This window comes from Gavia stellata, chromosome 5 (genome assembly GCF_030936135.1).
Source record: "Gavia stellata isolate bGavSte3 chromosome 5, bGavSte3.hap2, whole genome shotgun sequence".
Taxonomy (NCBI): Eukaryota; Metazoa; Chordata; class Aves; order Gaviiformes; family Gaviidae; genus Gavia; species Gavia stellata.
The window spans coordinates 32,987,036-33,131,214 of NC_082598.1; the positions used below are offsets into that span (position 1 = coordinate 32,987,036).

General features: G+C 35.7%; 1 protein-coding gene across 1 annotated transcript; it reads left to right on the top strand.

Annotated features, from left to right (window-relative positions):
• Positions 1-5,947: 5,947 nt before the first annotated feature.
• On the top strand, positions 5,948-81,034 carry TUSC3 (tumor suppressor candidate 3). Its single transcript, XM_059817932.1, has 8 exons — positions 5,948-6,117; positions 16,370-16,487; positions 18,769-18,909; positions 19,480-19,620; positions 29,321-29,410; positions 66,575-66,638; positions 78,505-78,579; positions 80,940-81,034. Exons 1-8 carry the CDS (start codon positions 5,978-5,980, stop codon positions 81,032-81,034), a joined length of 864 nt encoding a protein of 287 aa, XP_059673915.1. The 5' UTR covers positions 5,948-5,977.
• The last annotated feature ends 63,145 nt before the right edge of the window (positions 81,035-144,179 follow it).

Here is a 144,179-nt window from a genome sequence, read left to right on the forward strand (position 1 = left end):
ACTGTGAAATTTGAGCTACTAAACTGATTTTGAATTTTTTGTTAGGAAAGGGGAATGGCTTGGTAATAACCAATGCCTCAGCCTTACTAGTAGTCAACAGTAGATTGAGTCCCTGCCTAGTTTTTTTGAGGAGTTTTCCTAGTACTGGTATCACATTTTATAGATCTTGACCCTACTTTTCTAGAGCTGAGGTCTTCCATGTTCACATGTCTGGTAGTATTCAGGAGGCACCCTGTTAGATCAGAAAGAACTAAAACCTCTTCTGAAACCTGAAAGAAGCAAATTGGTAGACCCAGTGTGTTTCAAATGAAAGGAGGCTAGTTTGGACACTGAAGCATTGAGTAGTATTGTTTGGACTTTGGTCTTTGCTTTTTTTAATAGCCCTTTATGCCTTAAGTTACTTGTGTGATGTTGTGACTGGAGGCAAAGTAAATGAAAGGAGGTCTAAAGAAGAAACTTAATTCAAAATACATTTTCAGTAATGTAAACCCATTGGAAATATGTTTATATGATAAAGACAATCTGATAAAATTTTTGTGAGAACCAAGGAGAAACTTCCCTTTATCATACTCCAGCTATTTTGCTATGATGTATATTTCCCAGATCAACAAATCTGAATCAATAAGTATTTAAATCTTAGTTATTTCTTTTGTTTTAAAAATGAGACATGTGTCTTGAAAATGTCAGTGGCATCCATTGGACAGACAGAGCAAGCAGCATTTAGGAAAATCTGGGTGTTTATTTGTTTTGGTTTTGGGTTTTTTTTCATTTGGGTTTTTTTTTTGTGTTTGTGTGTGCCAGAGCTATATGGTTTTATTTGGGCCAAAAGCAATTTAGAAAATCTGGCCAAAGAACATTAACAGTCAAGTGAGGCAAAATGTGTATATACAAGGTGGTTGTTACTGTTGTTTATGCTTTGTCTTGTAGGCACTGTGTCTTGGGAGAGTGAATAAATAAAGCTGTGTTTTGAGTAGCTAATCTGCGAGTCACAGAGTACGAAAGGGAAGGCTTGTAGATGCCAAGCTCTATTAGGTTAAGAAGCAGAGAGGAGATATGGGGGATCACTGGGAAGCAATCCCAAACAGGGAATTGCTTCAGGTGCAGATGCCAGAAGCTGGGCCTGCCAGCATCTTCTGTTTCATAACTTGTCACAGTTTGCCTATGTTTTTGACAGGTGGCATAGTTTCATCACATCACTAGAAACTGAGATCTATAATAGATGAACTTTAACTTTGTTCTTTTGCTTTGTTCTTGATTCAATGATATGGACAACTGCAAATGGAAAAATCTTTTGCTAGCCATAGGGACAAAACCAGAATTATTTGGAATTGGTGTCCCAAGCAGCTTATTTCAGTGGGGACTTCTCATCTGCTTAACAGAATTGAGACCAAAATACTGATGACTCTGCCCATACTCCATCAACAAAAATAATTTTCGTAGGTGATCTCTTCATGGAGCAATCCCTGTCCTAAATAAAGAACTGCTTTCCTTGTTGCATCAGAAAATTCCTGGATTCTGGATTTTCTGTTACGTTTTTAAGGATTATTTAGTTTAGAAAAAATGCTATTGTGCCATATATTTTCACTTGTTACAAAATGGTCTGGGAACAGGAAGTAATATTATAGTTCTGTTCGTTTTACAGATATTAGCATTCATGTTGTTCCTACACATAGATCATACATGTTCATTTATTCTGCTTGGGGCATCAGCTAATGAGAATAAAGAAATGATACATGGCTGCCTATTCACCCATTGATTTAAATGTTCTCTATGCTTTTACCAGTAGACTGTTACCTGTTGACCCTTTTGTAGTTATTTGCACCAACAAAACTGCAATTTTCTTCCTAAAAGAAGAATTTCCCTTCTCAGATTTATGCTTGTGGGGTTTTTTTTTTTCAGTGTTTCAACTCCTTGAATTACCAGCATAAAGCTAGTAAATGCTCAGAAGGTTTCTGTAAATAAATGGGTTTAAACAAATGTAGGGTCTTTACCTGTATAGACTGTGGAAAGAAGCAAAAAATTAGAAGTCAGTTAGAGCAAGAATGAGATAGTAATTCTCATTTTCTGGACATAAGTAACAATTGTTAATGTCTCTCGGTCATCACAAGATGTGTTTTGTCTAGTAGGTCTGATTTAGTCATGCTCTCCTGTTTCCAGATTTTGTCTGGCAGAAATGTTTTCCTGGGGGTGGAAAGAGGCGAGTTAATACAATTTCTGCAAGTGTCTAGAATCCTAAGGGGGGCTCCCTTTGGTGACAGTTTTATGTATGGTTTATATAGTGGGATGGTAATTGGTAAAAGAAAAATACTGGAGGACATGTTCAGTTTCACTACCTTCATGGCAAAAATAATTTGGGATAGATCATCGTCTTTTCTCGCAATGCTTTTCTGGGTATTAATAGATTATTATTTTTATTATTATTCCATTAGGGTAATAGGAAAAATTCTGCTATGTATCTAAATGTTTTCTGTCAATTCTTCTTCACTTTTCAACACTGTTCTTTTACACAGGAGAATATTTTTGGCTGGAGGTAGAGCTCGTACTCACACCTTTATTCAACGATCTGTTTTTCTTTTTTATACACTTTTATCTCACAAACTTCTAATTTTCTTATATAAATATCAAAGTTACATTCTGAATTATGAAATCCATAAGGCCAGTCTGCTAGCTTGAGTATTTGTTTAAAATACACTCCCCCCCCGCCCTTAAAGGACTGGTTAGTTTTCTGAGTGTAGTGTCTGAAAAGTGGGTGCCTTTTTGATCCAAAGCTAAAGTAGACAGTTGTAATGTTGAAATGTTCCGTATTTTCTGAACGCCGGTACTCAACTTTAAAGTAAAATGCATCGCTAAAACAGAACCTCATTTAACACTAGATTTATTTCTTGGATTTAATTACTAAACAAGATGTGGAAAAGGTTGATAACTTACTCAGCACCATATATTGAACGAATGTTTTATAAATGACAAAACAATATCAGATCTTCATCTATCTGTAAAGTGTCACAAACCACAAAGCCATAAAATACAAGACATTCCACAGACTTCATTGTGAATTGTAGAGCTGGCAGTCCCAAGGTCTCTTCTATCAATTACTCTCCATAAGAAGACTTTCTGGAATAAAGTGGACTAAAAAGTGGTAGAATATCTAAGTGCAGTCCGTTACCTAAGAGAAATCTGGCCTAAAGCAGAATGTTTCATGATATACGTGATAATCTGCAATCTATTCAATGATAACTTTCTATTTGAAAAAAGTAGATTGTTTTCAGTATCCAGTGAAGCAAGTAATAAAATTGTATGTACCTACTAACTTTATACTCCTGAAGTACTAGCTTGATTACCTACTGTAGTAAACATATTAGGTTAGTTTAGTTACTAGCTTTTTACCTTAGTGCATTTAGAAGAAGCAAAACAAAAGATACAAGTAGTTGAGAACATTATGATGAACTTCACAGTATTGCACAAGAGCTATGTGAAGGTGATGTTATACGTGGCTGAATCTGAAGGAAACAAGGCAATTGTTTATTGGTAACAAGCTTCCAAGTAAAACTTTGTATGGGACTTCTCTGAGTAAGACTTTTCTGATATCTCTGACTATTTTGTAGAAACAAATTATATAGCAGTAATAGAGCTGTTTTTTTTTTTCTCCCTTGTTTTAGTTTCTGTCAAGATCATGCTTTTGCTTTAATACTCTTAATGAAACTTCATGGGTTTCTATTACTTTTCTCTGAATAAGGTCTATTCTGAAAAGCTTTTTGTTTTCTGTACTAAGTAGGATATTGTGCATCCTTCCTGTGTTAATTTAAAAGTTGTGTCTTTTTATTAGTTCTCTTCGGTTTACCTTTTTGCTTCAGTTATTAAAGCTTTTGGAAATACAAATACACATCCTTTTTAGCTCTTTATGTTTTATTGCACATTACCAACTGGAGTGCCTCATGCAAAACTAGTGAATCTCTTGAAATGAACAGAAAGATTTAATCCAGGAACTGCTAATCCAAGGAAACCTTACAAATGAGTAGGCTTCACTTTTATGTAATCTGCTTTATGATTCTGTTTAAAGAAAAGAACTTAAATAATATCTTTTTGAAACAAAAATACCAAACACATAATATGTCTTTTAGCAGAAGAAAAATTGTAGTATTAATTGATTTATTGGTATTCACATGATAAACAGAGTTGTAATCTCTCCTTCACATTTCTGATTACAAATCTCAGCTAAATTCTGAGAATAGGAATGAAAACCTAAAAGATTTTTTTTGTAAAGACTTCATAGGGTCAAATAAATGTGGCTATCTTGAACTGGTTCATGAGTTACGCTGATCAAAGCTTCTTTTGGATTCAAAACTTCTGATGACGAACTGTGCCTTATAAGGAGCTCCAAGGGGCATTTTCTGCTAATTTTTAAGATGGAAGATCTGACAGGCCAAATCTAATTTTCCTTTATCCCTGTAGTTCCCTCTTTCCTTCCCCTCACATATCTATCTCTGCTCTTACTTATAGCCTTGCTGATTTGTCAAAATGTTACTAGGTGAGCTAATTTTTCTATTTCATTCTGTTTTTTTTTTTAAATTCCTTGAAAAGCCGCCTTGTCTCCTTGCTCAGTTGTTCCTGCACAGTATATGAGTTTTATCCTTGTCTTGCCTGTCTTCACATTCTCTTTTCTCAGAGCGTCCCCATTTCAATATGTTTTGTTAAGCTAGTTTATTCTTCCCTTCCACAGTGGACCTTCATCAGTGTGTATACCCTTTCACTAACTCATGCATATTTTATCAGAGGTCTCACACCTTCCAGTTTTCTGAACTTTGTTTCTCTTTTGTTTGGTGTTCCTTCAACACTTTCAGTCTCTGTTTCTGTCTGTCCCCCTCTCTGTCCTTCCTACCTTCTCTTAGCACTCAGCTTCTGTACAAGTCGTAATATTCCAGTTTTCTCCCCTCTTTTTTGTTTTTAGCTCTTATTTGATACAGGCAGCTTCCACAGTGTACTTGAGCAGGGAACTTAAGACTTAAAACAAGATGGATTGTTGCATTGATCTTGATATGCTGTAGGTGTAGCAATTTGCCTAGAGCATAGTCAGTGGAACCTCACTGAAACTAGCTAACATAGGAGACTAAAAAGTCTCTGCTGAGCATGTCTGACATCAGGCTTACTTGAGAAAAAAAAAACTGAATAGATTTTTATAGGAATAGTTAGACGAATGTATTTAACTTGAGGGCCATCTTCTAATATGTCTCATAGCCTGCTTTTAAATCATTCATATGACAGAATGCTTTCATGCAAAATAAAAGCCACACACAAGGAATTTTTTTTTTTCCTTATACACTTATAGTTCAGCTAAAATATTTTGGGGATCTCAGTCTTGAAAGCAACTGAAAACATTGATCTCATAATGAAATGTGCCTAGATGGGTTTATAAGGCAGTGCATTCCTGTCTGTAGCAAAATATAAAACTTACATTAATTTAAATTCATTATGATACATATTCATAAGAAAATTCTGAACGTAGTAACTATTTCTCTCTCTTTGTAGCTACATTTTCCTTTCATCTTAATATTTGAGTGTCTGACAATATCCTGCTGTGATTTGTACTAAATAAATATAACATAATGCTGCATTTTCTAAAGCTTCCAATTTTTTATGACAGTTAAATGATTGCTGTACTGGTATCTTGTATTTAGACAGTCAGCCTTACTCTACTCCTTTGCCTTTGGTAGCAACCTGTTTGATTTCATTTTATGTATCCTTTCTGTTTAAGACTACATTGACTTACTTTTTTAAATACTTAAAATCTACTTGTCTACATAGAAGACTAAATTGCTCTATAAGCTATATAGAGGTGCCCCCAACCTCCTGGTTAAGTCCATGGGAGCTCTGAGGGTGCAAAGGCAGAATACAGGTATGAAGTGCTTGAAATTTAAGCTTAAACATTCTTCATCCTTGTCCTCAATTACAGAATCTTTTGGCTGAGAAGGTGGAACAGCTGATGGAGTGGAGCTCAAGGCGCTCAGTCATCCGCATGAACGGAGACAAATTCCGAAGATTTGTGAAGGCTCCACCTCGTAACTACTCTGTGATAGTGATGTTCACTGCTCTCCAGCCACAGCGGCAGTGCTCTGTTTGCAGGTAATTTATACCTTAGTGATCTTTCTTGTCTTCCTCACCACAGTTTTCAAGTGAACGTTTTAATCAATGGGCAATATGCCAAGAGTAGGGTTGTTCGTTGCATGGGATAGATGCTTACTATTTAACAGGCTCATGTGTTTGTTACAGCATCTTTTCAGCAACCTTTTAATCTATATGTCAAATTTTAGAAGTCTTCCTAGTTTTGGGGTTTATAAAATTACAGTTGAATAAAACATACACAATTGAGGAAGGCTTTCTCTTTAAGAAATCTGCTTTGCTTTATTATCAGTTGACCATGATCTTTCCAAAGACATTTCGTGACAGAAGTGATTCATTACTATTTAATAATATGATACTTCACTGATTTCTTCAGTTAAGAGATGTCCAAGGCTCTGATGCAGATGCGAGTTGCCCTGTGATTTCACAGCTTTGGACAGTTCTTATATGCAAGCACCTTTTTCCACGAGAACATGTTTATTGTGGAATACCGTCTGGCACTGCACTTTGATATGTCCTGGTGACTCTTTTTAGAATACGTATTAGGGTGGCTCTGGTATTCTTCTAAGTTCAAGATCTTTCTCTGCAAATTCCTAGTTCAATAAGTTAATCCAAAAATGACTAATGATAGACATAGAAATAGGGCCAAGGGACTGAAAGGTAGTCATGCACTTAATTACCTTACTAAATCAGAAACTGAGCTAATAAAACCTTCTTCAGCCAAAATATGCGTTAGAAATAATTGTGTTTAGTAATACATGGGATTATTGTGCAGGGAGTTCTAAAGAGTATTTAAATAGGCAGCAAAATACTCTGTAGAACTATGAAATACATAAGCTGTATATGAAGAAATATTATTTCTTGGTTTTAAACAGGTGCACTTTAAACAATGCACAAAGTTGGTAAATGTAGCAGCTTGTGAGATTTCTTAGGTGTTGGAATGTGCCATTTACAATAGAAACTCTAACTTGTGTACCTGTAGCCATATACGGTTTTTATTAGACTTTTTTAGTAGATTAATCTGTTTGTCATTGAAGTCAGTTGGTCAATTTTGAGAGAGAGTATATAAATTGCATCCCATGAGTTCACCCTCCACATCTGAACTGTGAAGGTGAAGAATTAGGTACACAAGCTTTCCAACGTTCTTAAGTCAAAGGAATTTTTTCTTTAAAACTTCCAGCACTTCATTGCTGTGATTTCTTCTTCGTGTTGCCAGAGTTCAACTCTAGGAAATTAAATAGGAGTTGAAAGTTTACCATATTGTTTTAAATCATTCCTTGTTTTCCTACCCAGTAGATAAAGCTACAGGAGATGCACTAAGTTCAGCTTTCTAAGGGTCGATGTATTCATCATTATAATGGCCATAGCAAATCCTTTCCCTATGTTTTGTACAGCTCTTTTGTAGGGCATGTGAAAACAACATAAATATTGCTGTTATTAACGAAGTTAATTTTGCTTACAACTGTATATTGTTTAAGGAAGTTAATTTCACTTACAACTGTATATTGTTTACTGCACTGAAAAAAAGCTTATAAACTTCATCCTGTAATATGCCAGGCTACCCATTTATGTACAGAAGCAACTGAAAATCTGAAAGCATAAAATGAAGGAAAAAATCAACATACTGCTTTCAGTTGTTTTTTTTTAAATAAATGTGAAGTTGCTATCCACTTTTTCATGTGAAAGAAAAGGAATTTAATGAGGTTGATCGTACTGCACATAAAACCATTATCAGGAAAATCGACGTTTTCAAATCAATGGCTAATTAATGGACAGGAACACTGGAAGGATATACAGAACTGAAATGCATGCATTGCTTTATTGTTAGCTATTCACTAGCCACTTTGTTTAAAGGAAAAATAGATTTTAACTTAATCTGTAATGTTCTGTGAGGATGCTTTTGTCCAAGATTTAACTGTTATTCATAAAAATATTTTCAGAACAAGTATATACAAAAAAATCAATGTCATATTTCAATTACAAGAAAGCACCTAGACTGAAATCTTTGGCTTTGAATAACTTTGTCACAAGAATTAGTACTTCCCCCCTCCCCCCCCCCAAAAAAAAAAAAAAAAAAATTGAGCCTGGTTAGTTTATGCACCACAGGATTATCTAAAAAAATAAAAATTGTTTTGTCTTTTCCCTTTGGTGTCTAGATTTGACATTTCAGTTTTTGACATTTTGACATATTGACATTTCTTCTGAATGTCCAGTTTATAAAGAACATGGGAGCAGTATTTTCAAAAGGGAAGAAAAGATGTTTGTGTGCTGCTGTTGCATAGAGTCTACATCAAATGCTAAGCATGAAAAACACAGCATTATACAAAAAAAGATAAATAACAGGATGGGGAGCAATGGTAAGAGAAGAGCAGTGAAAGCTGATCATCATTAGAGCAGGCCATTGCAGATTTGCACATATGAGACCTGAAGGGATCATGTGTGTCCTGTCTTGTTAAAATAAACTATATTCTTTGTGTATCTGATTTTGTGTTTGGTTTCTTTTAGAATGTTTGTTGTTAAAATGAGCCCCTGCTTACAATAAAATCAGTATGACTTTTCTGGCAGGTGTTTTGAATTATTGTGCCACCAAAGATTGGGAGGTAGTTTTTTGCATTCAGAAAGCTAGTGTCACTTTTAGCACTCTTCAAAGCGAATGCAAAGTCAGTTTGGTGACCCAAGTTCTCTACCAGACTAAGGACTATTGTGCCTGTCCATTGCTGAAAAGTGCTATAGTTTGGACATTGTCCTGAAGGTATGCAGGAAGGATTTCTCCTCCTGCCACCCCATCCTTTTTAACACCAGAGAAGTTCCAAATTTTGGATAAAACTTGGTTGGGGTGATCTTAGCCAAGTGTTAAAGTGCTTCGAGGCATGATATTTAAACATTTTTAAAAAAGTCTTACATATCCATATAGCAAGGACCTACATGTGGAGAGCTGACCCAATTTGTCTCAGAAAATCCAAGGCTTTTCTGTGCGCAGCAAGGAGGACCTGGTAACATCGATCATGTAAAGCACTTAACAGTTAATGATTTGTGAAAGTATATGGAAATAATACCAGCTTACTTTTAAAATGCCATATACAAAGAAGTCCCTGGGACTTCAGGCATTTGGATGAAACTTTTGTATGTAAAAAAATATCCTTTCAGTCAAAGGAGCTGATCTTTTTTTTGGTAAAACCAAAGCATACTGTGTGTTTTGTAAGTATTCTCTAGCAAAAGTTACTTAACATAAGATCTTTTTTCCAATGGAATTAGAAGCGCTTCTTTATCATTGCAGGAGATGAATACATAATCGTATGTATCGCCTTGAGAAGGATCAATTAGAAATTTTTTTTGAATGCTTTGTTTGCCAATTTTTGGAAACTTACCTGTTCATCCAATGCTAGGCTTGTTTGTTCCTGATATACATCATATTGTTGTATTTAATGCTTTCCCTTTACTTAATTTTTCTTTATTTGCTTCTAATTTTTGGCATTATCCCTTTTCAAGATACAATTTAAAAAAGTTAGAAATCCTATGTTTGCATTACTGATTAGAATTTATTCTGTGCCCAGAATAAATTACGTTGATTTACAGGTGTTTCTAAAAGACAACTGCCAGTTTGTCGTCTTTGAGACAGAGACTGGTTCTGTATTCATCTTAATGAAATATTTTCACAAACTGTGGACTGGAAAATTTATCCATAGGCTATCTGAATCAATCCAGTCCTAACACATGAAGGCTTCTGTAATCCAGCAGCTCTGTATACATTTTAGTAGTGCCTCTAGTCATGCCTCTGGAGTGTTTTTCAAGAAAATTCTGTCTTTATTCTAAAGCAGAATTTGGAGTACAACATTTCCATCTAGCTTATGGGCAAGTAAGTTTCAGTTTTCTGGTCCAAAAAACTATTGAAAGCCATCTGATGCCTTCACAACTGTGTAAGTAGTAGCATAAATGTCAGTTTTCCTGTTGACACAATTGTCTAGGTTCAATATGATGTGGCTGGTATTGAGAGATGAATTAACCATAACAGATTAGATAACCTATGTGCTCTCGAATGTGAAGTCATTGATGGAGGTGGGATGTGTTTCTAACAGTTGAAGATGTGAGTTTTTTTCCATGCACGTTTGGAAATGTGTTTGATTAAACAGTTTTGGTCCCAGGAAATTAAACTTGGTTAGTCTTAATAGACTTTACGTGTTACTACTATTCTTCATGTATATACTCTGCAACAGCACGTTGGAAGCAGATACTAAAGGGCACTTTGCACTGTGATGAATCAGTCTGGATCTTTTTGGTTTGGATGAACTGTCAGAAATAATCTAACTCTAAACAATGACTCCTCAGGATATATGACCAGCTTCCTTTATTCCTTTGTGCTTAGGTATTCACTCAACGAGATAGTTTCTCTCTGTTACCCACATCAGTCACACTACAAAAAAAAATTACTTATGTATGTAAGAAGGAAAACAAAAGAATGGTCACTCTGACAACATCTTCACAGAGGTGAAGAGACTATTTCTCAGCCTGTACTTTGTATTGCATCCAGGCAAATGGCAACTGCTAGCCTAACGTGAATGCATTTTGGGGTGAAAAATCTCTTTGAGCTTCTCTGCTCTTTGTCTTCTTGCATCTTGCAATCTGTTCCACCATTTTATTATCACTACATTTTCCCAAAGGTATCAGCACCATTTTACGAACCAGACTTCAATGACTGCCCTGCTCCGCTTGATTATTAGTGCTTTGATTTGCAGCTGCACATGGGCTTTAGGTCTAGCCTGCTGAAACCATCACTGTTCTGACTGTTCCTGACAATCTTTCAGTGTTTTCAATAACTCGTTCTTTCTTGTTTGTTGCTGTACCATCTAATCACTCCATAAGCAAATTATATGAGGTCTTTTATTTTACTTTCTAAGCACTGCTTCATCTCACTGGCAAAAGCAACCATCTCTGCTTTGTATACAGGTGCATGTCAGAGGTGTCTTGTTTGTTGCCAAACAGTTCACATTTTTGTTTGGTTCATTTTTCAAATTCACTGCTGGGGTATTTTCATTTAGAAAGGGATATCTGTGTCAGAGAAATTAAACTGGTCACTTGAGGTTTTTTCCCCAACAGGTGAAGCCCATCAACAAAAGATGCATATTTTGTTTTGTTGTTGTTTTCTTTCCTTAGATTAGCGTTTCTTGAAAAGATCAGAGCAGTGTCAGAGGCTAAAGATACTGAGTTTCAGTGGTTAGAGTCTATACCTTGACCTGTGCCACTAGTTTGTTATGTGATAATGGTTCAAACATGTAAATTAGACCTGTACATCTCTGTGAATTTCAAGCTACCTGAAACAAATGGATTTTGTTTTGCATACTTTCTACTATGGTTGTTTATGACTGTGAATTCCCAAACGTTTCTTTTAAAGATGTAACTGAGCCTGTCTGAATGAAGATTAAAGCCTAGAATTAGCATCACAAATGATCAGGATTAAAATGGGGAAATGCAACAGAGGAAGACTACAGAAATTGCAGGTGACCACTTGTGGAGACAAACTTGTAAACTGCACAAACTGAAAATTGTGTTGTTTCAGTGATGGATGATATTTAATAGTGTTTTACTGTGGAGGTAACAAACCTGCTTCCAGATTCTTGGAAAACACAGTTTTGCAGAGACAGTATTTATGAAGGAGAAGCTAGAAATAGCTGGTAATGCAGAGGAGTTTGTGTAGCCAGTAATTTTCTTCACCCCCATGTTGACCAGGCTATTGCATTTTTAAAAGTGTCATAAGTTTCATTATATTGAAAGGAGCACTGATTACTCCCATTAGCTGAAGTTGTGTGTGTGTCTATAAATACATATGTGTGTCATACATACATATATACGTATATATACATAAAATATATGTAGGACGTGAGGGAGATGGGTCAATTTTGCAGGTGTGGCACATTTTTTCTAAAGACTTCTTTTGTTTTGTTTGAGTGACAAGGCTGAATTCTGTCAGAAATTATTAATAGCATCTATTGGAACAAGCTTATAGTTACTGCAGAAAGCCTGCTGCAGAATGAGCTCAAAGTTAATTGCTTAAGATATTCCTTCTGTATTTCTTGCAGTATTATATAAAAGGTAAGTTACAATTCGACATACAGTTTGTGTATTTTTAAGTTTTGAGCTTAATGTCGTATGTGTTTCATAAAGGGCTTTGAATGTAGCTGCGTTCTGCTGTTGACTCACAGTGTGAGGAAGGAAATGACAAAGTATCTGAGAGAAGAGATTCCACATAATTTTATTAACATCCACCCTATCAATGAGACCTCCAAGAGGAGGTTTTTAATCTAGAAAAGAGAGGAATTCTGTTGGCTTCCCTGTTCAAGAAGATATCTCAGAAACTGTTTGCAAGTAGCTGATCAAAGAGTAGGTCAACAGCAAAAAGAATTCTGACAGTCAAGGAGGTGTCATCAGAAAGAAGAGAGACGATCCTCTGCCTTTCAGTTTTTTGCTCGTTGATCAAGAGTGGGTAGTGAGAAAATCATTGACAGGTCTCTTAACTGTACTGAGAGGGAATTGTCTTTTGAACTTTTGTTCAAAGAAGGAACAAGAAATGTGGAAGGAGCTGTTGAAAGTTCTGCAATTGCTTTTCCAGTGCTCTTCAGGATCTTGATAGAAGTATTGATAAGTCCTGTTTAACAGGGCAGTAATTTTACATAAGAGACTCCTTATTCTTCCTGTTGTCACAATTTATTTTTTTTTAACTTTAAAACTTCTACAAAATATGATCTCATAGTTTCTTTTCTTCTGCAGAATATTGGAAATTTCATGGGATGCTGTAAATAGAATAACATGGATTTTAGCTTGCTTTCTCCTATTATAGATATCGAGATTGCATAAACAGCGTAGTTTTCCACCAGTGTCCATACTCTTTTCATTTTGTTGTGTTTGGTGAATTTTCTGGACACATTTGTAGATACTTCAGTGCTTTTTGTCGTGACATTATGAGTCACCCTAAACAAAAATAAAAGCAAATAAGCATTCTGAATTTATTATCTTCTTGATACTGAGAAGTTGTCAAAATATGCACTTAGCCCCTTCTCTTCATTTTGGGAAAACCATTCCAAATAAAAACCAAAAGTTGTTTTGGAAGTAAATTGCAGCATTGATCACAGTTTACTTTAAACAGATGGAGAAGAATGGGCAGGTGACCTGGTAATGCATTCTTTGCCAATTGTACATTTTAAGTGTTTTGTACAGTCCATAGTGTGCCAAAAAATAATGCTTTACTGCTTGCTTTGGCAAATAATTCCACAGTCTCTTTTATTATTTTCCTAATATTCCATTTGTGTTTTCCTTACTATAATGTTGGACTAACAGAATAAAATTAATCTAATTTAATACAGCTCAAGCTATACAAATCTGATTATCTGCGATAGATACCCACATAATTAATCTTTTTAAATAAAACTTTTAATATTTCATGAGCACCTCTTGCATAATTGAAAAAAATTTTGTAGAGCATTTGCTTAGCAGCTTACTTTTCAGTATGTTGAATTTTCTAGGTAAATCTAATAGTAGCATTCCCATTTGGTCTGGCCGCTATTTTCCAGTAGCTGGTTAATATTACTGTTGTTGCTAGTTCCTGTGTTGCTGTTATGATGAAATTCTTAGGTGACTGTAGCAGCAATAACGTTTAAATCTTCTCCATCTATCAAAAAATCCTCTCAAACTAACACCAGCAGTGGTAATGTTTTTATTCTGATGAGTTCATAGCAAATGTAGTTCTGCTCTATGACTTTATCGTATTTCATATAATTATTATAATAATTTTATATAATTAACATTATGTCATAGAAACAAACTGATAGAATTGATGTTAACTAATGATAGAGATAGGTAGATAAGAAATAACAAGAGTTGATTATTGCCTGATGTTAATTGGAGGCTGAATTTTTTTCAGCCAAGTGCTTAGCTTTTTACTATTCTTATATCTGAAAAGGAGTAACCAATGCTAGAAAAAGTTATTAATATGATTGTATCAGCATTGTATCCATTGGAAATTATATAGTGGACTGTAGGATGTTCTTCAGTTCTATATGTAGTAATCCTGTAACTTTGTATACCTGCCCCTCCTTGTTTCACTCTCGCTTCTCCACACACCTCACAAGCTGCTATGAGGATGTATTACAGAATGCTTTGCTGTATCCTCAGTGTGAGGATGAAACTGTGCTTTGAATCTGTTACAGAAAAACTAAGACAACCTTTTGCAAAATGATACTTTCTGAAGTATACTTTCTACCTAATATATTCATTCAAAAGAGTTCAAAGATGAAAAATACATGGAGATCAACAGCAACAAGAGTCTTCTTTCAAATAGTGGGGGTATAACTGGAGTATCTGATATTCCCAGAAATACTGTTTCATCACAAGTGAAAGGTAGACTAAGAAGAATGACGGCATCAAGTTGAAGTGATTTTTATCTTGTCCTTATAATAAAAATGCTCCAGCTTTAATATAGCAGCTTTAACAGAACAGTGCCCTACAGATAGTCCTTAAGATTTTACAGCATTCCTTTGATGTTGGCTGACTGCCCTCTTCAGGATGACAGTAAATATGTTAGTCTGCTTAATGTTAGTATCTGTTTCTAGAAATAACCAATCTAATGCCTAATCACGTTTTTTTTTTTTATAATTGCAAACTTTGCACATTGAGTAAGTGTGTTAAGTAGCAAATTTTACTCAATCAGGTAATAAGGGTGAAAGTTGTTTTGTTGTGCTTCATAAGATTTATTCTTTGGGGGGGTAAGAGATCATAAAATTTCATTTTAACTGCTTTTTTTTATGGTAGATTTTTTTGTGTACAATATATTCCTTGATAGAACACAACTCTGCTGGAGTTGTATGTAATATATTTTATGCCTAAGGCTTATCTCAGTTATGAGGAAATGAGGAGGACCTTATGATATCTGTGGTCCTGTCATCCTCTTCCCCCTTTGTTCTCTCAAGATACTATATGTATTATGTGTGTTTAGTGGAGAGTTTCTCTTGCAACAAACAGATTTTTGCATCTACAGCTTTTAAATAGTGTTCTGCACCATCAAACACATAGAAGTGGTTTTATAGAAACACTGTTTTGAGAAAAGCTCCAGAGTACATTTCTTTATACTACTTCTGCATCTTATCACATGCAAAGATTAGTTGCCAAGTGGTAGAACCTTGGTTTGGACTCTACAGCGGATATGATTTATTAGTATTATGGAAATAATTAGCAAAGGAGCCTGTGTAAAGGCAAAAGTACTGCAAGGTTCCTTTCAGTTTTTTTTTTCTTTTTTTTTATTTTTTTCCTTTTCTTTCTGAATTATTCATTGTTGTGGATTTGTCCTGTGGAAGAACCTGTGGTTTTATGGTTCTGTGATTGTGTGTTTAGAGAATGTCTCTGCTGGTGAGGATCCCAGAATTTTTCTTCTGGAATTACTTTTTTCCTTTCCTCTCAGTATGGACAGGACAAAGTTGTTTTGGTTTTGTTTGGTTTTTTTTTTTTTTTTCTTTTAAAATGAATGAACAAATGAAACCCAGCTAACAAAAAAAACCTCACCTGAATATAGAGCCATGAGTAAAGCCAAGAGGAGGCTTTCTGACAAATTTGAGTAGTAGCAATATGACTTTCTAGTTATGATAGAAAAGATTATTTAAACCTGTATGTTGTCAGAAATTATCTCTTACCACTTTTAAAATGAGTTTTATAGAAATAATCTTGAGTGTATTATGCTACTTATAAGCCTACTGTTCATTGAGTTAGCATCATTTCCTCAGTGCTTAGCAGTTTCTATGGTTCTTTCTATGGCTCTGCTGTTTTAGGAAGATTACTACTGTCACATTTCTGTGTTATTTTTCCACTAGTTTCAGAATTCCTTATGTGCAACTGCCTTCAGCAAATAAATCCTGATATCGTACTCAAGGGCCACGTAAGCATCTCCTTGCACGGATCTGTTAGCAGATTTGAGTGACACTTGCCACTCAGGCCACTCCTGTTTTCTGAGACTTTTAAATATGGAAAACATTACTTTTTGTTAACATCATCTTGGGATGTGTCTGGTATAGTTTGACTTAACACATTTGTAATTTTGGAGAAGGCAAGTTTGAAGCAGAGAATTGCGTAACTAGCTGAAACTTGTTTTATTTGCTAGTATGGGTGTTGAGAATGATACTGCAAGTGTAATTCATCCAACTGCTGCAGCTAGTTATAGAATGTTTTTTGCCAGCGAATGCCACATGGATGTACGTTTATTTCTTTTCCTTAACAGGCAAGCTAATGAAGAGTATCAAGTACTGGCTAATTCATGGCGCTATTCATCTGCTTTTTCAAACAAACTGTTTTTCACAATAGTGGATTATGATGAAGGGGCAGATGTTTTTCAACAGGTAAATGTTGGATACTGTAAAACATTCTTAATTTTTAGAACTACATGTTGATTTGCAAAATGATACAAGACACAGTATTTTCTGCGTGTAGGTGTGTACCTCTGTGTTTTGTATACAAAGTCGTCTTGGTTAAAAACACCAGGCACTACAGTTTCTATGACATTAGCGAAGACAGATTATACTAGTAGCCACTTCTAGTTTTTTCCAAGTGTAGTTTATAATGTTTGTTAGTAGATTGCATTATGTGTGTGCAAATTTATGTAATACAATATCCTTCAACTCCAGTAATATTTGTATTAGTCTGGAAGTTCTTCAGGGAAAAGAGAAAAGATTGGTTTAGATTTTACATATTGGCTATGAAGAGTGAAAAATCAATTGTTGGAGAAAAGTCTAAGGCCCCCTCTTAAATTGAGTAGTCAAGGCAAAACTCATCCCTTAAAAATTAATACTAAATACTGACATGCTTTTCTCTGATATTTATCCACTGACTGAAGCTAAAAATACAGATTAAGAGAAGTGACAAGTTTTGAAATTCTCTGTATTTTTAACCACCTTTTGGTGAAGCGTGTGATTTAAAATTTTCAGGGGAAAAGTTAAATACTTATTTTTAAAATACTTAATTAAAAAAGTTTAATTACTGTGTTTAGTAAATATTTTTGCTTCCAACTGACACTTAGAATGTATTATCTGTCTAAAGAATGGTTATTAATTGCTTAAGATTTTGCTTTAAAAATGTTATTTCAAATAAGCTTTAAAATCATCTTATGTTATCTGACATGGTTACAATAATACAAAATATGTTGTTTGATCTTGCCTTAAGCGAATCAATACATATTAGAATCGTCCAGTTCAATTTATTCCTTGTGTAAAAGGACATAGATGCAGTTTATTTCAGGGGGTATGCATTTAAAGTAATGTAAAAGTTAGACCAAATTAGAAAAAATATTTAAGTTTTTGACTGTCTTTGAGAAATAAAGTGTTAAGAATAAGTGATGCTAATGACCATTTTAAGGCAGATTTGGGGGAAATGTAGTTCTGACCTTGTTCTTACGTGTGCAGACAAGTCATGTAATACTGATTCCATAGCAAAAAAACCCCCAAAAGTAATGGGATTGATTTTTCAGCTTTGACTCTGTTTATAGAGAAATGACAAAGCAGTTGCAGACCAACTGCCCCCAAACTCTATACAATGTCAGAAGGTTTCTGTATCTCAGAATGTTCCTGTATCTTATAAAATATTTTATTAAACTATTTCACAACATTTGTCTTAGCCTTTCTCAGAATATTTTTTATTTCCAAATCAGTTTACTACAGAGGGCTATTTTTTCTTAGGTGGAAAATATTTTCATAGCTGAAAATTTCTGCTGATAAATTCAGTTCTGTACTTGATTAAATATTATGTTTTGGTAATGTGATAAAACTCATTTTGCAGGAATGAAACAAACAAGTTTACTCTGCATTTGTTATTTAAAGATCTCCATATTGCATCATCTTTTAAGTATTTCCCCTGATTTTGCTTATGTTAATTTTCATTTTTTCAAGTGTTTTATTGCACTATTTATGGGATGGACTGAATTTTATATAGTAAAATTATACTCTCCTATACCACCTTGCAAAGTTGAAGTCAAAATTTGAAGTGGCAAATGTAAATGTAAATCTATTTATCACCTTTGAGTTTTTTGATGTAATGTGAATAGTTCCAGTGACATCAACACGTGGATTAAATGATCTGTAATTTCTAGGGCAAGTTATGTAGTCTAAGCTATCTAGGCCTTTCTGGATTCAAAAAAGACTAGTCACTCATGGATAGTCAGTCTTGAAGCCAGTGGAAGGCTAGAAGAATAGTTTAGTCTAGTTAACCTTGGATTGTTGAGAGCTAAGCAAGAGAAACAATGTCAAGCTATTTAAACACTTTTTTACCTCCCCTAGAATTATAACCTATATACTTTAATAGATTGGGTGAGTGTGGGGTGTCTGTTTTACTAATTACAGGAAAGTTCTTACAGTGTGTGAGAACTTTAAAGCATAAGATATTCTTACTCAGAAGAGCTTGTGGGTGAAATACTCTGAATAATTAAACATCCCAAAGAATCTAAGGGAAGGAATATTCTGAGCACTCTTTTTGCAGGACTATACATGAAGATGTATAAAAAAGAGTAACGTATGGAGGCAAATAATATTTTTCATGCTAATTAGACTTGTGTTGTCTTACACATAAAAGGTAAAAACTTTTGAGGATAGAGTTACAAATTTTTTTTCTGCTATTTTTCCTGGTTTTTAGCTGAACATGAACTCTGCTCCGACTTTCATGCATTTTCCTCCAAAAGGTAAACCCAAGAGAGCTGACACATTTGACCTGCAGAGAATTGGATTTGCAGCTGAGCAGCTAGCTAAATGGATAGCTGACAGAACAGATGTTCACGTAAGTCTTTTGACAATTTTAAAAGTTGAAGCCAAATGTATCTTTGTAGTTTGAGACAGGCTGATGACAAATTCTGTCTTTCCTTAATACTTTTTTTTCCCCTCAAGTGTAGGTTCTAGAACATATTAAAAAAAAAAAAATATATAGTCATGGTACTTGTGGTAATGCAATTTGCAGATTATATTCCATTCTTGCTTTGTTAAATTTTATGTAGTCTTATTCTGGATGAAAACAAGAAGTTATAATAATTAGTTGTTAATAAGTAAAACATGCTTTGCAAAACTATATACAAAACAGATCCAAAGGTAGCTGCTTCTAATTCCAACACAACTTGCAAATCTGTTGAAGAAATAATGTTTTGGAGTTGGACAGTTCAAAATCATGCTTTAAACTTTTTTTGTATTATGTGCTTATTAAAGGAAGTACAATTTTTTTCATATTTAAGTATACCTTTAGGGATTAGTCTTTCTGACTGAAACCAGATTTCAGATGCTCCCTGTTTGTTTATATGGAAGGTGACCTGTTTGCATGTATTTATTTGTGATCTGTATTTGCATTTATCTTTTCCAGATTAGAGTGTTCAGGCCTCCTAACTATTCTGGTACAATTGCACTGGCTCTTCTGGTATCTCTTGTTGGTGGCTTGTTATATCTGCGAAGAAATAACCTAGAGTTTATCTACAACAAAACTGGCTGGGCCATGGCAGCTCTGGTATGCAGATTTTCCTTACTAATATACTTTCTATTAGTTTCTTATTTTAGCATATGTGTCTTCATTACTTGCACAGTAAATTAAAAACCATTGCATTAATACATTATTCAGAATGGTTCTATCAGACAAAGATTCATAATCTAGATTTTGGGGCTCATAAGCAGTGAGTATCAGTACGAGTGATTCACTGAAAATTAGCAAATTCTATGATAGTTAGCTGCAGATTTTTGTTTGAACTTGAACAAGAAAATATTTCTAACAAAAAGTGTTACTAGTGTTCACTGCTATTGTTCAGTTTGCCCTTTTTTATAAAAGCAGTAATGTTATGATTGGTTTAGTGTGGATATTATTGTCAGACTGTATCACTTTAGAGTAATGAAAGGTTAAGAAAAGTAACCAAGGCTTTTATGTGCTTGTAAGAAAATGACAAAAGAAATAAGAAACAAAGAAAAAGGTGGAATTCTTTCCAAAACTGGTTTCAGTAGTACTGACCTTAACATTCCACTGTTAACCTAAATGAGAATAGGATGATCTTACAGGGTTAATTCTGAGGAAATTCTAAAACTAGCCAATAGTCTGTTTGAAATACTAGTCAACTAAACCCTCAAGGCCATAAATAGTGAATTAAGATTTAATGTACTTAATAATGTATTGCAGTGTGTTTATTTATATCACAGTTTTCAAATAACTGAGTAGATTGATGAAAAATGTGGACTATGCCACATAGTCAGCAGTCTCAGTTTTAGATAGGAAATAGCATGCAAGGATGGTAGATGGACTGTTAAGGTGTATCAATAAGTACTCATTACTCTGCCATCATTGTGACAGACAGAAGAGGAAAAATCTAAGATGCAGCATCTAAGGCTTAATTTTCAGGGACACGGGGTCAGAAGCATGGTTATCAACACTAGAATAGTGTCTAGGGTCTTCAAGTCCAATCCAACATTTTACAGCTTAATAGAGCTCCTTCCTTCTGTATTAGCAACGTATTAATTGAGAACAGTACTTCTTAAAAATTTGTCCCTGTATTTTGTACAATATAAGCCAAGCTTTTCCTCTTTTTCCGTGTAAACGGTTATTTATTCACTTCACCATTTTAAAGACTTTCTCTCAATTTGCATCAATATGAATTAACCTTTCTTGAAAGCACATGGCTAGGATTGTAGATGGAATTATGAGTTTGCTTGTGCAGCAGCATTCACATTTTATTTCTCATTTAGGCTCCCTTTCCCATGAAAGCTTGGACAAGATGGTCTTTTGAGGTCCCTTGCAACCTGGGCTATTCTATGGTTCTGTGTGTTTTAGCTCTGCTAGAAGTAGGTTACTGATATATCCTATAATTGTTTTTGCCTTTTCAAAGCCACATCATATTGATGGTTTGCTCTTCTCCTCTGATTCAACAATATAAGAAGATAACTTCTTTTCTGACACTTTCAGCTGATGGCAGCTTTTATTACATCAGTTCAAAGATGAAGTTACCTAGAACCTGTTGGGCTTTAATTCATTTTTATATCTAAATAATTAAAAAGATCTTAAAGCAAGCTCTTTGTTCAGAGTTCCTTAATGTTTGGCACTAGTCTTGAATAATGGCTACTGATAATACTGTTTTCTCTCATGTGCTATTGTAGCATTTCCTACTAGTGTACATGGCATACATTCTTTGTTTAAGCAGTTTGTTAATCTACCCTGTACATTGAGGAAGGAGTAAAGAAAATGAGGACGAAATAAAGAACAAGATTTCAAACAAACCACCTATAGGACTAGATTTCAAGTAGAATGATGTTTCATTTTGATCTAGAGAGCCAGGGGCAGAATGTCGTCTTTGTTCCAGGATGTCATTTGGAGTATCCTGAGATCTAGCACAGAGTTTTGACAGTTGTCTTCCAAAGTAAGTTTGTCGTTTTTAGTTCCATATATTTTTCTAGGTTACTGGTATTTTTCAGTGATAATACTTTTTAAAGATACACTACCACTAGAAAACTCAAATTTGGTATGTATCAGTCTAACTTATTTTTGGACTCCTAATTAAATATCTTTAGAGATCACCTGAGTAAAACAGTAATTAGCACACCAAAATAGATGTTTGTGTCAAAAATCAAATAAAGATATGTAATCAGTGATATGTCCTTTGTTTAGCCATGCACTGTATCTCTGGAGACAGCAATTTTATTCCAATTTCATACTCAGGGTTTCAGATGAGAAGTTTAATGTTTGAATGTTCTGGGGAATTGTGGTTTTTGTCTTGCAGAAGTTAAAAATCAGTTTTTCAAATCAAGAATCATTCTATTACAATCTGCATTCAATAAATAGTTGAAGATATAATTAACTTCCTAATTAAATTAAGAAAATTAACACATTAATTCTTTCTTAAAATATTTGCTGGTCTCCTTAGCAGCAGCTGGACATTTTACATCTGAATGTAACTGTAAATTACAATGTAGAAAACTTATAATCACATTCAACTGAATACTTGTGGAGAGGGTCAATGTTCGAATGTGATCAAACATTTAAAGAAATTGTATTAATGCCATTCAGTAATTGTCATCCTGTTGATTGTATTGACAAGCAATAATAGAGTTAAAAGGAATTAAAATGGCATTAATGCCATTTATTGTTGTTGCTAATACTATTTCCTGTAAAATTCTGTTTACTTTAAAAATTAATAGCACTTAGAGGATGTTTTAGAAAAAGGTCTTATATCTGAAAGTATATAGCAGTTAACCATGGCTCTGAGCTGGTGCTTCCCTTTTTGTAATGAATGTTGTCAAAGCCCCATATTGCAAAATGATGTTTTAGCAAAGATCATGAAGTTACCAGGAGTCCTTTTGGTTTTATTCAGATCTACATGGACATACAAGTTAATGGTATAAGTTCTTTTTGGTGGAATCGTCAGGGACTCCAGATCGCAGGCTTTTGCACAGATGACCTTAGTTCTATAAAATGACTAGAATATGTCAAGATCCATAGAAGAAAATGGACAGTTATTAACATACTTATTCTAGGGTATCATGTAGTTATGATTCTCTTACATGGTGCTTTTTTCTGCCAGTAAAATGTAAAGCTTCTTTTTTCATGAAAGCTCATTAAAAGCAAAAATGGAGAAGATGGCGTCTAGTTATGGGGAGCGAGTCATGCCTAATAAAATGCTTTTCTGAAATGTATAAATAAGAAATACTTTATTTTAAAGAATTATATTCTTCATGAATATTTTTTCCTTTTTGAACTTTAAAAAACAGACAGGGAAAGCCTGGCAAGATGCATAAAAACTACAGGAAGCCTATGTTTTTGACAGGAGTATGGGCAATTATTTTGTTCCTTATTCGCAGGTCTCTTTATGGGTGTTGCAGAACTGAGAAAGCACAGGAGATTTTTTCTGAAAGCTGTAGTTTTGGGGTTTGATTGGTTCTGGGGAGGTGTTGTACTGCTAGGTAGCCAGCATTCATTAACCATATGGAAAATAACATTTTTAATTTCAGCTGAAACTCTTTTATAGATATCCTGGAATTCAGTAAATGAAAACTGTATCACTGCAAATAGACAAGTCTCTTGTTTTCTTTTCCTTGTTTTTCAGAGCTTCTTAATTTATTTTGAAGAGCTTTTATGCTCCCAAATGTTGGATACTTTTTTTTTTTAAATGAAAAATGGACAATGCCTCTCTGTCTGATTGAATCATCTGTTCCTAAAAAATTAGAAAAAAATTCTCAGCATAAAGAGCCTCTGCTGTTTTTACTAGCAGGAGAACAGAGGATCCCAGAAATGTTGGCTGAATTTTTGATATCTCCATCGATACCAAAAGGTTGTGTCTCATAGTTAATATTTCCAGCACTGTTTTAGGAGAATATTGAGGAATGCAGTTTTTAGTGATCCATCTAATGGTTTTGATAGACTTTCAGAAGCAAAACCAGAGCTTTCACCTCACACATTGATTCCAATGCCAGCTCACACAAGGCTGTTGAACTGGTTTTGTCCTCAACACTAGGTTGTGCAACAGTAATGCTATTAGCAGTTTCATCCCCTCATTGAAGCACTGCAAACTCTGGTAGTATCTTGTATGCCTTAGGCATTTTTACTTGCAACATTACCCAGAAGACTTTTAGAATGGCAAACCATGATGATTCTGTCACAGTACATAGTATCCCAAAAGGTGTCTTTTGAGTTCACATCCAAAATTCATCCCCTAGATTATTTTAGACTTTAATTCAAATCCTACTATTAACCTGTGGATATTTTTCCCTCTGGCATGCTAGCACAAAGATGAGGAAGGGCTTGAGTCCTTAGATATTTGCAGAGTCCTGTCCTTTTATACTGATAACAAGAAGCAATTCGTATTCCTGTCAAGACTCTTCATTCTTTAAGCAGAGAGAATAAAAGGTGAGATGGTATAAACTGGGCAAATTTCTAACATTTTAGATAAGGAATTTAGACATTTTAGACAACAGTACTGGTGCTGAGAGTTTATTTGTTCAGTTTTCTAGAATGTGGGCTACTAGGGGGCTTTTTAAAGCATTTTCTTTACCAGGCTGCCACTGTAGTTTTCTGCATGTAATTTTCAGTTTTATTTTATGTGTATATTTCAGATTTGCCTGTATACCTGTGGAATCTGGGAAGGTAAAGACTGCTCAGATTTGAAGGCAGCTGCCTAGGAGTTGACTGTATTGGGCAAAATACGTCAAGTCACTTGAATGAGGAGACAAAGCATGTGTTTACTGTTGTCGTTACAGTTAATGGTTATGAGAAATGTGTTCTGTGCTGATACAGTCCACAGTACCTATACCGTACAGTACATTCATCATCAGTTACTGCTTCAAAAGAGCTTGAAGGGTATCATGGCTGCTAGTGGCTTCTTTACCCCCTTCTGGGAATGAGGATGAAAAAGTAATGTATTTTATTCAAAGATAAAGCTAGAAAAAGTCAGGCTCCTCTACATGAGTAGATAGGCATCTCAGAAGAACAGCAATAAATGCAGGTTAATAATTTCCTTTTCTTCCCATAGTTAGAGGTTTTAGAGGTGCACAGTACCCTTTAAAGATACAGAAACCCATTCTCTTTGCTTCTATGTTGTACTCCCTGTCCTTGAATAATATATCTCTTATTGGAGATTGTAATAAGTGATGGATAGCTATTTAAAAATTGAGTACAGATCTTGCAGCCTTCGTTGAGTACAAAAGCAAAGTTAAACTGGATAGAAAGGATTACATTTCTTTAACACAATAATTGTGAAATGGCTAAAACTTACATATACAGAACAGTATAGAAATTAAGTACAGAACTGGCTGCCTGTGTCTCCCTTCTTTTTGAAACCGTACTTGAATTTAACTATATTCATAAATGAATCTAGAATTTCATTACTTTTCTTATGCTACAAAGTATTTGTCATGTTCTGGGGTCTAAACTTGCGGAGAGAAATCTAATGATCTGCTTTGTATAGTGTCTGCTAGTAGGAAGCTTCACTTCAAAATGCATACTAAATGGCTTTTTAAGTCTCTAGTAATCTTGTTTAATAAACTGGCAGAGTGTTAAACAGAACTTACGCCTTTGAGAAAGTGATGTATTATATCCAAATCATTTGACAAAGCTTGCAAGACCAAGAACAGTCAAGAAATTCTGCCCATGTACCTGTAAAGTTGTGTCTTGCTAGCAATTCAGTGTTCTGGTGGGACTCTTGGTACTTATTTACCTTGCACGTGTTCTAAGTTAGAAGTCTTGTGGTACACACACAAGTGCACCACGGGTGAGCTCAAAGCAGTTTCCCTCTTAGCGAAACTAAGGCTGAAGTCATGCACTGTGAAACCATCAAGAAAGTACCACTTGCAATTTGTAAACAAGGTCCTTAAGCAGTTCTCTCTATACACACATACAGTGTACTCACCTAGGACTGGTAATAGAGGTGAACTTCATTGCCACTGAAGACATCCTGTGGACGTTTGGTCCTGGAACCATGATGTGTTATAACAAATCATTGTTCCTTCCCTCTCTGTACTACACCAGTCAATAATGTAGATCTACTCTGTTTGCTTTTATCATTTGGATGCAGAATAAGCTACCTAAATCTGAAAGCTAGTAAAATAGCTAAACCCTGAACTCTCCTGATAATTCAGGTGGCATGTAGCAGTTAAAGTGTTGTTCTTGGAGTCTGACAAGGAGAAAGAAGGGAGCAGGTAGATGGAAGGAGTGTCCTTGGTAAGGGGGTGAAATTTTCTCATGCTACTCTTCTCTGTAGAACTGCTGAAGTACAGACTCTACTCTGGGTAAGTGGAGTTGAAAATCTCTCTAAGTGCTCTGAGAAAAGTGCCTCAGCTTGAATCTTCTGTTCTCCAGTTTTCATCCTTTGTACTTGGACAAGATCCAAGAAAACTGCAGAAAGGGGCCATTTCTCTGCATATGAATTGTTCTATTGAAATAAATACAATATAAACCCGTAAGGAACTATGAAGTCATTAATCACATGTTACAAGTTGCTCATTCATAGGAATAAATTTGGCAAAGTTTTATCCTGGGAAACACCAACTCACAGTAATGGTGAGTGAACTAGGTGTTTTGGAAATTTTGAATCCCAAAGCATAGCATCCTATGGAAACTATGGGGTTTGGAATGGTAAGCATTGTGTATCAGTGTCGTGTATTGTGTATCATAGATTCATGCATCTGTTCTACAAACAACGGTGTGTATTTCAAGGGTATTTTACAAACAGTAGAAGTCTGTAGTTTCCAACGTGTTCTTTTTTTACCCGGATGATGGTACTAGGAGAATATAGAACACAGCAAAACGAGCTTAAATGTCAAGTGCTATCTGTAGCATGCCAAATGCTTGCTTAAGGGATATGATGGAAATGCTCTCTTCTTAGGATACTTAAAATAGATGAAGAGTGGAAGAGGACAAGGGAGAAGCTGGAGAATGTTTTTTGACTCCTGAAAAGGTCATTTTGAAATACACAGTAAAGAAGTGCATGATGGAAGGAGATCATGGCTGGTCCAGGATGTGGTGTACTAAATTAGTTTTGCTGATCACTAACAGTCTGAACTGGAAGAATACGAAAGATGCCTTCAGGATAAACAACCATATTGTTGACTCTTTCCTTTTCAATAATATTAATACTTGGAATTTTTTTCTCCCCACTATTGTTTCTCCTAGATAATTTTTTGTTAGACGTTACCATGTTGTGAGACAGTGTATTTGTACTGGCAAACATTAAAGATCTTCAGTGATTTGAGAGATTTATCCGTTATGAAGTATGTGACCGTTTATAAACTGGGGTGTGTTTTTTTAATCTTTCTATATGGAAGCAGATTTGGGCCTAGAGAATATAAATTAAACACAGTAATTTAAGAATGAGTAAAATGACTTTTCATAGAAAACTCACTTTCAGAGGGCCACAGTTTGTGCACTCTATGCATCCGTTCTCTTTCGATGTCTTACTTTTCAGCTGACTTTTGGCCTTTCAAAATACCACTTTCACCTCACTTTTGTTACCCACATTTTCAGTTTCTACACTTTTGTACTTTCACATAAGCTATCTGCTGTGTGATTCATCACCAAAATTGCAGTATAAATTTCTCTGCTAAAACAATCTGTAAGGTATAGAAATAACTATCTATTACCCTTTTCCAGTAATGGAAGCATATACTCTGTTCATTTCTTTGCATATTATTAATTAAAACATAATCCATTTGCTAATAATTACTACCAGTATGCTTTCATCTGCCATATTAATTACTATACTGTTACATTTCAAATCCTGTTAAGGGCAAAATGAAACACACCTTATATTTAAAGCCAAGAATTTGTTCTTAGTGTACTGCAACAAAGAATTATTATTAAACCGTATATGAAAATGTATTCTTTTATTTTCTTTTTCTTTCTATTACAAGGGCAAAAAGTCTCAATAATAACAACACAATTAAAATTGTTATGCGCACACATCCTACTATCTTTCCCTTTCTCTGATGTCATGGTTACTCTTCCACTGCTTCTCTCTGGATCTTGAGATCATTCATTGGCTTTGGTTTGGGGGTGCTATGGTGAGTTGTCAGTGTTCCAGGTTCTTTGCTGGGAGGAGTGTGATGCTGCTGCTTTCTTCATCCTTGCTCTAGGATCCTCTTAGGGCTAATTTTACACTTTGTCCTTCCTTCACTGATCTGCAACTACATTTTACATCAAAATTTACTGGGTAAATGGGGATTGTCTTATATACGTTGGACGCTTGTCCTTTATTCTCTTTGTTATCCCTAAAACTGGTTTTGACCAGCTCCCATGTCTGTTTCTTTAATTCACCATTGGCGTAATATTTGTAGGGTTGGGGTTTCCAGTGTAATCCTGTGCCCCCTTTCTTATCATTCCATACTGGTACACTGCATCCTGTGTTTCCACTTTCATTATCTCTGCTGTCATCCCATGCCTACACTACATCATTATGTTGGTCATAATTATTTCATCCTAAATAGAATAGAAAAAAAATCATAGCCACCTGGTCTTTGGAAAAATTGCTGTTGCAGCTAAACAAGTTAAATAAAAAATCCAGGAAAGCCAAGACAGAAAAAAGGAGAAAAGGAAAGCTTGACAAGATTCAATCCTAAGGCCTTGCAAAGTTTATTCAAATCATATTGCTAGAGGTGGCAATGCTGCATTTATGGGGAGAGAGCTACACTAGCTTACATTTATTTCACAAATACGTTACTAAACATTCTTTAAAGAAAACCCTTTAAAGGTTTTTAGTAAACCCTGGTTTAGTTAACCATTGTGGTATGAATTTTTACATTCGTGATCCATCCGGTTAAATCACTATGGCTATACTATGCTGGTGGGAATATCGATGTACAGTAAAAATGAGCATATATGTAAAAACTGTACTTAAATTATCTTGGAGTTTTTATAAGAATTATTTGTACTGATAAGTGAGAAGACATATTTAGATGACCCAAGTTTCCCATTTCTGTTTTTCTCATTTGGTAATCAAAAGATATTATATTTTCATCTTTAAGATAGTCATAATGACTCTTGCTATGACTGTGATGATTGTTGTGTAGGCTCTGCTGTATGACCTTCTGCAAGAATTAATGCCCTTTTTTACAGTTTTCATACATTCCTAACCTAACTCCCCACTTCTTTCCATAGGGAATTTCACTTTTCTACCATCTCAAACATTGTTATTTGTCATAGCTAAAATGAATCACAGTCATATAGGACACACAATGAGAGTTTCATAAAATAGGATAGACTTTTTTTTAATAATTGGATTTTTTTTTTCTTATGGTTTTATATCTTCTTTTGTACACCTGAAAGCAAACAGTTAAGCTAAATTTTTAGATTAGATTAGAGGCAGAAATAACTCCATGAAAGGTTATATGAAACTCGAACACCAGTTTGCAGAATATTTGAATTTAATGCCTTCTACTACTATGAGCGCTGTTTGCCATATAAATGTGTAAATGTGGCAATTCCAAGTGCATATAAAGACAGGATTATTTCAAGTGAGATTTTGAAAATCTCTGTCTTGAGCTAACTCATTTTGTAACAGAAGTCATTAAGAATTTTATGAGAGCAACACATCTGAAAACCCTATTCTAAAAATCAAATAGAGGTAGATACTGTGTCTGGTTAGGTAAATATGCATCTAAAACAAACATCAGCAGCAGAATGGTTTTCTATTCAATTCTTCTGGGTAAATAAATGAGTATTTTTTTTTTTTTCTATGTTTTTCTAGTGTGTGGTATTTGCTATGACATCTGGTCAGATGTGGAATCACATCCGTGGACCTCCATATGCACATAAAAATCCTCAGAATGGACAAGTGGTGAGTTGATTCTGTTAATTTTATTTTGAGGGGAAATATTGTATAGATAGTCACTCCCTACAGTGAGTCTACAATAGCAAATAATTGCAGTTCCATAGGACTGTGTGACAGTGTGCCAGAGTCTTAAGTCTCCTGTTGCAAGCAGAGTCTGTTTTGGAATTTCAGATGTTTAGAAAGTTCCACCATCTTTGATTTGAGCAATGAAATGAGTGGCCATATTTTTCAAAATTCTCTCTCTCAGACTCCCAGCTATAGTGAATGTGTCATAAAATGTTTCATACCACACAATTTCCGCTGTCCAAAGATAAATGGATATTGTGTCTTTTTGTAGAAACATGCTCCTTCACAAGGTGAAAAGCAAGTTTGTTTTTTTCTTCTTTTCAGGCTTCATTTACACAAACCTTTGAGATTTTTAATCTCTTATCTTCCTCTTTCTTGAGCATTTTAGTTGGAAAAGGAGATGGCAAATATTTTCATGTGCTTTATATTTTTCATGTGCTTTTTTCCATCATGCCTGTAACTCTTCCACTGAATTTTACGGAATGCTTTTTCCTAGATCTCTTTACTCCTTCAATTGAAATTCTTTATCAGCTTTACTAAGAAGCTACCACTAGTTGATTACTGCCAAAATTACTGTTATATCCTGCTACTCCTGTCTTTGAAGGAATTCTCTTGCTTGCTCCTTCCTGCTCACAAATTAGCAAACGTTCATCAGAGTTCAGAAGAAGAAACTCTCTTTGCCTGCTGGGAAGGTAAAGAGAACCTTGGCTAGCTTCTACCACTCTTTGCTTGAAAAGTGGTAAATAACAAGTTGTTGGGATGGAATCTATGAAACTTGCAGTGAACTTAATGGTCAGGAAGCTTTTTCATGACTAGTGGCCTGTCAAGCTGTATTCAGCTTTGATCATCAACTGGTTAAAGGAGATTGGTTTTTCTCTTAAAGAAAAAATGTATTTGAAGCTCCTTTTGTGTCATATCTTAATTGGAGTAGCAAAAAATGATGGTTTGAATTTGATTACCAATTTGCTTTGTATCAGGAATGTAGCAGCATATTGATGTCATAAAATGACATGATTCCACCTGTCAACTTCGTTATGCAGAAATAGAACTGATAATGTAATAAATAATCTCTGTAAAACATTGTGTTTATAAAAATTCAGAGTTTTTCATTACTGCCTTGCAGTATTAAATTTATGATGCTTTCCTACAGAGTGACAGAAAGGAGAAATAATGCATAGAAAAAGCAACGTGGGTGACAAATTAGTTTTTACCATACCCAGTTTTATACACATTGCCCTTGTTAAAGACCTGTTTCTGAAGTATAGACTACATTAAATAATTTAAAAATATCCCTTTAATTATTCTTGAATTTGTGCCATCTTGTCTCAGTTTTCAGACTGTGAACTCCTCATATGCTCTCTGAGCTCTGAAAAACTACTAGTTTGGGAATGTTAATATACACAACTAAATAATGAAAATAACGGTAGAGATGGTTTTAAGTTCTAGTTACTAACCTACTGTATTAGTCAACACATGTACCTTCTTTTCTGGTTTTGCTCAATTGTATGAGTTCAGGTAAGTTATTTTGTGCCTCTGATTCACCTGTCTCTCCTTGGTCATATGTGTCAGTACTTTCACCTCCTTGGAGTTATGTCTGTGTCAGTAAGTAAAACCAGTCAGATTATAAGAATTAAAAAAAGTATAGATACAGGATCACCAAATTCCTGATTTATTTAAGGTATTACTGACCACTAGAGCTGTAACTTAAAGCTGGTTTTTACCAGTGTTAGAAGCTTAATAAGTATTTAGTAAACCTTCACCTATGTTACATTGCATTTTTTTCAAATAACATTGTTGAACATTTTCCTGTTTCATTTTTCTAGCACTTATCTATGTTCCTGTGAATTTGAAGTCATAAAAGTGATTATCTAACACTTCTGTGAGATTTATTCAACCATGATAATTCACTGTAACACTGTTCTGCATTAAGTTAGCAACTGCTGTCTTTACATCTGGATGAAATTTAACTCACCACTTTCTTTCCAATGTCTAGGATTTAGTACCAATTCCAAATTTCCATGCTAATTTTGTACAAGGATTACTAGCATGTAATACTCTGAAACATTAACTGTCTTATTATGTAGAATTCTGGTTTTAAGAGGAGGCATAGAATAGCTCACCAAGCTTAATTGTTTTATTGTTAGGTTCAAATTTACTACTTCTTAGCTTTTTCTGTTTCATAGGAGTTAGTGGTTCAGTTCTGTACTAGCTGTAGAGACTGATATGCCACCGGACTTTGAAAGTGATAATATTCTGTCTCTGTAAGTTGTACCTTGCCTCAGATATCTCCTATTATTTGCTTTGTTCTTGACATAGTTTTAGATAGCACTTCATTTATCTTCCTTAAATTCCTGTTTTTTCAAAAAATGAAAATACATTTGTTTGCTTTGCTTAAACAACACTACTTACTAGTGCCAGTATCTTGTAAAAGTAACATTACCAGTTCTTAAAATTTTTGGGTTGTCTTTATGATTCTTTGTTTGATTACCTAAATTACTTTAATTCTATGATGGTATTCTTTGAATGAAGCTTTTAAACCATATTTTTGTAGTTCTGTGTGGGTCTATTCTGTGAAGTTGATGTGCTCTCTTATTGAGGTTGTTGCACTTACTTCCTTTGTTACCCATTGCCATCATCTAATTTCAGTTTTTGGGTCCACATGAAAGCAGTACCGATTTTTATTTAGAAAGCTGAATCACAGAGTACCATTGTTTGATACTTCAGTTCTGGTTTAGGTTGACGAAACTGGTGCTGGTCTCCTATCTTGACATGTTCTTTATCTCTGTTATATTTTTGGAGTTCTTTGTCATTTGCCTAATAATTTTGTTAGGATTAGGCCCTAACTGACTGTGTGACACTAAAATCTGTACCTATTTTACTGGTGTTGAGAGTGAAAACTAAACATCCCATTGGTGTCTGTATATAAACAGTCTTGGGAGAGCTCCAATTTTTATTCAGAGTTTGATCTGTATAGAGCTGGTGGTGAGACAAGTAGAGAGCTGGAGAAAGCAATTACACATTTTTGAGCCTCCTGCAGTTCTGTTGCTGTTTAATTGACCTAATAGCAAAGAATTCTCATTAGATTTTCATCAGCTTTTAATCAAATAGCATCAATGGCAAAGAAAGCATTTATGTATGTCTATCTCGAGATTAGCAGCCATTTTTTTTGATTTGGATACAAATTCTACAATTTTTATTGTCCAGTATGCTCAAGAGTGCATCTTTAAAATGGTTGAAAGTTTGCTATAAATGAGAACAAGGCAAAGGACAAGCTTGATCTAAAATACTGAATTAAGATGATTTTCAAAGCTCATACTTTCCTTCTCTGAGAAGAAATTATTAGAAGTTGGAAAGGTTTTTGTGTGAAGAGGGAAATATGATATTTTTTTGGTCAGATATTAGATGATTTTCCTACATAAGCTGATGCTTTGTGAAATGGAGAATGGTATTATTTGCCACTATATCAATTGGATTTTTTTTACATGTCTTATATTTTAAAAGCTGGTTAAAATTGCTTAAGCATAACACAAATTATGTCCTTAGGAAGCAATTTATATCTGTTTAGCAGATCTTTTAGATGGAACACCTTGCAATATCAGATCAAATACAAAATATTTGTTCAATTGAGGAGTTTATTCAGCCTTTCCTTTTTTTCCTACTTATTTTTCAGTTTTATAACCACTGATCTTTATTCAGGAACAGTCTCTAAAATACCACTTTTTGAAAAGTCTAGCTGATGGCTTTTTGAATGGTCTAGCTGATACGGGTATCTCGTAATCTGTATGTTTCTGAGGTTAAATGAAAAAACATGTTTGACTGCTATTATACATTTTTGCATTTATCAATGCAAAATTAAGGTAGTCTGTGTGAAAATTTTATGCTTAGAGTATCAAGGTTCTTAATTCACATTAGTCCTCTACTGCTAAGCTGGACAAAATGCCATTTATTAAAGTATATTCTTCTGTGTTTTCTGACATGACTTTTTCATATGTGTCTAATCAAAATAAATGGAACTTTTTTGGAACAATTTTAAAGAATGACTCTCCCTTTCAAGCTCAGTAAGTCACAGTAAATACATTGTCCTTTTGCCTTCCATCTGTCTGGAAGCATGTTTGAAGTACAGTCTGCCGAGATTGTATTTGTAATGCCTGACTTTTCTGAAAGTGGCCAGATTGCTTGGTAGCAGCTTCAATATATATAAAAGTCACTTTGTGCGATACATTATTATATATTTGTCTTCCTTTTTCGATAAAAAGTTCGTACAGGTTATTATATCAGTGTCTACCATAAGATATCCAGATCAGTGTCAGTAGTACCACAGCAATATTTTGGTGCATCTATCGACAATGATCACAATCATAGTGCTATTGAAAATACTTCTTAATATTTTATTGGAGTAGCCAATTATTTATGTTAATACTCTTCATAGAAATGAGAAGTAGGTTATCTATGTTATGAGTGTATTTAATGAAACAGCTTTCCTGTGGTCATCAAAGCAATGAGTTTACTCAGAAGCTGCAAATAGTAAAGGGTTTCTCAAGCCTTTAATTAAAACTTGAATCTTGATTTAGTAAAAAAACTTAACAATTGGCAGTTTAAGATGTAGAACTAGCATAAAACAATCTTAATTCTGTTAATAGACCAGCACATTAACAAATGGGCAACATCATATCTAAACTAATGTTGGGAAAATTATTACCCTCTATAAGACATCTATCCTAATTTTTGAGATTGCATGGGTGATCGTAGCTGGCATTTCAATAACTTTCTGTATAACATGTTTCTACCTTGATATTAGAAAAGGGAAACCTTACACCATATTTCTTACCTTTTTTTATGGTGGGAAGAAGAGGAGGTAGGAAAATGGTCATGACAGAAGGGTTGCTCAGATGAGGCATTAGAACCTCTAAATTCTTAAAATGGTCAATTCTTGAAGCATACACGCTGTAAAAGTTCAGACAGTACCATTGTACTGCAAGTAATGTAGTTTTGGTTTAATAAGGATGGAACATGTTCCCATCAAGTAAAACTGGTTTTTAGACAAGTAATCAGGCAGCAAGTAGTCTGTCATGATAAAATCCAATAAAATAAAAAAAAGCGCTAGATTTTAATTGCTCCTTGTAACAACACAAATCCAATTTTAATTGACTGATACCACTTGCAAGTAACAAACACTCCTCCTCCCCCCGCCCACCTTTTGCTAGGTGTAGATGGGCTCCTAGAAGCAATTTAGTTTCATTTGAAAGAACTGTTTTGTACAGAACAGCTCTTTTTATGTCAGAAGTCAGGCTCACCTCAAATATGTGAACTTATAAAGTATCTGAAAATAGAATGATAATGCAATACAGAAAAATACACTTTTTTTAAAAACAGAAAAACAGAATAACACAAGGGAAAACCTGTTCATGTTTTTCTGTTACTTCTAGAACAATAGCCGTTTTCTTAAACCCAGTTTGAGTGCCAGGTCGGAATCTAGTTTTTCTGTCTTCCTGGACTTTACTGGTTGTGTAGATGTTAAAAGGCAAGAGCCTTCTCTAATAAAATAATTTTGATTAGAAGGTACGTCTGAAGATTGTCCAGTCCAGCTGCTTGCTCAAAGCTCGTCAGGTTGCTCAGGACTTTGTCTAAGCAAATTTTGAATGCCTCCATGGTTAGAGATTCCCCAACCTGTTCCAGTGTTTGACCATCCACATCATACTTTTGATTTTACCTTTTAATTTAGTTTTATCTTTTCTTTTATTCCCCTCAGGAGCAATCAAGGTAAATTTTATCCTTCTTTTCAGTAAAAGCTGATTTAGCTGAGTTCTTAATTAGAATTTAACACTGACTTGAATAAAATTAGACTTAGCCCAGTAGTACACCTTTTCAGAGATCTGACAGCATACCTTTGCTTAAGTGGCACTAGCCCTATTATGGTATCACTACAGTATCCACACTGGAAATGAGAAAACATTAAGCCTGGAGTAGTCATAGAGATGTTTCTCTGTATAGATTCTGTTCTCTAAATAGAGCTGTGCAGCCATTCTTCCTGTAGCTAATAAACAACTTAAGCATGTTTGTTTTCTTCTAAAATTTTACAAATTTTCAACAATTTTGAGGGAGTGGGGAAGGGATAAGAGAGGAAAGAACTCTACCATATTTTCCCTATTGCACAACACGTCTTTCACTACTTTACATGGATTATTTTGTGAATCTTTCCTCTTCCCTGCAGAAAGGTAATCTCTAGTACAAGGGTGCAGATGTTTCTTTTGCTGAAGTAAAGTTTCAGCAGTTGGGAATTCTTGTGAATTACTAAGCAAGTATCAAAATATTTTCTATCCTGCAGAGCCTTCTGGGTTTATAGACCTGGTGCATTTTTCCACTGGAGAGCTCTTGCATCTCCATATAGTTTTGCTAGTAAACTCTAATGCTGTCATTTCAGTGTAACGGATTAGATTTCTCTTACGCCTGTGAATAATGTTAAGAGAAGGAACGTGCATTTGAGTATGTTAATGTAAATGAAGCAGCATACTTCAGACAGTCCTCTGTAGACTAGTTCACCCATAATCTCTGGTTCAGAGAGAGAACTTTTTATAGTGGTTATTCTTTTTTATGCTGGTTATTCTTTACTGAACATAAGGAACTTTTGATGCCTTTTTTTAAATCCGCAAGGCAGCAGTTATTTGCTACTTGATATTTTGATAAATATAAAATGCTTTTTATATGTTTCCATAGAAACAAAAATTATTCTGACATTTTTTTTGTCTAGCTCTGGTGCCAGCATTAATTTCTTTCTTTGGCTAGCCTTTCATGTTTACTGACTTTTCCTGAAGGAAAAGACAATAGAAGAAGGCATAAGGACTAAATTAAAAGGTAAACTAAAAAGTTTTATTGTACATGCAGATTGTTCTTCTGAGTCTCTAAAAGGCAGTAGGGTAGCACTATACATCCCACCTTCTATATATCAAATATTTCTTAGAGTTCCTGGACATTAAATGGCAGGATATCTATGTTTTTTTCTTTTTCTGTTCCTTAAATCATTCATAGTAATTATTATTTTTTTCTTTATATATGTTGACAGTCAGATCTTGTAGATAATATAGTGAGGGACAGGCACACAGACCTGCTTTCATTATTTTCCTCACATATTCTTTTGAAGCGTTATGAACATTCACAAGGTTAATGATGGCACCACAACTGTTCTTTGTGCCTTTCAATTTGAGACTTACAAGTGTCCTATTCTTGGGTTGTTGGGGTTTTTTTTTCCCCCACTGTCTAGCAGCATACTTGCATAAGAATTCAACAGTCTGAACCCGGGTAGCTGAGGAACCAGTTTTGGTTTCAGATAGTGTGCTCAGATAGGCAAAACCTATTCCTGTACTAAAATTAAAATAAAATGGTATTTGGGAAGGTTATACATATGAGCAGAATGTGAGAGTAGGTGCAATGGTAAAGGCAAGGATTGACTACTGGGTTAAACAGATTGTTTTTTGTTTGGTTGGTTTTTTTTTTTCCCAAGTCAGTGGTAAAATTACCACTGATTTTTATGAGTAGACCTATTCAAAGCACCTTTGAAAATCATATCCAAGGAACTTGTATGTATTCATTTTTCTTTCTGCACAGTAATGTTTCAGTAGCAGAAATGAAATTTGGTCTAGCTTTAGAACAAACAATGGGAATCTTTAAATAAATGAAGGACCTTGTTTCCTGATTTTTTTGTATTTATCAGATTAATTTAGGCAGTTTATTTATCTAATGTTCATTGGTTGGTATTGTACTTCTGTTTATTACAATGGTTGTAATTAACAAAAGAATTGGAATGTATGTATATGCTTTCGTCTTCTCAATACTCCTCATTGTAATATATCTTGAAAATATAAAAGCTTTTTCAAAATTGCTAGAAGAATATGCTCACTGAATCTGTAATGCTTATGTTGTCAGAAATGCCATACAACATGTGTTATTTAAGCTTTCTGCTGTTCTGTTATGTCCAAAGGACAAATTCGACCTAAGCTATTGGGATTCTCTAGAATATACTCTAACGTGTGAACTGTAGTCTTATAATTTAGGATCTTGGTGAAAAGTCCAATTTATTTAATTATTTTTGTATTAGTTCAGTTAGATTTTGCTCAGAAGGATAGCTTACATGGCTGTTACATTATCTATGCTTATATGTAGAAGCAGACATTGCTAAGTGAATTTCTTGCTGTGGCTATGTAAGTGGTAAGTTATATTTATCAAAAAAGTCACCGAAAATGTTTGAAAGGGAATTACTATTTTCCAACTGCTTTGTCCATCTTCCTTGGAGGATGAAAAGGAGAGAGTTTAGCTTCTATCCTGATTGTTGGTCAGGATTCAAAGTCTCTTTATGTGCACATTGTTGAGAAACAAGTTCACAAAAGGAGTGGGCTTTTACACAAGCTTTAGAACAAGGAATTATTTTAATTTTCATTTTGCACTGCCCTTTAGACAAGCACACTCCTGTCTGCCACGTAAAAAGTCATTGCAGAACTGCCACATGTATTGGCATAACACAACTGAGATTGATCTACTCTTTAAATGTTTTAAAGGCATCTTGCATCAAGCTAATATGATGCCCAGAAGTGGGTTGAGGAGCAGATTTAATGTACAGCACATTTTCTTAGTATTCAGTACTTACAGAATTAAACTTTCACATTTATTAGAAATAGACTGTAGTTCTTTTGTACGTTTATACTGAAAAGATGAGGCATTTTTCACTGTTCCCCTTAAAAGTCTGTCATTAATATTTATATGAAAGCTGTTAAAGGCTGGAGCGCTTTAACTTTATGTACAGTGCAAATTAAAAAGAGTTCTTTACTGAAGGTCTTACAAATCTAGGTTTTGAGCAACAAACAAAACATGAAATAACCTCCTTCATGTTCGCAGGTCCTGAGGTCACTTAGCATAGCAGAATGCTCTGCATGAAGATAAAATAGCATTATCATTTGAAAGAGGGAAGTTGTCTGTATTTACTAGTCCTTCACACTTCTAATATGGGTCAATGGAATGAAAAAAGAATTTGGTCTGATTTTTTTTTTGTAATCACTGTTCTAAAAAACATTCCAAACAAAAAAATGTTCATGTGCCTTTTGCACATCCATAATTGTGTAGTTCATATTAATCAGACTGAGTAATCCTTGTGAGATAAAAGAAGGAATTGTTCCATAGTCTTCTCTGTGGCTAAATACCAGAGTCATAGAACTAAACTGAAAATTATATTTTCAATTATTGTTGGTTTATTTGCCTATAAACAGCGAACACTTCAATGAATGGTATAATGAATGAGTAAACACCATCTAATCTTGTCCGGTGCTTTCATTTAAGATATTATTAATGCTGGAAATGGGGAAAAAAAGACATAGATTGTCTTTAGAACACAAGTAGGTATATTGCCATTAAAATGCTTTGTGTGTATAAACAAAACTTTAAAATTGAGCTTTGGAAATGTTCAGAAATATTTGGGCATAGTAGTACTCACAGCCCTTTTATGTGGCACTGTAAAGAATTGCAGAGTTTTGTCAATGTTAGCTACTTCACCTTCTGAATGTGCATTTAACTACAAGTATGCTACAATAAGTGGAAATAATCTAAGCGTTGGATCAGCTGCACAGTTTAAGAATGGATATTAAGAATTGTTTTAAGAACCAAATTGAATTAAATTCCTGCTGTTAGTCATTTAATAGCCCCAAAATTGATCACTTGCATTATTATTAATTATCTCTGGAAAATACAGAACCACAAGGACATGATGTACATGCCACTTTAGGTAGTGCTCATAGAGGGATCATAGTGTGTTTGCTACTGTGGTCTTTCCACTGTATTCCTCTCATCCCTTAGAAACACTATATTAAATTCAGTCCTACAAATATTTTGCAAACCTTGAGTAACTGGAAGAGTAAAAACAGTACGCAGACTTTGTATTTCTTCTGGGTTTTTTCTCCTGTTTGTTTTATTTCCTGTTTCCCTAACCCTACTAAAATAGTCACAGAATGATAGGGGTTGGAAGGGACCTCTGGATATCACCTAGTCCAGCCCCTTTGCCAGAGCAGGTTCACCTAGAGCAGACTGCACAGGAGTGTGTCCAGGCGAGTTTTGATATCTCCAGAGAAGGAGACTCCACAACCTCTCTGGGCAGCTTGTTCCAGTGCTCTACCACCCTCAAAGTAAAGAAGTTACTCCTCATTTACTAAAAAAAGCTTCATTTACTGAAGAACAAACAATTGAAACCCCTCCAAACAAGCCTCTGTAAAGCTGAGGAAAAAATTCTAGAAGAAACAGATTAGAGAGACATTCAAACCACCGTTACTCAGAGGATTATTTTCTGTATAAATTGAAGAACATACCTTCCAAAAAAGATAGCAGTTATAGCACGGGGTAGAATGAATCCTGAAAATAGGCAGCAGAACTGAAATAGTAAAAACACAACAGCAATTTGAAAAAGAAAAGGACAACTGGAAAAAAACCCAGAAACAAATTCCAGCAGAATCCCCAGTTTTGCTAGTATAGGTGACCAGTACACATGTATGCTGCTGATATACTTAATGTCTTTAAAATGAGCCTCTTCTGTGGAATTTATTCCCTTTGAGAGTTAAATACTGTAAGGTTGGGTTATTTAACATAAGTATACTACCAAGTTAACAAGTTCAGTCCAGATGCATAGTACTGGTTTGAGTTTTTTTCCTTCTCCTTTGCCCTTTTTTTTTTTTTTTTTTTTTTTTTTTTGCATTTGACCATTTACACCATTTCGTATAGCTCTGATCCAGCAAATAACTTTAATGCTTAATTCATAGTGCATGAGTGGGAGGGCCCTTGTACGTTGTCCCGTCATGGGGAAGTGCATCTTTTCAAAATCTTTTACTTTAATTAAGATTTTGTTCCCAGACTTGTTTTACGGTGCTGTTGTACCCCCCTTTGTATTAAAATGAAACTTCTTTTAATTGTTGGGTGGATTGCAGATGTAATACTTTGTACCTTGATTTTGACTTGATTTTTTTAATAGGCAGACCACATTAATAAATTGTATTCAGCCCATACTTACATATGGGATACTTTTTTTCTAGCTGAGTGAGAACACAATTTGTGGAAATCATTCTGACTTTTGAAGTCCAAAACCTTCGTTTCTTCCCATGTAATGTAGCGGTGGTTTTTTTCCTTGGTTCGTTTCTGGCATCAACTGAATTCATTAGTACCTATTTTTGCACTCAAGTCATCAACTTTAAACTTAATAAATTAATCCCAAGATCTGGAGATCCTTTATGTGGTTTTAAACAGCTTATTATGTCTCACATTGAGCCAGTTATTCAACCTGCTTACAGTGTTTGTTCCAAACCCATTTTTCTCCAGCTTTACATGGAACACAATGAGTTGCCAAAGTCCAGATAAATAGTAGCACATCTTCTTTGTCAAGAGGATTAATTACCTTAAGAGAAAGATTGTGCCTGATGCATCTGGTATCTATCTCTTTGGAATAAGTGTGCTGTATTTCATCTTACTTTTTCTGTTCCTTCCTATGTTTAATTGTTCTTTTTTTCAAAATTTATTCAGAAGAATTTCATGTTATTGAAATCTAACTTCCTTCCAGAATGTGTTTACTTTCTGTGTATGCTATTCTATAGATTTACACTAACATGCTCAGATAGACTTGGTTAGAATACATACATAAAAAAATAAAATTGCTACTAGGCTTTAAGATTTATGTACTAGTTTTGGGAATTCTGCTTTTTGAGTTTTCCTTCAACTTTTTATGTGGTATAGGTGCATTCTGTCAGCTGTGGACCCTTGTAACCCTTTCATTCATCATAAGCATTGCTGAAAACAGAATTCAGAAATGAGGTCATTACCACCCTTTACTGCATATTAACTTCTTTGCTTGTTCTCTGTTTTAATGGCTGAAATATGAGCTGTTTTCATTTCATTTGTGGGGCCACCTCAGCTTACTTCCTGATGACTTCCATTTTATCGCTAGGTTTCTTGACCTTTTAAGAGGGAAATGTATTTGCTAGTCAGTCTCTGTCCATTCTTTCTAGCTCTGGTTGTTCATTGTATTCCATTTGGGATTATTAATCAGTTAGGTCTGGAATCCTTCCCTGAAAGGTCACTAATTTATCTATTTATTTTTCAGATGTGTGAGATAAAGGTTCAAGATAGCTTAGGAAACTTAAACTGTTACTCTCTGACTCATTCGATTCACCAAATTTTTCTAGTGTAAATGACTACCCTTAAGTTTTCATTTCAGTTGAACTCTTTTGAAATGTAAAAATCTTAAATTGAAAGTTTTAAATGTGTTACTATTAATCTTTCAGTTTAATTTACTGAATCAACTCAGGTAATTTTATCTGAAGTTATATTTCCTGTGTCTTTACAGTGCCCTTTTTTCTATGAAAAATGCGCTTAAAATATTATTGCTGCTTGTTGAACCAGTGGGTAACTGAGGATGGAATCTGCCAGAAGTCACATACTGATCATTGAGGTCTGCTGTTAGTAGTATCTGTTTCAATTCTATTTAGAAAATTAGTCTCCAATCTGCCATGAGGGGTTCTTTTTCTGAATGCTTTTCAGTTCTTCAACTTTGTAACATCCTTCTCCATGAGTGAGGTCTGAGTTATCTCTTGACCTTGCTGTCCTCCTCTGAAGCCTGAAATGTTCCACTGAAGCTCAGCTTATCTTTTCATTTCCATTTTTCTGTGAGTTCACCTGCACCTGTGCTTAGTTCAGGTAAGGGGTACTTTTTTGAAGCCCATGCCACCTTTGTTCCCACCTTCTATGCTTTGGTTCATGTTACCCAGGGCACACAGACTATGATCCAGAAGGTGGGCTCCAGGAGTTCAGCCAGTACACTCCCAGCTGCTACTAGTTTGTGTGGTCCATTGGACCACAGAGGAACTAGTGTGAAGTAGAACCACTTGAGATGTGTATAGTGTGGATATTTGGTTTGGAGAATTAATATGCACTATGCGCTAATATAAACATAGCCTTTAAGTCCTTAGCAGCTCAACATAAGCATCTTCGCAACAATAATGGTGGTATTCTTCCAGTCAAATTTTGAAATCTGTTCTGATATGAAGGGTGATGTTGAGTAGTGGGGTCTGCTTCCATGAAGACATTTCAATTGTATGTTTGTATCTGAATCCCTGTTCCTAGGAGAAGGTGTGTCTTACATCTTACTAGATATATTCTGGTAATGGATCGTCAAATGAATGCGTATATATATTTCCTGCTAATATATGTATATATGAACGAAAGCTAGATAGAGCTCTGGGTCATGTCTGCTTTATCTTAGTAGCTCTGTGCTGGTCCTTTCTTTATTTCTTGAAAAGACCAAACCTCAGCAGGCTCCTCAGAATCTTGACTTAAATGCTTTGCTGCCTCCTTTGCTTTTATACTTTTAAGGCTTTGCTAGACTGTATGTCAGATGAGAAAATATATTTTTTGAAGAGTGTACTTAAGTTAAAGATCTTTCTTCTTCAATCTTGTAATTTTCTTTTGACAGTGAAAATGCCTCTTTGAATGAATGTTTAGAAAATATGACTACCAAAGGGTAAACTGCTTTTTTCATTCCAGACTTGTAAAACAATTTTGGTGTTGAGAAGAGATTCTAAATAATGTGTTAGGGGGGGTCTGTATGTAATTAATAGCTAAGTCAAATTCACAAAAATTTCAATGAATTCTTCAATTTTACATCTTTAGATCTTATAAAGATAAGGTTGTTTATAATTTTTGTTTAATTATCAAATCATGATTTTATCAACTGAGAAAAGTAACTTAATACCTAAATGCTATTAATATGTGGTAATAAGAATTTTAAAATTTATTGTGTCCTTTGTACATAACAGACATTTCAATGTGGATTTTCTATGATATTTTTAAGTATTACAATGGGTGAATCCTGGCACCTTTTGTCAGCTATTTATTTTTAATATGCTATGAGGATAGTTTCCTTTCTTAATATGCTATAAATATAATTTTCCTGTGTTCAACAGGTCATACTATAGAAATATTTTTATATCCTCTTATTTATGGTTTTCAAACACAATATTCAGTTCTTAAATATTTTTATAATTCTCTACAACTTTTTCTAAATTTTAGTAAAAATACATATTCAAGTTGATATTTAGAACCTAGACATAAACAATTAAAGAAGCTTAATCTTTCGGCAGAACTAACAAATACCTTGGTGTGTATAGATATATTTCCTAATTGCAATGCTTCCTCTTTTTATTTTAAAGATCAGTTCTATTATTCCTGACAATTTTATTTTAATTTGGCAATCTAGAACAAAGGGAGTAGAACACTTTCAAACATATAGAAGTTGCATTTTAACATCTACCCATAAATAGTGCATTTCTCAACAGAGAGTTTCCCAGAAAAGGATTGCTAATGGTATTAAAAATGCCAGTTTCAAGGGAGACAAAAGAGTAACCTTCAAACTTTTTCTGACTTTGTCTCTTATCAGTCATGCAAGTGTCAGAGTCAAAATGTGAATTCTCAAGAAGGCTTTGAATTGTCAATAGAGGAAGCTTCCTCTTTGAGGTTATATTCACTGGAACAGAGGAGATAACACTATTATCTGTGTTTTTATAGTGTAGCCAATTTCTCATTGCATGTACTGAAATGCAGTTTTTAATACAGTTTAGATATTAGTATAATGATAAATATGTCAGACTTTTAAACTAAATTCTGAATGTTTCTGTCAGTCTTGATACAGTATGAAATTCCACTCTGGTGTCTTTCAGAGTTTTTTATTAGCATTTTCTGGAAAAAAAGTATTTTTCAAATACATTTCGAACCTCCTTTTTAGGAAATTGACATTAAATACAGGTTTCTTTCTGGGATATGTATTGAATTGGCAGCCAGTTGGAACTTCAAAGTTTAGTACTGGAATGTAAACATACAGAATAAAAGCTAGCACACTGTATAATATACAAATACCATTACAAGCTATTTATGATCACCGTAGTATGAATTTTTATGCTTTTTTTGATAAGGCATTCAAGCCCTGTGTTTTAACTGCTGACTGTGTGAATTGCTTTGAACTACTGTTCATGGGCTTGTTACTTTTATTTCTTACATATTGTAATTTTTTTCTATGGGCTAGCACAAAATCAATGCATTCAGAAGTATTGTGGAAATTGCACTGAACTTTTACATGTGCCCCAGTTCGAATTTGTTAATATTTACACCGGAATTAATCGAGGGCTTAACCACTGCTATTGGACTATAGAGAGCTATAAAAGATTTCTTTTCATTTGCATTGACTTGTAGGTCATCATTAGCAATATGTCAATTAACTCAATTATTCAAGATCATTTCTACAAGAATCATGTGTTATCTCCACTACCAGATTTAGGTAGTCTTATGAATCATTACTGCATTTAGGTAATCTGAAGTAATATTCGTGTTTTACTTGAATGAAATTCTCATCCATGATCTTCTAATGTACAGGTTAGCAAGTAAAGATTGACAAGTGTGTCAGGGCTTAGGGTTTCACCAGCAATCTCAAATATTTCAGATGTATTAAAATAGCCCTTAAATATCTAATATGTCATCATGACAATTAACATCCAATAATCATCAAATACGCTAAGTGTCTGGAGAATTCTATGTATGCAAAATTGTGGCTCTGCTGAAAGCTAGACCTTTTTTTGTTAGTATCACAAAAAATAGTCCATATTTTGTGATTGTTGAAACTAATTATTAGTGAATATAGATCTTCATTTGGTGTTAACAGTATCCCACGTCTTATAAAGTTGGCTGTGTTTCCTGGTTAGCATCACTCAAGAGGCTGATAACAAACACATTGGTTTTGACAATAAGACTCCAAATGAATTCATACGATGGCCTTTACATGAACTTTGGATGTTGTGCTAAGAACTCTGCCAGTGGAAAACTTCTGTGTCAGAGTATTACCAATTTTTAGCAAGCTACATAGCTGATAAAGTATATTTTATAATACATGAAAGGTCAGGCTATAGCATTCATCTTACAGAATGAGGACTAAATTTTGTCTCATTTCCACTTTGTTGTTCTTAGTTGCCTTATCTCTTCTGCCAATCTACCTGTCTTCAGGAAAGCAAAAATGGTTGAAGCAGTGGTTAAGTGCATTCTTTCTCAATTTTCCTGTTGTCGATGGAGTAATTCATTGAACTAAAAAGATAAAAATAGAAGTTAAAATCCAATAACTAAACAGGTATTATTTTCAAATATATCCTTTCATATTTCTCTGCATACCTTAGCAGTTTGAATTCTAGTAGTTTTTGTAGCTCTAAAAGGATCCAAAACTTAAAAAGGACGTAAAGAAACAATTGAAACAAATGAAAATGCAGAAGCAAAACTGACAAAAAATATTTTACCTATTATTCTACTTTTCTTCCCATTATTTAGCTTGTATAAGATAATGTACAATCTTCTTTGAGAAAGTGTCCAAAGACTGTCATCTACAGGAGAGTAATTCAGATAGTAGTGGTTCAGTTCAGCTTTTCTGCTGTAGAAGGTAATTTTTTTTCTACGTGTACGCTAAAGACTGTCTTCAAAGTTCCAGATACATAGGGAAGTAAAGGAAATTTATCCAAAACGCTCCAACAAAAGCACACGTTTACTGGTAATGTTTTTACTTATGATAGCAAAGACTAACTTGTAAAAATAAAATTATTATGTTTTTAAAATAGCTAAACAATTGGCATCCATATTCGAAGTTGTTCTTATCTTTTTGTTAACCAACTTATCTTACCAGTTTTGAAAGACATACTAAGTAAAAATCAAGGAACCTGTGTCATGAATCTTGAATTACTGTGAGGATGAGACTGAAATATACTGAAATATCTGGAATGACCTCCCTGCAGAAGCATAGCATCATTATTTTTCAGTGATTTTAATCAGCCTTTTCTGAAAGTGGGATGTGGTATTTGATGCCATAGATTAAAGAATGGCACTAGCAAGTATTTTATAGCAAACATTCCAAAATAAGTCATGTCATTCAATATGGGGAAAAAATAGCCGCCTTCATTCTTGGTTGTAGATTGTCTTGTTAAATATGATTGCTTTGGCTCTCTAATGTGTGACATTTTTACATTTAACATAAAAAGAAAAAACTTGTATCAATACTGATATTAAGTCAAACACCAATATTAAGTCAGTGGTGTTGTACAAAACTGGTCACCTCTATTCAATGATTATCTGAAGCTGGCATAGAGCAGGCCAAAAGAATAGGAATTTATTTTTGATCATTAATCTGTGACTATGACAATAAACATGAAGTTACCTGAAAACTTGCTATAAAGTATTTATGTCTTATGATTACTGCCTAGATATTTATATTTTTTAATTTCCAGAGTTGTTTGTGGATTTTAAAATACTTTTCTACTAGCTTGTAACACATATTTTGATTGCTCATTCTTTATCCATAGTTCAAGAAATATATAACTGAGTGGAGGGAGTGGATATGAGGGTGAAAAAAATCCACCTGATAGCTAAAGTGAAGCATTTCTTAGAATGGTAAATGATATAAAGCTAGAAAAACTCACGTGCATGTGTAAAGGTATGTGTGTGCATGTATATTTATGTATCTTTATATAACGGTATGTTTTACAATATTTTTGTGGTTTTATGGCCATTATTGGCTCTCTATCTGTTACTTTTGCATCTTAAATTGTAATATTTTGGGGGGGTTCAGTGTGCCTTTATTTCAATACTATAGTCATTATTAATCTTTGTAGTGTTGCTGCTGATATATTATGTCTTCATTACTGTAATTCTTGTTCAGAATACCTTTGTATCAGTGTATTTAATTTTTCTTTGGTTCCCTTTACACACTCCAACAACTTACTGCTTAATGCTGATTCTGAACTTCTAGATATTTTGAAAATATGGAAACAGTCAACATTCAGATATATGCAACTGTTTACCACATATATGAAGATATTCTTGAGAGAAAATAAAAAACATTACTGAAGTACATTTTTTTAATAAAGTATGAAAGTTACACCTGAGAGCTATGAGGTCTAAAGCTTTTTGGTTTACTAGTATTTTTTTTTTTTCTCATGTTCTGGAAAGCTGATAAGAGCCTAGAAGCTCAGGGTTCTGTCAGCTTAGTTCCAGGGCTGGGTTTTTTTGGTGGGATTGGGTTTTTTGTTTATGTGGAAACAACACAAGGAATGTTCTCATAGCCATAGGCAGCGCAGTATGTAGTTACTCTTGGGTAAAACAATGGCATGCCTCTTTCAGATCTCTCTTTAACAAAGATCTATGGCAAAACCAGCAACAAGTTCCAGTCAGATTGTTTTCTTAGGAAATGGGCTGTATACAACCAGTTCTTGTTTTTGTTGGGCCTGGGCCTCCTTGAAAACTAGTAAAAGCTAAAAGGAAGTTGTGTAGGAGGGGAAAAACATTCTTGAGTCTGTCCTGTGTTCACTAAAAAGCTTTTGTGCTAGCAATTACATTTCATAGGATCTAAGTTTTCCTTATGATACACTTAATAAAATATAAATAAAATCTTTAATTGTTAAAGATACCATGTCATCTTTGGAAGCAGTTTGAAGAACATATGCAATACATCAGAGATACTTAGTGAGTATTTCATTTATATTGAGCTGACTTTCAAGTTAAGAATGGAATATTGTTTAATTTACATTGAAAGGCAATGGACAATGCGAGCTTTTAAAAGGGGGAGACAAAGGATGAGGAGATTTAAGATACCACAGTGTTGCCAAGAGGAGTAGTGAGTCCAGGTAAAGCTTGTTGCAAGAGTTTAAGTATTATACTTCTTTATGTTACATTGTATGGAATGGACAAGGCACACATTTAATGGACTAAAAACTTGCTCACTACTTAAAAGGTTTTTAACAGAGAGAGGTCAGTGAGGAAGACTTTTGAGAGACCAGTGTTTCTTAGTAATCTGGACACTAATGTTCTCTGTCACTGAAAGAGTTCAAATAAAATAAGAGAGGTAGTGTTGGTACTGGATGACTGGGAATGTCGTTAATGTGATGTCAGTTTTTAAAGAAGGTGTGGGGGTGCTTGCAAGGCCCACACTGAACAAAATGCTCTAGATAACAGCTGTTAAGATAGGAATATGTGTGTGAATAACGTGTGTGAATGGAGTACCAGGACTAAGTGAGAAGACATTTGCCTTAATGTTTTGTTAAAGAGGTTAGCAACCATCAGATGGATTAAACAGTTACCAGGGAATTACAAAGACACTTTTGAAATAAAAGAAGGAATCAGTTTGAAAATAAGTGTAAAGGAAGAATGAGAATTTGTACCAATGGGGAAGGACTTTGAAGGGAGAACAGAGCAGTAGTAGCAACTAGCTTTCTCACTGCTGGAACTGACCCCACTGGCAATATGACAGTGCCTGGCCCTGACAGAGCAGCCTCTCCCTCAGATGCTGAGCATAGCCTGTGTCTAGCTAGTAGACTGATAGTATAGGATGCAGTAAGTAGGAACTCACACATCGGGTGTGTGGGATGCTTTATTGGTGTGTGCATTAGTGGATTGTAGGGAGCTTCATGGATATACATAAAGTGAGAGCACAGTGAGGGAGATGTATATGAGCAGGGGAAACTGTGCTTCTGGAACATCTGATTTGGATAAAACTGTGTGACCTGAGCAGTTTTTTTTCATCAAGGCTCTTGAGGTCTTGGGAACTGAAAACTAGAAAGCATGATTTCTTTATTGGGCAAACTAATAGATACATGATTAAATACGATACATTGGGGAGAGCAGCATGGCAATAGAAGTAAGTCTTGCCTCATGCATCTACTCGAGTTCCCTGAAGGCATCCGCAGGAATGAGAGAGCTACTGCTGAAGTCCGCTTGAACTGATGGAAGTTTTGTCATCAAATAGGTTTGAAGATGTTACAGAATGAGCTCTAATAAGTTCTTTTCATGAATGAGTAAGGAACTGATATGTGTAAATTATCAGTTTTCAAGGTGAAAGAAAATCAGTGCTGTCTCACAGGGATTTATGTTATGACCTTTGCTATTTACTGTTCATTCCTTTCCAAGAGCTTGACAGTTTGCTATTGGCCTTAAGTTACTTGGAAGGATAAAGAGAAGGGCAAAGGATAAAGAGAAGGGCCAGCTGCAAAGTACAGGTGGAGTTCTGTGCAGAACTGTGCAAGAGTGTTATCTGCCATTTTATTGCTCTGTTGGAAATAACTGTAAAGTGATGTGAATGAAAAAGCAGATCATATCTTTTCCTTATAAAAGTAAAATGCCTATAAAATGATTGGCTTTCAGCAGACTATTTCCCTTCAGGAGTAAGGTCTTTCGGTTAGAATAGCATGATCAAAACAACCTCTAAATACTCAGTGGACAAAAGAGCAAAAAATGTTTAGAATTATTAGGAGAGAAAAACACTTCCAATGCTATAAATTCTGTGTTTCATGTACAGCTTGAATACAGTCTGGAAAAAGCTCAGGAGATGACACAGGGTGAGCTAAAGTGTGGAAGTGCTTCTGTAGAAGGAATGAGAGCAGACCAGTTTGAGTGAGGTGCATTAAATAATGACTTACATGGAGAGAAGCATGAAGGGAATAATTTTCAATTTATTCAAATTCAATTTGAAGGTGACATTTTCCAATAAAATGTTTCTACATGTTACACAGCTGTGGAACTCTTTGCTGCAGGTTATGGCACATATTAAAAGTTCACAGCTTTCAAAAAGCTACTGTACAAATTTATAGCTATAAAAATGCCTTCAAGATGGTAGTTTCAAAGTAGTCTGCCTAAAAACCAGGAATATGTCTTGGGAGGCAGTGTCTCAGGGACAGATTTAAAGGGAGCATTCTAGATCATAACTTCAACATAAACATTAAATTGTAGTGTCATTAATAGCATCTATCTTTGAGTATGTGAAAAGAAGACTATCAAGTGCAAAGTTATCATTCCTTTGTCTACAGCATTTAATAAAATAGTAGAATAAAATTTGACTGCAAATGATTCAAGTGTTTGTACTTCAAGAGATGTGAAAATACTGGAAGTATTGTCACAAGAATATTTTCAGTAGTTGATCATTAAAAAGAAACTATTGGATTTTTAATCTTACAGTGCAAGATTGAAGACTATTCTGTGTGGTCGTGCTACATGTCTTTTTGTCACACCGGAATACCCTCATCATTCACACGGTGTATATACTAAATCACATATTTTGAAATTAGCCAGATTTAAAGAGGAAGGGAAAATGTGGACTTGTAGGGAATGATACATAGTTCTGCTAATACATGCAGTCGCAATGCATGCCAGCTGTTCAGATTAACTTCTGAGAGAATATGGATCACTGGAGACAGACACTTAAAACCAGAAAAGATGTTCACTAGTAGGGGGCTTTTAAAACTGCTTAGGCAAAGAGATAAAAATGTACTTCCTAGTGTTGAAAATAACTTACATTTTGGAGTACTTTATCAAGGTAGATGCTACCCTATTACTTGAAGGAGTTTTAGGACATGTAAAAGATGCTTAGATTGAATTGGGAGAAACTTACCTCCTACTAGGAGAAGTTGAGAGGTAGTAGAGGTAGTACTTAGAGGACTGTCTGTTCTCATCTTGATGTGTGATCAAATCCTCTTCCCTTCAAAGTCTTTGATAAGAGTGAGCACGGGTACATTATATACAGTAGCTTTTAGCCATCACAGTTCCTTCTTGAGATAGACATTGCAATAAAAGTCAGTGCTTCATCTGTTAGTTGCTTTTTGGAGTAAGCAAGGAGTAGTTGCCTCATGACAACAAAAAAACCAAACAAACAAACAAAAAGTATGCTGATAAGGACCAGAGAAAAGAGCTCACCCCAGAGAAACTTCAAATGCTAAATAGGAGATACTAGGCTGGATGTGGAGCATTACTGTGAAGTTGTCATGAAGTGTCCCCTAGATGTTTTTTCTCATTCAGGCACTTAGTGTTAGGCGTATTGTGATTCACTAAATAGTTCACTCTCAAGGTCAGTTCAGAAGGAACTTGGGAGAGAGGCATTTCTAACCTCCAAAAACATGTGGATGACGGTTTACCTGCTGAATCTCTTGCCTGAGGTTATTTGCAGAACCGTTTCTTTTATATTGACAGATGCTTTTTTCTTGCGGCAGCCAGTTTAGTCTTCTGCAGCTAAATGTTATGTAGAAATAAATACATTAGATTGAAATTCTTTAATATAGAGTAAATGGTTTTACTTTTTAGTTTGTTCTGTGCAATTATGTGGCTTATTGTATACTATATATCTTTCTAAATATTGATGTCCTGAAATTCTATCACCAATAAGCCATCAGAATGAAATATTGGCTCTGTTGAAATCAATAGCAAAATGCTTATTGACTTCTTTTGAATCAGCTTTTCACCCAAATTATTTTGGGTACAGAGAAGAAACCTCTGTGCTCTTCTATGAATATCATGGGACTGGAAATCTGCTTAGGTCAAAGTCACTGTGAGGTTTTGTAACTAGGGCTTCATATGGTGTATAAAGAGATAGGTGTGTGGCGAAAACTTTTTTCTTTTTTCTTTTTTTTTTTCCCCCAATAAAAGATACTTTGACAAATCCCCTGTTGTATTAAAAGAGTTGCCTAATTAGTCTATAAGAACTGAAAGGAATCTTGAAAGTCCAGAGAGGTGAAAGGGGGCAAAATTCATTATGAAGCCAACAACTGTCCTCCAACACTAGGAACAACCCTTTATATTAAAGTGGTGGAATGTGTGGAGAAACAGTCTTCAGATTACATGTTCATGTTGTTAAATTAAAGACAAACCTGCCTGTATAGATGAGTTTTGAAAACTGACAAAACCGCTGAGGCTTTGTTTTTTGGCCTTGTTGACTGGAGTTTTGTTGTAACTCATTTAGAGAAAACAAGAAAGACCAGACTAGAACTTGCTTGTCTCAGTCAGCAGTAAATTAGTGAATTAATTAAATTCAGAGAAATACAGCAGGTTGAGGCAGTGTTCTGCCTGTCAGACCCTGATTCAGGCTCAGGTAGTGAATAAGTTTCTCTCCAGCACACATCTAAAATGCAAACTTGGAGTTTTTGCTTAGTTTCAGTGGGCTGCAAGTACTCTGAAAGTATTAAGAAAATACTATATATGTTGTAAAAGTCTTAAATTTTAATAGGATTTGACATGCTGTCTTGAAATTCTGTTGTGGCAAAAGTATCAATGAAAGATATTTTTAAAGTGCTATATATTTATGTAGAATGTCCAAGTTTGTGTACAATGGGACTAAACTTAAGGAACTCAATGAGTAAGCAAACAATTCTTTGCCGTCACATATTTGAAGGCTGTGTTTTGCATCCTTACTTTATGCTAACTTTGTAAGCCCAGACATCCATGCTCTTTTCTGCCACTTTGCTAGATAACCATGTCTAAAGTTCACCATATATGCAATAGGTGTTCGTATACTAGATGTTTTTATTTGTTGTTAATTTTCAGTTAGCTACTGTGGGCACCACAATAGGGTACCAAAAGTTTTTGGCTTGAAACAACGTTTGGGAAAAAATATACTTTTAACAGAAAAATTAAACTATAGTAGTTCAACTGTAATGTAGATGTTTTAAAAGTCTAGAAGTTTGGATCCTTCCGGATGCCAAGAAGAGAGGAAAATAATATTTAATGACCTCAAAGTTGATGAAGTTTTTGAATGTTCTCAAAGCATTCAGTCATCTGGTACTGTGATGCGTTTAAGTGTCTGAATGCTAAATTTGTGACTACTTAAGCCACCTGAAAAATGACATGATGGTTCATAACTAGAACATTTTTTAAAATCTACGTTGAATGCAGATCTGTCTGACAGTGCTTCCAGAGCTTTGATCAGTTTGTCAGGCTGTTCTTGTACATTAATTTTAATTTGAACAATTCTTTTATGTTAATTTACTAGACAACATACGGTCCTTAGCTTGTTCAGTTTTTCCCCTTCATCTAGAATCTTCAACTCTTACTCTTTTTTTGCCTTGGTGCTTTGTTTATCTTAAGACGTAAAATTTTTCTTCCTTGTGCATGAAAACTATTGACATACTGTTGCAGTTCCTCGTACAATGAAGTAACCCATACGCTATATGCATACTTACAACTGCTGAGAAAATTGTTGTCTCTTAAAGCCTCCCAGGCTTTCCTTTTCCACCTATGTTACAGCATTTCACAGGTAAGATAATAGTACTAACTTTGTTTTGCACCTTCCTAGACAGCAGATCACTCTGACGTTTTTATATCTGCAAATTTTATTAGTAACTTTGCAGCAGGCTATTCAGTGTAATGCCATGGTTCAATATAGTATGTAGAAATCGCATGTTGACCATTGCTAAGTGTCACCAAATGAAATGCCCCTAATGAGGTACAAACAATGTTTTAATTCTTGTATAATGTTTTTTGGTTTTGTTTTTTTTAATAGTCCTGAGGCTTGCTACAACGTCTTTGGCCTCCTCAGTTTTTTTCATGCTTACTGTTCAATTAATATTTTTGGTTTTATTGTTTCATAAATTCTTTTCAGAACCACCTTCAGCATAAAGCACTAAATACAAAGAACCAGAAGAACATTCAGTAATTTATAAATTCTTTTCACTTGCTGCTGGTCTTGGGAGGCATGTCAGTTTTCTCCAGATATCTAGGCTGTACAGACTGAAAGCATCTTTTCACTGCCATTCAGCCTGAGGACATCCATAGAAGCATTTTTTCAGACCTGGAACTTCTCTCTTCTTGCTGTAATTGGGAGAAGTTTTTTATGTGCTTTATTTTATATTTCATTTATGTTTATATTTCACTGGGATATTCTTTCACCTGCTTAATCAGTATAGTGTAGTGCAATTCTTCTTTGTATGGTTTCTTGCAAAGTTATTTCCATTCTAATCCGTGTCTCTCTTTCTCTCTTTTTTTTTCTTTCGCCCCACCCCCCCATAGTAATTCGCAGTTTAACCCATAAGAGCCCTCAATCTTAAACACCTCACTGGATTTACTTACTTTGTTGCTATCTCCTTCATGGTATATCAGCTTTCCAGAAATTCATGTAAGCAATTTAACTTCTGGCTTTTTGGGGGTTTTTTATTTAGCCTGTCCTGTCTTTTCTGCCTATTCATGGTGCCTTCTCAGACAAGATGTTGATCTTTCTCTTTCCCTTTTCTTCTTAATGTGTTGCCTCTTTCAGGCATCACAGTGCTTTCACATTGAACATATGAATGCTATTACATAAAATTTGGTGTTGACGTCAGCATTGTGCCTTTTTCTGGGTAAATTAATATGCTATTCTAAAAAGTAAACCACCTAAGGTTTTTGCTTTTCAGTAACTTTGCCCAAATTAATAGTTATTATTTGCAAACTGCCCTCATTTCTCCAAAGCCGTGATCTACTAAAGAAAAGTTATTTCTTCTCTGTTCCTTACTGCAGAGAAAGGAAGATCGTTTATCATGAGGTATTGTATCTATTCTTTCAGATATCTGCTTTGTATTTCAGTCTGCTTTGTTAATTAAATTCATTATATGGCCTTTGCCTTTGATCTAAAATCTTATTTGTCCACAGTGGCCTGTTTATTGTTTTTTTTATTTATTTCAAAACACTAAATGTGTCATGAAAGTACAACTTTGTTATTTTATTAATTTAGGCACAATAATTGAGCTTTGAACAACTTTGACTTTTGATATTTGTAGACTATGACTCAGCTTATTCTCTTTCTGAGCTGAAAACACATTGCAATTTCACAATTCAGTACTTGTAATATTCTTTTAACTACCTTGCATACTGTAGTAAAAGTGTGAAAGTCTCACATTAACAAGCACTTATTACTTCTTAAGAGAATTTTTCATTTGGCCTCCAATAATTCCAAGGTTTCTTTGTCCCAAATACATGGGCATTCAATGTTCTATTGATTTTTCCTCTTCTAGGTATTAATTTTTATGACTTCTTTAGTAAAGTTAGCATTTTAAATATTTCTATATAAACTTCAATGTAATGATCATTATGAATGTCTACAAGACTTGTGTTGTTTTTTGCAGTCCTGGAATTTTTCAGTTCTTGACTATTTGGGAGGTTTTTTTCAGAGATAGCTGCTGAAAGGATCTTGAAATGCAACTTGTCTTACAGCAGTATTTTGATTTGTATTCATTGCAGGCTGGAATACTTGATAAGGATAGCACAGCAAATAGATCTGAGGTTTTGTGTCAAACATAAAATTTTTAGCTACTGGCTTTTACGGTATATTAAATTAATGCCTGCCATCCTAAACAGAACTTTAGAAAATACATCATCACAAATTTGATAGTTGCTGAAGTACAAGATGTTTAATGGCATAGTACATCCATTGCAAAAAATGTTCTCACTCTTATATTCTAATAATTAGGAAGCATCTGCCAGTGCGTTAAACAGTGAATTTAAATAAGTGACTCCCATAGCTGCCTTCATAAATCATGGATTAAAGCATTTGTTATTGTGAAATAAATTCCTATTTGTCAAGTGTATCTACTTTCAAATTTTATATTCTAAACATGGAGTGATTCCTTTGTTCTCAGTTTGTCCTGCTAAAGGCTTCATTTTGCTCAGTTTCTATGTCATGTCAGCAGTACTTCTTCCAATGTGCTAACTAGACATAATATACCGTGCAAAAAATTGCTCTGGGCATCACAGAACAATATTTTAATAACTCAATTGTACAAGTCTGAAAAACATAGGCTTATTCTAGAATATTGATATGAAGATTAAAAACAGAACAGCAAAACTTGGTTTTGAATTGGTTTTGACCCTTTTTTCTATACATTTAGGTCTATTTTGAGTTTTTTGTTCAATCGTGTTAGGCCTGTCCTTTTCCTTAGTTCCCTCCGCCACGAGACTGCTGCTTTGTAATCTTAAATGCTAATTATCAGAAACAAAGACCAAATGAGAGAGATTGTACTGGGAAGAAGATAACAAGCATATACCTGTTTTCCATTGAGAAAATTCAGGTGTAGATTTGAGTTTTCCATCATAATGGAAGTTACTAAGTTAACTTGTAGAGGAATGAGGAGACGAAAAGAGAGATTAAATAAAAAAAAAAAAGGTTTTGGAAAAAGAAGAAGGAGTGTAAATATGTTTCTCTCAAGTAATGCATGCCAGAGTGAATTCTGTTTTCTTAAAAATTTTATGAGATGTTCTCTTTATCCCAAGAGTAATGTTAATAAGTAATGCTGTGCAGTGATAGTATGTAATGAACTTAAAATGTCAGTATTTAGAGCTTTAGATCATTGAAATGATATCTTATTATAGCATCAGATGATAAGTTACACCTAAATCTGAACAGAATAATAAAACTCTTGCTGTAGTGAAAATATACTTCCCTCTTTTTACAGACTTAAATGTTGATACTTTATGTACTTGCATAGCTTGGTACATAGAATTATTTTTAATAAAGAATATTCATTTTTAAGGTTTTATTCTGCTTCACTGTCACATAATGACAAAATTCCAGAGGATATAAAATCCTAAGACATGCAAGTATATATGTGACTGTATGTGCTATATGACAAGTAGTAAAAAATTGGTTATAAAACTGTGTTGATAAAACTTCAGAGTATTTGAAACTTTTTTTTTCACGCAAGTATCATTTTCTTTTTGTTACTATTAAAAAAAACCCAAAACATCCTGAAGGTACAAATAGCTGAAAGCAAATACATTACTACAAATATGACTTGTTGTCCCTTAATGACAGCTGTACCTCCATTCCCTTGTGTTTGTGTTTTGTCAGTTAGCTGTCAATCTTCCTCTCAAGAATAATCCAGTATTTACTAAAAGGTCTAATTTGAAAGGGGATCAGAGACCCACAGTTGTACTCAAGAAATAAACTTTCAAATTCATGAATCCGTTAGTTTATACAGTGTTCACTCAGATACCTCTTTCTAAAGTAAGTGTTAAGGTTTGTAAATTGGTGTACAGGCTGTGCTTCAGGTGAAACTAAAAATTACTTTGGCAAGAAAGACTACCATGGTTTTCCTCTCTGGCATGTATCTAACTACTCAATCATATAGACTAATTTTTCATGCTCAGTTTTGCATGCCTGGTCATGCCTGCCTAGTATGTCTCACCTTCCTAGTTAATTAGCATTTTAAAAGCAGCATTCCAAATGTACAATATTTCCCCTATACTCGACAAGTTTCTCTGCTATTGCAAATCCAAAAAATAACTTAACCTACTATGGAACTTGCAGTTAGCAGTCATCTACGAAACCTGTAGTTGAAATAACTTAATATCTTTCTCTGAACTCTTTGTGGCTGAATTAGGGGCAGCATCCAATTTGCTTGGAGTAAGTAACTACATCAAACACAGGATTATTCTCGCATTCTACTATTTTTGTTAATTGGATTGTGACTTTGGGGTGATTTGGGATTTACACCTCCCCCTGCTTCTGCTACAAAGTAAACTTTTTTGTTTGTGTTGTTCATAGCTGATTGAATTCAGCAAAGTCTATTTTGGAGTTAGTGTCACAGTAAAGCCTCTCTTTCTTCTCTTCTACTTCCAGCACTAGCATTCAGGTCAAACTACTGTTTTTGCCTCACAGGTTGGAAACCAATTGAAAGAACACTTCGAAATTTCAAAAGAGAAAATATCATAGGTTCTGACTAAGAAATTAAAAACATCTCTGAGTTCAAAAATATTACCCAAAGGTATAGGTTATTATGGTGAAGGCTGTATCCAAAATGGCTGCAATTTCTTTGTCAAACGAAAATGTTACTACAGACCCAGAAAAAAATGGGAAACTTAAGGGTATAGATATTTTCTGGATATCTACAATCATATGACACTTCACTAACCTTAGATTCTAAACCATAAGTTAAATAACAGCAACAAAATGAGCTCAGCTGGATGAGTATTTCAGCTCTTCCATCTCTATAATCTATAAGGAAAACTTTATTTTAGTCTACTAGATGGTAGCTGTCCTTCCTGTGTTACCCCATGACCAGTCTTTGTCAGCACACCAGTGGTGTGAAGATCATCACACTTCCACACTACCCTGGACAAAAGGATTCAGGAGATGGGGTGGGGAAGAAGAGTTCCCACCCTAGAACTTGCCAAGGGGAAGAGTAAAGTTATCTAACCATGGTCTTATCTGGTTGTCTCTACTTGTGTCATCAGTGCTGCCTAATCTTTGTATGGAAAGTAGTTATGGGCATATGGCAGCATCTAGGTGAATATTTTACCTTTGACTAATATTTTTTTAAAAAAGAAAAAAAAAGCTAAATGACCAATGAGGTATATCCCATATTGTGCTTAGCATCAGAATGAGGGCAAAAAGTGCAGGCATATTTTAGAGTTCAGAAAATAGTTCTTATTAGCAATGTGTTTGTGTTTTTAGGGGAATGCTGTTTATGAAAAACATCTCAAAATCTCTTCTGTTTCCTAATTAGAAGAGGTGTCGTAGTTTGGCTTCCATGTGTTAAGCAAGCAGTCTGTACTCCAAAACAACTATTAACAGCTGAACTTTAATTGCAGCTTTTCTTTCATTAGAATAACTGGTTTGTTTGTCTGGGTGTAGTGAAATGTGTAGGAATGTCAGTTTTCTGAGATTTTTTTGCCCTCTTTCTTAAGTTGATTAAAGAGTTGTCATGTTGTTAATCAAAGCATCACAGTTGCAAAAATTTCCTTTCCTTAGGCAGCTAGGCTCAGCTGTGTCATGTAAAATTCCTGAAACTACCAGAATACTGTTTCAGAGATCCTTGAAATCATAACTTCATCTTTCTTAAAGTCTCTCACGTGGGTGCTGTGTGTTGTAATGCCCATTAAACAGGAAGACATTTGTTGTATGCCAATCTATTGGGTAACTTGGGAATTAAGTGCTATAAGGGTAGCAATGTTTTATTCCTAATGAGAGGTTAAGTTCTGTGTTTTTTCTGAAACCCACAAAATAATGATTCATTGAAGGATTGCTGTGTCTCCTGTCGTCTTATTATTTAGTAATTAATAAATGTGGGAGGAGCCCCTCAGAATAAATTCTTATTCAGCTGGTTTTATCAAAGCCTCTGTATAGCTGAGCAGAGTGTTTGCAGCTTCGGGATTTGTCAGATCACCTCTACTAATTCCTTTGATAGCACTTCTAGACACCCTAAATAATGCAGTATAGCTATAAAAACTGTCTAGGGACAACCAAAGCAGCATCATAAACTAGGATTTGTATACTATTTTAAATTATACCAACTATCCTTTCCAGCCAGCTAGTCTGCAAAAATAGGCAGCATTTCTCCACTTTTGCTCTAGGGCTGTGAACCCAGATCATATTCTGTGCTCGGTGCCAGATGGGCTTTGTGGAAGGCAGCCAGCACAGCCTTTTTCAGCCAGCCAGTCCTGTGAAAGCTGGCTGCTGTCTCTGGACTCAGTTTTGTACCCTGGAGGTATTCAAGGAGCGTGTGGATGTGGCATTGTGGGATGTGGCTTGATGGGCATGGTGCTGTGTGGTGTTGGGTGGGTTGGTTTTTGGTGTGTTGTGGTTTGGTTTTTTTGTGGGTGTGGTGGGTTTTGTTTTTGTTTTTGTTTGTTTTTTTTTTAAGGTTGGACTAGATGATCTTACAGGTCTTTTCCAACCTTAGTGATTCTGTGATTCTGTGAACGCAGCAGTAAGCTCATGGAAGATGTAACTCATAGTCATGGAATTAATATATGGGTGAATCAAGGCGTCTGTACGAGATTGTCATGTGTATCTGTGTTATTTAAATTTAAAAAAAATTAAACATTAACTATTTCTTAAATAGGGTAAAATTTATCCATAGATATTAAACTCTCTAATCAAAAGTGGCTGGTATGTTTTATGGTCATGTTTAGTAAGTGGGAGTCTGAACACCTGCACTAACTGTTACGCCACGGATGCTGAGACAGGTGTAAATACATGGAGTTTTATTTGTGGGTCCAAAGTTGATTTTCTAGATTATCATACTACTTTCTACAGTGAAGTGCTTGAGTGTGAACTGAACAAAATCACTAAATGTGCATATTCACCACCTCTAGTAATTCTGTCTATTCCTCACCATTTTGTGTGTGCTGGTGTGTGCACCTTAACTCTTTTCTTAGTCCTGGTCTTGTTGGCCTGTAACTGAGATGGATTGGATTTCATGTAGAGACATTGCTTAGAGCCATTGCTTTCTAGGAATATAATAAATGAAATTTTCACCAGAGTGACATTTTGTTGGCTTATATTTGAGTTGGAGATGTTCATAAAGCTAATAACTGTCTTCAAGAAAGTGTTTATTTCAAGTAGGTTAGTGCTAAACTACAATGTTCTTGTTTCATTGTTAAATAAAATGATGATCCCTGAAAAAACTACTGGCTCATTTAAATAGCTGGCTGCACATTTCTTACTATAGTCAGAAATGGTATTCTTTTTGCAAGAAACACAAATTCATTAATTCAGGATTTCTGTTAGCAGTGAGTTTAGATTTATTTTGTGTTTAAAACTATGTTAAATTTTGAAGCAGTTAAGATTCATTTGCTGATATGCCCTTTTATAACTGGGTATCTGCAATAAAAGAATATCTACAATAAAAGCAATTGCCCTATTAAACACTTGCACATTACCTAACTTGTAAATTAATATGTGATTAGAATAGTTAAAGGTTTCTGAGCTGTTTAGTAAATGAACTGGAGTCAAGACATTTTGTATTTCTTCAGTTTTCAAGATGTTACTTCATATATTACTATATATGAAGTATATATAAATATATGAAGTATATATAAATATAAATTACTCAGTTTTGGTGTTGTTTAAAATCTTTAAAATAAACTCATACCCACGTTATGTCCCCCATCAAAAAAAGGGTTTAAAAGTACTTTGGCAAATCATGTCCATACGCTAATAGATGTTCTACGTTCTTAGCCATTCTCACACATGTGAACAACTTAGGCCCAAGAGAGCATCATCTCATGGTTTTCACATCAGTGGTCATGATAAGGGCTTTTGAGGGCTGGCTGCTACAGGGAAAATAGGCTACTGTACATATACTATCCCCAGCAGATAATAGTATCTTCTATGATGGAAAGAAAACAGGGAATTACATCAGGCTTCTATTTTCAGATTTTCACAGACCTGCCTAGGCTAATAACTTCATATTAAGTCCCCTGTTGGGTTCTTAAGCAAGTTAAAACTCTGATATGCCTGTATGAATTTAACAGATACTACTATGTAGTATCAAATAAGCATATTTGGGGAGCATTGCTTCAAGTGAAGTTATGTGAAACTATGCTGTTCTTTAGAAAACAATATTTAAACAGGTGTAAAAGAGTCAAGAGTCTGAGAGCTAGTTTTTTTTGAGCTGCATAAGATTTTATTCTTAATCTTGCTGGGTAGTATGCTGCTTGTGATGTGTTATACAGTTTACATGGGAAAAAACTTGTCTAGAGAAATATGCATATGATCATGGAAACCCACAATAAAACATTAAATTAATATACCTTGGTGTTTGGTCTCAAAATGTTTGCTTTACTGAATGAACTATTTGTTCTCCATAACATGTTTAACCTTTTCTGAATTCACACTTAGAATGGTAAGGTGTATAAATGGTATTGTGAGAGAATGTTTTAGAACTTCTGCTTTTTAAACACTTAAATACTGATGAAAGTCATGCTACTCCTGGACATTAATTTGCAAACATATAAAACTCTGATGTGATAAAGAATGTTGTGGGACTCTTTTTTGCCCTCTAAATTAAGAGAAAAGAACAAATTCTTATAGCTAATATATGTTCTTGATAAAATTGATGGACTTGAATTGAAATAGGCCATTCTGAAGGCATAATTAAGTAATCCATGACCTTCCTGTAATGTTCCTCTCTTTGATGAATTTCACCCTGAATGTCAATGTAGTAAAGGAAGACAAATTAATAGTGTTTATCCTATTGGTGTGGAATTCATAACTCTCTCTCTTTGGGGCCAGTTAACTAGTGTGTTGCTTCACCTCTTTCCACATATATTAGCTTGAATTTAGCCTATTGTCTCCTCCAGGGGGTAGTCTCCATCTAGAGGTTTCTTCAACATGCGATCCAAATTCAGCTTATCATTAAGAAGGGTAATTATTATCAAAATTGTCTACTTTTGATTGGTTTCCAATACACTTTATTAGATGTGTGTCATGTCTTGTAAACCCTGGACAAGTTATTTCTTAGTTATCCAAAATGATAATACTTCATGAAGTACTTTGTATGGTATGCTATTACTAAATCAACTCAGTTTAATCTGGTCCCTCCACCCCAGCATCCGTCTTTCACATACTCATAAAAAATAAACATCATAATGTTTATTTTAGGAAAGAGTACTGGAGCACCTGAAATCGTGTTTCAATTTTGATCTTGGGTACTCCACAAGTACAAGTACAAGTAAATTAACATATAGCTCACAGAGGCCTTATTTTCAATTACTTTGTTTCTGTTTTATTTACATTGCATTAACAGAAAAGAAGGAAAGAGCACAGATTACACTTAACTCAAGTATTTTACTGAACCATGACAACTATCATTCTTGAAAGGAAATCACAAGCATATGCTGTATTTAGGGAAATTTAAAAATATATTACATTTTTGTTATCCTTGACTTTCCTAGTGAGGGATTATATATATGTGCCATCTGCAGTTCAACAACACTAAATATTTAATGAGTTTACGAATAGTAGATATATATTTAATACAGCCTTGTAGAAATTTGCATGCATTGAACAACTGTTTGTCACTGCGAAAGAAATGGCCTGATTTGGGGACATGATTATTTCAGTCAGCAATTCAAATTGCTTCTATGGAATCAGACCTGAGATACGAGAATGTTGAAGTTGGAAAAGGACCTGTTGTTCGAAGTATCAGTCACTCATGCTTTGGTTCTACTATTAGTCCTATCAGCGTGGCATTTGCTGTTGTATCCATTGTGTGGCTGTGGTAATTGTGTGGCTGTACAGCTCTTCTGCTCAGACCATGGTTGCATCTCTTCTGATGGACTTTGGCTTTGTATCTTACATGGTACTCCCTCTTGATGCCTCTAAAATGAAAGGGAAATACTGAGTTTATTCATTAATTTATTTAAAGCATTTGCCTAGAGCGTTTGTAGCCAGATAGACTTCACAAAGCTTCCAAATATTAAATAATAGTTTGTAGCTTCAAATAAAATTCCATGAGAATATGCACCTTGCATATAGGTCATTCAGCAATCTTCTTATAGAAGGAAAGAAGTATGAAAATGAAACCTCACATGTGACCAGATCCTTTCTTTTGGTTATACGGATATAATTTCAAGAACTTTACCCAATTAAAAGCTGCTGTGGAACTACAAAAAAGTATGGAGAAAACTGGTTGAGAACTGTTGAATAGCTGATTTGTCAAAATTCCTTAAAAAAATATTGTATTTAAATTTATTCTATTTTAAGTAAGTATGAGCCCCAGATGGCCATGAATTTCAAAATTTGATGAGTCAGTGGCCACTGCAGTGTACAAAACTGGTATGTGGGAGTACATTTGCATAAATATATATCCATACAAATATAATCTATGCTTCAAGTGGCCTCACAGTGTTGTCATATGTACGTAGGGAAAGACACAAGGACAAATGCCATGCAATTCTCAGTATTCTCTCTTCAAGAAAAGCTGTTTGCCATCATTTTTACAATAAGTACTGGTATTCTGTCTTCTGAAAACTTCTACTGATTTTTGTCTGTTTAGAACATAGGTCTGAAAGTTCATTGCAGAAAAAACACACCCTGTAATTCCTTTGTGAAGTGGTTAAGATCCATTCCTCATTAGAAATGGGGTGAGGTACTCTCATAAATTCAGGTGATTCACATTATATTGTTGAATGCAAATTATTTTGGTTATCCTTCATCACTGGAACAGTCTTGCACTTTCTTTACTTCTTCACTACCATCTCTCTCACTGACTCACAGCATAGAGGAGATGCACCATGCTGCTCTTTTGAGTATTTGGAGAGCAATGTCTTAGGGAAGCAATTTGAGGAGCCTATTGATCACACACAGTTAGATTTATTACTAGGTAACTTTAAAGAATAATCTGCCTAAGGGCATTTGTAACATAGCAAAGAAGTTAACAGTTAAAATTAATTTCTTTTTTTTTTAAAAAGGCAATATCAGACAATAAACATCTGCCTTATTTAATAATTTAACTGACTGTCTTTCAACTAGTGTACTCTCGCTCTGAGTTAACCTGAGATCTCTTGCCCTCTCAAATAAAGATGAAGCTTGTTTTTTGTGTTTAAGGGGGCTACTCACTTTGCTTTTATCCATTCTTGTCCTCTCTCTGGGGACAGAGCAGTAGGTAACAATTGTCTCTTACTAGCTTTTTAATATACACATAATATTTCCAGAACTAAATCAAAGAACATCCACTTCCTTGCAAGCAAGGCTATGCATTTGGCAACTCACATTTAAAGAAATATAAAGAAATAAAATAAATAAAATATAAATAAATAAATAAATAAATACAATATCAATCCCTATGAGATATTTAGCCAGAAATTCATATTCATCAGCTAGTTTTCAAATTACAGTCTCTGATTCAGGTCTTCTATGCAGGTTTTGTTTGTTTCAGATTTTGGGTTGTTTGGTTTTGGTTGGTTCAAGTTTCAGCATTTGCAAATAAACTGTATCTGCTCTATGTTTTTTTCTTTACATTGAGTATCAGGTGGTAGCTAGGACTCGATCTGTCACCTAATTATTAGTGATAATGAGAATATCTTTGTTTTCATGATTTTGTCTTCTTAAGGACTTAATCTTCTGAGAGACTAGTCTGGTGATGCATTTCATATCTTAAAAGCTTCTCAAACAGCTCTTTCACTTTTATCTCAAGTAGTACTTTAAGAACATGGATATATTTAAATTCACATGGAATATTATGACAAGTTATACTCAATTTCACAGAATTTCACAGAATGATAGGGGTTGGAAGGGACCTCTGGAGATAATACCCGCCCCCCCCCCGCCCCCCCCCCCCCGCCGAGCAGGTTCACCTAGAGCAGATTGCACAGGAATGTGTCCAGGCGAGTTTTGAATATCTCCAAAGAAGGAGACTCCACAACCTCTCTGGGCAGCTTGTTCCAGTGCTCTGCCACCCTCAAAGTAAAGAAGTTCCTCCTCATGTTTAGATGGAACTTCCTATGATCCAGTTTGTGCCCGTTACCTCTTGTCCTGTCACTGGGCACCATTGAAAAAAGACTGGCCCCATCCTCCTGGCACCCACCCCTTAAGTATTTGTAAGCATCGATAAAATTCCCCTTCAGTCTTCTCTTCTCCAGACTAAAAAGACCCAAGTTCCTCAGCCTTTCCTCAACTAAAAAGATGTTCTAGTCCCCTAATCATCTTTGTAGCCCTTTGCTGTACCCTCTCCAGCAGTTCCCAGTCCTTCTTGAAGTGGGGAGCCCAATGTTTGTAACTAATGTAGCAGAGGAAGAGGGAGAATCTCCCTCATTTTGTGCATGTTTGCAGCCCTTCAAATTTTTCCTTCCTTTTTTGCTATCATAGCTAGTTAACAATAAACACTAACAACTTCTGAATAATATGCTATATGTTCTTAATAATAAACTTACTAAATGAGCCCATTAACAATAACTATTTTGGGGGGAAAAAAGTAGACTATGCTAGGTTTGCATTTAGTATTAACATCTGTGATTGCTTTTACTACAATTCCATATAAACAAGACAGTTTACAAATTAGGATTTTTTTATGGACACAATTGTACCTTCATGGAGAAAGGTGGAATAGACTTTGTATGAAGAAACTTCACTCAGAGTAAGACTAAAATAGACTGATTTTTCAAAAGGCAAGGTTCAGTTTTAACTTTTGTCAAAACCAAGCTGAGGCATGTCCTTGATTTCATCACCTCCCTTCTCAAAAATTGTATCTCCTCAGCAAATAAATGCGTGTTCTTTATTCCACACTAGCAGCAGTGTGAAAAAGAGTCCAGCATAATGCACTTCTGTATGATAAATATTACATTCACTGTATATATGTGCTTTGCCTAAATATGCTGGGTTTAACACTTTTTTACTAAAGATAGATACATACATAAACTGTGCTGTTTACCTGTAGCTGTTGCTGTCCGTATTTTTCTGTAAAACAGGTTTTATTTTGATTCTCACATATCCAGTTGTGCCATTTTCAATGGATTTCTTTGTCTTAAAGAGGATTGGTTTTCATTTTTATTTTACAGAGTTACATACATGGAAGCAGTCAGGCTCAGTTTGTTGCAGAATCGCATATTATTCTTTTGCTGAGTATCCTTCAAACTGGTGATGAATAGAAAAAGCTGAGGCACGGTATGCTGTTAAATGAAATTGCTCTGACAGTGAATATCATTGAACTTTTGAGCAGGTATTATATTTTGGCTTACTATAAGTTTAAGTAAATATTCAGTGTTGTTGCTATTTACTGCTAAATAAAGCTGACATTGCTTTTCACTAATATGTACCTTGTTATCTCCTTTGTTACTCTTATGCCTTGTTACTAATCTTAGTGTTTTTCCTTTCAATCTTATCTTTTCAGTAGTAGAAACAGACTTTCTAAGCTTTTTCACTCTTTATTATAAAAGTTAAAAAACTTATGTTAAAAATTGCTTTATTTCTTTTAACTGACAAGGAAAGCATACTGAAATTTACTAATCATACATGATGATGATTTGTTCTCCAGTAGCCTTTGTTTTTTGTTTTTGTTTTTTTTTTCCCCCACCTAATCTAAACAGTTTACTACTTCTCCTTGAAGCAAATAACCCAGTCACATTTGTTCTGACATCATCTCCTCACAGAAAGACTCTGAGACCTACTTTTACTCTTTCATTCTTACTGAGTCAGAGCAAGTTAAATTAAATTTTTTTGTGACTAGGTTTTAATAATCTGTAAGACAAACTCATATACTATCTGGTTTCTTTAAACCCTGCTTCTAATCAGCTTTGCTCATTGAATGAAAACTGTAGTCAGTGTTAACCACTATTAAAATACAGTTATTCCATCACAGATACCTTCCTCTAAGGAGAACAAGAGGAGGAAAATAACATTTCTAAATTTGGGCTCCTTTTCTTGGGAAGAAAGAGTTAAAGATAAATAGCTTTACCTGAAACCTCAGTGATTATTAATTTAATTGCTACATTTTTTAAAGTACACAGAGACAGCTATTATATTTCAGATTAAAAGTTTCCTGTATAATCGATGCATCTTATTAGTATCATCTTTATGCTTTCTTTTGTATAGCCACAGGTTTTTTTTTTGTTTTTTGCTTTTCCCGAACTGCCACAATTTAAACAAATCTGTTACCTAAAACAAATCCTGTTGGCTGCTTGAGAATGGGAAAAGTAAACCCAAAAAACAGATTAAAACAAAACTTTTGTTCATGACATATTTTGTTTGTCTGACTCAGGCATGAAAGTGACATTTTTTGGTTGGCAGAGACTGTCTTTAAACTTGGAATTTGGCTAACCTACATTAAAGCAGCTGGCTGAAAGAATCCTTTCAGTGAGGTTGTTTGTTGCCACTTGCAAAAAGAACTCTCTAACGTTTCATTTCATGGCTCAGTACTACTGAGCTGATTTTTTGGTCACACACAAATTTCACAAGTGACATGGAATCTTGACAGATTTTAACAGTTATGTATGAAAGAATTAATATTTCTTTATCCTTTCAATGTTGATAGTAATTATTAGCTGCTTCATTGCTTGTTCATTATTTGTTTTTTCAGGAAATGTTGCTAGAAAATGTGGGAATTAGCAAAAAAGTATGCCAGATTGATAAACAGTAGTACATTCACTTTATCCTTTAAAGTTTAAAAGAGGCATTGAATTTTAGAACAAGACATTACTATGCTGGTAATGTACATGCTTCATTTGGTTGCTTCTTTTCACTTTGTGGTAGTAAGAACAAGGACAAGGTTGTCATTTCTTGCTAGGTGTTGAAATGCAATGTTGTGTTTCTCTATAAAATGAATTTTTAATATCTCTGATGAGAAAATATTAATTTCCATTGCATTTCTGTACTTGCTTTTAGATAGTGATTCTACCCAGTCTGCTAGATGATTTCCATATAAAGATCAGCTGCTTTTTCCAGAGCTGTGGCTACATAATTAGAACATGGGTAAGGAGGACTTGTGAAGATGTTAGATATTCAGTTTCAATTATATTATAAAGCAAAATTAGATTCAGTGAAATCTATGCAGTTATTGATTACATAATAGGAGTATGCCCAGAATTTTAATAATATTTTAAACAAGTAGTTTTAGTCCTAACAGATGGCTACTACATCTTCGTAGTAACACAATGGAAGTCACTTGTAATAATACAGCATGTACAATGTTACATCAGTAAAACAATTCTAAAGAAAAAAAGGCATTTTGATTATTTTTGTACTTACTTTTATTTCTATGATTTTTTTTAGCAGTCAAAATACTGATTTTGCATTTAGCAGCAGATCAGACTAGCTGAAATGGGTTAGATTTAACACTTTCTGAAGACATTAAAACTTAGACTAAGCAAGCTCCTCAGAACAAGGAGGCATTTCCAAAGTCCCAAACCAGGTTCTGATTCATTCTGAGGTTCCTTAGAGGTGGCTGATGAGGGCCATTTTACCGAGTCCACAGTATCTTATACTGTGGGTGAATTTTCCTTTTACAAATTGAAGAAAAAAAATCACCATATTTTGACATAGATCTTGCTGAATTCCAGGCTGCAGAATAGTGAATAAAAATTTGAGAACGCTTTTAAAAACTGAGAAATGGTCCTTCATGTAAAAAGTAGTCCCCGTAATTCTGATATTCTTTTTACCTTATGAAATGAGGATTTATAGATCATTCAGACTCACTTGCCCATGCTAATTCTAGATTGCATTGCTTGAGGTGAAATGCTTGTGTGGTCCAGAGGATGTGGAGACACCAGGCTGGCTGAGTACAGAGGCAACTCCAGCCAAACTCCAGCACAGCATGGCATCTCTGCCTTTGTACTTGTTCTAGGAGCATTTTAGAGCAGAACAGTTTAGTTCTACCCTGCCAAAGCAGAGATCTCACCTGTCTAAACTGTAATATATCCAAATCCACAGAGTCGTCTTGGCATCCCAATGCAATTTTCCCATTAGTAGGAATGCAGTACAAAGTACCTGCTTGCCCATGCTCAAACTGATCCAGAGTTGATAAGCTTTGCTCACAAACACTTTTGCCTGCTCAGTCATTCAGATGGCACTCAGGAAAGAGGCTGTTATCTTTGGTATGGATCAAATACATAGAGCTGACATCCAAAACTGTGCCTGAGCTAGTCAAAGTCCTTGTGGATGAGCACCTAGCAGAGAACAGTGAGAGAACATGGTTGGATATGATGGTGCTTGTTATATTATACACTCCTGTGACTTTCAGGCTATTACTATTCTGCAGCTTTGAGGGGTTTATGTTATGCTGACAACATGACCGTTACTCAGTTTTGTTGTTATTTGGCTCCCCTTTCTCTTGCCTTGGAGAGATAACTTCAAGAAATATTCATGGAAATCATATAAATGTTGGTTGGCAACCCTTTCCTGATAGAAATGGGGTCATAAATAATAACAGTCAGTGGAAATGATCAGGTATTTATAAAAAAAAAAAAAAAATGCAGGGTAGTTCTACATTCTTGGAGAGACAAGGTAAAAGGAACTAAAGACAAGAATATTGAAGTATGTTCTAGAGTTAGGGAGGATAGGGTTATTAAGAAGACATAGAGGCAGAAGAGAGATAACCGTGGAATTAAGAGCTGTCATTTTCTAAGAGGAACAATGTGAAGTAAACTGCATAATTAGTATTACTGTTGTAATTAAATATAGTTGAATACAGATAGAGTATGTTGACTGTTGTAAAACTGAACAACCATTGGAGTATGCCATGTTGGGCTGTAAATATGGCTCTGGGTGTGAAGATACAGTGAGAAAGATAAGGAATAGTAAGGTTGGACAGGCTGTGTTGAAGTTGAAAGATTTCTTCAATTCTTCAATTTCTCCCTTTGTTAGACACTAATCAGTACTTCTAATGAATGTCCATTTTAAACAAGTTTTTGTGTCTTCCCTGGAGAAATAAAACTGATTTGAATGTAATGTGTCATATTTTTTTCCTTTTGCAGTAACAGTGAATCTTTGTTATACAGAGTAAGTTTAAAAGTTACAGTAAATAACTTTTCAGTTATTTACTGTAAATAAACAGAGTTTCAGTTATCAAGCAAATTATTTGTTGTACAGGAGATAAATCTAAACCATTATTATAGGAATTAGCAGTTACTATTAACTATTAACCTGATAATCTTTTTCATTATTACTATTAACCTTAGTTAACACATGCACCTAAGTAAAAATGGAAAAGTCTTTCCAGTTTGTTAATTTGAATTCCCAAGGCAGAGTTTAATGTGACAGCTGTGTAGGTGGATACAAGATGTTGATTGAGAATGAAAATGAAATTTGATTGGTTGCAAAGAAAAAGAAAAATCTCTTCTGTAGCGTTAAAATTACACCTATTATGAAAGACACTTCCTCTTCTACAGAGTGAATTTAAATGAAGTATATTGAGTGCCTCTGTGGCGTAAGGAAACTTAACCACAGAATGAATTTAAATGGGAGATATCTTTCTGTGTGTCAGTAGGGCTTGTGCAAAGTCACTGAGCATAAGAACCTGAAATTTTGAGTCAAAGTCAGTAGAACAATACTCATTTAGCTCTCGGTAGTAAGACTCTTATCAGTCGTGCATAAAGGAATCAAATTATGTTCCCCAGAGATTATGTAAAAGTGAATGATGATGACAACTAAAGCAGTGAGATAAGGTTTTTGTATGCTTAATCTTAAGGATAAGAAAAAAGGGAATACCACAGTGGAAAAAGATAGAACTAAAAGCACAAAATTATAGCATATTTAAGCATGCTTCTTAATTAACTGTGGAAATCAACATCCAAATCAGAACACATACCGCACATTTTATATTATTTACTTGTGTTATCCACCAGTACTGTCTGTTAACCTTGTAGGCTCTTCTGGCTCTTCCGGAGGCTGCCTGACTCCTCCTAGCTGTAGTGAAGCATAAGCTGATGATAGCTAGAAAAATCAAGAAATTTCCTTCTGTTAGCTCATTCTCCTACTGCTTGACCTTAAAATAATTCGTATTACGACCTTTTAAGAAAGATACTAAAGTCTCTTAGATGTCAGAGAAATATGCAAAGACCTTAAATTTACATGGGCGTTTGTCAGTGCAGCATACAACATCTCTTTCACCAGCTAATTGAATGATACTGGATTTGGTAAATTACCTTCAAATACGGAGTGTGTCCTCTGTATGAAATTACCAACTCTGTAGTTCAGTGATTTTCAACCATTTTCAATTTCTGGCTCTAAAATTTTCCAATGGAAGTGCAGCCCCCTGCAAAGCAAATTTAGCTGTCGGCTGCTCTGGCAATTGCCCCATTTTTATTTGCATTTTGTAAATACCTGACTACTAGTCAACAGACCAAGAGGCATTCACTGACTGCAGGCTGAAGACAACAGCATTTTTAAGGGTTTCTTTAGGCATCAATTAATAATTTTAATGGTTACTTTAATTGTTAAGAAACATATTTGTTTGAGTGGCTAAAAAATGCAGAAACATAGTCCGAAGTTAAACATTTTATCTTCTGGACCCACAGATAGATTTTACTAAATTGAATAGTCCTCAAATTCATTCAGCTAAGAATAAACTGTGTCTATTAAGATATTGCACAGGTCTGTAACCGTGAAGGAAAGTATAATGCCAGCCTGGAGCCATATTGATGATGATTTATGATATAGAAAAAAAAATGTGTGATATTCTTAAAAAGATTTATGGGTGCTTAGAGAAAGCGAGAGAGATGGTGTGTGTGCATGCTGAAGGATTAAGTGTGTACTAACAAACAGATGAGACAACATGCTAAAACAAGTCTAGTGTTTGAAATAAAGTGCTTGAAAATAAGGTAGGTGTTTGGAATAAAGTGTTGGAATAGTGAGAGAAAATTATATAGCATCATAAATGCTTCTAAATAGCTCAAATGGAGTTTGTTTTAGGCAATGTATCTGTGTTTAAAAGTTAAGAAATGAAGCTATTAAGAAAAAATAATTCAATTATTTTAATCTCTGGTATGCTTAACATTCAGGAAACTAAAGTACTGTTACACATGTACCTGTTCTGGAGAAGTGTATACTTCCGTGATTTGTATGCCTCTAGGCAAGAAAATTTGTAGAGACAAATTATAATATGTAAATAAGGTTAGAAAAAAATATTTATTTTGTACACTGGCAAACTACACTATAAGAATTTGCAAGATGGAGAGGACTAACCCTGAAACTCCATCAGATGTAATTTACAAAACCAAAAAGGTCATAAGGGGGTTTGGAGCACAAGCCTTATGAGGAGTGGTTGAGAGAACTGGGCTTGTTTAGCCTGGAGAAGAGGAGGCTCAGGGAAGACCTTATCGCTTTCTACAACTACCTGAAAGGGGGTTGCAGAGAGGTGGGTGCTGGTCTCTTCTCCCAAGTGACAAGTGATAGGACAAGAGGAAGTGGCCGCAAGTTGCGTCAGGGGAGGTTTAGATGGGATATTAAGAAAAATTCCTTCACTGAAAGGGTTGTCAGACATTGGAACAGGCTGCCCAGGGAGGTGGTGGAGTCACCATCCCCGGAGGTATTTAAAGGATGTGTGCATGAGGCACTTAGGGACATGGTTTAGTGGTGGACATGGCAGTGTTAGGTTAATGGTTGGACTTGATGGTCTTAAAGGTCTTTTCCAACCTAAACGATTCTATGATAAATAATAAATGTAAAAATCATCTCCCCAGAGTTAATTTTAGGTGATCCTAAAAGCCAACACCAATATGAATAATTAGGATGCAAATCAGGCTGAAAACCCCTGAATGTTTGATTAGTGATTTAGCACAAACATCGTCAGGTATCTCTATGCTACTTTGTTGCAGTTGAGTTAAAATGGATTCCAGAGTCTTTCTCTTCTCCTGAAGCTTTTGTATGGCCTTTCCATTGTCAAGTGTCCAAGAGCATCACAAGAGGGACGGTTCCATCAGAATATCTGTGGATTAGAAAGACAGTCTCATAAATTGAAGCTGAAACTAATCGAATGAATAATAATCTTTTTCACTATAGGAGATTCTATATTAGTATCAAAGTGATTCTCTGCTCTGTTAAAATGATGAAAAAGCATCAAAAAGGAAAGTGGTGTAGTTTGTTTGGCATTTAAATGGTTGAAAAGCAAACATCCAGCTACTTCACTGTTGTGAGTTGCATATTTCAAGGATTTAAGGGGAACTCCAGTGCCAAGACTCATGCCATAATTCCTAAAATTCTTGAAAAGCCATTTGGTGTAGCTGAAGCTGGAAGGTTTTAAGCTGAAAGAATTTTCAGGGTTATTGTGAGTATCAGTATAACTAGATTTCAGGCCATTAAAAAACACTGAAGTACATCTTGGTTGTGTAAAATTCATGCTTTAAATTAAATTCATATTCAATGATATATAATTTATAAAAATATATAAAATAAATAATATAAATATATTAATATTAATAATATAAATTATAATATATTAATATTATAATATATTAATAATATATTATATTATATATAATATATTAATATTATAAATAATAATTAATATAAATAAAAATATATAAAATGAATAATTTTCAGACTATGTTCCACTTTTTCAGTTGAGTTAGGAGTTAACCTTCTTGACTGAGATGAGACATACAGTGACTGGTATCTTATATGTGCCTCCTTCCTCAGCCCTCAAGGCCTGTTGAATCATCCACTGGGATGGTTATGGTCTAATTGAGAACTGATTGCACATTGAATAGCATAAGTGGGATATTGGAGTCATTGCTCATTGTTTCCTGAACTGAAGCAAGTCTTGAAAGAAACCATGAGATTAGTTTCATTGCAGAACCATACTCTTTGCATTCATTAATTTCTTCAACCTGTGATAAAAAAATCGGATTCTCGAGCTGGGAAAAGTGGCTAATACCTTGCTTTCAAGAACTGCAGGCAGCTGAAGAATATTTCCTAAATAGAATGACTAGAATGCATGTTACACATCGATTTTTTCAAATGTAAGTTGAAAGTTAAATCTGCATGGAAATGGTTCAGATAAAGAACCTGTAATGTGGTCAGTATTTCTGAAATTCTAGCAGGTATTTTAGAGATTTATGTATTAGTAGGAAAAAGTTAAGACAAATATCTCTTTCATTAGTGAAATATGCCCCCCTCATAAGGGGCCAGCAAAGAATTTCTCATGTTCTAATTATCACCCCCCAGAAAAAAAAAAAAAACTAAAAAAAGAAAAAAAGAGAATAAAAAACACCATAGATTTTCCTGTTGATCATATTACTCCTTCACAAAAATGTATGTTGTTTTCTTTGTTCCGTATGTGATAAAGTGAACCAGAAGTTTTTAAAGTTTGTGTGATAAACTATCCCCACTTTAGTTAACACTAAACTGAGCACAGACTCGAGTGGATGAATATTTTGTTCTCTAGTTTTTCTTGCTCATGTGTTATTAAGCAACTGCATGAGCTGCAACTCAAAGGTAGTTGTTTCTTTATGTGTATAATGCTAATGCTGGATTTTGTACTCGTGGCAGAAATCCAGCAGAATATGAATGAGACCACCAAACTTTTTTCAGAAAAAGTAACCAAGTGTTAGTCAACCTATTTTTCTCTCCTTTTATTCCCCACTCACTACTAATTAGGACTAAATCTCTGAAGTAAAGATATAAATTATATATCACATTAATAAACTTATGAACTATCAGGTTTTCTTCCTTTTGGGCATTCTGGCTGGAATTAACAGTGATTAAATTTTCTATTAAAGTATGCTAATAAAAAGTGTCCAGAATTTACTAGTAATCACTTTCATGCTGTAGGGTATCTGTCATTCTGGAGTTTATTGATCCAATCTTTTTTTGGGTTTTTTGGGTTTGGTGTTTGGGATTTTGTAATACTTGTGATCAGGCATCTTGATTTTTGGAGGGCTAAGTATTATGCTGTTACTGCTGATCATTTTTTGAATAGTCTTTTTGATGATCACTGTCTTTTTCATCCTATTTTAATACTGTTCTTCTTCATGTATCAAAACATTCAGAACCTTTTCAAAAGCACTAACTAAATAATATATGTTGTCAATTTCTATGAAAAGGTTGGAAAAGGAGCAGCATAAGTTCAATATGTAAAAGTGAAATAATTCCAAATTTGAGAAGACATATAACTGGATTTACACAGAAAAAAAAATTGCTACAGAGGGATACATTTATCAGAAAACAAGAGCATCTGAATTTAAAACATTTGCTAGCCATGGTTTATCTGAGTGCCGCATTCCCCTCATCTTTTCAGAATAGTTTTGTAATGCATAGTCAGGGAGATAAAAAGTAATTAGAAAATAAGTACATCTTTTGATGCCATCTCATTTTTTGCAGATGGAAAACTGTCCAGGTAACCACTTGCTAAAATTTTACATTCTGTACTGCTAGAGAAATATGATACTGTAAAATATTATTTTCAGAGCTAGGACTGTTGCTTTCTTTTGTAGAATATCAAAATAATGTAAAGACATAACATACAATGTTAGAAACAGGAGCGAAAAATAATAAGCAATATATTTGGTGGTAAAATTGCATTGAAATCACAACTCAGTAAGACTGAATTTTTACTTCAACATCACAGAGCTGAGGCAAGTGACATGCTCAGTGTTAAGAGTGTGATGTTACAAAGCTGATGTCATTGAAGCTAAAAGGCAACCAGTGAAGCTGAAAGCTCAACATGATGAGTAAAGTTAGAAAGCAACCACTGAAGCAGAAATAGTGGCAATGTGAGGGAAGCTTTAGGGGTAATGATGTGAGACTCCAAAAGAGAGCAAAAAAAAGTCAGCACAGTTCAGTTGGTTACAAATCTAAAATGCCCAGTTGCAGAGCAGTTACTTTTGTGAGACTGTTCTTTCTGATGGTAAGAAAAGTGAACTAAACTCATGGTCTGGTAAGAAAATAGGAACTAAGTTACAGAATGGTTGTCTGCCAAATGGCTTTTTAGTGTGTAGTTGGTTGGTTGGTTTGTTTCTCAGAAGCAACCAGGGAAGGGGAATAACAAAGGACCACATTATGTGCAATATCGCATGAGATAATCAAGCAAATAAATTCCATTTACAAAGCAGTCCAAAACCTCTGCAGAAAGTAGCACTTCCCTGAGAGGCTCTGGTGTGTTCCTCACATCTTGGGGCTGTTTTTTTTCCAATGACTCAGTTAAACTTAGAATAAAAGCACTACTATAAATTTAAGTGAGTGATTGGTAAAATATGCTACATTAGGGGCTTTTCTTAATAGGTTAGAAATATATGTGGAATTTTTTTTTCTCAGCCATTCTTCTTGCAGCTTCCTCAATTAATTATTTTTTATGCTTTTGTAACTTTTGAAAGCAGAGAACTGAATGATTCTCTTGACATTCTTTCCAATTCTGTTTCCTACTTGAAGCATAGCAGTAGCACAGGAGATTTCTAGTCTCTTATGGTCATGAATCTGAATCTTAACAGGCAAAATTTTTAGGAAGTAATTTTTGCCTTCCCTTCCAATTTGCAAAATCTGGTGGATTCCATGGTTGGTTTTTTTCCTAATATTTTGTGAATTTTTTTTAATATTTTTCAAGTCTAGTAATAAACTTCTAGAAAACTTGAATATAACCATTTATTCATAAGAGTGACCTTATGCATTATACCTTGTGCACATGTGTGAAAAAGTAATTTGGGCTACTAGTGTGTTTCTAGTAAGTGTCTAATTCAGGATTGTAGGTAGATGTCTATGTTGTTAAAACTCATATTTCCTTGATGTTGCCTGTTGGGTGAGATGGGCATCTGCCTCCTTTCACCATCGGTGTTTGCTTTTGATAATCCTGTTATTCTTCATTTGACTTTTCTCATTCTATGTATATGAAATTTGGAAGTCTCAAATCTGAATCAGGCTGCTAATCTCTGTTGAAGTGTGATGATGTTAGTGTTGACATTTCTAAATCCTTTTGCTCAGGCTCAGCTTAATTGAAAGTGTATAACTGAAATTTCAGATGTCTTTAAGCATTTTGGTCTAATTTTGAATATTTCTAACATGAAAAATATTAATATGAATGTTGATAGGATTAATGCAAGTATAATGTTACAGAATGCAGATATTGTTTATGGATGTAGCATGTTTGAAGTATCTCCCATGCATTATCTGTGTGCGTAAATAGAAACATCATCTCATTCTTAAAGCTTGTAGTCAGCCTGCTACCTAGCCCTGGGTTAAGTAATGCTTAAAAATCCAACCTTATTCAGGAATCACTTAACTCTGGTGAAGTTCGTATTTCCTGAAGTTGTGAGATATAGCTCCCATGATACACTCATGCTTCAGTATGGCATTCAGGTATGCCTCCTCTTTAGAACAGATGTTATGCACAGTAGTAACCATTGCTTTTTTTTTATACAGTTTCAAATAAACAATTAAGTGAATGGTTTAAGATCTTGCTAAATTAGTTAAATTGTTATATCATTATGTACTTGTTCACATTTGTAACAGTTATAATGAGACAATAAAACATGGAAAGTGACTGAGGACTTTGCCTCTGAGATGTTTCTCTGCTAAACTATTAAGCAATATGACACTAAAGAGGGAGCTAATGTCTTATCTAAAAGCAGAGAATGATAAAGCAGTCCAACTGCTTTAGTTTGCATCAAATAACCAATGAATTGTGTGCAGTAACACTGAATGTTTTCTGGTTCTTACAGTTTTCATTTTTTAAAATCCTTTACTACCAATATACAGAATATTGTAAGGTATTGGGGAATAGCTTTTTCCATAACTGTCCAAAATTTGTGTGTCCTACTGGATGACTTGGCCTTGAAAGTTTTTTGAACCTTTTTTCCTTTTTTGTTTAGAATGCACAAAGGAAAATCTTACTAAATGTTTTTGCCACAGGTGAGTGTATTGATACAGTACACATTGCGATATGCAGTTTTATATACAAATACTTTCTTTCATTTTATGAACTTGAAAGCTTTAGTTCATAGATGTACCTTTGTGGCTTTCTGAGGTATCCACACATCTGCTGTTTTCCTTGACAATGGTGATACAGATGCTGCTATCACCATGGGAATGGTACTCCTGAATGAAGCTGCTACCTCCAAAGGGGATGTTGGAAAAAGGAGAAGTAAGTTATTTAGTACAACTAAGACAATGTTTAGACAATTAGAAGACATTGAGAAATTACAAATGAATATCTGGTTAAGTTTTCAGAAGGTCTCTACCTTAAACCAATTTTTACCTTTTGTGGGGTGGAGAACAGGAGAGTATAAAAATTCTCTTGATAAAACTGCATTCATATGAAGCTGTAACAGTAGAAAAATGTTTTAAGCATACTCAGCCAAGGTACAGCTTGTAACAGCATCTACACTACGTAGTACTGCATAAATGCTTTTTGGCTCTTGAATTATATTGAAAGTCAGCAACATAAAGAACAAGAGTTTCAAAACATTGTTTTCAAAATTGATTTAGGCATTTAAGATGCTTAAGATGACAACATCCAAAGGAGTGTGAAAATTCTTTTACTTGGTACGCTTTGCCAGTATCATGGCTCCAGAGGAAGGTGAATGCCCAACAGTAGATGTAATACAGAACATATCCTAATCTGTAATGTCTAAAGATTCTTAGCCTCAAGTGCAAGTTTTATGTTTTTCTGAATGTTGTTGTCATTCAGATTTTTTGGCAATGCATAGCATAAACACACAATATGAAAGTATTTTATCCAAATGTAAACTTTCTAACTGTTATGTCTAACAAACTTTTACTGAGTATGACATAGGTTGAAACAAATATGCCCATCTGCCTTTGTACCTTTTATAATTTTTTTTTCATATCCCCTGCCACTTACTCTTTTTCTTGTGTAAGGCATTGAAGACCTTTGAAAGATACCAGGCTTCCTATGTTGCTTCCCCTTTCTTTCTAGATTAGTTCTTTAGCTTCTTCTATGTAATACACAGTATTGCAGATAGGGCTGGCCAACTGTTTTCTATAAAAGCATTCTATAATTCTTTATAATAGCTGATTGAATGTTGCCTAGAGATCTCTAATCTATAGTGATTTGAGAGTCTCCTTCAATGAGCTATAAATGTATAATTTAATTCTGAATATCTTACAGTATCTAGCTTTAATACTGTTGTCAAAAGAGACAGTGACATGAGTTTAATTGGAATATGATCTTAGATCACGATTGAGATCTGGGTCTGTGAACATGGACACAGCAAAGTAACAGTGGGCTGCAATACAAATTCAGACTCTATTCTGCTTGTGGCCATTATGTGAATGCTTCCCAGGTGCCTGCCTTGCACTGTTCATGCTTTGCAATTTATTTATCCATGCTTTGAAATCATATTTGTGAGTGGTGATTTCTTTATAATGAAGTGTGTTTATAAGATTTGTACATGGCTAGTTTTCTCAAAATAACTGCAGAAATTTTATATTTCAATTGACATATGTCAGTTTCCACATGGTCAGTTTTAATGAAAAAATGCGACATTGTCAGTTTCCCTGGCTTCATGGTTGCTCATCCTTCGCTCAAAGCCAGCACACTTTTGAAGCATGAATATTGCAATTAAATAGCAAAGGTTTGGCTAAAGTGGGAATAGTATAAAAGAAGCTTTTAAAATCAAAGTAGCTCACTAGAACCAAAACATTAGATAATGTAGATGAGCTGTATCTCAATTATATGCATCAGCTTGTAACATGTTGCCTTTTAAAAATTTATTTACATGCAATTGAGTGAGCTATCATGATCAAAAAGGTTTTATGCTGTTATTACATAGGGTGCCAATTGGTGTTCCAAATTTTGTTAATTTAAGCATTTACTTTGCTAATTCATTCTTTGCCTGAAAAGGCTCAAAGTGCTTGCATCTGGATGCTATCAGAAGGTCTATGTCATTGTTATTTATCTATCAAAACTTAAAGATTTATATTGCTATAAAGTTAAGAGTAAAAAGTGATTTGGCTACCAGCCTTGGAACGTAGAACAATGAAATGTTTTAGCCACTAAGAACTAGATAAAGTAGTTACTAAACTGCCTTTGCTGTTACTTCAACCTTAGATGGTTGACTAGAGAGAACATGATTCCATTAGTCAAGGAATATTTTTCTAAATGTAATTTCTTTTCCAAAAAGAACAAACAAATACCTGAAATTACATTGCTTGAGATCTATAATTTACAGGGTTATTAAATGCATTGTCAGCAGTAAGGCGTTTGCATCCACATACATTTGAGTTGCAAGTTGCTGCTCTTTTTTGTTGAAAATACATTCACACTGGCAAGTTATTTTTTCTTAATAACCATAAATATTATTTCCATATGTGTTTGACATCCTGTCAGAAGATAGTGGGCATCAGTAGTCAAGGCAGTAGCGTTTTTGTATTTAACTGTGTCAAAATTCTCCATAAATGATTGACATAAATAATATTCTTTGTAGAGATTCCAGTTTTAAATCTTTTATGGGCTAATAAACAAAGTTATTTTCTTTCCAGTAATATGTCTGGTAGGCCTGGGTCTGGTGGTCTTTTTCTTCAGCTTCCTGTTGTCGATATTCCGCTCCAAATATCATGGCTACCCATACAGGTAATCTCATTAAATTGTCATCTCATAGATTTTAATAGTTTTGTGTAAGTTTAAGAATAGCTTTCAGGTAAGCAATCTGTAAATTTTACCACTGAAGTCTATGGGAGCTGGAAGAAGCCGGAAGAGTGGTGATTAATTCAAGCAAACGAAAAAGGGCTGGAAAGCTAATGTTAACATGACTTAATGCAGACCAGTTAAATGGGTTTGAGCACAGAGGCGTGGCATACACAGTGCCCCATGAAAAATGCAAAAGAAAACATGTGTTTGAGTTTATAAACCTTTATTAGATATTTATTTGTGTATCTTTATAACTAAGATGTACATAAGACCACAAAACCACCAAACCAGTGTACAGTGCTGAGCTATGATTTATCACTAAAAGTAATCTCTTCTTTTGTCAGCACACCAGAGAGGAAAGAAAAGGTTATAGTCTTTCTTAATTATATGTACAGCTGTCAATTAAGCAGTTATAATTTGTCTGACAAGTAGAAAAGTAGTAAAGAAAATACAGTTCTTGCATTTTGTAGCTGGATGCTTTCAGCTGGGAAGTCACCTATAGAGGTAGTCTAGAGTTCTGATTCACATCTTGCTGATCTGTTACATATTTTTTTAGTAGTCTGTCAGGAACAGATGGCTCATAGTATTTTCTTGTGATCCTGGTAGCATTTTCAGATGTACATGAAAAAGCCTAGCTAGAGGAAAAGGAAAGGTGCAATTAAGCAAATCTTCAGTGCTCTAGTAATAATGGACCAGGCTACTGAGGTAAAAGCAATACAGTGACATTTCCCGAGTCCTCAAGCTTGTGGAACAAAACAGACTCCTGTTCATTTTTCTCTCCCAAAGCTTTGTTTTGTTTGTGTCCTTTTCCTGTTTTTCTGTTCTCCAGGATTAGCAATTTTGTTCCACTGATTTTTGATTCTATTTGAAACTATGCTGTTCTTCCCATTGCTTCAGTCTTTGCTCCTTTTTAACTTTTTTTTCCTTTAGAGTTCTAAATATATACATATGTATGTAAATTTATATATGTATGCATAGCCTTAACATGCTATGCTAAGCGTTACAATAGAGATAATATGCATGAGTACTGTTTTTGACCCTCTAGTTGGCCACAGTGCATTTAAAAAGATGAGATTTTCCTTATTTTCAGTGAAATTGGTTTCTATAGACTAGTAGGCTAATCCTTCACAGAATATTAGTCTACATTACTATTACCATGGATGGAAGAGTAAGTGGATGACGTGCATATTGCAATGTAGATATAGTAACATTTTGCTGAAAGATCTGGCATGATGAAATGTCAACTAATGGATATTTAAGGGAAACATTAGTACAACAGATTCAGAAAGTTATATGTTGAAGTAAGTAGAGAACAAAAGAACTGTATCTATTAATGTTAACAGTTCTATTGTTTTTACAGCCACTATTCATGAATCATATTAGGAATACTTCTACAGTTTTTCTCAGATACTTCTTAATGTTGATTTCTATGACTAGGTCTTGTGATTAGTGCAGCAGCCAGCTTTATATTCTGTGTTATGTTCCGCTAGTAAGGATTCAGCCTTGCAAAGCCAACTTAAATCTAACATTTGAGCTAATACATAAATTTTTCTATTAGTTTTTGCTGTGAGACTTTAGAACTATTTTCTTGTTTACTGACCTTGCTCTTTTTATGCAGATTAATTGACATTTGGTTCAGATCAACTTAGAATAGTTTTACCATTTAATAACATCATACTCAAGACAAGGAAACTCTTCCTCTTGCAATATGCACAGAAGGTGTGCTCCTGCTTTTTACTAATTTCTGCTAAGGAAAGGGGTCTGCAAAGGGCCCAATAGTATCATATTGCAAGATTTCATCAGTATGGAGTTAGTACTTTGCCATCTGGGATAGTCTGTACAGGCTCTCAGCATCCTCTCTGGACACTACTTGCTAGCTCGACTGACTTGGGGTATTCTTACTTCCCATTAAGTACTGAAGTCTTAAACTTAAAAGAAGAAGGAATTATGAGCTTGTTCTGCAGCTCATAAGCTCACTTGAGAAGCGCTGCCAGAGTGTCAACCCATGGTCTGAGCTTACTTGCACCTTCTTGTAACAAGTTTACTAAAATGAAGAAAGCAGTTGTTGTGTTCCTTGCCATGCAATTTAACAACTACTAAAGAAAACCTGCCAGTTGTACTAGTTTCATTTTTAGTTCTTTCATCTTAGGAACGTTCTTATCACCTATTAACAACATGCTTATATGACTGTGCCAATTTCCAGACTTTGCATGGCTTTTGTGGATGTTTGTACTACGGTTTTTGTCTGCTGTATGATACTTTGAATGTCTGAGGTTGAACAGTACCTTGTGAACATGACTACGCTCTGTGAGTTGTCATGCCTACGCAATATCATTGATGTTATTGCAGACCTAATTGCTCGGGTCTACTACATAGCTGACTGTATTGTAAGCTTTAAGAATCTTAATTTAAGTAATGTAGGGGTTTTCCCTCTTTTCTTGCTAATCTGTTTGCTGTAAATTTTGGGTGGGACAGATTTCCCCCCAGTTGAACCTGTAATTAGTGAAATATCAGACATCTTTGCTTTGGAATATCTAGCAGAAGTTGGAGCCCTATGTAGATTTTGTACTCCTCTGTTAGCATCCAAGCTAAGAATAAAGGACATCAAGAACCGAGGAAGGGAGGGAGGAGAAGAGAAAAAGAACTTCTGAATTTTATTAAAAGTTTAAGTCCAAGAAATTTAATTTGATAAGCAATGCATGTGGAAAAAAAGTGCACCTGTTAGTATGTTAAAGCTGGTGAAGAAAGAAATAAAAGAAATCCAGGATAGCGCTGAAAAGAATGATTCATCACAATCCTGTTAAAATGAAATAGTGCTGCATCATGTTGTTACTATGAAGGAATTATTAGAACCATAAACCAAATTCTGTCTTAAGGAGCTAAGCAGATTCAATATTGCAACTTACTAATCAGTAACACCCATCAAGTAAATTCACAAAAGAATGAACCCTGTGAATGCGTAAGTGCATGAGAAACATTTAATAGCTGGCTAAGTGTTATGCAGATTTCTTTGGGTTTTTTATAATGTTACTGCTCCTGCAGAATTAAGCAAGGTCTTACAGGCTTGCTTGGACTGTCCTAGATTCTTCATGTTTTCGTGGGAATAAATTAATCATTCAATCTTAAATCCTCACTCAATGCAGAATTACTGGAAACCATCACTAGAACTGATCCTTTTGCTTTGCTATTATCAAATTTTATTTGCTAGTTTCCTAAATGTGTAATTTACTTATCTGGACCTTTCCAGTGTTAAATCTTTCAGGTTTCTGTTGGTCTCTTGGGTAGCTCCGACCCCATTTTCTGTTGCATTATTTTAAATAAACATACTATTGATTCTTCGACACTTTAGTGATCTCAACCATGTCATCTTCATGACAATGCCATAGTTTCTTAAAAGAAGCCTTTTTGGTTTATGTGCATAGTTCTTATGAATTTTAATGAAGTGAACATGCAAAACACTAAGGAGGACCAAATATATAAACTCTGTTATTTTTTCTTTTCACTTTTAATTTAATATTCTGCATTTTAACTTCAGTCATATACGCTGATATACATTAATCTTTTTGTCTGAATTCCTTAGGAACTTCTAAGGAGTTCCATGTCCAATCACTTGATCCCAGTATTTATATATCTTAAGATACGAAATATGTCTGTCTTTTTACTTTCACTGGTTGTAGATTTCACCTTGAAACTATCAGTCTTTATATGAAAAATTGTCCTCAGGCTAGTAAAGCTTTTCCTTTAACAATACTAACAACAACACATACTAATGATCTGTCAGAAAAAAGAATGTTTGTGTTGTCATGCCTCCTAAAGCAACAGTAAAAGAAAACTGAAATTGTTTTAATGCTATATGCACCATCTCAAGCATCAACTTCACAACTTCACTGTCCTTAAAAAAAAAAAAAAGAGTCAAATATCCTAAATTGTTTCTGTTCTCTGGCACTGAACAACCAAATAAGTCCTCTATGAAGCAGCATGCATCGATAGAAACTGAAACAGGCACACAACCTGCTGTGCATCCTCTTTCTTTCCAGTGATCTCCATGTAATGAAGATAAATCAAAACAGAGGTGGATAAACATAAAGCAGAAGTCAAAAACTGGAGAAAGACTGTTATTTATTTTTCTAATGTGCATAAATAAAAGCACCGGGAATGCTGTTATTTCTTTGACCCTGATAATGCCATTGTCATTGTTAATTTCTGTGACAAATGGAAAAGTGTCCAGAAGAGTGCTAGATAAGACCACGGGTCTTTAAGTGTGCTCTTTAGAGGGCACGTATGTAGGAAGGGAGAGTAACGTTTTGTTTACATTTTTTCATCCACTTCAGACATTTTCCAATTAAGTTTTTGATTCTTCCTTCCACAGAATTTTCTTTTTGAAGGTTAGGGTTGGGCAAAAATATGGTTTAATTAATGTGGTGGTAAAATACCCTTATACAGTGAAGTGTTGGAGTGGGAGAGGTGATGCAAAATGGATGTCATCATGAAGGTTACTTACTAAGCAAACACAATCATGATGGATGAGCTAGCATGTAACAAATGTCTCTGCTAGAGCCATTTTCACTATGGCAGGGCATTTTCATGCCTGTACTAATCCACCTTTTTTGTGGGAACTGGATGAAATTTTTCATTTTGCTCAAGCTTTGATTTTAATTGCTGTCATTAACTGTTGAAAGATAATGCAATAGTTTTATTTTACACTGTTGAACATTTTCCCCTTTATAATGCTTTCTGGATAAGATAAGAGTGTTGATATATCCGAGAGGATCTTTTTTGGCAGCCTTCTCACCCCAAGATTTGAAGTGAATAAGTGATATATTAAGTATCAGATACTCCGTGACTGAGCAATAACATTTTATTATGTCAACACAGAATTTTATCTCTCAGCTAATACACATGGGAATGACAGAGAGACTATTCTTAACTATAAGCCAAAAGCAGGAACTCTGAGTTAGCTTTACTAGTCAGGAAAGAGCTTGGAGGGTTCTCTGTAAACCTCACTTTAGGCAATTTCAGTTCAAAAAGCACACAGAATATTAAAAAGAATGAGGAAGAACAGTAAGAACAAAACAGAAGACATCAGTACACTAGCACAGTAGTGTATTACTGGGAATGTTAGGACTGTAGATATTTGTAAAACTGGTTTCTTCAAGAGGACAGACAGACAAAAGTCTTATCCACTGTTTACTGATGTTAAAAAAAGTTTCTCGATAATTTTTTTTTTTTTTTTTAGCTTTGGCTGAAATTTATTAACTGCCCTGTGTTGTCTTTTCTGCTTTGTTTTCTGGATGAAACTTTTAGCACAGTTTCATTATTGTTGACACTTCCAATTGTCCTTTCAAGTGTACATTTTATCATTTGCTGTTGTTTTAATTTGAATTTAAATGATATGAACGCCTGAAAATTCAAAGTTTTATCTAAGTTTTCATTAACTAACTTGCATTGAGTAGCTTTTTAAAGAATTTTTTGGTACCTACAGTTGAGTGTTTCATTATCAGATTATCCTTTATAGCCATTGTATTTGGGTATTATTGAAAAGAGTAATGTGAAGAGTTTTTAGTTAAACCATAAAAATAATCAGCCTTCAGAACTATGTATTGGTGGAATGGAAAAATACATATTCTGTACTGACTAGCAGAGAAAATGAACTAAGCTGCAAGAAAGCATGATAAATAAAAGATGCCTTATTTTCATCAAAAAAACCCATAAATGTTAAGTCAGACATAAAGTATTCATTCATTGCTTAGAGAAAAACAGTCAATGCAACAAGAACAGACAAATTGCAAGATGCCCCAGAGCTTGAAAATTCCTCGCGTTCACTTTATACACCATATAAGAAATGTCTACCCTCACTGTAATTAAATTAGTTTCAGTAAAGAAATCCTGTATAATATTGGGCAAGTGAATAAAATTAAATACTTATTTCTTGGAAATATACTGGTAAAATATTAGTAAGTAGAACAAATAGTATTTGTTAACTGAATTTATTAATAAACGTGAGCACTACTAACAACTGTTCAGATGTTCCCTGTTGACTTCATGCATAATTAAATTGATTCACCTAAAGTTTATGAACTGGTAAATCTACTTCTGATGAACACCAAGATTCACATTCAGGTCTATGGTGCTCAGCAAAATAGGTTACTTTCTTCAAAATGGCAGAAGTCGGGCTTACTTTAAAAGACAAACAATAAGACACCATTGTGAAAACAAAGCATCTTACATTTAGTATTTTCTGTACTACTCTTGATGTGGCTAGACACTGTTCTTCAGAAAGAAGCTAACCATTGAAATGGAAGACAAAACAGCTCAGACTCCTCTGTTCATCCAACAGCGCGCTGAGTTCATGAATATCCACAGACCTCCACGTTCCTCTCTATGTGGAGTGTCCACGTTCAGTGCCGGTTTCGACTCCTTTAAAGAATGGGAGATCTGAATTCCAGGTGTCTTGCCTCATAGCAGATCTCTTAAGAAGGGCGTGCTTCTTCCTATGTCAAACAGTTTGCATGCTCTTCTTTGAGTAGGACCTTCCTTCTGTGATTGCCACCATTAAGCATGCCGCTTTCTGCTTTTATGGCTTTCCTGTAAGTGTTGTAGTTTACCATTTACTCCTACCTATTTGACCCATTTCCAGCTAGTTAATGTCTGGAAGGGCACAGTTTGGCCATCCTTTCCTGTTCAGCTTTCCCCTGCTCTGTGTAAAGGGACGTGGTTTCTTTTTTTTTTTTTTTTAATAGATCTATCCCAACAGATGTTGTCCAATTTGTTATTGTAGATTTTTCAGAAACCCTGCCCACCCTTCACCTCCCCACCCCCTTCGTTTTGGCTACTCTCTAGTTTATGATTTTTTATGGTCTGTTGGCTTTTTGTGGTTTTCTGCCTTAGACTTTTTGCTTCTTTGTGTATCTAGCATCTTAAACTTGTTTTATAACTTCCATGTAACTTTCAGTGTTTATCTTATCTATATTCATGTCTTTTAGCTGCTAAAGATGGGGTTTGCTTGCAGATAGAAAGTGAGGAACAATAGATACGGTAGTGGTATATTTAACCAAAATGACACTGCTGTATTTGTATTTCCTGCAGTTAATATAATTCAGTCTTTTACCCCTCCTGAGCCTATCTATCAATGCTACCTGCCTGATTATTGTAACCATCAACCCTTCCCACTCTTCCCCCCAAACTTTTTCACTACCAGTATTCTTCCTCTCTCTTCTCCTCTTAGTTCCTTCTTTCCTATACATCACCTTACACAGCTGTCCTAGACCTGTGTTACGTTTTTAGTCTCATGTGCTCAGCCTTCTCCAGTCGGCACCCTACAATTCACCTCTTCATGCAGTTGTTCTTGCTAGCTTTTCCCTTTCAATAATCACTTCACCATCCAGCACCCAGCCAGTTGCCATCTGTTTTGCCTTGGATTGTGTGTCTTGCCTAATGAGCTTGTCAGCTTTTTGCAGCAGGCAACATCTTTACACTGGTACAGTCTTTTAAGCTTATGGCACTTGTAGTTATGGTTTGTAATGATTAATTAATTATGCCATGAATGGAAAACTGATGAAATTACTACAACATGTGTATGCTAGAGCACACTGCATATCTATAAGGAGATGAAAGGTCTTCCACGCAAAGCTAGAGACAGTGAAGAACCGCCCCCCCCCATTCAGTTCATTGCTTTTCTGTTTGTACAGTTAACTCAGTCTATAATCATGCAAAAGTCTTTCTGTCTGTGTTCTCACTTCCCGATTTATGAGATATCTGTTCTTGTGGTAAAGTACTTAGAAAGGTATGACACGCAATATATTATCTACTTCTTAAAAAACACAAAGTTTTGTTCCAGGGGTAAAGAAACAGCAATGTCATTATGCTAAATTCTTAATAAAATATTAAGAATTTAAGAGTCTGCAACCCTACAGAGCCTTACCAAGTCCTCTATACCCTCCCCACTCTGGGACCACTTCAACAGTAAAAGACTAATTTTTTAAATAAATCTGAGACATCCTGGGAGAGGTAGTTCTCACTTTAAGTAGTAAGAGCAGATGCAGAACTTGATGAAAGAGAACAGATGTTTGAAGTGCATTTTGCTTTTTAATTTTTTTAAATAGGCAAATTTAAATTTCAGTCACTCAAGTTTTATTTGATAACTTTTTTATGCTTGCTTGGTAATTACTAAATAGGATATAAAAACTTAAGAGATTATTACACAAATGTCAAATGACTTTTCAAATGAATGTTTTGAAGTCTCTGTTTTTTTTTTCAAATAATTGTGATGCTATGTTTTATGTGCATTTTTCAGCATTTAATCATGTTTCTTTTCTTTTCAGCTTCTTAATTAAATGAATTCAAGAGGGATTCATTTAGAGCTGCTTACCATGAAGATAAGCTATTACTGATATTATCTGCCCACCAATGTTACATGTATTCAAGAATCTTTTGTTGGTTCATCTGTTTTTGTGATAATTTATACAGTATGCTGATAGAGAAATGAATGCAGTTTTATGCAATGAATGCGTAATTTATAGAAACATACAGTAAACACCTCATTGGGAAGTGCTAAAAAGTTATGAATATAGCGTGCTCAAGAAAATAAATAAATTTCATTATAATGAGCTTCTGTTTAAGGCTTGTTCGTTAACTTCAGTACATGAAAAAGGTATTGCCAGATTTTTCACCTGAAGTTTGTTAGAAGGTTTTGAGGTGTGTTTTAGAACTGAATAAAATATCATTGGGTCTTCAACTACTATTAAGAGAAATACCATGGTGGAAACTGTAATTTAATGACTACATGCACCTTGCCACCACTTTGCTTTGAAACAGTATGTGGATATATAGTCTCTGATCACCTCAGACATGTTGAGCCATTAATAAAAAATTGTGTTCTACATATTTTCATCCTGGATTTCTTCTTTTCCTGGCTCAGCAGTATTCGGAGTACATATATTGCCAGTTCATCTCTTTCATGCCAAAGGATGCAATTCAGAATGGTTTGTGGAATCTCGAAGGCAAGAAGACTTAGATCCGTAAGAACTCAGATCCTTTTAAGCTGACTCTGTGCTGGCAAAATGGGAGGGTGGTGGGGCAACAATATTTTGTAATCCACAACATGGTTTTTTTCTGAAGTAGCAGCAGAAGGAATGTATTATCCTGAATGATGTTTATAAAGCAATACAGATGAGTCTATTGGAACAGGAGTTGCAGCAGTTGCCAGCTTTCCATGTTCACCCAGCTTTGTGAAAAGCTATGAAATATAAGCATAAGTTTGACTAGACTTTACAAAACTCACTTCATCTAATGCTCTAGCTGTTCTTTCTCCAGAAAATACTGGTATGTTAAGAACTGGAAAACATTTTAGGACAAGAAAAAACAGGAAGGACAAGTTATATCTTACACAAAAACAGAGCAAGACTGATGGTGTGGAAGTGCTGCAAGATTGTAGGTCAGCATTTAAACTAGAAGCTGGTGAAAAGCTGACAAACTCAAAACACCAGATTCACAGACTGATATGGACTGTGAAGGGGGATGCAGCTTTTTCAGAAGTTCATCGGCTGTTAACTAGGAAGGCACATCACATTGTGTCGGGAAGGCAAATCAGACTGCCCATGATGCCAGTTGACTGGCATATGTCAGTGTGGTGAAGCTAGGGCAGAATTTGCAAGAGCATTAAGTCAGTGCTAGAAGCTTGAGAAATGGATGGAGGAATTAGAATATGTGATATCAAACAACAGTTCTAGTATAACAGAAATTCAGAGACCTGGTGGGGAAAAAATAATCAGTAGGACACTGTTGCCAGGCTACTGACTTAAGAATGCTGCATGCTACCTGGCACATATGCTTCCTCCCCACCCCAGGTTTAGATATTTTTCTATAGACCTTAGCAAGTATTTTCAAAAGCATTAGCTCCATTTTCTTCTATTCTCAGGTACCAGCAGCTTCTTCCTTGTGTCCTTTTTCTGTATCACAGGCCTTGAGGTTTTTACGTAGGTCCAAACGATGTTTGAGGAAACCTCATTCTACATTTGTTTTGTTGCACTTTGTTAGTTACTTTAACTAGATGTTGAGGTAATTGAGATAACATATGTGTTGTCATTAAAGGAGCCATTTAGATGAAAATTAAATGTTGTATAAATCTGAAGTTGGAGATAAGCAAGCAGTATCTCTTAAAAGTACCCAGATTCTAAATGAGCAGGAGTGTGGTACTAAAAAACTTGTTGGCATTTTTCACTAGTTAGTGTTTGCAGCTGTAGACACCTACAAACTTGTAAAAAAAGAAATCCATACTCGAGGATCAAAGCATAAAGATTTATAGCAGCAAAGCCCTGCAACTGAAATTGCAAAGAAGGTGTAAAAAAGAAACAAAAAAAATTCACCATTCTCTTTTCAATCAAATTCAACTCCAGATACTCTTCAGAACAGCCAAATAAAACTCTCTTCACAGTTGTGTGAGTGACATTAACAAGGCTCGGTGTCCTGTTAAGGATCTAGAAGAGACTTCCGCATGGATGCAGGTGCCTGGTCAGGCAGATTCATACACAAAATCAGGACCTCATCTTTAAAAGATATAAGATGTCTTTAGACCAAGTTAGAAACTCTGGTAGTTATTCTTCCAATTCTTTATAATACATGAACAACTGAGTATGATTTTGTTCTTTATGTTTGGTAGTACTGAATAACTATATTCAAGAGAAAAATAGCCTATAGTTTTTGCCTGTGATGAAAATGTAATATAGATGTATTCTTGCATGCTCCAACATGAGCTGAAGATTTTATACACTTGTTGAGGCTTTGGGGTTTTTTACCCCCCCGTATTTTCTATCCTAGAGGAATTTCACCCCCATATCTCTCTTTCCCACACAAATGCACACATACACAAGAATGCCTCGTTCAGAGTTCTTAATGAAAAAATTTTGGAGCTCTGACAGCTTCTTGTTAGAACCTCTCAAATCCAAGAGTAGACATTCACCTATGCACAGTCCATGTATGAACAGGAGCACTACATGTTCTCCTCTGAGGTATGGATACATGCTGCACTAAAAGAGCTACACAAGTTCAGAGCTTGTCTGCTGTGTGGCAAATCAAACCCAACACCATCCATAAAACAAGGTTAGGTCAAACAACTCAATCTTCTGCTTTCTCTGACATCATTGTCATATAAAACCAGTATTTGCAGGGGAACAATCCTTTACAGAACAGTTTTTAGTTTGATGTTACCCATGCTAAAAATTTAAATTGTGTCCTCCATTCACCCCAGTTGGCTATACTGTTATGCAAGATATAGCTAGCATAAACAAGCAAACCTGAATTTCTTTCTTTGTGCATCACAATAACTGTACGATGCCAAAAGAAGCATCTTTCCATACATTCAAGGGAGATTTGTGTTGTGCGTTAAAGCAGGTCAGTACATTTTGAGAGTAGTAACTTCCATAACACTAGGCTGTGTGTTGGTCCCTCTAAAACTACTTGAATTAAATAGGGAATATTTCTCTGGTTTGTATTTAGCCTTTCTGCCTTGCATTTTAAAAATGCTTCACAAGTATAACGAAGAAGCCTCAGAAGTTCCCAAGTTGGGAAAGCTTTGTTTTATCTTCTAATGGTTACATTTTTGCTTTAGAAGTCTTACTCTAGAGAGAAAAAAAGCCTCAAGGTAAGTCATTACTGAGGAGCGCTTCAGGCAAAAACAGTGGAAAATATAAGTTTATCTAGGCTGTAGCGCACACACTTCCATAAGTATTTGTTTCCCCTCTGGTATCACTTGGTGCAGGAGTTTCATTCTCTGGGTTTAAGGATAGAGAACAGGAAGCTTCACATTCTGTTTAAAGAAGAGCTGTTAGTCTGTTTTGTAATGGTATGTATTTTCACTAGCAATGGAGTCATTTTGCAGAATGAAGGTAAACAGAACTGTTTACTTCTTATGTGAAAATATTTTTGTTGGTCAAAGCTCGTGGAAGTTATTGTTAGTATCAGAGGAAGCTTGTAGCCAGTTTTTGCCCTCGAGAGGGCTATCTACCACCAGCATATCTGATGGCAAGTATTACATCACCCCAGTACTGAGGCTGGATTTGGCCGTCTGTCTGTGTCAATAGAAAGTCCTCCCTAGTCAAGATATTTGGAGCTAGGAATTATTGTACCTGGTGCAGAACAGACTTCAGCCCTTCCTTTTCTATAATTACTCACTCTCCTCAGCTGAGTTTAGCCAAGTCTTCCCCCCACGTCCCTCTTGGATAGGGTCATGGCAGGTTGATGGCCCTACTACTGTGGCACTTAAAATCCTCATCAGTCAACTGCTGCTCAGATGCCCTGTTTTCTCCAGGCCCTCCCCTTGCATCTCCGACTTGCCACTTTTAAGTGAGAGCCACAGAACTCGACTGGATTGTGCTGTGGCTTTTCTGAGGGAGTTTCGTTAACTCCAGAGTTGTCCAGCCCCAGGCCAAAGCTCCCTGCCCTCAAACACAATGTTTCCCATGGCCACCTGACCAAAGTGGCCTCCCTCGCCTTTGCCAGCTTCCCTGCTGGTGTCCTCCTAAGATGATCATCTCAGAAGAGGGCTTGGCTGGCCTGATGTCCCCACCCTTTGAAGCAATATGGTCTTTCCCTTTTCACAGCTTAGATATTATAAAACTGTTAGAGGAAACAAAGCTAAAAGTCAGCCTCTGTTGTATGGTGTCTCATCAGTCCAGAGAAGCCTTCTGGCAGTTAGCGGCCCGGTTCTTTCTGGAGGACAGGCTGAAAGCACAACAGAACAACAGATACAGCTTTGCAATAAATAAATAAAGATGAAAAACAGTATTTTTCATGCAAACACTGCAATTCCTTGCACGTAAGATCTTCAATTAGCATATAATGCAACAAATACTTGAATACAGAGAACATGTAGAAAAAGCAGAGTAAGCATTTCTCCAGCACTTCTCATTCAGTGAGAGTGGGATATAGTCACAGTTCATTGGCTTTCTAATGCTGCCTCTGTCCTGAAGCCATTGTAGGTTGATGTCAAACTTACCCTTACAGCTCAGTTATTCAGGAATTTTTATAAGTTCTGAGAATTTTAATGAGTCTTTAAAATGCCGCAAGTTAAGAAATTGATGACAGTAATGGTACAATTTCATCCTACATCCCTTTTAGTAATCACGTCTGTCAAAACCCTTAGCCCAGCAGAGCCCAGTTCTCACGTAAGGGCTGTCTCAGTGGAATTTCCTCAAAGGAAGACAGGATTTCCTGCTGAGCGTATAGCTCCTTCCCCAGACCACTTCCACAAAAAAAGTGTGTAAGCCACAGGCACACACATCACAGCAAATCCTAAGACTGCATTTTCGTTCACAGAATAAAAACAGTGAAAGCATTCACGCCAGTGCATCAAGGTAGGAAACAAAGCCACTATAGTGTATAATTAAGGCAGACAGACAACACTGAAAAATCTAGCCACCACAGCTTTAGATACAGGATTTTTCATGTTTTAAACTGTTGCCAAGTGAAGTAATCCTTAAGGAGTCAAGAAAATTAGTCTTAAGTGGCTACATACTTAATTATCCAAATGGCCTAAGGTCCCAAGACCTCTGTCCCCACACAGACTCCCACTAGGAAAAATCTGAAGTCTCCATGGTTTCTCAGGGATGCTCAAGACATCAGTGTCCTCTGACAGACGAGTCATGGTTACTCACATCCTAGTGTCCACATCCATAAAATACCCAAAACCACAGATGCTACAACTCATGCTCTTCAGGGATATATTAATCATCACTATCAAGCCAACCAGCTGATACAACCCAGGAACTATTGTGATAAAGTAACACTGAGATTTATTTTTCTTGTAAATCCTTCACCAGAAATTGCTTCTACGAAGCGATGCCAAATAACCTACATCTTTTTCCCTGTGTATTCAGGGACATTTGAATGCCTCTGGGGTCTCTGTTTATTACGAAATTAAGTTGCATGAAAAACTGGAAGAACACTTTGATCAACACCAGTGCATAATATAAGAAGGGCATAATATATAACTCGTGCACAATAAGCCAAGCAGTCCAGTAGCCCATATTAAACCTGTCATCTGCTTGAACCCCTCATTTCATGGTCTTTCTTTCAGCTTCCTTTCTTGCCGAATCTCAGGCATATTTAAAAACCCTCAAAATTTACTGTTCCTTTAAGAGGCTCTTTACTGCTATTAGTGAACAAGTATCATCACTTTTCTTTCTGAAGTGGCTTAGTACTTTCAAGTGTCATTCACACTGAGGGATACCTGAAGAAGTGCATTAAGAGACTTTGGTTTCAATTGGTCATGCTTTCTGGGTTACTCTTCCTTCAAACCCCTCTTTTCTCTGATTCATTTCAGGAAAACATTAACATTTAATGTCATTAGAGGCTGAAGTAGATATTTATCATCCTTTCGAGGGAGGGAATTTCCTTTTTGCAGGTCGCAATTTTTGTGACACTAATATAAATCAGCACTGAAGGGTGCTGTAGTGTGTCATGCATTAATAAAGACAAAAAACTGAGCAATATAATAGAGATAAATGAAGATGTATAATAGAATGCCTTGATACAGACTAGCTTTCAGCATGATTTGCAGATGGGGTAAAGCAAGCAGCAGTAATCCCAGGAGTGTCAGAAGTCTAAAAGCAAAAGTACTGCTCAATATGCAGATTGGTAATATTATGTCAGTGGATTTATAGATAAATTACAGCTACAAAATGTGCTCTTGATACATACCAGGCTCTCAGTTATCATGTGTTATCTGCCATTTACTAACAGGTATATTCATGCAAGCTTTCCTGGTTTCCACACCTGGTTGCCATGCTTCCTAAACCAATGCTTATATTGTGAAGAAATAATGGAATTAGGCCTCATTCTCCCCATAAATATTATTTGCATTCAGATATGTTCTGTGCTGACAATCCCTTATTTAAACCTATGTGTTAGTTGCAGTCAACAGTATATGGTATTCAGGTAAGTAACTGAAAAGTCTGCTGTTAAATAACATAAAGCAGAAAGCCATGGTCATTGTAAGGAACTGCTTGTATTCAGTGCTTAGTGCTACAGCCTGCACAAAGAACCCAACTGCAGTATTTTTAGAAGACAGACCACAAAATAAAGCCTTTGCATAATGCTGATTCTAGGAAATGGCTGGGAAGAGTTCATTCAGCCTGTACTCTCTGCAGAAAGGATGCTGCAGGTGATCTGAGCGTAACACTGAAGTTAGCTGTTTTGTTATTACCTTGACCAAGGGAAGGTTTCTCCGTTTCCAGATAGCCATAAAACAGAGTATGAAGAGGTCTCTAGTAGAGAAGATGATAACCAGCTTTCTACAACAATTAATTCAGCTCACCAAAGCAGAAAATGTACTTGCCTTTCTACATTGCTACCAGCATATTGTTTGCTACATATGCCACCATCACCATTCAGCTGGTTTAAATGCAAATATTGCAAATTAGGTATTTTATCACATATGCTATTACAACTGATACAAGATACGGGGTCACACCTTTTACACAAACTGTGTAAATGATCGCTCTCAACAATGAAATCCTAGAAAACACCTAAGGAACAGCAGTACAAAGACTTATTTTTCAGCTTTGATGGGAATTTGATTGCAATTGTATCAAAACCCAATAATAAGCATGCTTCATTCTTTTTACAGACAGTATTTTACATCAGGTATAGTTTGTCAGTTGTGGTCTTTCAGTTCAGCACCAAATACCACATCTACTATAGAGCTAGATGCCACAAATAATGCAAAGGGGTTCAGATGTTCTAAGCCACAATCCTGTAAAGGTGCATATAAAAGCACATTTAAGTACAACCATTTCACCAGCTTAAGAGGAGTAGATGCATACTCAGAACCGTTAAGAAAAGTATTTAGATGTGTGTGTTTGAGGCACAAATCAGGAAACGCTAATTACTTACCAGTTGCTGAGTAACTTTGGGAATCGGAGAGCAACTTGTTAGTTTCTGCATAGAGATAATGCTTCTTAAGCACCTTGAAATGAAAAGTAATGTTCACACATACCGTATTACTATTTTCTGATTATTTTTATTTTTTTAAAAGCAATACTAAATCTTCAAGATAAATCTCTTCACCTCATACCCATAATTCATACATAAATAGAAGCCATAGTATTTCCTTGTTAAATCCAATGCAATCCAAAGCACTGGAAATTTATTGACGTTTTATTGTGTTTCTTCTTTAAGTACAGTTAATAATTAAAGAAAAGTAACTATCTCTTAGTGTTACTAATGTTTTTTCTTGAATTACTATACTTTTCTCAGTACACAGTTAGCTTTTCTTAATCCCATACAACATAACAGGATTCAGCTAGAATTATCCAGAAAATATTACTTAGATCCTATAGTATCTCATCCCTTTAGCAGTTCATTGCTCTAACTTATCTAAAATGTTTATTATATTTATCCTATTTAGCCTCAAGAAAACACTAATTTAAATCTGATTATTGTTCACAAAAAAGACAATACTACACAATTAGTCATGTCCTCAGAGTAACTATTTTAGGACTAGAGGATGTAGAATTAATGTGTTTTGTGGATCTGACATGTAGCCTTCTATGTAATTAGGATTACAGCTTTATAAGATACATAATAATGAATAATCCTGGCTTATAAAAGCAACAATTACATTTTATATGAATCTTTTCTTATGTAAAGTAGTTGTCTTCCTACTTAGGAATAGTTGATTGGTTACCAATTTGCTCAGTTTAGGAGACTGCTGGGTTGAGTTCTTCACCCATGCTTCCAGCAGGCACACATTTCCACTCGTTATCAGAATCATCTTCAAAGTATTAATCAAAAATGACATGGCAAGAACAAGAGTTCATAGTATTTCTGATAAAGAGATTAAATCAAGCTTAAAAGCCTCATACTAAAAAGCAACTTAATATTTACAAGTTATGGCTTCTATACCTGTTATTTCAGTTATTGCTTTCAAGAAAGTAAGCCAGGACTATAAAACCAAAAGAGAACAGGCAACATGAAAGAAAAAAACATGGAACATTTCCAGTTATAAATGCAAGTTATGAGTTTCCTTTATTTCTAAGCAGATGTGAGCTCAAGAAGATGATAAAGTAAACTGGAATGTGGATAAATAAAATCAATTGGTCAAAATGAAAATAAAAAAGAACCAATGCACCCATATACTGTTTTTCCCTCCCTTTGCACGTAGATGTCATGGATATTGTGATGGAAGGTACAGGTTGTTTGCTCAATTTATTAAATACCACTACAGTTTTGTTCAAGGTGAGCACAGACAAAAAGGCAGCTTTGCTCCCAGGCGGACACAACCCCAGAAGCGAAGGACACGACACGCTCCCTGAGGGTGCTGTGCCTCTTCTGCTGGCGCAGGTTTCTTACAGCACGGGGTCGGGCAGCAGGCTGGGGAGACACTAAGCAAATGAGGTTTAAGGCGCTTTTAAGAACCAGATCCACATCTAAAACTCAGACATGGTAGAGACCATCCTGTTCAAGGAGCACAGGAGAGAACACATAGTTCACTGCAACCTAGGACAAAGAAAATCACCCATCCTACAAGATATAGGGGCAAGATAACTTGAGGTTAAATAACTCATATTTTGTTCCATTTTACATAGCAGGTTCTTTGGAGTACCTTAATAAAACTCAGCCTTTAAAGACTGCAAGCCCTTTGGCACCCTAACTTCAAGGAGGAGATCAAAACAACTCACTTTCAGCTGTCTCTGATCAACTCAAGAAAATCCCAGCTCAGATAGACACAGCACTTGAAACGGCTTCACGTCACATACAGCAATTCTCACAAAGGAAACTTGTATTTCATCCTATCTATTCCTAGCACAACACAAAAAGCCCTGAGTCCACAGGACATGCAATGAGTGCTTTGATAGAGAAAGTTAAGTTTCAGGTGGGGTTTACATGCATGTTCACATAGGAACAATTTTCACAAGGCAACGAGCCAGCACAGTCTCAGCAGTGAGCTGAAATCCCACAGCTGTACCTGGGATACCCTCTGCCCTCCAGAAGAGCCTCTCCAGCACAGAGGGCAGCCTCCTAACAGAGCTCTCCCTGACACCAGTCACATACCGCTATTGCTCATGAAATCAATACCTCCACATCCCTGAGGCTTCCTTTACTCTCTGCAAAAGCTCTTTTATTCTCAGCAGCTGAGCCCATTTCCTTTGGCCCTGCCTTATTCATGAGGTTAACCCCCGTCTTGCCATGGCATGTTTGTAAATCCTGTTGGTGCCATGTATAAATATTAATCACTATCTTAACACTAGCTGAAATTGTTAGATATGTGAGTTGTGGCTACATTTTAGAGTAGCTAAATGGAAAATAGCATTGGCTATTTTAAATTGGAAACACTTTCTCTAAAATATGTATATTAAATAACATAATATAATTAGTATAATTAGGAAAAGAATAGATCCATCTTATTGGATTTTTTTTTTTTTTTTTTACAGTTCTGTTTTGTTCAAAATAGGGAATGGTTCCGGAATTCAAAACACAGCAGCTTTGAAACTATCAATATGATTATAACAATGAAAGACATCACTTGCACTTCTTTTTTCTTTTTTTGATTGACATCATTGCACTTACTAATATACTTGAGCTCTTGCCAGAGTCTCCTGCAAAGGGTGCATTCATTAAATTTTAAAGCTTGGGTGTGCAGTGAGTGGCTGCCTGCGAAATGAAAGCTCTGTTCTAGTGACATTCAAAGCTGAATACAACCTCAAAGGAAAATTGCTTCTCTTGTCAAATCCTTCTTAAACTTTTGAGCAGATTTCTGCTTAATCATCTTCAAATTCACTTGCCTCCTAAAATGGAGATGCTTATTTGTAGCAAAGGTAAGACTGTTTTGTATTTATTATTGAAGGTAGCCACCACTTCCAGGTTGATTGTCAATAACCAGATACCTTTATCTGAGACAGTCCTGAAAGTGACATGTTTATATGATTTGGAAAAAAAAAAAGGTAATCTGCAGGACTCTAGCTATAAACAAACACAAGGCTTCTATTTTTCAGGCTCTGGCTACCAATATATGGTTCAAAAACATTTTTCACAGGCTTGTTGGGAAAGTATTATGCCAAATACTTTATCATTAATGTATTGGGTTTTTTCCTTCTTTGATCTAATTCCCTTTGATCTAACAGCTAGTGTTTAATTAAGACTAATCTTTGCTAATGAAAAGGAAAAAAAAAACACAAAAGGGAAAATTAGTGGCCATACCGTCACACATAGGTCACCCTCTGACAAGCTCTGCAGCTTTTTCAATGTGAATCCATTTGATGGACTTACTGCCTGCCATTACTGCTCTTATCCAATGTCACAGGGGGTACAGTCCATCAAACTGTTCATGAGGTATGTTATGCTGGTGTTAGCTGCCAGGGTGAGAGATGTAGCTACGCTATTGAACAGCACTGTGGCTGAATCCATGTCCTCATTCTTCCTTTATGGTAACAGAGAAAAGCATAGGAACAGGCTGTCCAGGGAAGTGGTGGAGTCACCATCCCTGGAGGTATTTAAAAGATGTGTAGATGTGGCACTTAGGGACATGGTTTAGTGGAACATGGCAGTGTTAGGTTTATAGTTGGATTCGATGATCTTAAAGGTCTTTTCCAACCTAAATGATTCTGTAAGAAAAAATACTAACAATGTTAAGGAATGCTACTGTCCTCACAACTCCAAATGTTAAGGTCTTGCATCCTTTTCTGATTGCAAAGGGCTGGAAAATTTGTGGGAACAAAAATAAAAATGCAAGTTCAGTTGCTGAGAGGACTGAACCAGTAGGTGACATCCCACAGTTACATTGCTCTCTGCAGGGCCACTGAGGTGGACATCATCTATGTACTGCAAAAGCCCTCGCTGAGTCCCTGCAGGGATCCAGCACAAATCTGGATAGCCACTCCATTTGGTACCCACTCCCCTTTCCCATCAGTGCTTCCTGTCCTCCCCCAGGCATACACACCATTATTTCAGTCCATCTCAGTGATCAAAGAGCAGCCACTGCTCTTGGCCCAGCTGAGATGCGGGGGGGTGAAGGGAAAGAGGGAGTGTAACAGCACTCAGGGTGCATGGAGCACACCTGCTGTGCACACAGACCCCACACCTCCTCCAGCTGGAGGTCTGCTGAAAGAGCCACCATCACACATTCTCCAAGCTCTCTCCTTCCTTACCTGCAGGGTTTCTTGCCTCTGGAGACAGCTCCAAGTGCCTCTGCCCAGAACAGGGCAGAAAGCACAGTAAATTCTCCATGGTTATTTTAAGTGCCTGTTTACTGAACTCCAAGCATTTCATCTGAATTAAATAATGCTAAAAAACTTGCAACATTTCTCATATTGCATCATACCAACTGCATTGATTGTGTAGGCTGGAGAAGTGTGTGCCCTGAAGTTGTCTAAAGAAATTTAAAAAAATTGAGTTATTTCTACAAGCATCAAGAAAACAAATGAAAATTTCTATCCTAGAGAAATACGCAAGTCACAGTTGTGGTTTGCCCATGTAAGTGCTAAGATGTGATATGACCAAGGAAAATGAGAGATTTTAGATGCCAAAATCTGAGCCTACTAGGAACTATTGATCAGTTGAATCAATAAAATAAAGCAAAACAGGAAGAATAGAATAGAATAGAAAAGTGAAATGAAAAGAAATTATATTAAAGTAAGTGAAATAAAATAAAATAAAATAAAATAAACCGAAGAAACTGAAAAACCTTCATGTTAAATATAACTAACTGCTGGAGTCTAATCAATATATGTTAGAATGGTACTAAATCTTTTATTGAATTCAGTGGCGCTGTTTCTAAGCTGTGTCTAATAAGCTGTAAAGGAGCATTACAAATGATCAAACTATCCACCATTTGAAATTACACATAAATATTTTGGGGAAATACTCATAGTTGCAAAATTTGACTGTAAAATAGAATTATCAATTGTATAAATATTTCAAGGAAATTAGCTGTAAGTTGTAAATAGGTTTTGATTATTTGTGTGTTTTTAAATGTTTCCTTAAATGCTTGTTGATAACTTTTTTGGTTAGTTGAGCTATGCATTTATAAAATGCATATTACTGTAGAGAATGATCTTCCTTTTCCCATTCTGTATGTTACTTTTGAACAAAAATACTGATCAATTCACAGGGAAACCTGAATATTTTAAAGGTTCATAAAATTTGATCCTAAAAAACTCTGTTTATGCTGATAGTATGTTTAATAGTGTCTGCTTTTGTTATCTTATCAATATGTTCCTGAAGTAATAAGCTGCACAAATGTTTGGTAGAGATTGATGTGTTGGAGATCCGTCACCAGGAGTCTTTGCTTTCTGATCTTTTCCCCCTCTGATCGCTGTTTTGGACGGCAACTTCTCTACTTCACCCTGATACGTGTTGTTTCCCAATGTAAGGAATGTAACGTAATGAAACATCACTGATCGCTGATTTTTTTTTTCCCCCACAACAAGTCCTTCATGTTTTGTTTCACATTTATTTTTACCTGTTACTATTGTGGTCTCACCCATTCAGGATTGGTGACATGCAGTGTATAAGTGCATGCAGCTACTGGGGAAAGTGCTGTAATGTTCCCCCCTTCTCCTCCGAGTACCACAGAAATTGGTGCATGAGGTATGTGAGCCCATTTTGAAATTTTTGAAAATATTTCTGACTAGATGTTTGCCATAAAGTTCCAGGGTTTTGGAATTTGCTACCCTGATTGCTCTGAAATAGCACACATATGATGAGCCCCACATACACTACGTTCTGCCACACACCTCACCCTTCCCTTTTTCTAGACATTTAAAAATAACAAATCAGTTAAACTACATTGAGAAGGGGAAGGGTAATGCAATGAATTATTTTGAACTTCTAAAAGTAAACATCAACTTTGCAGATGTTTCTTTTCTAAGCACGTAAATTTTCCCACTGATCTAACTGTATCTTCCTTACTTTGTCTGCATCCCATAGCATGGTTATATTGTCTTGTTAAAGTGCTGTATCCTGAAGGTCTTTGAGCTTGTTTGACAGACGGAGTAATGCCTGCATGCATCACTTGTAAGGGGACTTGGGGTCTTCACCACAGGAGAGCACTGAGCTTTATCTTAACTATACTTCCATATTTTTTGGAGGTTTGTCAATCACTGATATTATCAGAATTATTTCTTATTACTACTTCTTTCAATGTCTTAGGAGGAGAAATCAGTTCTAATATTTCCACTGATCCATGGAGGACTATTAAAGCAATAGGGAAAATGATACGAATGTACTTGAAGAATGAAGATAAGTTTCTCTGATGATGATGATGTAGTGGAATGTTTTGCTCATGACTATCTCTGCTTCTTAATTTGCATTCTTTTTATTCTGCAAAGAAAAAGGAGCTGCGATTCATACCCACCTTTACACGTTTCTCATCAAATTCCTTGGGATTTACCCATCATAGGAAAAGTTTTAATTGCATTGTCAGTATTCATTAAACTGTGTTTTGACTTGAAATTCATTTTGTGTCATGAATGGAAAACTTATAGCTCCTTTAGGAAAACTGTTTGAATTCCTTTAACCATGAGAACTGATGTTTTACAGGCTGAAAAAAGGCAACAAATCTGACTTTGTAACACTTAGCACAGAAAATGATGTAAAAAGTAATATGAGCAAACATTCCTAGAAACTGAAAGAAAAGTAAATGTTGGATGAATGAGAGAAGAAAAAAGGCCTTGAGGAGTGGGGAAGGAACTGCCAAAATGAAATAACTTACTGCTGTCGATAGTTTGGCCATAGAGAAAAACCACCTCCTGACTCACCCAGTTCTCGTTAGCACAGGCTGACCATTGCAGCTGGGATGGAATGAGCAAGATGACAAAACCCAGGAAGAGCCAGGAAACGTCAGTGGTGAGACACGGTGAGTGACTACTCCTTCACCTAGTCTCCTGACCACATTTTAAATTAGAGAGAGATATATTTACAGAGTTAACAGCAGTGAGTACGCAGTAAGACTCACCTAACATAATCTCTATTTCAGATTAATCTCTGTGAACATGTTTTTCTTAATTCTGTTGCTAAACTGGTGGTAGGAAGAAGGAGATGGCCAGCCTTGGGTGGCCTCAGAGAGGATATCCAGTGCAAGAATCCATCTTGTGGGACTGATTGTATCTACATTCAAAAACCCTAGGCAGAGAAATTAGTTTATGATATTCTCCATTTAACTAAATTCCTCAGAACATTATGTTCTCCAAAGTCTAATTAACCATTAAGTTATACATAATCTTTTAAGTGTATGCTCATTATAACTTCTCCCTTAGGTATTTAACATCTTTGGATGCCCACTTTACCTTAATTTCAATTTTAATATTTTTTTCTTTTTTTTTTTAATTTAATCCAGCAATCAGAGAAACCTGACTGGTTTTAGACACTTCGGTTATAGTTTTTGAACTAAGTCTTTGGCTGTTCTTTCTGCTGATTTACAGCAACTGACAGATGATTAAAGCTCCATGCGTCCAATCATCAAGAAGTTATTTCACTTTCTGCATTCTCTGATTGACAGGAAAGGTGAGAAATGAAAGTTCAAACAGACTGTAGCAAATGAGATAATTTTAAATTTACCACTGTGTAGAGAAAGCAGCACTTCATATTACCAAACAGAAAAAAATAGTGCCCCAACTGTCAAAATTTTGACACTGTCAGAATCCTTATCCAATTATGGATTTGATTTTCTTTTTGATAGCAGGAACTAAGACATGATTATGATGTGTCCTCGATTCAACAAAATGCATCACATAATTTTTTTTGGTATGTCCTTTGGAGATTTAAAGGTGTTTCAGTGTTGTTCAAAATTCAGAAAACAAATGGGAAGGGGAGGGGAGGGATGGGGTGGGGTGGGGAAGGGAAGGGACTCTTGAGATACTTGTAAAAATAATTCCAGATGGAAAATATAACTAAAATATAGATGAGGTAACAACACTAGAATATCATCAGAAGCAGTTTTTCTTGCTCTTGTAACTTGTTTGAGGGAAGCTCAAAAAGGAATCTCTGTTTAAATCCAGGGGACCCATTAGACAGGGAGACAGAGAGAGACCTTGCAGAAATGGAGACTGCTGTGGATGAACAGTCTCTCATCACCGAAGGTATTCAGGAGTTTCACATGCACAGACTTCTCTTCTTTAATCCCTAGGGTGTTCCTGGGTTGAGTAATAACTGTACTGGGATTATGTGAGTCAATTTGCTCCAGTTTGGCAACTCATCACACAAGCACTGGCATCAAGTATAGATAAGGAGAAATATGCATGCAACTATGATGCAAATTTAGGCGCCTTTGGAAAGAGTACAGAGAACTCATATTTCTTGATTATGTCTCTCATGGGACACTAACTGAACAATATCCCTTCTTGCTCATTAGGCTGAAATTCTATTTCAGTGTAAACTAAGCTTATTAAGTTTCCTAGGCTTTTCGCTATTGAGTTTAGCTAGCAGACAACAGTTTGAGTGAAATTTAGTCTACTGCTCTTAAATACTCAAACTCATTGCCCAATCAAATACTCCTAATAATCTAGAGTGCAGCATAGTTGGTATTCTCATCTAGAAGAACCAGGTAACAAGTATTCTTTGAACTCTTTAAATTTGTTTGATTTTCCTGAAAGGATGTTTGCTCTATGTTAACTTCATTAGGCTGTGACTTAACTAACTAATACTAGAACTTCATGCCTTGGCTGTAATGTTACATGAATCTAATGCTATTGAAATATTAGTTCTAGTGGTTATCTGTGTCTGCAGAAATAATTCCTGTTGTTGTCACATCTATACACCAGCAATAAAAAACAAAGATCAAATCTTGATGAGTGAGATGCAAGCAAATTTTGTCTTGGTGTCTTTGAGCCTAAACAAGTATGCACAGCACCCACCTTTTTTAGGAGTCTCTTGAGCAGACAATCAGGATTCCATGAGATTAAATTTTCTGTTTCAGTGAATATTTGGGCATGTATTGACCTACTTCAGCTCATAAGTCTTGGAAGAATGAGTAAAAGAGAAATGTAGTTAGCAGGCTACACCTGAACTACAGTGTGTTGATTCTCAAGCAGGAAACCAGTGGCAAGTGATTAGTAAGCACTGTAGATAGAGTTATGGTCTTTTATTACACATTCTCTGAAAACACTGAGCCTGTTTCCCACTGCAGTGTGCTCACAGTGATGCAGAGAAGGAATGCAATGCCTCCTCACTTTCAATAACATGTGGAATAGCCTCAGAAATCCATAGGTAGATTGTCTAGGGAGCTTGTAATAGTTAATGTTGTGTCCCAGGCATGATTTTATTCCATGTTTTTAACCCTGGGAATAATTCTCATCTATGAATTCCCCCATGATCCTGAGCTCAGCTGAAAATGCTGAAGTATTTGAATGCTTTTGCTAGCAGAATAAGAATAAACTTCTATATTTTATAAATCTACAGACTTTTATTTCAGTCCAAATTTTCTTCTATATTCCTAATGAATCAACTTTTTGTCTTTGAGATAAATGCAATAGGAATAATCCAAATTTTTATCTCAGCTATTTTAATTTCCATGTGCACTGTATTCAGTGCTAGATTTGGTCATGTTGCAGGATCATAACTGCCTTACAGCAGGGACTGTCTCTGAAAGTGCTGTGGGATCTAACCTTCAAGTACTTCTCTAAGACAGTAATTTTTAATATTTTCCTCAAAGATTAGGTACTTGTTCAGGCTTTCTCTTTTTTTAATGGCAGTTTTACATCCGTAGAGCTTATGGTACTACTGGGTCCACCTCATTTTCCCCATTATCCAGTCTGTATGGTGGAATTTCAGGACAGAGTATCCTCCTTCCTGTAACAAGTTTGGAAATAGCCTTATGTCTCAACATTTAAGTGATTAAGAAAATATTTCTTTACTATTTAGAAATGATTAAAATTGTGAGGGATTTGTACAAAATTTCCTTTAATATGTCAAAGATTTCCTAGTTCTAGCATTATCCATGAAAGGCAAGAAGTGTGAAACATAAGCTCTGTCCTTTGTGGGCAGAATCCCTTTGGCAGCTAAAACTGAAGGAATGAACTTCATTACCCTACATCTCCAAAATAGCAATAGTCGCAAAAGTCACAATATTGCCTTAAGTTTATTTTTTATCTTACCAAATGCCTTCAGGAGACAGTAGATCTTTGTTCTCTCTCACACACTGAAATACAGTTCACGTTTCATTTATTAAGGGAAGGAGAGGTAAGAATTTTTTATATATTTTTACCTCCTCAGAAATATGTTTATATAAACTTTCATATTAGTACAAGAGCATAAACTAAATATATATCAATAAAAGAGAGGACGGTTGGTTTAAGAAATATTATTCAGCATTGAATATTTGCATGCTTACTGATGGTTAACTTGTTTGGGTCACTTAAAAACACACCTTTCTCACCAATATAAGGTGCTTTGTAGTGGTGACACAGAAGATGGCATTAGAGAAAGCAAAGAGTACAACAGTTTGCTTATTTTTCTCCTTTAATAAAAACTGCGGATTTAAAAATAATTGTAATCCAACCATTTAAAATCTGCTCAAAGCTTTTCAGTTTGAAATTGTGTCTAGTAAAAAATGTTGGCAACAGTTCTGATAGAGACTTACATTTGAATTTCAGTAATCTAGAGTTTTGTTTCCCATTATCAGAGACAGCTTCTACTGCTTAAGAATAAATAGGAATAGCTGGAGTCTGGGTATAGACAGATACAGAAGATGTCAAATTCAACAGAAATATTTTATGCTTTGCTATAAACTGTGCTGTATATGCCATTCCAAAGTTAAACCAAAGATGAAATATAATTTTTTTTAATATGAAAAGTAAATGGGCTGGCTTAAGACAAAAGAGAGCCAGGAGATGATGGGCTATCATTTTAACAGCATCTCAGGTATCAAAAGGACTTGCAACGGAGAGCAAACCAAACCAGTGCCAATGTTTGGGCAGTTGTATAGTCTATAGGTCAAAAGCTTCTGAACCTCATTTCTTACCTCATTTCATTCCAGCCCAAGAAAGGTGTCATGACTAAATGTTGGGTTTGTGTGGCAAATATAAAAAATACTAATGCTCTGATGATTTTCATTATACATTTAGTCAATTTAGATTCAATACAGGGGGCAAGGTGGAGGGAGACAGCTGGAGAGAAGTAAACAAGGTGGAGATGTGCAGTAAGAAGGACTTTCCACCTTCAGGGACAGTCAAATCACCAAGCCGATTTGGAAAGCTGACCTTTCTGTCATAAGAAAAGAAGACAGAGTGGGAAAAATGCCTTTAAAGTTAATAACATTCCAATTTCTGTATAGGTAAGTGGCATTAGGAAGAAGCAATGTAGTTGAGAGTTGACAGAAGGTGAACAGAGACCCTCACCCTAATGCGTATGGGCAAGATGGAAATGTTCATGAATATTCTCTACGTTAGCTCTGAGAGGAGTGAAAAATCAAACAATGAGCCAGACTGGACAAAAGCAGAGGGTAATTTACCTTCTGAAAAAGGGGAGGAAAAGAGAAATACAGAGAAAGCTGTCCTGTTAGAAATTTCATCACATCTCAGGGTAATGTGCACTAATTATTGAGCCAGCATGTGACCCAAGTAGGGAAAACTGGCTAATTCTTATTTGATTGAACTAAGCTTCCAATATTGCTACAACCTCTACAGTCCATGGCCTATCCTTGCCATCATATCCTATAGGCTGTTTGGGATGTAGCTCTTTGATCTGTTCAGATGTCCAAAAAAATTTCTGCCTAGTGCTTGTTTCCTGCTTCCTTTTGTGATCTGCTTCCATCAAGAAATATCATGTCTTCTGAGATGTAGTTCCACCTCCCGAAGTGTTTAAGTCCAAGTTCAGAAGGACCTGGGCATAAAGCATTGTCTTTTATAGCAGTGAGAACCTGCCACCTCGGCAGTCAAGGCACCCTGTTTCTCACTGAGCTGGAGGGTTGACCAGCTCAGTGAGAGAACCAAAGAGAAACCACTTTTCATAAAGGCTGTATCCTGCCTTTCCAAAAGTCTGTGACTTCCACTCTGTCATAAAGTAATCATAGGGATTACTGTCTCCCACAGAAGCAATATCCTACATCTAGACAGAAATAAGTGCTCCTGCCTCCCAGCTTCGCATGGGTGGGTCCAGGGATGCAGGCTTGGGGTGAGCCCAGCCTGAGATCCAGGATGGGTTTGAGACACTTTAGATCATCAGGACTTTGCAAGTGGGACTTCTCTGCTCTGGAGACAGTCTGCTCCACCTGGAGTCACACCAGGGATCAGGGTTAGTAGTGCTCCTGCAAGCACACTAGAAAGAGGCCCTTTCTCCAGGATGAACCTAGGGGCAGGAAAAAGAAGAATGCATCATCAGAAATACCATTTTCCACTATATATCACCAATCTTTCTCACTTAATTTTCTAGTAAGCCCCATATTTCTAGCCCTGCCTTTATTTACATTTTCTTTTGAGAAACTAATCTTGATCATGAGTACAGTATACAGGCACTAGTGAGAATACTCTTTGGGATAAAATCTGGAGCAAATACGCAGGCATGTGTAGCACTGTATTATTCATTTTATGTTTATCCAGCTCACAGCAGTATTTATAGTGACTGCCAATATGCAATTCCCATTTACACTAAAAGAGCTAGTATGCTCGGATGTATTTCAAGTAATGTCTGACTTCCTTTCTTATCATCCTATCAGGAATGCTATGACCATTTCTGTTGTATGGCTGTTTCTACCTATGGTTACAGCCTATATGAGTAAACATAGGTCCTAATCTTAAAAACATATCATTACCTGTTTGAAGAGGAACATCTGTGAAGGCAGAGTAAGTTTCACAGCGGATCACTGTTCCTGCTAATTGGCAGTTACCCTAGAAAAGGAAAATATGATAGTACAATGACTTATATAAGCTATACTATACTGATGGTTCAGGATCTTTATGCTCCTTTTAATCTTCAATTCTACAAATATCACTTGAACTAAGAAAAAAAAATCAGAAAGTTTCCCAAAAGAGAAGAATGCTATTACTAAAAGCATGGCCTTTCTGACAAGTGCCAAATGACAGTGCCAACTGACAGTGCCAATGATTCTAGCTGCATACATAAAATATAACAACATCTTGCAAAGAGTGTGATGTTCAAATCCTGTTATAAATTTTAATCATAGAAAAATATGGTAGATGACTGTGCAAAAATAGTTACTTCTATTTGCCTGCACACATCAGCTTTGTGAATTTTGAGAGACAGTGAATATGTCAATACATGAGTGTCAATACAACCAACTATGAGCTTCAGTTAAGTCTGATTTATTTTTGGTGATGAATATTGAAAGTGAGTAATGCAATGCATCAGTTGTGACAATACAAACGGATTGATTACACATGTACCTAGCACTGGGGCAGGCAATTCTGCTGTGGATCCAATCTTACTATCAGTTTGGGGAGGAAGTGTGTGGCATACAAACTCTACTGCATATTTAATGATGTAAGGAATCCCCTTGGACCAATTAATTTTTTTGTTTACATTTCTGTTAGGTAAAGTTGTTTCCCAGTTTGGCATTACTTACCACAGTTATGCAGATGATACAGGATTTATTGCTCATATGTTTTTCAGCAGTCATAAATCTAACATATTCAGAGAGCTGTTTCTTAGCAAAATTATATGACCAATTTTTTAAGCTGCTACATATTACTGACTATAATGTCAAATGGGGGGCAGGGGGATGTTCGTAGAATGCCACAGATGGACATAATCTTGCAAAAGAAATGACATCCAGTGAAGTTACACCAATGAGGAAGTTGATCAGCAATTTTCACTCCACTCTGAATCATTTAAAGAAAGGAAACCACTACAACTTTCATTTTCCTGCTGTTACAGAAACTTCACAAAATTGTAAAACTGGACAGTGAGGGTTTTTTATCCATTTGGGGGAGTAAATTTAATTCATAAGGCTCAGCTGACACAGGTTGTGCCAGAAACCATGGTTTTTGTAACTAACGCAGTTAAAACAACATCTGACTATTCACTCCTGACAAGGACCTTCAGAGTCTTCAGAACAGGGAGCTACTGGGAGGAAAGCAGGCAGATAACAAATGGGATGGGATGGACTCAGGTACTTAATTTCATGTGCACATCTGAAATTAGCAATAAATGCTGAACATGAATGACATTACATAATATGACACCAAGAAAAAAATCAGCGTATTTCAAGTGTGGGTAAACAGTGTCCAATTTATAGTCTTGTTGTCCATGATGGTCTAGACTTTGCTGAATAGAAAATGAATGTAAAATGACATAGGGAAAATAACACTAGTAGGAGTTTCATTTGTTTGTTTATTTTCACCTGAATTGTTTTTCGTCCAGGTAAGTATATTAAGTACTGGTGTTGACTACCGCTTTTTGTGAGTAGTACAGTTCATAGTCTCATTTATTGAAATACTCTAGTGAATGGCTATATACCAGTCTCAAATATTTTTGTTTTAGTATTCATTAATATTGCAGAGGTTTAGGTGTGATGGAGGATAAAAAATATATCCAACTTTGAATATATTGGCCAAAATGAAGCATTTTCTTGACAGAAAGTCCCAAATCCCTGGACTTGAATCTGGATTTCAGAGAGGCATAAGGATTGCACCAGCAACTTTCTGTAAATTTCACTATTCCAGTTTAATTAACTTCCATAATTTATTTGACTTCAAAGGCATTTAGTCAGGTGCAACTTGAATATTGTAGCTAGATCTTCCAAGGGACAACAGAATATCTAGTTCTACTTTTACTGTGGTCTGGGGTCTACTTGCAATTACTCAAATGACAGCAGGATCATACCCTATAACAGATAATTCCCTGCCAGGGGAAAACAAATTAAGTTTCAGTCCATAGTGGACTTGGTGTGGCTGGGATGGAGTTAACTTTCTTTATAGCAGCCTGTAGCAGCTTTCAATTTGTGACTAAAATGTGCTGTTAACACACCGATGTTTTAGCTGTTGCTGAACAGAGGTTGCACAGTGTCAAGGCTTTCTCCTTTTTTCACTCTGTCCCCTGCAACGAGTTTGGGGGTGAGCAAGAGGTTAGGAGGGGACACAGTCAGGACAGCTGACCTGAACTGACCAAAGGGATGTTCCATGCCATGTAACGTCATGCTCATAATAAAAACTGGTGTGGCAGTCTTTCCAAGGTGGCCATTGCCCAGAGATGGACTAGGCATCAGTGTGCTTGTGGGAGGAGTAAGAGATTGACTTTGCATCACTGTTTGGGTTTTTTGTGTCTTTCCTTCACTTATTAAACTGTCTTTATCTTGACCCCTGACTTTTTCTTGCTTTTGCTCTTCCAATCCTTTCCCCCATCCTGCTGGGGGCAGCAAGTGAGCAAGCGGCTGGGTGGGTGCTTAGTTGCTGGACAGAGTCGACCCACCACACCCAGTTACAGCCCTATTTTTACAAACTCACCAAGTTGCACTGTAATTAACCTAAAAATATTTTAGTAAATGTAGACCAATATGATGAATGTTACTGGAATTCTCCACTATTGCCATCCAATTTGTTGCTAATATTTATATTTGGCATAAGGTCAGTGTAGCCCAGGGGCAGAAATAGCAGTAAGACATTCTCCTAAAACATTTCTAGCTCTTAAAGATAACCAAATAATCATGGTCAGGCATACATAGCACATCCAACCAGACCCCGAGGCAAACTTGCCGAGTATGAAATTGATGATCTTTATTTCCAAAACAAATGTAATGAGTATATTATTAGAAAAAATAATGAAATGCAGACGACGCTTCCCAAGATGAATTTTTAATTGCATACTTTTACTTCTTTGTCAGTGACTACATCATTGCTTTTCTGTGTATGGCATCTTAAGGTGCTGTGCAATGCCAACTAAACAGAGACAACTGTTACTTATAACTGGTAGATTCAAGATGGCTTCTCATATTATACTATAAACATCAATGACAATGTCTGGACAAAGTTTATAAGATTTTATTTTTAGGATCTAATTCTCAAATGAGAAACATTTTAGCTGGTTGTTCAAAGTGGTGCAAATACCTGCCCTAACTTCTGCCTCTCTTTTTTGGTAACTAAACTTTGTCCATGTACAAATGCAGTCACATTGCTTAACTGAGAAACTGCTTCAGAAAATTCATTCTGTAGTCTGTGTCATAATATTCTTGCTATTTTTTGCTTGTACTCTACATTATTGTGCCTAACACTTGAAGGATATAGTGGAAATATCCCAGTGTGTACAGGGCTTAGAACTCAACCAACCTTTACCACTTTATTTTCACATATTTTACTTTGGGATAGGTTTGAGCAAATAAAGGAAAGTTACATTCAATAATGTATGCCATTTATGTTATATCAGATACTCTTACATTTCTGAATTCTTACAGTATATTCATACACCTACACATCAATTTCAAAATTACTGTTGAAGCAATGCAACATTTTAAAAGATATTGTGATAAAGAACCATAGCAGCTCAGGGCATTTCTGTCCAAGTTGTTTTCCATTAAAGGTATTGTTTGATATCATTCATCTTCAACATGTCATGTTTCCTTTGGGCTTCTATTACTATACCTGCTATGTCAGTCCCATTGTAGCAATGACAGTGATTTATCAAGCACATTAAATCTGCAGTATCTCTGGCTAGAAAAGCTAGTTTTTCAAATATTAAATCTCAGATGTGTCACATTTAACCTGCCCTGAACTCCTGAAGCAACTCTGTGCTGCTTTTAAAAAAAATCAAATTCGATTTTATTAGCAAACTTTTTACCTCAGTGTAAAATAGAGCATTATCAGCTGCTGAAGTAAGAGGTGTCATAGAAGCATAAGAACTACTTATACAAGAAAAATCAACTTTTCCCAAAGAGTCCGTCCCTCTTAAGCTTATCATACCCCTTACCCTCTGATATGTCACTGTCTCCTTCAATTTTCTCCACCATAAAAATGTCTAGCTGTCTCTTAAGATGATTTCTGCCATTTGCCTCACTGGGCACAGTGTACCAGGCTGAGCAGGTTAGCTTGTGTTACTTTGTCAAACCAATTCCTGATTTAGAGCTATCTATTAGATCGTCTTGAAGTCTTCCCTTTTTCTGTGATCGCTAATGTTGACACATCTAAGAGAGCACAGAGAGGAACATAAAGGACTACAAGAAGATGCTAAAGGAAAGATGAAAAGTGCAGAGCACATTTAGCTTTGTCAGATATAAATGAATAGATGTAAGATGACAGATACTCAAAGTACAAGTGTAAAGAGTTACAATTTTTCAGTTTGGTCAGAACGAAATAATCAACATTCATGGAATAACTGTATATGATGGATGTTTTTATAATGGTATATATAATGGTGTCAAGTGTTTTCCGAACACAGTAGGAAAGTAAAGTTTCTGTTCTGGAGAGCCTGAAGTCTAAGGCGGACATTTTTGGAAGTGTGGGCAAGAATGAGTGACCAGCACCTATAGGCTTTCTTCTACCATACGTTGTGGGGAGTGTCTATGCTTCTGAAAGTCTTTTCTCTCTCCTAACCCTTCTTTCTACATGCAATAGATTAAGTAAGGGTGATGAAAAGGAACACAATTAAATGACGAGTGGCTGAACTAGATATACATACATGTCAGTTGTATGTATAAGAGTGCATGTTCAGAAAAATAAATCACATTTTCTTTCACATACTGACAGATAGGTGTAAGAGCTCCTCACTAGCTTCTTTTTTTAGAGTTGATAAGACTTCTTTTGGAGGGGGAAGATTATTCCCTCTTTGAAGCAAAGATATTAAAGTTATAGCAACCTGTCTACCTTTTAAAATTATTATAAAATAATATTTTCCAACAGTGGAATCTCTAAACTATAGACAGTAGTATAAAAGCTTTGTGCTGGCTTGATACACATGGATGAGTTTCAGCCTCTAATAATGAAAGATGTATTTATTATATCTCTGATGTAACTTTAAAACCTGAAGTTACTTTATCCCACTCATAAGTAATCATAAGTAATGTAATCATAAGTACTCATAAGTAATAAACTCAGAGCCAAATCTTCATTTTATTTGAGTCAATTGCAAAATTCCCTTTACCTGCAATATAATAATACAGACCAAATAGATATAGCCTTTAGATAAGTTATCATCCATTCCTGTTAGACATGACTATCGCTTTCCATGTAAGATTGTATGCCAGTGGGCTGAACAACCAGCTGAGGAAGATGAATAATGTTCTCATCAGTGCCAGAGTTTCAGTCCCTATCCTCAGGGCTTTCTGTTATTGATTTATAAAACAAAATATTTCAAACAAAAAACCCAAGCCACTTGAAACAGCCAGAAAATTTCCAGCTTCATCCCAACTACTTCTGCCCTTCAGGCAGGGTGATAAGGTGGAAATCCTGGCTGCTACAACCTTGCCTTAATAATTCTGTGACAGGTTCCATGTTAACGTCTCTACACATGGGAGATCAGGAAATTCTTTAATTTCCATGGAATACTTTCACAATGTTGCAATTAATATTAGTTTCTTACTATCACATATTACAAGAAATGGAAGATACAGTCAGGTTTTACAGCTTGCTTTATTTGCTGCTATATTTAAAAACACAGAATTTTTTATAGTTATCTTGTGCAAACAGTGAGACTATTCAGCTACAGGGGTGTTTTACTATACCAGCTCAACAGCTTGGGAACTGTGTCTTGGATTTTTTTTTTTTTACATCCAGCTCTTAGATTACCATTGAAAGGTGGTGATGAAGAACAAAATACTCATTATTAACTCTTTCATGAATATGTTTTCCCTGAACTCTGATATAAGTAGGGCCCAGGTTAGAAATGAAGGCGAGAAACCAGGATAGAGAACCACTGTATTGGATCTTACAGGCTCAAGTGGAACCATGCAGCATGATGCAACATCCCTGGTTCACTTGAGTTTTCTACTAATCCTCTTCTTCTTACTATTATTTTTCAATTAGATAGCATTACACAAACACACATTTTAGAGCTTGCAGTTTCAGAGGTGTCCTAGAGACCAGGTGTCTCCACCTTCATTAACCCGCCTGACATTTGGGAATAATGCCTGGTGTTTCAGGAGAATTAAAGGACATGGTAGTTTGCATAAAGGTCTAATTCTGTGTTTTTTTGATTGATTGAGGAAAGTTTGTTTGATTTGATGAAAGCTGTACTCACAGGTTCGGGACACCAGGGGCCAGTACCAGAATGGCTCTTTTACCACCTCACTTTCTTATGTGGTTCTGATTACATTGGGATAAACTACAACTCAACATACAGTTCATGGCTATTTTTCTAATTCTCCCCATTCTATTAACATAATAATGCAGAAAAACTCTCCAGATCAATTGATTGTTTTTACACAAAACACAAAACTAAATATCAAATGTTATCGAGAGAAAATTAAACAAATAAAATCCTGGCTGTTATAGTTAATGAATGAAATCTTCCCAGAAGGGTGTCTGCCAGTATGAATTTTCCACATTTGCAGCCTCTTCAAGAAACTTCATTTTCATTTGGGAAAGGAGCAGATCTGACTGATGGGAGCAGAACTAAGTTTTGCTGAACCTTTCTTCTGATAAATAAACCCCAAACTATCTTGAACTCTGGCTCTACACATGATTTGATTAGGTCACGCTGTCCCACTATCTCCTCAAATACAGCAATCAGATGGTTGCCAGATAGGAAAAGGTTATGTAGCAAAACCAATGTAAATTTCGTAGCACAGAGTAACTGCTAAAGCTTTTCTACTTAAGTGGAAGCAGCAGGGGCTTTGGCAGGAAGAATGCGACAGCCACATACACTTTTTGCTCCCAGAAGAAAAGGTTCCTCAGGGTTATGTGAGGACTGACATGCGTAGCTTCAAATATTAATGCATTTCCTTATCTCCTGTGTATCAGTGAGAGGAGCTCTCTTTATAAGAATGAACATTAATTATTCGTATTTTAAACTTGGTTCATGCATAGGTTTTAGTCCACTGGTGTGCTTGTAGAAAATAACAACAAAGTTTTGAACCAGGTCAAATACAGAGCTTGTGAATGAATCTTCACCTATACAGCTAGGGCCATTTTCTCAAAGGTGTGTAAGGGGCTGTTCACCTCCAGATAGCAATGCTGAATGCATAGTTGGACAATTTCCTTCAGACTAAGCATGGAGGGAATCGGTTTGCAATGAAGTCAGCAAAAAGCTGGCAAAGTAGCCATTAATAACATGGAAGGGACTTAAGAGCCTTCCTTGAATTGAGATAGGCACTATGATTCAGCCTCAAGAGATAATCTGAGAATTTCTGTGAATTTTTGTCATTCTTGGTGAGACAAGTGTTCACCAGCTAATGCATTTTATGCATTTTACAGAGAATTATGTCTACTTCCAACTTCTGTGCTGAGCTCCAACTTTTCTAGGCTTCTTTTCAGTATGCTTTCTGTTCCCCTAGTAGCCAGTCTTTGCATCTCTGACAGTTTGAGCAACTGTAAGTGAGCATAATATTTGACATGAAATCTTTTCAGGATCAATATACTCACACAATTTTTGCCTAAGTCTACTGGACATTTCTTTATCAATACAGGTTCATATTTGTCTTCAGTTACTTTCATAGAGTGAATAGCTGAAGTATGTTTTGTCTCCAAGTGCAGAACTTGCCTTTTGTAAAGGCGCATATCTCCTATTTCTTTTCTTTACTCTAACCAAGGGTGCCTTTCTTTTTCTGAGATTGATCTTTCCTTCTTCAGGCTGAGTGCATTTACTGATTTTGTCATATCAGTTGATTTCACCCATATGCCATCATTTTTCTGCCAAGATCCTTAATGAAAATATTTAAAAACATTGAGTCCCAAATTTATCTCACAGAAACTCCACTAATAATCTTTTAGACAATAAACTCTCATTGTTGTGTTTAATAGGTTTTGTGAGTTCTTCATCCGTCTTCAAATTTCTCCATTCTGTCTTCACCATCATTAATTATTTCCTGTAAGTCAGATGAGTTTATTTATGGAAAAATCAAAAGAAGTTATTAAATTAGTGTGACATGATATTCATTTGTCAAAACTATGCTGCATTGTATTCAGTTTTTCATTTGTGTCCAGGTTCCATTTGACTCTTCTTCAAGCCTTTTTTAAAGCATTTCATAATCCTTGTGAAGTGATGCACGATGAGAGATCCCCAGGACATTTTACCCTCTTTGTTGATATGGGTTCTCTCTACCTTTGCTCTTCTCTATGGCTGTGACTACCCTCAGATGAATAGTCTAGTCTAATAATGAATCAGACAATAGACTTTAAAAAAAAAAAAGAAAATATGCTAAGAGACCTGTACTAACTTTTCTGGGCTAGAATTATCTAGTCTTCTAAACTAGCGTACACTTTGTGGGAGTAAACTCCATCTCCATATTCATTCATATGCCTATTTTTGTTTTGCTTTCATGGCCAATAGTATCTTTGCAACTTGAACGCTGAAGATAAATATTAATTCAGTTTGGGAACCATGCACTAGCTCTTCTCTCACATATCCTCATTGTTTAGTCACCTCCATCTTCTGTCCCCAAGAGCAAGCTTTCTTTGTTTTAATACTTCCCTGTACCTCTTGACTTCTAGTTTGACATACTTTTCTTTGCTGATCATCTCTCCTTTTTCCCATTCCTTTCAAATGCTACATATAGTTTGACTACCTATCTCCAGATGTTCATGCTGGTAAGTGTAGTCTTTTTTCTCCAAGGATTTCTCTTTTTCTGAGATGTAGATCCTGAATAAATTCTTGGCTTCTGCCACACTTCTGTCCCTCAGCATTTTCCTTGATCTTCCCCAACTTGTTTCTTTTTTTTTTCTCTAAGTAAGTCTGCCATTTCAAAATCAAGTACCTTAGTTATTCTTACTTATTTACCATTTAATTTACAATCTTGCAACTTTGGTTATTTTTTAACACCAGCTGTATCTTAAGTACTTACCAAAACTAAAAGTTTAAAATAGCATTTCCTCTTTTGTACTCTAACTTTTTGATGAAGAAGTGTCTCAACTACCATATCCAGGATTAGCTGATCCTTTGAATATTTGCTTCATTTATTTGTCAGTCTGCCTCCAGTAGCTCTGAAGATTCTCATAGATGTATAACTGGTTGGTAACTCTAGAAACTCCACGCAGATCTCTATCCTTATCTGTATCTGACCCAAAACCTCCCGGTATCCTACCTGTAATTCATCTTTTATCATGCTTCCCCACATGATTCTGACTCCAAAAGAGTGCGCTTTATGCATCTCGTATCTTCTTATTTCCCGAAGTTTTTCATATCGTTAAGATACAGTCACCTTATGCCTTTATTTCTGTCTCTCCTGAACAATGCATATCTTTTCATACCTGTGTTCCTGCCACAGCTGCCGTTCTAATATGTTTCTGTTACCTGGAGAATATTATTTCTCAGGTCCTGCACCAACAGTTCTTATTCCTCAGTTTTGCCACTGAGACTGCTGGCATTAATATATAGCATTCCAATTACTTTTTACTGACCAGAAACTAATTTCCTTAGCTGGATTAATCTTTCACTATCAGTTTCAGCTAACTGGCTACAGCTTTCATCTATATGAGTTTCTTCTGCTTTCTATCCATTCTCCTGACCACTGATAATCTTTTATCTGTTGCTGTGCCTTATCTATCTGATTTCTTTCTCCCTGTATATTAAAACTACAAAAAGATGTGTAGAAAGGTTAATAAAATAGAATATTAACCTTTAGAAGGGGGAATAACTGTTTTTCTTTAGTTTAAAAATCATCACAAAATTGGCTTTTAAGGCCGTGGATTGGATCACACTTGAGGGAAAAGAGGAGATGCTATGTAACCATAGACTTAATTTCTTTTACCCCAAAACATCCATTAATGCAAAATGATAAACTTTAGAAGCCGTTATTGATCCTCATCACCCCATTTCACTCTATTTTCATTCATCACGAATTGGATCTGAGCACAATGACAACTAAAGAAGACTGCTTTCTTTCCTTCAAGTGTTATGGAGGGAACTATTTTTATTTAAACTGCTTTCTGAAATGTATGCATATGTTCATCAATTTGTAGAACATATGAAAGTCAGCTATTACTGAGATGCCTAACAGCATATTTACAGGACTGCAAATGACTGAGGTACCATCACTTAGTGAAATACCCCTTGTGAGTATTTTACTCAGATTTACTGTAAATGCATGCAATTAATCCATTGCAAATGTAAGATAAAATGGGTTATTTTATATAATCTGAAGACTGTTAAAAAAATATATAATTAGAAATTACATTGAAACCCACTTCCTTCAAGTTTCTGTTTAGGATTATAAAGTGATGACTGGCTATATTTTGCTTAGAATTATAAGCCAGCAATGTTGCAGCCAACCAGATAACCAGACATTATTATTTTGGTTTTCTAATTACGTTGTTTAAACCTTAACTGGTTTGATGTAATTTACAGTGCTTTAATTTTAGTATTTTTAATTCCCCCTTTTCTTGTTTGCTATAAAATTAAAATTACATTGAGTTACTCTTGGTTAAATAAGCAAAATGGGTCAAAATCTGCATTACTCAAAGTCATTCAGATTCTCCAAAACACTTCCTTATATTTCCCTGTTGATTTTCACTTCCTAAATCTTCTTGTTTTAAAACAAACAGGATTCTTACAGGACTGCAAACATACTACAAATATTTATCTGGGGGAATCTACAGATACTGAAGTTGCTTGGGCTCTTCCAAATTAATGCTGAGATTTTGCACAGGGTTTTGCAGAGAAGAGTATTTCATTATTTCCTCCAAGTCTTCTGTGTTCAAAAGACACTGCAACAACCGCACAGAAATGTCTCTTATTCTTATTTTGTGGAGCAGATTCAAGTCACCCACTGCAAGACTATGATGGTTACAGTACCTGTTTGACCTGTTTCCGCATTCCTTCCTACAGGGGCGAAAGACTCTGGCACCGTGTGTCAGCATTGCCGCAGGTCTCCACATCTGCATCTGTTCTCCTTAGTGCACTTCGACATACAGAATTACCAGAAGCCTTCTTTCTTAATGGCTTAGTAGATCATTTTCTTGCTCTACTGACAACTCTGTCAGCAATATGGGGCTTTCGTCTTCCCCTTGCAACTTTTCTATCCCAGATATCACATTGCTTAGTTTTGTCCTAGCACTGGGCTGGCTAGCTGCTATGCTCTCATATGGCTGTGGCTTGATGCTAAATCCCATGCCAAGTGACTTCAGGTTGTCTCTACCTTTATATATTTGAGGGTGGAGGCGGAAGCAAAATCAGTATTTATGCAGAAATAAGAAAATTTGGTTTTGAGCATCATATGTTCAGTGATCTCAGAGAGCTGATGGAACATAAACTGTAACAGCAGTTAACGCTTACCCGTGACCTTGAAAAATCTTAAAGATGCTTTTCATGTGGACAGATGGCTAAGGAAATTTCAGCTGGTGCGACAAATTGTAAGTACCCATATGCACAGAAAATAATCACAGTATTTGTTTAACAGACCTTCTGTATAGTTAGTATTTCATTAGGTCTTGTATAAGAAACTGTTGGTTTGGGATTTTTGCATGTTTGGTCTGATCTTGATTTAAGAGGAAGGAGAATTTTTTAAAAGTAAAGAAAACTCTGTTCATTCACTTTTAGATTATGTGAGGGTGAAACCAATGTTGCTTTTTCATTACATAGATAACAGACTAAAGGCATCCCAAATGTATCTCAGTGAATCTTCACAGTGGGAAAATTTGACTGATAAATAGCTGGCAGACTTCACAGAGTGACTTTTGCTACTGAAAACTAAAGCATATTTTTAAACATTAAAATTCCACTGGTTTTATTTTTAAATGTTTTATCCTGCCTTTTCCCCTCATACTATTTCCTATATTTTAATATGAGGATTGGTGAATAAATAGTCCCTAAAGCTAATCCTTCAAAAGTTGAGCCACCTATTGGAATTACCTCAAAGCTCCAGATTTTCTCAGTAGTTGCTAATTATTGTTACTCTCCACTAAATGACAGAAAACAAAACATGGGCCCAAAAGCAACAATCACCCATCATTTGCAATTTTAAAATAAAGCACTATTTTTTTCCTAAAAATACAAACAGGAGTTAATTTAGGGAAGTTCCATGACCATTCTTACACAGGAGACTAGATGTCTAGCCTCTCAAGGCCTTTCAGGCTATTCATGTCCTTCTTAATGTGAGGACAATGTATTCAGAGGTGTAGATGTTTGTAGGAATCATGCCCAAAATTTGGACAGAATGAGAAAAGTGAAGTGTGAACGCCAAGTTTATAAAGGTTTGGCTAGAAGATGATATAGTGATTCCCCCTCTTCACTTGTCAAAATAAAGGATTAACTAGCAGTTTTTGATGTTACAATTTTCATGTTTAATAAACTTTGAATATCAAGTGACAGCTTTCTGTCTTCATAGTATCATTTTGTATGTTTGCATATCGCCATTTTTTCTCTCTGTCCAGAAAGTAGTATTGCCTTACTTTTTTGACTTACTTACCTAAAAATATAGTTGTTCAAGACTTAACTAAGATGATAAAAGTGTCTTTCCCAAATTAGTGTAGTACCTCAGCTACAATCCTACTAGTGACCAATACAGAAAGCAACTGATATTGCCCAGATAATGCTTGGTAAACCAGATGCACCTAGTTTACATGCAGTGACTTCTACATTCACTTAGTTATCTGAGAGGAAGAGGACGTGGACTTCTAGAGATGTGTTCTGAAGACCAAAGCTAAGAACTAGGGCCAGAAACTCCTAAGGCATATTTTTTAACCTGCTACCTGGTTCTATATTTCAAAATGTGTGTTAATTTGTCATGTTTGTGAATGTGAACAGAGATAAGCAGAATAGCCTGCTCTTCAAAAAGTGCTGTTTACTGGTAACCCCATTGACTAAATATGTTTTTGTCAACATACTCAAGGAATTTGAATATCACATTGTTATTGTTTCTTCTAAAACACAGTACACTAAACAAAATAATACCCAGTACTGCATGCTAATAAGTGCTAATTGCTTCCTGAGCAGCAGGCTTTGCTGCTCTCTAGAATTAAACTAATTTATAAAGTTATTAAAAACATTAAGTAAAGATGAGTAATACCTTGGAAATAAAATAGTTTGGGAAACGCCCTGTTGGAAAAAGCACATGTTAAAATCCTTGAGAAACAATATGTTAGAAAGTCTTTAGTAAGTAGCTGCTTTTTGCACAAATCAAAGTGAGGGGGAAGGAGCAAAAAGGTAAGCATCCTTTTATATCATACAAATGCTCAAGATTCCCAGGGCTCTCTTTGAGAAAGTTAAAATCTCTCTCTCATGGGGGGACAATGGAGATTTCAATGCACAGATAAGAAACTTCATGCTACTCCAGAACCCACAACACTCGTAATACGGAGAATCTGACAGGTCCATTATGCTATAGGTGGCATGAAAGGATAGTTTTCAGGACAGGATGTGGCCCAGAGGGATATTACAAGGACTACCACATATATGTTAAAAAAAAAGAGGAAAACAAGCACAAAAATAGCATCTCTTATCATTCTTGGAAGTACTTGAGGCATTGAAGTAATATTATCAGCTAAATCATAGCGTCAGTGGAGGATTTCATTAAAGATGACCTGCTTAGCCTTCCCCAGAGCAGGAGAGACTCTCTTCTTTTTCAGGATACAATTTATTCTCCAGCATGAAACTTAGGCAAATATCAAAACAAAACAGTTCCCCTGCCTACCACAGGTAAGGAAATTGAAGAAACATATACTCCCCACTGTCTTCTTTTTAATCCCCCTGCTTCAGGCCTGTTGCAGGATCCTATCTTCCCCCCTGCAGCTCTCAGTCAGAACTGAGCCACTTGCTGATTTTTATAATCACCGGTTTCTTTCCCAGTAGGTCTTATAATTGAATGTGTGCAGCTGACTGCAGGCTAAGAGGGCCCTAAATGGCCAAGCTTCCCTGTTAAAGGAACCGGTGTCCCTTCAGTAGATTACCCTTGTCATAGTGAAAGAGTCCCCTCCCACAGCCCTCTCAAGGACCACCCCATTTCTTTCATAAAATTCCTGCAAGTTTCTCTAAATGACTCCTATTGTTTAATTCCATGCAGCTCAGGCTAATAGCCCCGTCACACATATCCGCCTATCAGGCTTAGCATTCGCAACATCAACAGCAGACAAAGAGCTCTTATTCTTGTCTCACTGGTTTTTCCTTGATCATCTGTATCACGGAAGAGCATGAAAAAAACCCAAAAAAAAGCACACAGAAACATGTGCTGAAGATAATTTAACCAACACTTTTCAAAAATAAACAACCCATTTCTCTTCTTGTCCTTGCTTTTCTCCAGATGTGCTCAGATTCTGTCTTTGGAAACACTTGGTGCAGTGAGATGCAAGAGAAAGACACAGCAGAGAGTAACTCGGATTTTATGTGAGGAAGGTATACATTGACTCTAGAAACTGCTTGGGCTCCTGACTGTCCTGACTTACCTAGGCTCCTGACTTAGACACCTCTGGTAACTGCCTATGCTTAAGAAGTATTCCCTGTAGTTCTGCATCTCTAAAAAGGACATAACACTTTCTTAATTTACAGAGCTACTGAGAAGATAAATACGTTAGAAAAGAGGCTGGCTGAAAGATGGTAGTAAAGAAGATGATTGTTAAGATAGATAGTTAATTCAGTGAAGGTAATAATGTACTATTGTCCCTTGAATAAAACACTTAGCTCATCTTGGCCTCTAACCACATTTACTTCATCATTTGAAGGTAAAGTTTTAATTATTCGTTTGCTTTTTAATGTTTTAAAATGTAACATTTAATCATATACATTCATACACCTGTAAAGTAAATTTTGTGGCATGGTGTAGTAAACTGCAAAATCTGTTCCGTCAGTTAGTGTTTTAAAAAATCACAAGAATAATCTGTGGTTAGGCATTACAGCCTGATAAGCTTGCTTCTAATGGGCAACATATGCCAAATAAGAAAGGTAATGTTCAAAGGGGGAAAATTATTCAATATTCCAACTCTCTGTGACATCTGCAGCTGAACTGCTGGTACCAGCTTACAGAAAACAAATCTTTGATTTTGTCTGGCCAGTCATCAAAACATCACATAGCTTATTATCTTGGATACAAACTAAACCACAACATACAAATGGAAAACTTTTTTTCTGATAGAGCACTAGCAACAGATAATGATTTGTTGCTTTCTAGTCATGTTCCTTTTATGTATCACATTTAGCTGAGTACAAGAAATAAACATATTTATAGATCAGTATATAAATGAAAATGTAGATCTCAATCATGTTTCTGTATTAAACCAAATAAGCTTGCAAACAAGGTAAAGTGAATATTCATTTCAGAGACACAGAAGTTCATGAATTATCCCCCAAAATAAATGGTGGGGTTACCTTTCATGTTCCGTTACATTTGAAATAATGGAAATTGGCTTAAAATTAATTCTAATGCAAATTAGAAACACTATAAAGCCGCTGATTTTCAGTTTTCTTCGAGTAAGTAACCATTAAAAATGTCATTCAATACAATCATAACTACATAGTTTCTGGGCAATGTATTACTCTTTTAGATGATTTTAGGAAAATGACTGTTTGAAATTCATATTGGTTTGTTTACATTCAGCAAGTCCAATGCTGAAAAAAAAGGCCAGGACAAGTAAATAAGAGGAATCTGTAAAGCTATCTTGCTGAGATGATAATTGTGTTTTGACTATGGTTCCTTGTTTCTGCAGTACTAACACATAGCAAATTGTATTATATTAAATAATAATTGTTTTTCTAAAGGCATAAAGTTCATTTCATGCTGCAGTACGTTAATACAGTAGCGCACTACTACATTAATACATTTAACTCAATTTTATAGAATGCCTTTATTGCAGAGATCTATGAAGCTGCATAGCTAGGCTTTGTAGGAACCTCTTCATTAGTTTCAATTTACATGGATATATGTCTCTTGAGGTGCACTTTAATTTGTGAATTCAAAGCCTGAAATAGCACCTGTGTTCCCATCAAAACATAAATTACATATACAAAATTAGATCCAAAAGGGTTGTGTACAAGAACACAGTCAAACTCCTCAAAACCAACCTCTGTTTAACCCTGGAGATGCTTGAAAATTCCAGGCACATCAGGTGCCAAGACTAATTTTCCCTAGGTCTCTAAAAATCAGCTTCAGCATTGAGCCCTAAAGCCCTGCCAGACGGATAGTGCTGAACAGCTGGATGTGTGGCTCACACCCAAACTCTGCCAGACAGCCCTCAGTAAAGGTCTTTCTCTTTCTCAGAGGTCACACCTTGGTTAGCCTGCTCAGGTCCACATGGAGAGAGTGCCCTCTCAGAGGTCACACCTTGGTGAGCCTGCTCAGGTCCACATGGAGAGAGTGCCCTCTCAGAGGTCACACCTTGGTGAGCCTGCTCAGGTCCACATGGAGAGAGTGCCCCTAGCTCCGGCACACAGCTCCATGGCCAGGAGCACCATCCGGGCTGGGGAAGGCGAAGAAAGCCCGAAAGGAGGGCAGATGTACAGGGGAACAGATTGTCAAAACAAAGATATAAACACTAAGAGCACAGCCTCAGCTTACCTCTGATTTCATCTTTAGCCTCTGTTTACTCTTATTTGCCAACTCACCATCAAAAGAATAAAGAAGTTTTCTCTAATTAACGTGTTTCTAAAGGGCCACCTACTTTTCCGGATTATTGGCTTAGACCAAAAGATGCTTGCCTTTTTTAGAAATATTTGAGCATGTATTTGTGGGGGTTTTGGAGAGGAGAGGAAGAAGAAGGAAAGGAAAATTATATACTCTGTTTTTTCATCCAGACTGTGAATCAGAAATACCAGCTGTTACTTTTAGGAACACACAATGCAGTCTTCTGATACCTAGCTGCTGGACTAGTGTGCGTGAAAGTCCTCCTCAACAGTTAATCCTGGAAATTAGTGCAGTTTCATTTCTCTCCTGGCTCTATGGGATGAGTTCAGTTCTTTGTCTGGAACAGGATTTTTAAAGAACTACTCTGTTTGGTGGTGTGAGAGAGAGGCAGAGAGACACACACATGCACTCTTGAGATCTCCAGTGCCTGAGGGCATTTCCTATTTCTTGTAGCAGTGAACTTATCTGTGCTCCTTCAGAGGAATAAAAACCAAGATGAAATAACTCCTACTTTATCACCAGCCTCTGAATGTTTCTGTGCTACCCTTTCCTGTCACCCAGCAAGGGCTGCATTCTCCTTCCCAGTCCCAAATGATTAAACACTATGATTTCTCTTAGACTCTCAGAGAGCTGCTTTTGGGTTAGGAGTATTAAAAGCTAATCACAAGGAACAGTCCTACATGAGAAATCTTCAGTGCTTTTCTGTCCTCGTTATCAGCACGATAATCAACTGAATTACAGAATCAGCTTTTTTCCAGACAATGAGCTCTCTGAAGAAAACAAAACAAAGCAAAGGCTGTTCACTTTCCTCAGTGACACCTCTGGGTCACCTGAAACAAAGCATTAATAGTCCTAATTTTCCAAGAAGTTAGTACTCTCTCAAGTAACTTAAATGACCTGGCCATAATTTTCAGAAGTGATGGGATCTATCACCTTCCTGCACTTCCAGCTGTGCAGGGTGAGCTTTCTAAGCCTGCTCAAGAGAAGCCAGGCAGAGTATGCGTCTAGGTCACATAGAAAACATGCATTTTGTGCATGTGTATCCATGTATCTTTTTAAGCTGTTAACCACCGTAACATTCAAGCTTTTCCTCTTTCCTCTATGAAACAGGTTAGTATCATTCAACGCTATTCTACAAATAGGTTCTTTAAAAATTTGCCATCCTAATTCCCTGGTGACTCATTTCCCTAAGCAATTTCAGAGACCATGTCCCACATCTGCGAGCAACTTGGGTACATTTAGCACACTAATTCTCACTGAAAATGAGTGGGATTTTGGCATCTGCATTCCTTATGAGCTTTTGCAAAACGTATCCTGAATAACTTGCTAAAGGTCACAGAGGGATTATTTAGTGAAATTAGTAGTGTTGCTTTGATTTCCTGAGGTCCCATCTGGTATTCCTACCACCTCCACAACCTGTCTCATGTTTTTGTTAATATATTAGTACAAAACACCGCAGTTTCCTGATGTGGCTGTCTTTTTAGCACAAACCAAGAAGCTGTTTTGCAGAGAACCCACCCTTTAATGAAAGTTTTGTCAACACAGAGAATTGTTTTTTCTGATTGCAGTGTTTGGACAGGTGGAGTAGTGCACAGCCGAGAGAGATGACTTGTCTTCTTCTGACTTAATTTTAGCAGGTGAATAATGTTCTCTGGATATGTATTTGAAGGCCTTCACACAACTGACCACTCCCTCCATGCACTTTAATATATCCTATTTCTTTTACTGTGTGATATTCTGGCTATTTACGAAATTATTTAGGATATGTAGAGTGTGTAATAACTGTCTGTTTTGAAATAATTCCAGAGTTATATTACTCTAAGGCCAAGTATGAGCCCAAAGAGCATTACAAATTTACAATTTTTGCGGAGGAGGGGGAAGGGAGGGGAGTTTCATGTATAGCCACCAACTCCCAGGGAAGGTGGAAAGAGTCTTCTGAGATTTTGATATGCTGCAGTGAACTTAAGAAGAGTCACTCAAAATTCTAGACAAGCTTTAATACTGATAAGATTGGCTTCTCTGACCTTATAGGTATGAGAAACACAGCTTAGGTAAAACCATCCACTAGGAAAGATCATTTGGATTATAAATGAATGTATTAGGGAGCATCCTGGGAGAGGGATGACTTGTAAAAATTGAAAATAAGAAACATTTGCCCTGTAGCTAATTTTTTCATAAAATTTAGTATGGCTCCTCAGAGAGTCTCCATTTAAGTTTTACAAGAATATTTTTCATAAGATTGCATATAATAATAGTTTTTTTCACTTCTCAGCCGAGGAATGAAGATTTAAAATATATAAGGAAGGTTCAAAGGACATAGAGGGTTTTTTCAGCTGTGTTGCATATATGTAGATAATGGATACATAAAAACATGTGCATATACATAGATGCAAATAGTTATATACTACGTAATACTATCTCTTTACATTGTAAAGCTGACAAATTCAGTGTGTTTGTTAAAAGGGATGACTCTTACTCTGCAAGTAGACAGGATTAATAGTCAAAATTTCTTCAGAAAAAACATTAAACTTGAGAGCAAAATATTACATACTGCAGTAACTACAAATTGTTTCTCCTATAGTTCAGATAATCCAAGTTCTTACTATCAGCTCTGCTTTTTATTTATGCTGAGAAAGGGTTGGTTTCTACAACCACTGAAGCCAGTTGTAAAACTCCTGCTTATTTTAGTAGGAGAAGGATTCAACTGAGATCATATTGATTAACCTCCATTGGTTAAACATCAAATTCCATCCACCACCTAAACATAAATTTGTCAATAGCCAATGCATCTACCTGATTGTTAAAAGTGATTTGGTATTGCAAAACTAGCTGTATTTCAAAATCAGTCTAGCTTCTTTAGATTTTGTGAAGTATTTTTCTTGGGATGCTTAAAAGTGACAAATTTTATACCTCAAGAGAAATTGTTACCTGGTGGTTAAAGTTTCTGGACAGATTAAAAACTCCAGTCCCAGTTACCATTCAAGGAGCACCTTCAGTTCTTCCCTGCCTAGAATTTTACTTTTGTCTAGTGCAGGGCATACACACACAGGTAAACAGCCTTTGGTTTTACTTATTGTTATTGTTAACTGTGATGAAGACGTGTCTAATGCTCTTACAGAAGTTCCAGACTACGTGGTAATTGAGTGACCAAGCAACAAAGCAGCCTGTAGCATCCCCAGGGTCTGAGGCTCAATAGGTGTCTGATGTGCAGCGGTTCTTTTTGTGCGGCTATGGTACGTCTACGCCACTGCAAAGTAACATGCCAACACTTGGTTTCTTTGTCCTTCAGAAACCTTGCACACCTGATAACCTGGTATCAGTTTCAGGCAGGTGAGTACACGTCATCAGTCCTTACAATGTCCTTACAATCCTGTTTGTGCTCTTTAGGTTGCCTGTGCTTGGTGAATCAGGAGAAACCAAATGGCACTTACAGAGGAGAGGTCAATCACCACACCTTTTTGAGCAGCAACATTGTCTGGGTCACTGGACGAAAAGGCAGATTCTGGGTGGCTGGCTCAGTTACAAAGACTGCTTGCTTTTTTAATATGCTTTATTCTCTTTTGCATACAGAACTTCTGTTACATCTCCTGGAAGCTGACTTTATTCACAGTGCATTTTAAATAGCCGTCTTCTTCACAGTAAATGATGAAGCCCTCTGTTGAACTGAATGCTAGAATTTAATTTCTGATACCATGTTTGTTGGGTTTCCTAACCAACTATACAATGTGAAGAATACTTGTATTGAAACAAACTAGCCAGCTTTTTAACAGGATTTAAACAAAATAGAATCCTGCTTTCCCAAACTAGCAAACATTTCGTTTGGGATTTTGTAGCTTTCACTATAATACCGCCACAAATCATCCCCAAGAAAGGAAGAAGACATAATTCTGGACAATACTGTTACTCCTTAAAGGTAAAAAAAAATAATTCTTTGAGGTCTTTCTTGATGCCTGAGAAAGAACTATTTCAACCTTTATATTTAGGAGCTGAAAAGAGATCAGAGATGAAGACAGTCCTGTTCAAGTCAGAATCAGATGCTTTTACCACATGCAGCTTCCCTGGTATGGTAAACTATTTCACACAGAATCACAGAATCACTACGGTTGGAAAAGACCTGTAAGATCATCAAGTCCAACCTGGAAATTTCCTTGTGGAAATTTTTTTTTTATTTGTCTGGACTGGGCTTTTTGTGGCACTGGGATTGATTTTCTCCTTTATTTTCATTTCTGTGCCATCCATAGTTTGACTCTTTGCTTGCCCCAGCACTATGCATATAAAACTCACTTGATCTCCAAGTTCCCCACGAGCCTGGCATCTCATTTGAAATGTGAAGAAAAGAACAAGAAGAAGCTAAGACTCAGCAAGAAGTTATTACAGAAAGAAAACACTAGTAGGGGCTCAGCTATCTTTCAGATGTAAGAGCTCTTTGAATAGTGGGAGGAGAGGTTATTCCTAGCAGGGCAGCCTTAAATTTCTGCACCTCCTGGAATGCTCGGTGTTAGCACTTGTGCACATATACAAGAATTGTACGCTCACCCACACTCAAAGGCATTTAGGTTTCTAAGTCCTGCTGATTGGTAAATGGTAGAATTTCACGGGAGATCAGGTTAGTGATAAATTAGGAAGCTCTCATTTTTCACTGCATAGAAGTCAGGTACCAGGTTTCCTTTGCTGGAAATCAGCCAGCAGTGAAAAATAACTTTTAGAGTTATTTTAAAATAGGACTAGATGATGAGTGCAGGGTGAAAATAATTGTGGAAAAACAGTTCTTTTGACTCAGGGAATATAAATAAGTCTGTCTGACCACCAGTATCTCATCTGATTTATGACAGCCCAGAAGTCACAACTCCAGAGGGCAGTTAAAATATTTTATGTGACTGATAATGACCACACATTCACCTCCTGAGGTAGAAATGTCTCCTTTGTATTCATTAGATCAGAATTGAATCTTTCTCACAATGTTGTCCTTTTACACTCACTCTTTATATCCTAAAGGAAAAATACTTTTATTTTTTTTTAAACAGAAAGTTTTATGTTTAGAAACAAGCCAACCCATACAAGAAGACAACCCAGATCAGACTACAGTCAGAGAAAACTGCAATAATAATGAATTGCAATAACTGCAATAAGTCAGTTATAAGACCTATGAGTTCTTTCACAAAACCCCCCCCCAGACAGAACAGGCTGACCTAGGTACACAGTTCCTGTCTGGCACGCTTTTCTGTAACTTTAAGATACGTAAAGTTGTTCTGAGTAGAAGCTGTAAGGGAAGATAAGTGGCTTTAGTTGGATTTCACTCTTCACATCCCAGATAGTAATTTTATTGTTATAAAGTAATATTTAGAGTAATTTTTTTCTATGCTTTACCAATTTTAAGATCCATTGTTTTTGTACAAAAGTCAATAGTTTTTCTAATTTTCCTAAATAATTGTGAAGCTTTCAAAAATTGTGCACTATCCAACAGTTAAACCTATAAGGAACTGGATCCATATGATGTACAGCACATTCATGCAGCAGTCCTGAAATGAAAAGCTATACATTTTGACACCACTGCAGTAGAATCAAAACACTGTACAGTTGGAGGAATAAAGGTTATGGAAAAACTCCCAGGTGTTTGAATTCTGTTGCTAACAACTGCTTTGCCTAATTCTGCTGAAGGGTGAAAGAGAAAAGAATTCTTTTATATGTAAACTGTGTTCTAGGACACAATCAAAAGTAACAAACATCCAGAAATTTCACAACATGTAGGGCAAACTTTTAGTAAACAGAAGTCACACAGTTTATGGATTAGTGGTAAAGTGAACTGTGAACCTCAGGTTCTTTTTCACAACAGCTACCCTATGAAATAAAACAAAGCCCCAAAACCATCATCTGATGAAAGAAACATATAGTGCTCTGTGTCATCAAATGCATGATCATGACCTTGACTGCTTCAGCTGAGGATATTCTGAAGCCAGAATAATAAGGATGAGGAATGTGTAAGACTTCAACACACTCTCAGGTTTCCAGTAAGCATAAAAGCTGGTTTTAGAAAAAAGTTGTCATTACACACTAGCAATTTATTGAAAAGAAAAAAAAAGAACAAGAAAAAAAAAGACTTAAAAACTTAAACTCCTCTAAAGCGGTTTGAACTGAATGTCATTTAGGAGCTAGTAATAGTTTTCTATTTGAAAAATACCATGATATTACTATATAATAGTATGAGTAGATTTCTATTCTTACTTTATTCTCATTTCTTATTCTTATCATTCTTACTTTACTGACTTGGAGATTGGTAGTTTGCAAACAGCATCTAACCTTTTGAGGTTCAACCCTTCAATCTGTTAACAGAGTCATTTTAATTAAAATGGTAATGCCTTCAATTGCCAGACTTCATTTTTATTTAAGTTTAACACCATGCACACATTTTAAAGAAACAAACAACTTGTTTGACATCATTTGATGTGTACTGATTTAATCTATGAACTTTTAACTAAAAATCTCAAATGAGAATCAGTATATGATACAAAAGCTAAAAATAATCAAAACAGGGTGCAATTCACATAAACTTCTCCACTAGGACAAGTTATCTGACTGAAGCCTATGGGAAGTTTTGTGTAGATAAGGCGGAAGAATAATAAAAGAGAAAACAAGCTACCCCAACTCTGAAATATTATGTGTTATAGGCTGGATTTTAGAAGTCCTTAAAACATTTTAGATCAAATCTTTTCATTGAAAAAGGTAAATTTATCCTTGTATGTGTTGTATTATATATTAGTATTTGGTGACTGGTATCTGGTGACCTCAGTTCTGTCATAACGCAATAGAGCACTTGCATTTTTTGCTAGCATAGTTTTGGGATGAATTACAAAAGTAAGAGAAAACTCATGCTCAAAACCACTGTCTGCAACATTCCTTTCATATTTCATCCCTTTCCATCAGATGCAAAAGAATACTTCACACTTAGCTGCTGCTATGTCTCAGTTAAAATGATTAAAATCTACAAATAGCAAAACCAAAAATCCCAAAGCAGTATGCTTTCATTTGCCAACACAGGCATGGGTTGCTTGCCTTGAAATTTGTTGGCTTACCTTGCATATATAACAACATGTGTCTCTCATATGTACATTCCCAAACAATGACGTCTCAACATTTGTACTTAAAATCTGACTTTTGGTGTATATTGCTTCTCACGGAGTTTATGTCTACAATACCTGCGAACACAATGACAAAGAACCTCTTCTGTTTTTCTGCAAACATTTCTCTGGAGCTCCTCAAAATATCCAAATACCCCAGAGCACATAATACTTATGCCTACAGGATCTCCTTCACCCCTGTTTCTACAAGGCACTACAACCTTCCACATTTTTTGCCCTTACGTCCTGGTCCACATTTCCTACAACATTCAACCATCCTTGCCTGCACGGCCTTGTGCAATATTGCTGGACTCACACATTGAAAATTCTGGGTTGTTTCCCCTCAAAAGCATTTCCACTCTGGGTAATACTCCTGGGACTGTGGCATCACTTTTAGTTTCTGAAATTTTATGCTGCATTTGAGTCACATCTCCAAGCTCTTACTTACAATTATTACGTTTGGAAATTTATCTTCTTGCTGAAGGTTCAGTTGAGATCCCAGTGACTGCAGGGATTAATGCTCTAAGAAGATATTGTGAGTTGGCACCATTATTTCAGTGACCATAGATGCCTGCAGTGAGATTGCCAGGTGGAGCTGAAGGACACACAGCCACTTGACTTTCAGGTATGAAAGTGGCTACATGTAGGGTAAGTCCGTGCTTCACTGTCTCTCATTCAGCAAGAGGACCATGGACATTCTTCTTCATTTAATATGTGTGCAATATGCAGCTTACTGACATAACTGGCCAAAGCCTGCCAAAAAAACCCCCCTTTTGGAAGAACAGCTGAAACCATTTATAAAATTTGAAAGTAGCTTTTTGGCTGAAAAAAATGGTCAGGGGATAATGAAAACCTCAAAATGCTTGATTCTACTATTTTCAGATAAAAATGTTTTAATTTCTTCTTCCAAGAGGAATTCCATTCCACAATTTCTTTGGTTTAATTAAAGTACAGGGACAGAAGACAGAGTGGAAAGTTTCATATTTGGTCAAAAAACATATTATCTCAATCAGAAATTATTTGTAGGGATTTGCAGTGTGCTATTCAATTTAATAAAGGAATTAACTTCAGGTCATCTCAGAAAAATATCTGCCAACATTTGTGTTCATGCAACAACAATGGAAATCATTTATATGTTTAGCCCCATTTTAGTTCCCAGAACACTGATTTGGACTGCAGCTTAGACTGTGGACTTGCTTGATACATACTTAGTTTCATGTGACCTGTCTAACACGTTGGATACTTCTTGTAAATCCCCAGACAGTATTATACAAACAGTTGAGATTTTATCATTGTTGAACTTCCATTATAATAGCAAACAAAAATCAAGTGCTGGGCTGGAACAGTCACTTCCAAATTTAGGAATTTTTTAAAGCAATCCACTATTGTATAGTCATCCCGCTCCCATCTCAGACTCTGCCCACTCTACAAAGATGGTTCGGGTGTCTAATCCTGAGCTGCTGAGCTGATGAAGGAGTCCATAACCTTTCCTTTCTAGGTAGCTTGGACTCATCCTGGATGTGCTAGCATATAACAATTCATCTGAAGTCAGTGAATCATTAGTAACATGGGATGTGACAGGTTGACATAATATTAAGCAATAGACTTAGTGAACAGGAAAAAGAGAAAAAAAAGGTCACCTAAAAGCTTTGTGCTCATAGTAGGCAGCCTGACCCCATCTTTTCTGAGCCTATTATGAGCAGAATAGATCCTTGCTGAGACCCAGCTTTCTCTAGTTCTCAGTGTCAGGTTGGGTAGCAGAGGTCGTTTCCTCAATTGTGAAATCAGAGATGATAACAATGCAGCCAGCCGAAAAAGGCAGCTCGTACCATTCAGCCCCTTGCCCACAAGCACATGCTTGCTATCGTTTTGCCACATTCTGTTCACACCATATAGTTACATTATTGTCTTCAGGTATGAGGTAATTTCCCACAGTTCTTTTGTTCAGAAGTTAATTGTATGTTGTGATAAGACTAATATAAAATATATATAGGTAATCAAACAAATTGGCTTTGCTGATTTTATTGCCAAAGTTAGTGGCAAGAACACTTGGACTAACCATTTGCATATATGCTGAAGCATGTACTTTCTTGGGGTGAGGGAAAGCCTTGAGAAATGAAACCAGTCTTTGAAAGAACAGTCTCAAGGAAGATCACAACAGATGGAATCCCACAAAATTTGTACTTTTTTAATAAACGCATCTAATATGAATGTAAATCAAAGAAAGGCCATTGTTAATAAGAGAAAGTCTACTTAGAATAGAGAAACAAAATGAAAAATCAGACCGACCAAATATACAGTGTGCATTTTTTAAATATATAATTAAAATGCTCCTCCTCGTTCCTTCATAGTTCAAGATTAGTGCTTAGACAACATTTCAAATAGTAAGGTCTCTTGTAGAATTGTGTAGCATGAGTTTTTAAAGCATGGAAAAGTTATTAGTGAGACAGATGCATCAACAAAATGACCCTGTTTTAATATAACTTCCATTGAATTCGTTCAAAATGGATCAATAAGTGTTTCATTTATTTTTCTGGTATTCCAGATGAGCAGTATCTTGGTTAGCAGAAATCACATTCAGTAATATTGAATAATTTCATTGATACACTGCTATTTTCAAAACTCATGGAAAAGGTCACACAAGTTTACATTTGTTTTCTAAATCTCTTGAAAAAGTAAATCTATACTGGAAGCAATTAGTTTTCAAACATTAAATCCTTCTTAAAATGAAACAGAGTTAGGAAAAAAGGTCTAGGCATTGTTTTGATGTCTGTTAAAAAGATTCGTACTTGCAAGAATATTTTAACCCTTCCCATACCTTAAGATTTTGCTGACATTTTTCATAATTTCATTTTATATATCTGATCTGTAAAAGTGCCAGAACATCAGAAATTAACCTTTGATTAAGTGCAATCATAATAGAAATCAATGCAGCACTTTTTGAGGAATAATGAAGCAAAAGACATGCCAAAGAACAACATTTTCTTTTTTTTTTTTAAATTTATTGCACTATTTCAAACATCATTGCAAAGCAATGCTGTCAAGGGCAATCTATTGTTCTTTACCATTCAGACTGTAACCATAGTAATTCATACGTTCCAAACCCCCCTTGCTTAAACAAGTAAAACAAATGGTAATAATTCTGAGATGATAGTGATTTATAAATCCTAGCTACATAAAGCAAAACATCTTCTGAGTTTGCTTGCATAAAAAATGGTGATCTGAATCGAATCTTTAATAATACAAGCCCCTTCAAAAAACCTTAGATGTCAATTACGAGCTGTAGGGCTAGACAGCTAGAACTGGATCCTGTCTATTGTGAAACATTACTAAAAGAGCCTAATTAGGTTTTAGATCTATAAAAACAGCCACCTAACTCAGTGGTGGGAACAAAGATGGCAATATTATTGGAAACACATTCTCAGGTAGTGTATTACTAATATTAGCTAATTAATTATTTTGAGGTAACATATGTTTATCCTAAATTTACAATACAGAAACAGACACAATGAATTAAACCTAAAAATTTACTAACTGCCCTCCAGGTTAAGATAATTCCATTTCCTGAAGCCCAGTAATGCAGTACTTGGCATGTGAATGATCAACAGTATTCAAATGTTTTCAGTGCCAAGGAGCTTCTACTGGCATCTGAATTGCCACATAAGGAACCTCTCTCCATTGCCCAGTTTGAATTTTAAATTTGAAATGGGAAGGTCGGAGCTGAAATGCCATCACAGTGTCCTTTTTCAGGAGAGGTTGAGCTATTGTCACTCCCACTATGGAAGTTCTCAGAGTGTTATAATTTTTGCATTTTTTTGTGAAATGTAATGATTTCCAACAGCTTCTGAAGTTCTTCCATTATTGTCTCTGTATTTTATCCTTCTCTGTCATGTTTTGGTGTTTTGTTTTTTAGTTTTTTTTTTTTTTTTCTTTTTTTCCTTTCTTGTTTCTTTGTATTAAGAGGGAGAGACTTTGGAGATTATTTCACCAGACAGACATGCCTGTGCATGAAGGAATGGGAGTTCATGAAAATACAATCCTGTGTGTTCCTTTTGCCTAAGGATTTAAATGGCTATATTAATGTCTATTTAAAAACCACAAAAAATGTTCACTTAATTTAGGAATTTATTTAAGTCATAGAATGTTTCCTTAAAAAAGTGGAGTAGAATTAAAATTGTCATGGAAAGAAATGCAGTTTTATTTTGATCTACATCAGTTCAAATCCAAATCCAAATGAATTCCTGTGGTTTTATTAAGGAGAGTATAATCTGTCATTTTTACTGATACAATGCCTTCCAAGTTAATGGTAAATAGTAACCCTGTATATGGGTTTCTACTTATTTTGGAGAAAAAAACGTTGCTGCATATATTACACTGTGGCAACATTTTAAAACATTTAAATTGTTCTTGTTGTGAGAAAAAAACACCATGCAGTTTCTGCAAATAACATTAAACTGTTGTTTTTAAACACAATTCAATGCTGGCAGAATTTCATATTCATAAATATTGGATAAACAGCTTTGTAGAATATTCAGAGCAACAATTTCTAAGTATATGATTTTAAAAGTTAGGTTTCTGTCACACCAAGCAGAGATGAGACTAACTGGGCAAAGCATGTTCACCTACAGAAGAAATTAGACAAATGTTTTAGCAGTGTACTAGTAGCAATTTAAGACTACAGATATGTTTACACTTCACTTAACTCTGTCTTTAATCCAAAAATTAATCTAGATTATTGCTAGTAGTATAGCTATCCTGAGTTCACATTTTTCCCCAGCACCCTTCTGCCCATGACTTCTTATCCAGGAGATTCATACTTTGTACTCTGTTACGCCCTTGCACCAAGTGTGCCTGGAAGCTGGCTGAGAATGGATATCTGAACTTCTAGCTCATCTGAGCATGATGACTTTTATATTAATTCTTAAAATTTTTTTCTAATGTATTACAACAGAAGACATAAAGTCGGGATGATGTGGAATCTGTCTATAAATGCCATCAATATATCTATAAATGTACCAATAGAGGGTCACCATCCTTTTAAACAAAAGGATCTTAAGAAGCTGGGATGGCTGAAGGATGCTATGCCAAACTATCTTCCTCCAGTTCTTTTGTAAGGTATTGAGATTTACATTCAAAATTTTAGAGCACTAGAAATCCCTCATGAGCACTCTTTAGAAACCCTAGACTGTGACATTTTAAACTGGGGGATAAGAACTGGCTTTGAGGGCAGGACAGCAAGATGGTACAGCCCAATTTTAAAGTAAGTTATGAATAACCGTGCTATGGGAGTATGTTGAAGAGACCAAAAAATGCAAAATGCTAGGTACTGGTCACATCAAGGAAGGCTTAAGGATTGAAACTAAGCAAGATGGTGAATGTAAAGCTAGAGTAAGTTTTCCATACAACTTCCTATCTGTAATTGCAATCCAGAGGTAAATTCTCCCTACAGAGGCAGTGCTGTCATGAGGCATGGTGCAACTAACTATTCCTGCTTCAAAGACAACCTTGCCTCTCCCAAACTCCCCTATATCTAGCTTATATAACAGCAATAACATATGAAGCAGGGCTGAGGCTTTACCGGTTTAGTATTTTAAGATGCTAAAATTATATTACTGCAAATTGAAAATTCCATTACTTCTACATGGAGGTTGAAAATATCAGAAATTATAATATACTCTATTAAATAAATTTAAATGTGTGAAAACAGTGTGTCGTGCTTTAAGCCCAGCTGACAACTAAGCACCACGCAGCTGCTTGCCCACTCTCCCCCTGCCCCAGTGGGATGGGGGAGAGAATCGGAAAAGTAAAAGTGAGAAAGCTCGTGGGTTGAGATAAGAACAGTTTAATAAGTGAAATGAAATAAAATAATAATAATAATGATAATAATAATAATAATTGTAATCAAAAGGAAAATAACAACAACAACAACCAAACAAGAAAGGCAAGTGATGCAAATGAAAACAATTGCTCACCACCCTCCGACTGATGCCCAGCCTGTCCCCAAGCAGCGGTCTCCCAGCCAGCTTTCCCCCTAGTTTATATACTGAGCATGACATCATATGGTATGGAATATCCCCTTGGTCAGTTGGGGTCAGCTGTCCCGGCTGTGTCCCCTCCCAACTTCTTGTGCACCCCCAGCCCACTCACCGGTGGGGTGGGGTGAGGAGCAGAAAAGGCCTTGACTCTGTGTAAGCACTGCTCAGCAGTAACTAAAACATCCCTGCTTTATCAACACTGTTTCCAGCACAAATCCAAAACACAGCCGCATACTAGCTACTATGAAGAAAATTAACTCTATCCCAGCCAAAACCAGCACACAGTGTCACTAGACATGTACTAGCACATCTAAACATTATTCAATTGTCTAGCACCTACACTGTTAGTTATCAGACTCTTATGCAATATCTTTTGCTTTATTGTCCAAACAATCCATTGATATATCCAGTTAGGCACAATTTCCACATCAGTTATTCCAGCAAATATAACTACATACGTAGTGCTTACCTGGTGTAAAGGAAATAAATCCCCCAAAAGGATGAACTTTATCCATATAATTATTTCTGATGTTTATTATTACAGTACATTGCTAGTGCTTAAAAACTTGGCAGAAGACATTTTCAAATTATAGAATGGGGCACAGATGAGAAACTTAACATGATAATATATAAAGCTGCATTGCTTAAATATAGAAATGCTGATCTGACGGCAGCTAAACTAGACTAACGCAGAAAGTCCGAAATGACAAGTTTTCAAAAAAGCTGACTCTCAGAGTGGGAACCACTGAGAGATTCTCTCATGAGAGTTTCCAGTTATATGACATTGAAATTTGGTTTGACACAGCAAACAGTAAAAGACACGTATATTTGGAATACCATTACCTTTAAGTTCCCTACAGTACTATTTAAAAAACCAAACCAAAGCCCCCATACATTTAAAACACCTAGGATTCAAATATGAGGTACTGTGTGTAAAGTGTAGAGTATTAACAAATGCATTAAACACATTACTTGCTTCTGATGACCCTTCTTTGGAAACTGGTTCATGCAGTCATCAGTGATAATCCAAATATGTTACCTTATATTAGCATTCAGATAGCTTATCCATCCCGCTGAGCATGCTTGTCACATACTGGAAGCAAATATCATTGGCTGGGGTTGGCTGCACACCAGGCAATGCGTAGGAAGAAATGCCCTCAGATGAACAGTGTGTTGACTACACCTGGAAACACTTCAGACATAGGTTGGTGAGAAATGTCTACAGTGACATCTTGTGTTTTTGCCTATTCTACTGTAGAGATCAGTCAGTAAAATGGACTGAATTAGTTTTGGACAGATTACCTAGTGCTTCATTATATCCTTTTCACATCAGCTTTTCCTGTTCCACACTGGCCAAACGTTTTAATGTTGTCCACAGCCAGCCACTTTTTGAAACTTTTCCTCGTGCTATGTGATAAGCAGAAATGAGCTGGCCTGACTAGAACTATTTTCTAGCAAATTCAAAACTTACTGTAAAAAGTATTACCTCCAGCACGCCTATTTTTGTTCCTTGATGAGCTACAGATAGGTTTCTTAATTCAAGCTGAAAGGAAATATGAAGGTGAAAGGAAAGGAAATAAAATGAGAAAAGGAGTCAATGAAATGCTAAAAAGTTTCGTTTAGGAACATGGCTTTAAAGACATAAGATCCTCTGGAGTGATATTTCAGATGGTGGAGATAGATCATTCATGACAGATCTGGAGCAAGTGTATTACTGCAGTAGGCATACTATCTTTCATAATTGTTAGAAAGTCGTCCTGCTGCCTGGCTTAATGAATGGAAGCATACTCCAAATATTGAACTGAAAGGCTGAAATCTTGACTCAGCTTCCTTTCATTCCTGAATACGGAGGACATTCCCCGCGGTTCAGTACAATCTCAGAGCAGGGATACTGAGTTGAAAAAGGAAATTTGGAGTTCCATGTTCAGCCTTTCAGCAGAATTAAAACCGCCCTGTACCAGATTACTTACCGATACTAAATGCCTTCATTTGTGTGAATGCCCAGGCTGAGATTTTGGGTGGGTTTATAAATATTCTGTGGTTTTGCTGCCTCAGTTATCACCCAGAGTTCAAACGGGTGCCCAGTTCCTTAGAAAATTGAGACTGTGAAGTATCAACTGCCAGAAATTGATCAGGCCAAATTAATTAGCACATCTGAAAATGTGTCCATTAATTTTTCTTGATGTGATTAACATTTGGTCTTTGTTGGAAAAGAAAAATTGACCCTGACATAAATATCAAAGCAGAGGAAGTAAAAGTGTAGTAAGATTGACAGATAACAGACACAACAAAAGTAACTTTTCATTTAGTCTGTATAAGGGTAGAGAGTTTCTGAATTGGCTGGTAGCAGTTGTTGGCCATACGCAGAATTCATTAGATTTACCTAGTTATGTTTTAGGAAAGCTTTCTAATAAACAAAGAAGCTAATGGAAACAATAGAAAAACTATTTTAAAACAGCCTATATTAATGACAAGAAAACTGATCTAAGGGGTTTTTTTACACTGTAATTTGATATGACTGGGAATACTGTATAAACAACCCAGTGAATCAGGTGTTTCAGAAGAAAAAGCCATCACAAGTACAATTGCTTTTGATCTCTCAGAAGGGGGTTGTTTGAGGGTCAGGGTTTTCTCAGCTCATACCATAGGAACAGTCCCTATAGCTAGCAACCTTGGCAATGCAAGCAATAGAGCTATAGTAGTGGGAACGGACCCTTGAAAGAAGGAATCCTTTTCAAACTTTCCTACACATGCAGTCAGTATGCAGTCCAACCCTAACTGCTTTTTGAAAGGATTCCCATTTATCATGGGAAAGAGATAGCTCAAAACCCTTGACAAAGAAGAAAAATTAAGCACATATAAGAGAAAAAATAAAATTGAAGATCAAGCTTTTTATCAAATCTTGTGTTGGAGAGAAAAATTAGCTTTGGTCCAGTTCTTCAGCTATAAATGTAGAAAGTTATCAGCTTCTTTATAGCATCTCAATCATAATGAAAGTTACCTCTAGGACAAAATGAATGCATATGCAGCTAGAAGAACAAATAGGCTTCATTTGACACAACTCTTACAGTGTTACTGAAAAAAAAGATCTGCAATGTTTTTTTAAATCCCCATCCTCTACTCTTAATGACCTCTACGCTTAGTCTATAAATCCTACTCCAATTCTTTGGGGGACAAAAGAAAAGAAGAGGTAAGTAGACCTACATATGTGCAAAGAGCCAGAGGTGATCATCTAGTTCTACTCCCAGTTTCAGGATCTCTCTGATCATGATTTCAGGAGACAAGGTACTCTAATCTTCTAGCAGAGTGGTGGACTGTTTGCAATGCACTTGAGGAGCAGAGGAAGTGAATATTTGAACAGTTTGCACATATTATGTATATATACAAATGTGGAACACAGCCTATCTATGAAAGACTAAAATGAACCAATATTTTCCTTTTCTGTACATTATGCTGTTTGTAGTGACATCTACTCTTTTGTTTTGGCACATAGGCAGATATCATTCTCCATACTAGTAAGATGAGAAACAGTTTATATAATCAGAATTTCACATGATATAAAGTTGAAAAGAAATCAGAGATGGAAAATTTGTGTCTTTAAGGCACTGGCTTATTTTTTGTGTGTTACCTCTTCCAACACTTGGTTTTAGCTTTCCATCAGTTTCTTCTAGCCCAACAGAGCTGATCATCTCAAATTTGATATTTCGAGCCATTGCTGATAGTATTTTCTGGCCTGTCTAACTTAAGTCCATTCTGCAACTGCTACTTTTGTTTGCAGTGACGTGCTCTCATTTTTCCAGGATCTCCACAATATATTTCATATTTATCATTTTATTCCTTCCTACCCCATTTTTGAATTCTGCAGAGGTCCTTCCATACTAGCGTCCAACTAGGTAGTATCAGCTCAGTACTGTCTTTGATAGTTGTAGGCTTGAAACCTATGCTGGCCAAAGAGGTGGCAGACAAATCTTTCTTTCAAGAATGTTGTGAACATTATACACATTGGTAACACTGATGGTCTCCGAGCTTTACCACCAATCTTTGCTAAAACCATTAATAAGAGTTGGGAGATGACTGCAAAGGACGAAGAGGAGTGGGCTCCCCCACAAGGGCGGTGAGCTGTGGGCAGCGGGTGAGGCTGAGGCATAGGCAATGACCCCACAGCAGGACCTGGCCCCTCATGTCCAGCCAGGTTGAGCAGAGCAGGGCTGCTGATAGGACTGGGGTCATCCACGGCCATCACTGGGCACCAGGCTGGGACACGGAGCGGGGAGAGTCAGGGTAACGTCCTGGAGGGCTGGAACCAGGCACCAGGGCAGGGCCCAAGTCTACATGCAGCTCACAAGCCCAGAGGTAGAGACCCCAGAC

What these genes read in the sequence shown, in the direction of transcription:
- TUSC3 (XM_059817932.1), top strand. Translation starts at nt 5,978, where the DNA reads ATGGAGTGGAGCTCAAGGCGCTCAGTCATCCGCATGAACGGAGACAAA. An exon ending in CGGCAGTGCTCTGTTTGCAG is followed by an intron (nt 6,118 to 16,369) that starts GTAATTTATACC and finishes TTTCCTTAACAG; the next exon opens with GCAAGCTAATGAAGAGTATC. An exon ending in GGGCAGATGTTTTTCAACAG is followed by an intron (nt 16,488 to 18,768) that starts GTAAATGTTGGA and finishes CCTGGTTTTTAG; the next exon opens with CTGAACATGAACTCTGCTCC.